At 46.0% G+C, this 143,560-nt stretch overlaps 3 protein-coding genes across 3 annotated transcripts in view; 1 reads left to right on the top strand and 2 right to left on the bottom strand.

Annotated features, from left to right (window-relative positions):
- The window catches only part of LOC118577397 (deleted in malignant brain tumors 1 protein-like), a 111,921-nt gene extending 103,888 nt beyond the window's left edge, over positions 1-8,033 (bottom strand). Inside the window, exon 1 of the mRNA XM_036177545.1 lies at positions 7,970-8,033. Within this exon, the coding sequence (XP_036033438.1) occupies positions 7,970-8,033 (64 nt within the window). The remainder of the gene's footprint in view (positions 1-7,969) is intronic.
- Positions 8,034-31,286: 23,253 nt separating this feature from the next.
- Positions 31,287-34,479, top strand: C1H10orf120 (chromosome 1 C10orf120 homolog). Its single transcript, XM_036177540.1, has 3 exons — positions 31,287-31,483; positions 31,628-31,703; positions 33,724-34,479. Exons 1-3 carry the CDS (start codon positions 31,287-31,289, stop codon positions 34,477-34,479), a joined length of 1,029 nt encoding a protein of 342 aa, XP_036033433.1.
- A 10,542-nt stretch (positions 34,480-45,021) lies between these two features.
- Positions 45,022-103,399, bottom strand: Dmbt1 (deleted in malignant brain tumors 1). The gene is given in 25 exon segments (XM_036177536.1): positions 45,022-45,194; positions 46,537-46,808; positions 48,067-48,455; positions 53,872-54,056; positions 54,964-55,172; positions 56,671-56,821; positions 57,907-57,936; positions 58,472-58,501; positions 59,468-59,809; positions 62,269-62,474; positions 63,859-64,063; positions 66,667-66,872; positions 68,251-68,401; positions 70,582-70,585; positions 71,076-71,268; positions 72,648-72,798; positions 80,422-80,448; positions 82,328-82,651; positions 85,743-85,769; positions 88,845-89,168; positions 92,407-92,433; positions 96,228-96,551; positions 100,243-100,260; positions 100,263-100,293; positions 103,307-103,399. Coding segments are annotated over 25 exon segments (4,092 nt in total).
- Positions 103,400-143,560: the final 40,161 nt, after the last annotated feature.

Here is a 143,560-nt window from a genome sequence, read left to right as displayed (position 1 = left end):
AAAGAGAGAGAATTGCCCCTGCCTCCACCACTGGGCTTAAAGGTGTGGCCCTGGTTTTTGTCTTTTAAAGGTAGACTTGGCTAATAAGAAGGTATTTGGCTTCTACTCAGAATAAATATAGTAAGGTGGTTGTTGTTGTGGTTGTTGTTGTTGTTGTTGTTGTTGTTGTTGAAACTGATTCCTGACTCTTCCTGTCCAGGAGTAACAGGAGCAATAACTTTTCTCTAACATCATTAATTACAAGCCAGGGCTGTCCCCACAGCAGTCCCCCTGGTGAGACCGCCTGTCATTCAGCCCATACCTCTGCTTTAGCCCTCAGAAGGAGGTGGCTCCCTGCTCAGTAGACCACAAAGAATCCAGGCCTATGGTACTGTTGGGTCAGGGTAATTTTACAATGGCCTAATTAATGGCCAGGTGTCCATGGCTTGAGCCTGCTGTCTTTAGCATTGGATCATGGCCTGGCACAGATCAAAGGTGACCCAGTCCTCTGTCCTCTCACAGATGAACAACCATGTGAGGCAGTATACAGCCCCACTGAGCAGAGGTAGGAGTTAGGCTGCCAGAGACTACAGAACCCTCTAAGGTACTGCTGGCCTTTCTTCAGTGTTCATGGTGTGCTTCTTTGTGTCTAAGCACTGCCCATTTCCTGTTCTGAGCTGACACGGAGACACTCTACCATCATTTGCACTCCTGTGTAACAGATGAAAAAGTAAAAACACAGAGAAGCATGTGCAGGGGGTGCCTATGGTTGGTTCTGGAAGACATTCAGCCTCTGAAGTGTCTGGCCTCCCAAGGATCCTCTTCCTCTTGTCCACACTCTATGGCTTGGCTTTGGCTCTGACTCTCCTCCTTCCAGACCTCACATGCCACGACATCAGGTCAGGTCTTTCACTTCCCATTTACCCAGTCTTCCTCACCTCCCTTGAGACAGTCTGGAACAGCCTCTAACTCTCCATCCTCCTGCCTCAACCTCTTAAGTGCTGAGATTGGTACCATGCCTGGCACCAATTACTTTTCATTAATAATATTAAATCTTGGTGCATATTTTAGGCCTTTACTCTCTTTTGAAACAAGATCTCACTGTGGAGCCATGGTTGACCTGGAACACTCTACGTAGACAAGACAGGCCTCAAACACATAGGGATCTGCCTTCCGCTGCTTCCTAGCTGCTGGGATTAAAAGAGTGTGCACCAAACCTAGATTCAACATTTTGAAAGTATTATGTACTCATCATCTCATTAGAAACTGTCTAATGTGTGTTAGTTAAGCCCAGCAACGTGACCTGGATTTGTAGGTGGTCATGGGAAAGCAGAAAGGGTGGGAGGGTTGGAGAGAGAGAGAGAGAGAGAGAGAGAGAGAGAGAGAGAGAGAGAGAGAGAGAGAGGGAGAGAGAGAGGAAGGGAGGGAGGAAAAAAGGGAGGGAGGGGAAAAGAGAGGGGAGGGAGGGGGAGAGGGAGATAGTTAAGTAGGTAGGGAAGGAGGAAGGAAGAAAGATATGGAGAGAGGGAAGGAAGGACAGAGGGATGAAGACTGGGAGGAAGGAAGGAAGGAAGGAAGGAAGGAAGGAAGGAAGGGAAGGAAGGAGGAAGGAAGGAAGGGAAGGAAGGAAAGAAGGAAGAAAGGGAAGGAGGGAGGGAGGGAGGGAGGGAGGGAGGGAGGGAGGGAGGGAAGGAAAGAAGGAAGGAAGGAAGGAAGGAAGGAAGGAAGGAAGGAAAGGATCTCTACTGCTGTGGTATGAACACATGGCCATCAGAGTAAGGAGGTGTGTGTCTGTGTCTGTGTGTGTATGTGTTTCTGTCTGTCTGTCTGTGGGTCTATCTGTGTGAACTGCCATTCTTTCTATCACTTTCCCTAATTTAATTTCTCTTCCACTCTAGTCCATGCCACCTGCCTACTCATAAAAATGATGCACATTAGCATCATTTTGATGACAGTACTAGTTCCTAATTATCTGCTCGATAAAGATCAAAGTTCTTAGCCTGGGCTTAAAAACTCTCTGTAATTAGACCACAGCTTCCTTCCCAGCCCCCATCTTATTGGTAGGCTGTTCTATCCAAATCCAGTCCATCTCTAGCTCTTCTCTCTCTCTCTCTCTCTCTCTCTCTCTCTCTCTCTCTCTCTCTCTTTATTTTTGAGACAGGATTTCTCTGTGTAGCTTTTGCACCTTTCCTGGAACTCACTTGGTAGCCCAGGCTGGCCTTGAACTCACAGAGATCCGCCTGCCTCTGCCTCCCAAGTGCTGGGAATAAAGGCATGCACCACCACCGCCTGGCTTAGCTCTTCTCTTGAACTATTACAATTCCCACATACGAACACAGCTTCCCAGCCATTCAGAGCAGACCGACTCACAGCTGATGGCTGTGATTGTAGACTCCAGGGGACAAACTGATTGAGATAACACAAATTGACCCAAAGGTCACACAGACATCATCTGTTCCCTGAGATAATCAGTGAACCAGTGGCCCAGGGGACATGGAGAAGACACCCAGCAAGCTTCCAAAAAGTTGACTCCCCAAACAAGGCAGTTTCAAATGCAGTTATTCATGCCTACAAAATGGGCCTTATTTTCCCTTTGCTCATTGCCAAACCTGGGATCCCAGACAGGCTGTTTGTATGAGTGAGAATGGGCAGGAGGACCACTTTGTCCCTAGTAACAGTCAGTCAGATTCTTCAAATACATTTCCTGAGGCTGTGAAGTCTGCTGTGCTGGGAATCTGGAGTGTGATCAGTGGAATATTGAGTAGCGCTGGAAGGTAAGTGGAGGCAGGTTGGGGAGGGGGTTTAGTGTTAAGCCAAAGGAGTTGAAGAAAGAGGTTGAACTTCAAGGTGGGAGAGCTTAGAGGCGGGAAGGAGGGGACAGATTCCAGTGGTGGCAGCAGGGGAATGAAAGGAAGAGTGGGAAAGAGCTGCCCCCGGTGGCAGGGGTGGGACTGACTGACGGAGGGGAGGGAGAAGACAGATCCAGAGCGCAGCCACAGGGCTGAGTTCTGTGCGTGGGGTGTAGAGCTGGTACCAGGTAGAGTACACCGGTAAAGCTGGAGATGAGGATGGGTATTATGATTAGAGATGATTGGCAAAGGTCGGGAAGCAGATTGAACCACTGGAGGCAAGTGATCAGAGGGGCCAGTGTGAGGTGAGGCAGGCCACAGGGCCACGGAAGAAGAATTACCCAAGCTCACAGATGCTAACCAACAGATTCCATCAGCTCAGTAAGGAAAGGCCAGCAACCACCTCCCCCTAAAAAGATTAATGCCTGGAAGGAGTTGGAGAGACAAGGGTTAGGAGGTGAGGGGAGCAGGGATCTATGACCATGAGGCCAGAAAGGCTGTGGGAGAGAGGGACCCCAGGGACCCACAGCAGGGGGGTTGAAGGGAGTACCTTCTGTTTGCTTGTTCCCTGAGTCACTGTCTCACCAAACAGCCCAGACTGGCCTTGGATTTACAGTCCTGCCTCAACCTCCCTGCATGCTATGACAGGTCTCTGAAAGGGAGAGGGGCCCTATTGCTGGGGTCTGCACCTAGGGCCACACACAGGCCAAGCCTGTACTCTACCACTGAGCTCCACCAGCTCTTGATCTTTCTTATGGAACACTGACAATCTCCCAGTCTCAGGTAAGACACACTGCAACTCTATGCATCCCAGCCCCAAGCTGTCCCCACGCCTCTTCTACAGAACTCCAGGGCAGCCAGCACTGGGGACAAACGGTGTCTGGCCTGTTTGATTTGCTGTGTTTGGGAAGTATTAGTTGGAAACATGAATTAAGGAGTCAGGAATTTGGGAAGATTTAAGGAGGACTGGGCAAGGAGATAACAGATACCCCAAGAAGGAGGATAAGATTGAGAAGAGTGGGTGGGACGACAAGGCAACATTCCTTTAGGAAGAGGACATGGAGGAAAGTGTTTGAAGCAAGTTGGCCAGTTGTGGTGTTGTGTATGATGAAAGTGTATGTGTGAGTGTGTGGATATGAATGAATGATTATGTGCGAGTATGTGTGAAAGAAAGTGAGGATGAGAGTGTGTGTGTGTGTGTGTGTGTGCGCGCGCGCACGCGCATGCATACTGGCTAGTTATGTCAACTTGATACAAGCTACAATCATCTGAGAGGAGGCAGCCTCCACTGAGAACTTACATCTATAAGACTGGGTCATATACAGAATTGCAGAGTGTTTTCTTTATTAGTGATTGATGGGGAAGGGCCCAGTCCATTGTGGGTGAGGCCACCCCTGGGCTGGTGGTCCTGGGTTCTATAAGAAAGCAGGATGAACAAGATAGAAAGCAGCACTCCTCCATGGCCTCTGCAAACATTCCTACCTCCAGGTTTCTGCGCTGTTTGAGTTCTTTCCCTGACTTCCTTCAGTGATGAACTGTGATTTGGAACTCGAAATGAAATGAGCCCTTTCCTCCCCAAGCTGCTTTTGGTCATTGTGTTCATCACAGACCCTAACTAAAACAGTATGTGAGAGTGTTTGGTAAGGGTGAGTATTTATATCCCAGGTCCTCACTGCATTCAGCAGGGTAGGTGACATTTGCTTAGCATTTGACCAGAGCTGCATGGGACAGCAGGTGGGCACCCTTCAGCAGCGTAGCTGGAAGGAGAGTCAGTTGACCACAGTGGCTTTGTAGAGACTGTGTTCCTAATTAAGTTGGAGAGCGTTGTGAGCTGAAGCTTCCAGAAAAATAAGGACACTTGTGTTGAAGAGACCACAAGGCTGGCTAGAGCTTCATGACTGTGAACAGTCGAAAGGTTGCAGATCAAGATTCAAAACCATCCTGAGCTATTTGTAATCCCCTAACAGCCATTTATCACCCACCTTCTGCATTGGACCCAGCGTACTTTTTGAATATCAGATAACCCCTGGAATATATTCTTAGCAGACCATTGGCTTCCAAAGACTCATCAGACAGCACCTGAGTCCTAAAGCGGGGAGTTACCCATTGTGTTAGAACTGGCCTACCCTACATCTCCAGCAACAGCCTTCTCAGGTGGCCACCAAGTTGTCCTTTGTCCTTTTCATGTGAATTGCCCCAGTAACACCCAAGGCTCCAGGGATCTGCAAGCTCCACAAATCTCTTCTATCGGTACACGACCTTCGGGGAGCTGGACTGTGTCCCTGGGTGGCTGTTCTTGGAAGGTCACACTGACCCCATTGTCTAATAGGCTCTGGTGCAATCATTAGGAGCCTGGCAGAGCCATATCATGTGACTAATCCTTGGTTCCTGGAAGCTCAAGAGCACCCCCACCTGAAAGCTGTAAATGACTTACACATGTCAGCAGAGAGATGCAGCAAGAGCAAGGGCAGGCACAGGAAGGGAGCAAAGGGTACAAAGATAAAGGGGGCACCAGGGGCTAGAGGTAAAACCAGCCCTGTGGATACCAGGGACTTGCAAGTAGTGTCTACCAGATCTGCTGAGCTGCTTAAATATCCTTAGATTTGCAGAACCCGGGTGAAACCCAAAACAAAACACACGTAATCCTCTTAATTTTGTTTTGGGAGAAGCTTGTGGGCCAAGGGGGCTCAGGGTACAATGTTCTTGCTTTCCCATTCATTTCCTCAGTGTCTTTAAGTGGGTGCTAGGAGCCGTGCTGCAGCATGAGGCCACAGAGCAGGGTGTTGGCTGAATATGGCAGACAGCTCTAGCACTTAGGGGGAATTCAGCAAACTTCAAAGAAGACAGAAGCAAGGCAGAGAAGAGAGCCAAAGGCTGTGGCCAGCTTCCACCAGTGCAGAATCACAGCCATCACTGGACAGACTTTTCTTACTGAGACCTGAGTTTCAGTGTGATGGAAGGTGGAACTCAGGGAAAGTTAGGACCAGGACCTGGTCATACCCCAGGAGCACTCCCAAAAGTAGCCCCCACTGTGGCTAGGGGCAGATCTCACTGGGCACCTTCTGGATTGGGTCAGTAGTCATTTTCACCCATGCTTAGGTTGGCATCCCCAGCGCCAACACTATCTCTTTGAATACACTTAACCTCAGCATCATCTTTGCCACAGTGGAGCTAAAATGATTAAACAGAACTCTGAATTCTCCCAGCACATTCCAAAAGTTCTTATGTCCCAGGAAACACCATCAGTTCCCACATGCCATTGGCGTAGTACACAGATCCTCAGTGCTTACCATGAACAACACAGCTTATTATTCATGGAGAAAATAAGGAAAAGTTCTTTTTCTGCTATATCTTGACAGTTAAATCTATTACTTGAAAATCACTACTGAGGGGCTGGGGAGGTGACTCCGAAGTCAAGAGCATATACTACTCTTGCCAAAGATCTGAGCTCAGTTCCCAGCACATGCATTGAGCTGCTCATGACTGCCTGCAACTCCAGCTCCAGGGGACCTCACCTCTTGTCTAGCTTCTGTGGGCACGGTACTCAGGTGCACACGCCCACACAGACAAATACACACAACTAACAGAGAAGAAAGAAAGAAAAGAGCCACTCAAATATTGAAGGGGGAGACTACCCTGATTGCTCGGGGGAACTTGGAGAATGGGGTTGTTATGGCTAAGTGTCACATTCAGAGATTCAACAATTGTATTTCTTCATTTGAGATGTACAATTTGTAATATACAGCATCTATAACAGCAGTTAGATTGATTGACCACTTTCTGTGTCTGAGGGACCCTTCCAAAACTTTGACTAACATCATTTTATTAAATCTACCTGAACACCTCATACATCATATTCTTTTGAGAGGCACAGCAGCATGGGGATTCAAAACTTACCCCAAGTTCCTGGGGCTAGAAAGTGCTCGTTAGAGCTTGAACGTTCTAGAACAATGGTTCTCAGCCTTCCTAATGCTGTGACACTTTAATACAGTTCCTCACAGGGTGGTGACTCCCACCACAAAATTATTTTCATAACCATAATTTTGCTAATGTTATGAATTGTAATGTAAATATCTATGCTTTCTGACGGCCTTAGGCGACCTCTATGAAAGGGTCCTTCAAACCCCTGGTTGAAAACTGCTGCTCTTGATCTTTGCCTCTCTAGTCTGCATTCCCAGGCTCAAATATTCTAGGACACGTAGACTAAAAAGAAGGCACAAAGCATCCAAGAAATCATTAAATTCTTCCTTATGCCCTAGTACAACTTATCTGTTTTTCAATAGTGGGACTATTTCAAGGAATATATGCATACAATTATCTATAATCAAGTTATTTGTTTCTAGGAATATTTCCAAATATTCATTTGTTTACTTTCTCATCTATACTCAAGTGAGAAAACTAAACAATAAAAGACTTTAATATTTTCCCCCAAAGCCACTGAACAATGATAAAAGTAATCATGAATTATGTGAATGTTTCAAGTTAGTTTAGTCTCAAATTAAATTAAAAGTTTCTTAAGCAGACTTGTAGAAAATACACATTAAAAAACGAAGAATATCAAAGGGATAAACCTGGTTTTCATAAAGTACAGATTTTTCAGAAAAGAAATCTTTATAAGTCAAGTTCTGATCATTTTATGTCATATCCAATATTTCAAGCCAGGATGTTTTATGGACATTTTCCAGATCCATCCAACACTAGAAAAGAAATGCCAACTATAATTCAATATTCTTAGTGAGTGCTAAACACCAAGATGTGAACACATGAACCAAAGAACACTTCAAAGTCCCTCACTGGCTCATCTTGGCCAATAGCCCTTCTTCTCTGTTTCCCTCCAGAATCCTGCAAACAGAGCCATAGTCTATGAAAACAATAAACTGGCTGATGCTTTGTTCACAAAAAACAAATCTTCCATGAAATATTTGACTCAACTTCCATAAAACGGATCAAGGTGGTGTGCAGCTCATCACTGCAACGGCGTCTCACCAGTGGACGGATTATGTTAACCAGAGCAACCACTCCCTTGCTTACTTTTAAGCTGGTACATCAGAGGACAGGGGACAGATAGAACCACACTTTCTCTTTCCAGTTTGTCACAAGGCATTAGCTGTGTAAAGAGCCCTGGGGCATTGGCTGGGTACCTGCTTCAGGTAGAATCACACTGTGGAAGAACAGCAGCCAAAGTAGGCGGGCGTGGCGGCCCATGTTGGGAGGGCTTCCAGCTACTGGCTAGCCTCAAGTTCCAGCCTTATATTCTCTCCAGGCTCCCTGGTGGGAGTGGCCTGGCAACTTGATGCTCTTCTCCAGCTTAATTGGCAGGCATCCAGCACAGGGCACAGCAACACATTTGCTTTGGCGTCTTGAGTGTTTGCTTTGAGGAGCAGGAGTGATTTGAACTATTAGGTACATGCCTTTAGAGCAGCTGGAAGTCAGTGCTAAACGGTGGGCTGGCACCTGGCCTGGCAGATAGAAGCCTCTAGTCCCTCGGGGAGAGAAGCTAGAAGGAGTCTAGAGCCTCCTAGGGTGTCATTTCCTGTAGCATATGGCTGTTCCCAATGCAAGAGGCCTCTAGAATCCTATTTATCACTCAGTGCCCACATCCTACCTCTTTCTCCTTTTCTTTAACTTCCCCATTAGTCTTCAGCTACCTACACTTACTCCAGCTTCTAATTCCCATAGCACTCATTAAGCATGTGCATTTAACAATACTCTGCCTTGGTTCTGATTGCTTGCAGTCCAGTCTGAATCCGCCCACTGGCCTGTTCTAGTTTGCTTTCTATTACTGTTATAAGCACCGTAACCCAAAGCAACTGGGGGTAGACAGAGTTTATTTCATCTTACAGCTGATAGTCTATCATTGGGGGAAGGCAGGGCAGGAATTCAAGCAGGGCAGGAACTTGGAGGCAGGACCTGAAAGCATGGGGCATAACAAAATACTGGCTTTGCTTTCTTATACAACTCAGGACCACCTGCCCAGGGGTAGCACCACCCAGAGTGAGCTGGGCCCTCCCACATGAATCATTGATCAAGAAAATGCCGCCACAGGTTGGCCTACAGGGCCATCTGATGAATACATTTATTTTTTCAGTTAAGGATCACTCTTCCCAGATGACTGTAGCTTGTGTCAAGTTGATAAAAAAACTAACCAGCATAGGCCTAGAAGCTTTTTCAAGGCAGAGATTTTCTTCAGATTGTTGCAGTCTTGTTTCTGGCATGCAGAGCACAATGCCTTCTACTTAAATATCTATTGGATTTCAATTACTGCTTCCTTTATAGGTAATTTCTCTCTACCTGAATCAGCAACCTGAATCCTCTGCCCCAAGCATTCTGATTCACATTGCACCCTCTAGATTCTGTCTAACTTACACCCCTGCATATGAAACAGAGGTAAAGGTCTAGATTGTTCTGTGGACTTGGGTCATGCATCATGAAAAGAAAAAGGAATAGCAATTAACGACTTTCCCAGTCTGAAAACTCCTGTCTTACTTTGAAGGCTGCCGCCCTATCAGTTGGGTGACTCACCTGTATCAGTCACCATGTCTAGTTGAAATAGCTTCTGAACCTCCACTGTGCATGATCTGCTAAAAAATGGCCAACTCCACACTTGGTTAGGATGCTCAAAATAGGACCATGTGCAAGAAGGAGAGAGCCTGGGACTTGGATTTTAAAGATTTGGGTCTCCGGACTTAGGATTTAGCTCAGTGGCAGAGTGCTTGCCTAGCATGCAGGAAGCCCTGGGTTCTATCTCCAGCACTGTAAAATAGATGAATAAATGCTTTTCAAAAGCCTTCGGTTTTGTGCCTGACACTGTGATTTGGTCCCAATCAGCTTAGATTCTCAGAGCCTTGGTTTCCTCAGTGGTTCCTAGTCTCTGCTGGGAGAACAAAAAGAGGTATATAAAAGATGAGCACACGCACACTGTCTCTCTTCTTGAATTGTTTGTGAGGTAAGTTGTTACTCTGTAACACGGGCTGGACTCAAAATCATGGCAGTCCTCCTGCCCCTGACTCCTGAGGGCTGAGGTAACACATATGAATCACTTCTTCCAGCACTACTTAGCAATAGAAATCCTGCTTAGAGATTTTGAGATTTTTTTTTCTCATAGTTCTCGATGCCACTAAATCATGAAGTAAATTCAAATTTGACCTCACAGGGAAAGGTATGAAGGAGGGAGGGGTGTTTAGTCAGACATAACTGTGGTCAATACATTTCACAGGCCCGCAAAGGATCTCTGGGCTTTTCCTAGGTCAGCCTGTCTCATGCTAGAGGCAGTCTACAGAATCACACAACAACCTGACTGAGGAGGCACATCCTTGCCAAGCACGGCCCTGGTGAGTACAAGATTACCTCTTCCTTCCTTTCAAGTGTCAGGAAGCTCTGGGCTTCTGGATTTTGGCTTCTGTTCACACAGCCATCCATGTGACACACGTTTAGTCATGTACGGTCTTTAGACATGCTCATCCATCCATATCTGTGCTTGGTGACATGTCCATGTCCCTCTGCAGTCCTAGTTGTGAGGGTACTTGCTGTTGTCTTCAGCATCCTGTTCTTGACTTTCACATCATGTCAGACTCATCTTCCAACATACCCCCAAGCACATCCCCTCTCCCTCCTCTGACTCAGACTTTCTAGGGAACTGAACCACTTCAGGGGCTGCCCTGACCCTCTGTCTCTTTTCTCTTACCCTCACCCTGCAGGACAACAGAGCACTCTGGCATGGGTGGCATCTGTCAGGTCAGATCCCCCACTTATCTGTGTGTTGTGATGGTCTGTGGGCATCAGAGACCTGCCGGCATCAGCCATTCACTCCACTTCCTGCCCACAGGATGCTAGGGAAAACACACGACATTTCTTCCATGTGTTTCCTGCTCTACAGTCTCAAGCACAAAGTATGGTGCTTTTACTTTCTAGGGCCGTTGATCTTGGAGGTGACACAGGGCAAAATAAGGTGGGAGAAAAGCTAGATTTGCTTACATCATCCCACTAGAAAGGGGAAGTTAGGGTGTCCCATCACCCAGGCCTGAGATGCAGAATCTGCCATCTGTACCTTTCAGTGCTCATCACTTCTGTCTCCCAAACAGGACCGTGAGAGAGATCTCACTGAGTCAGTGCAAACCATGGGCAGTAGGGAAGGTAGGAGATAGCTCAGTTGGTGAAGTGCTTGCCTTAAAGGCACAAAGGCCTGACTTTAATCCCCAGAACCTACTTTATAATCAAGAAAACAAACAAAAAACAATCAGGGGTGGTAATGTGGGCTTGTAATCCCAGCACTGGGAAGGTAAAGACAGGCCGATCTCTGGGGCTTGTTAGCTGGTCAGCCTAGACCAGTCAGAAAGTTCTGGGTCTTGTCTCAGTAAGACCCAAAGCTCAGCAGAATAAAGGATTAACAGCAGAGACTGAGTGCACACTCACCTACACACACACACACACACACACACACACACACACACACACACACACATGGTAAAAGCATCCAAAGAAAGCTTAAAGGTAAATGAAAATAGCTGTTTCTATGTTTTGATTAAGAACAATGGAAGATGAGTACATCTCTCAGCTCTCATTCGAGAAGCTTTTCTCTGTAGTATACAACAATTAACACAGAGAACCTCATGATGGTCCATGCGCAGAGAACAAGAGTCTGTGGAGTGGTCAGCCTGAAATGGTACATATTTACCACATCCCTCCCATCAAAGCCCGGGTATCTTTGATGAAGCGGGGCAGAGCTGAAAAATTGTAAAAGCCAGAGGCAATGGTGACTTCAAGGAAACTGATCTCCAGACACAACCTGGCAGTTGCACGCAGGAACACACGGTGTTGGTTACAGCACGCATAAGAACTGTACCACCTCGTGCCAGACAGAATCCCAGCAGGGAGAAGGGGAGGCGAACCTAAAATCCCAACACCTGCCCAGGAGCTAGTGGCCTTTGATAGCTGCAGAGAGGGAGAGTCAGTTTCCTTTAAGGTGTGAACCCTGATAGATCGACCATGCTCTAGGGCAGGTCCCACTCCCAAGAGGAGTTGGGCAACATGAACTGGATCAGATTAGGAAGGAAAAGAATGAAAACTCAAAGTTAGGTGGATGGGGAGGGGAGGGTGAGGGGGTGGATATGGGAGGAGTTGGGAGAGGAATGTCAATATGATCAAAATACATTGTATGAAATTCTCAAAGAATAAAAATATTATTTTAAAAAGAACAATGCCCCCTTCTAATATAAGCTTGAAATGTCCTGTATGGGAGGCATTTGAGGCATTTTTATTACACTAAGTATTAAGAAGTTGAATTTTACATAAACAAAATGGCCTAAGTCTGGGACAGCCCATCCATGAGTATGAGAATTTTGGAAGAATTTATACGATATGATGAGTGGTCTGAGGCTTCTATTAAGATTGGTTCTGGCCTGGGAAGGTGATTCCATGTTTAAAATCCTTGCTATGCGAGCAATAGAATGGGAATTTGAATCCACAGAACCCTCATAAATACTAGGTGGACATGGTGGCCTACTTGTAATTCCAGATTTGGAAGGTACACACAGGGACATGTGTGATCTGCAGAGCAAGTTGGCTCATGGGACTAGCCCTATCAGTGAGCTCTGGGTTTGATTGAGAGATCCTGCCTTAAGGAATAAGGTGAAAGAGTAAATGAGGAAGATTTATCAACCTTGGGCCTACACATACAGGTGCATGTGCACCAACATATCTATGTGCACCCACCACATGCAGACACACATGTACCCACGTATATATGTGCAACCACCACACACAGATGCTCATGCATCCACCATACACAGATGCATGTGCACTCAGGTATATACATGCACTCACCACACACACAAACAGAAGAAGAAGAGGAGGACATGGGAGATGACTAGCTCCTCTCAGGGCACCTTGTGGCAGTGTGGGTCACTCAGATCTGTATGGCCCTGGCTATGGCATGACCCTCAGATCCCCACTTGGCTTCAAGTGATGGCCCAGATCTAGGGTATTTGTACAGCCTTCAGTGGTATCAGGAGCTATGGATATCAACCTAGACCCTGGCTGTGGTGGGGCCATAGACCCTGATATCACCATAGCCTGGGGTGGTAGCATGGTAGATTAGCATGGCCCTGAGACACCAACATGGACTCAGGAGTCTGACCAGACCACGGTCATCCGCATGGCCTTCAGTGGTTACTGAAGCCATGGACATCAATACAGATGGGGCTGCTACAAGGCCACAGACTCAGATAATGGTCCCCGATGGCAGCATAGGTCACTCAGATCAACATGGCCCTGGTAGTGGTTTGGCCCTTGGACACCAAAATGGCCATAGGTGGCAGCCTAGATCACAGGCATCCCCGTGGTCTTGATGGCAACATGGATCATGGACATCAACACAGACCCCGGCTGTGGTAGGACCATGGACCCAGACTTGGCCCTAGGCAGCATCCCAGGCCTGGATGTCACCCTGCTCCCAGGTGGCAAGCAGGCCACCAACATCATCCCATTCTTTACCACCCCCGCTTCTTCAGAACTGTCTTTTACCACAGCAGATGAACCGTTTTTGCCTCTCTCTCTCTCTCTCTCTCTCTCTCTCTCTCTCTCTCTCTCTCTGAGACAGGGTTTCTCTATGTAGCTTTGCACCTTTCCTGGAACTCACTTGGTAGCCCAGGCTGGCCTCAAACTCACAGAGATCCGCCTGGCTCTGCCTCCCGAGTGCTGGGATTAAAGGTGTGCGCCACCAACGCCCGGCCTCTTTCTCTCTTATTTCTCCACCATATACTTGTCCATTATAATGGTGGGCCTGGGGATGTCTTCAGGCAGGCTGGACCGTGAGGGCACAGCCTGCCCTGTGGGTATCTCTTGACCTCCTGAGCCACAGAACATCAGGTAGACAGACCTATGGAGGCCTTCAGGCAGGCTGCATCATGAGGAGGACCCAGGCTGCCCCATGGGTGTCTTTCGCCTGCCTGAGCTGCATCCTGGCTTTTCTTTTTAAATGTCTCATTCACAGGAACTTCCTGATTTATGATCTTTGGAAAGATGATTATGATTCTGAATCCCTGCACATTACCTAATAATGTGTCCCACTTTTCTGTTGGTGGCTGCCACTCTTATGTCCCCACTGCTAGGCCAGATGCATTTGAAAGCAACAGTGAGTCTAAACTCAGGAAGTTGCTTCTCAATTGTTCCCTTGGCCTTACTGGGTCTGCAGAGGCCCCTGCCCAGCTGCCGCCCCACCCCCTCACTCCTTCCACTTTTATCCAACTGCACAGCTGCTGTCCCACCCCCTCACTCCTTCCATAGACTGGGGACAAGTAGCTCAGTTGGTGAAGTGCTGTGTGAGGACCTGAGTTAGATCCCATGCACCCGGGTAAAAAGCTGAGCATGGTTCCCAGGCCTATGGAGGTGAAGATAAGGGGCTCCTTGAGGCTTGCTGTCCAGCCTGCATAGCCTAGTCAATAAGCCCCAGGAACTGGTGTGAGAGACTGTCTCAAAAAAACAAGGTGTTTGAACAGCTTCCACGGAATGACTCCTGGGGTTGACATTCTGAACACACATAACTAGCACACACAGGAAACATACATGCATGCACACAATAACACACACACACACACACACACACACACACACACACACACACATAAATTTGTAGACATTCACACAGCTCATTAGATAAAATTTTAATCCGGTACAGAACATAGAGAAATCAACTTGAACTGACCAGGAAACTCTCCCTGTGGCTAGCTTACACAATGCCAGATGATGCTGTGCAGGCTTCTGGTAGAGAAAACACACAATGTCTTACCCACCACTGAACCTGCAAGCTACAACACAAACCTGCTGGCAAGATGTGCCAAATGGGACAGTAGTGGCATGACAGTTATGGGGGTAGCCAACCACTTTCTGATCAGTTATGAGGCCTACACAGGATGGACTTTATGTTCGTTTCTGGAAACCTGATCTAAAGGCCATGACTGGAAAGATCATAGGCCTTAGGGGTCTCTTATTCTTGTTGTCCTATTAAAATGTTGTGCTGTCAAACTGTATTCTAAATATTTGTGTTTAAATGTATAGCTTTGTGCTGTTCTCAGCTTTGGTTAGAGGAGCTGCTTTTCACAGAGGGTGGTGGCTAATGCAGAGACTCATAACTGGTCTAGATGCTGAGTATAAACAACTCTGAGTGCTCGGCTTTGGCTGAATCATCCCATCAACCTCCCACCACCCAAGGGTAGGAAACTCCGTGGAAGAAGGAACAGAAAGAATATAAGAGCCAGTGGATGGGGGGAGATCTGTGAAAAGAAAATCTGACTTCTGGACATGCCATGGCTAGTACACACATCAATACATAGCATCTGTGGTTACCTGCACAAAATGAAGCCAGTCAAAATCCCAGCATGGGTTGTGGAAGGATCGTCGGGGCCCCACCATACCAGAGGAGCTATTGGCCATGAGGGCTACTGAGGGAGAGGGCATCACTCTTCTTCAGTGATATGGCCACGGGTAGGTTGTTCATGCCCTGGTGGATGGCTACATACTCGTGTGCATACTATAGCACAAATTGGACTTGTGAGGGTAGAGAGATTTTTAAAACAAGAAAAGGAGAGAGGGGGGGGGAGGAGCTGGAAGGAAGGTGGGGTGGGGTACTAGGGAGAGCTGGAGGGAGGTAGTGATGGATGGATATGATCAAAGTACTTTATATAAACATATGAAACTTTCAAAGCATGAAGAAAATATTTTTAAGCTAAAAAACAAACAGAATTTTAATTCAGAGACCCTCAACACCAAAGGGTGAGTAGAAAGAAAAGTAATTGTTTATACCTGCCAGAAAAAAATCTGACCTTCCACAGTGATGGTCAGGGGCATGCTCAGAATATGTCTTTTATGAAATAATTTGGCCAGATTTTATTGTAGCGTTATTTATGTTTTTGTGGCTTCCTAAAACCAACAGCTTTACTAGAATGCGTATAATTAAAAAAGAAGAACCTTAAGGCTGGTGAAGAGGTTCGGTGGATAAAGGTGCTTTCCCTGAGTTCAAGCCTGATGCCTTAGAACCCACATGGTGAAGTAAAGAACCAGCTCTCACAAGTTGTCCTCGGACCTCCACATCACATCTGCCATGGCAGATGCATACACACACACACACACACACACACACACCCCAAACAAATAAATGCAATCAAAATCATTAACTACGCAAGGGAGGCAAATAAAACAAAAACAAGAGCAGGAAAGAGAAGAGAAAAAGTTGGAAGCAGAAACATGACGGAAAGGAAAAGTGCATTTGAAAGGCGATTGCTACGTGAAGGAAGATAATAGGTGGCTTATTACACCACCTGATGTGTTTGCTTCCGTGTTTCACATCTATTATTCGTTATAGCCTTCTTAACAGTGAGCACTACAGATCCCCTTCCCTCCAGTCTCAGCATGCAAGACCTGAGCCGGGAGGTAGCTTTCCTGCCCAAGCCAGCTGGAGAGAACAAGGCAGTAAAGAGAACTCCCGTTGGCTGGCTCGTGAATTCTCTGTCCCGTGTGATTATGGTTGTGGTTACATTCATTTTTTCATTCATTAATGGCAGGGGTACGCACTTGCCAGGACATGCGCATGGAGATCAGAGGACAACGTGCAGGAATCCATTCTCTATTTTCACCATATGAGCTGGCAGTATTGAACTCAGGGCATCGTCAGGCTCAGCCACAGGTGTCTTTACCCACTGAGCCATCTCACCGGCCCTCCTTTTCCTTTATTTTAATTATTTTATTACTTTTGTACATATGAGTGTTTCCCAGCATGTATCTGTGTGCACTGTGTGATGCCCAGGGAGGCTAGAAAAGTGCATTGGATCCCCTGGAACTGGAGTTACAAAAGGTTGTGAGCTACCAAATGGGTGCTGGGAAATGAACCCAAGTCATCTGGAAGAGCAGTCAGTGCTCTTAACCTCTGAACCATCTCTCCTGGCCCTCACCAGCTCTCTTCTTAAGAGCCAAAAGACATGTGGATAAAATCTTGTGACTACAGCATACACACACATGCAGGCAAGATACTCATACACGTTAAAATAAGTAAGTCTTTAAAAATACTGGTGAGTATTCTTTCTCTCTATAGTGGACTCAACTTTATTATAATTTCAAGTATTGCCCTTGACTTCAGGCTGTAAGTCTGGGTTATAATCATTCTGTGTGTATCTTCCCCCAGGTATCTTTAGGAACTGGTCTCTGAATGTCTGTGAATCCCAAAGTCCACAAATATTCAAGTCTCTTATGTAAATGCACAATATCTGCATAGAACCTACATATAACCTCTATATACTTTATTTTTATAGTAAAAAGCAAAGCTGCCTTTATTTACACAGCGCATAGTTATCTTGGAAATCTGTGAGGGGTCTACAAAAGAACAAAGAAGTACATTTATAAAAGTCAAAGAATAAAAGATCAGTTAAAATTCTACATTTCCATATGCTAGCAAAGAGTTATTAGAAATCCAAAATGCCAAAAATCAAATTTATTAATAATTGCATTTAAAACAAAGAGTACTTATGGACAGATTTAATCAATTATAGGTGAGATTGAGAAAATAAAACTATAAAATACCATTAAATTAAAGAAAAACCAAAGTAATAGAAAATTTCACCAGGTTCATGAGATAGATAACCCTGTACTATTAAAATCACCTTTCTTCAGTTGATCTAATAGCTACAATGTGATTTCAGTCAGTTAGTGTTTTAGCAAAAAGTTTTGTAGAGGTCAACAAACTGGCTTCAAACAATACATGAAAACATACGGGAACTACAGTAGGAAAAGAAATTTTAATGCAAGCAAAATTAGATAACTTTACCCAACTGTGTGATTAATGGACTAATGTGTATATGTATGTGTATTTTAAAATTATTTTTGGTAATTAGCTTTTTAATGTTGATACTGTGCTTGTCTTGTTACTATAGCTCTGTGGTATAATTTGAGATGAAGCATTCCTTTGAATGTGTTAATTTCTCTAGATTTTTTATAATACTTGATAACAATATAATGTGACTGACTATGTTGTCACACTATATCATTTATGAAACAATGACCAGAAAAAAGTCTACACATTTCTAAATATTTTTATTTGAGTGGTTGAGTCAATAGATGTAGATTCCATGAATGCAACTAAATTGTGTAAAGCTATTATTTAATGTCCACCTGACCTAGGTGTCCCCTTCTGGAATTTGCCTTAAGTCAAGAGACTTGCACGTGGGCTGTTATCACTGTTAGTCCTTGAAAGTTGGGTGCCCACCTAGGTGGTGTTTCCTGTAGTCCTTGAAAGTGGCTAAGGAAGATATCTGATTCCAGAGAAAGCCTTTCCTGAGGCTGTTCTCCAAATACCTGGAATGTGTATGTCCAGAGAATGATCAGTTCACACTGTTAGCCCTTCTTAGGGAAAAGTCAATTGGGAAAACTATGAAGGCACACATGATGTTCATAACAGAATACAGCTGATATATAACAAGCCAAGGAACACCAAAAACTCCTTGGGATTCGGCTTCCTCTGGAGGAATTCCCTGATTCCTCCAAGTAGTGACTTTGCCATAACCAGCTGAATTCTTATGATATATTCCTGTGGCCTGCAGCAGTGGACATTTTTATGTGACTCCACAACTTAGCACTTACTATACCTCCTTGCACAAACTCTCAGAGGTAAGTCTTGATGTCTCTTCACCTCTATTCTCCTGCCTCAGTGATGGTAGTGGTAGTTGGGGAGGTTGCCAAAGGGGGACTTCCACAGATGGTAGTGAGTGAGGGGACTGCATATACAAGTACCCCAGGCATTGCCTGTGACAGAGGGTAGGGCGCACAGTGAAGGGGTGGATGGTGAGCCTGCAGCCACTCGTGGACTCCACAGATGGAGCTTTTCAGTTTGAACATCACTACTAAAGGGATGAACACCTGGGGCCAGCCAGGTAGCTCAGGAGGTAAAGCGCTGGCTGCCAAGCCTGACAAGCTGAGTTTGATCCCCAGGCAGCAGCACATGGTAGGATAGAACTGACTGCTGCAAGTTGTTCTCTGATCTCCACACACGCACCATGGTACACACAGGAACCTTCCTAAACATACCAAATAAGTGCAACATAAGAACATTTTACATGTTAACAGTTGGAGCAAGAAGCAGATGGACTCTTGCCGGCAAACGAAACAAATCATTGATGATCCTATGTGAGAGCTCAGCTGCCCACTATGAAGACCCTGTACTGACCCACTGGGATTCTTCCCAGGACTCTTCAGAGGCTCACAGTTGAAAGCTTGTGGCTGCAGATCGATTGTAATTCCCTCCCTCTCCCTCTCCCCAACCCCCGAGAGAGTGCCAGGATCCTGGGTAGGGCCTTGCCAAGCAGGGTTTTAAGATAAGGTAGTTTCATGTTTGTGTACCATAACTCACTTGATCTTCTTATGCACGTTCAATTAGCTTCAGCCCTCCTGGAAAACATGATTCCTTCCCTGGGCAAACCCCTTCGAGGAGCACTGAGAATTCTCTGGGGAGGCTCGCAGAGGAAGGCTAGCTCTTTCTTTGCACCACCACTACACAACACAGACAGAAGCCCGCATCCTCGGTAACAACTCTTAGCAAGCTCCACCTCCAGTTGTGGAAAAAGCCAGGGTCTCACACTAGAATTTGCAAAGCCAGGGAGAGCAAGCAGGATTGCTGTATCAAACTCCCAGATAGAAAGAGATGCATGGGGCTGGAGGGATGGCTCAGCGGTTAAAAGCACTGACTGCTCTTCCAGAGGTCCTGAGTTCAATTCCCAGCAAGCGCATGGCAGCTCACAACCATCTACAACAGGATTGGAAGCCCTCTTCTGGCATGCAGCTATACGTGCTGATGGAGCACTCATACACATAAAATAAATCTTAAAAAGAAAAAGAAAAACCCTTCCAGGGGCTGGGGATTTAGCTCAGTGGTAGAGCGCTTGCCTAGCAAGTGCAAGGCCCTGGTTTCGATCATCAGCTAAAAAAAAAAGAAAAGAAAAAGAAAAAAAGAGAGATGCATGAAGGAAGTGTACCTGTATTTTCTGGAGCATAGAGGAGGCTCCACTCTGAATGAAGATGGTGTCTGGTGAAGTTTGCTGCAGAATGAAGGTGAATCAGGACTGGCACCTGCCCATAGGGATGGCATAGGTGGGGTATATTAGTCAATATAGATCACCACAGCTGTCCTAGGCTGCACCACTTTCCCACTGGAGCGTAAATGAGTCCTTGAATGTCTCTCTGACCACTGGGAAACACACCCCTTCCTTAACTCAAATATCCCCAATAGAGAGCATTTAACATGGGGTTAGTGTGGCCAGTACCCCATGACATACCATGTACACAGCTTCAACATGGTATTTTAGATTTATTTATTTTTTTGTGTGTGTGTGTATGAGCATTTTGCCTGCATGTATGCATGTGCACCACTTGTGTGCCCATGAGGGTTAGAAGAGGGTGTCAGAGCCTCTGGAATTGGAATTATTGGTGGTTGTGAGTCAGCCACCCTCCTCTGCAATACTACCAAGTGCTCTTAACCACCAAACCATCTCACCAGCCCTCAAGCTCCAATATTTTTAGCATCCTTGGCTTATTGACACAGATCATGAAAGTTGTTAATCTGATTTGTCTCAGAAGCATGGATTTTTAAATATACTATGCTAAGTGTGTAAATGAGTTCATTCGTGAACAGATTGTAGACTGGTACCTGCTTATAGTAAATATACAGGGAGTATCAGCTATTGCTACTATTTTGATGATGTTCCTTCTTTCAAAACCAGCCTGTTTTGCCTGAATATATGCATATGCACCGCTGGTGTGCCTGGTGACCTAGGGGTGACAAAGGGAACTATTAGACCCTGTCTATCACTCTTTTCCTGGGTGGATATCCTTAGCTTCATATTTAATTTCATTGTCCTTATCAGATGAATTTGCCTCATTCAGTCACCATCTCATTTCCTGGGAAGTCTGACCTCAGATTATATTGAGATTGGCCAGACTTTGTTTTACCTCGGTTTTTCTAAATTAAGATAGTGTGACCTTGGGCAAATTATTGAAACTTTCGTTCAGTACACTGTTTTCTTTGTCTGCAAAATTCTGCAAGCCAGACCTCCTGAGGGTGGCCTCCGGATTGGCTCTGGCAGAGGCCTAGTTGGGGGGAGGTGGGGAGCCCTGGCTTTAGTGCAAGCTCAGCTGACCTGCCCTTCTCCTGGGTGATGGCAGGATCTAAATGCTTCTCTCTGATCTTCCACATCCAACATCTTCTTTGGGGGTTCCTCCTGAAGTCCTGTCTGTATACGGCCACTCCTCTGTTCACAATCCCGTCTCTCATTTCAAGGAGTGGGAAAGGAGAGACTTGTCATCCTCCAGTCGGTTTCTCCTTCCGGTTGGATTCCAACACAATTGTCCCATCATCTCATCGTGCCTCGGCCACTTGTTTCCTTTGTCTCATCTAAACTCCCACAAATCTGTCAGAGCTGGGACTTGAACCCAAGACAAACCTCTTTCTTAGGAAGCGTAGTTTTATTCTCTAAATGAAAAGACCTAGACACTTCTTTTTCCCTCCCCTCCCTCCCCGTCCTCTCATTTCTTATTCTCTCCTCCTCTGCCTCTTCTCTCCTGTCTCCGGTCTTTCAGTATCTCCTTCTCCATCTTCCTTCTCCCCCTCTGTTTCTACCTCTACCACGCCCCATGCTGTGTCCCATTTGTGCAGATTACTCCGGCTGTGTCTGACACTCCCGTGCCCTGCCTCCCTGAGCTGGCTTGTTAAGGGTCTTGGACCTATTAGCACATTAGCAAAAGGAGTTTCCAGAGTGGCACCTGCTCAGCAGGTTCTCAAACAGGGACAGAGAAGCCCAACTTGGAGGAGCAGCCTTTAGGGGACTTCCTTTGGTCCCAGCTTATTCCAGGCTCCCTGGAACCTACTTAAAGTCTGTATTTTGGGGTTTCTAGCATCTAGTTATATCCTGAACATATATCCAACAGGGGATGGACTTGTTCCATGTCAAAATTGCTTTAGGAACCAGAAAGCTCAGGTGCCAAGTCTTCCCTTCAGGTAGAATACTACCCCAAGAACATATCTGAAGGACGCAGGAGAAGCTGAATGTCCAGAGCTGGCCTCTCCTGGTAACCTCCGGTGCTGGGTCCATTGAGAATGGAGCTGCTCAAGTGAAGCTACCAAAGGCTGGGGATATAGTTTACTTGGTATATATAGAGTACTTGCCTAATGTGCCTTGCTTTCAACCCCAGCATCACATAACCCAGGCATGGCGGTATATTCCTATAATCCCAACACTCACAAGGTAAAGGCAAGATACCAGAAGTTCAAGTTCATTCTTGGTTACATAGCTTGTTCGAAGTTCCAAGATCAAAGCAGCCTGGGATACAGAAAACTCTACTTTTAAATAAATAAATAAAGATGGCACTGAGGAGACATGTAGCTCAGGGGCTCTAGGATGAAAGAACATCCATGAAACAGCAGCATTCTGCTGCTTTCTTATTCCCTGTGGGTAGATCTCATTGACTTTTGCTCCACAGCAGGAGACAGACACATGTATGAGTGAGAGCCTAGCATATGTTCCAACAGCCAAGCAGAGATCTCCCAAGAGAGGCTCAGAGAAGGAATTTCTCAAATCCCTTCTCCCTGTGTTTGTTCACCTACTGTTGCTACTGTTGTGGGATTTGTAGGAATAAAAATCCATATTGAAGGAGAAAGTGAACAATCCCAAATTTCCATGTGCTTTATCTTCAAATACCCTTGACGCTGCCCTGTGGTTCTTTCTGAGCCTTTGGATCATCACTGTGAGAGCACCCCTTTCCTTGCTATAGTGAGGATTGTGTAGTTCACTGACCTTGAACGTCTGTCTCATCCCACTGCACAAGCCCTTCCTCAAGGCAAGAACCCTGTCTTTTCCATCGCTGTGTTCCTAGTGTCTAGCGTAAGGAGTAGAGCTTATGGCAGTACTCAACTGAACGCATGAGTGTGTGGATACCAGCGAAAGCTGACCAGAGAGAATATTCCCCTTTGCACATTTAGACAAAGACGTATCGCACTAACTCCCAGGAAAACAAACTGCTCACAGGTTCTGCTAATGATGTTAATACACGCAAAACAAGTGCTTTGATAGTTAATTCATTCCCTGAGTGCTTCAGTGAATGAGAATGGGAGCAGTATGATTTGTCCACACAGAAAAACCCAAGTCTCATCCCAGCACTATACCCCAATCCTCAACATCCTGGATCTTCGCTTCTCTGTTTGGTGGTACCACTGGGTTTGGGGGGCACTCTGATTTACATCAAGCCTCTTGATTTGGGGTGATTCTTCTTCAGCCCTGTCTCTCAAGCTTCCATAGGCTCAATGCATGCCCCACCCACAGTGAGCCATGTGGGTGGACCTCCCAGAAAGGGCCAATTCCTTTTCTTTCAACTCAAATGGAGTTAGCCAACAGGGCCCAAGGCACCATACCACTGGAGTGGAGCCTGCTCGCACTACCCTTTCCCAGGTCCTTCCCATTCCTCCTCGTCATGGGAAGAAGAGTAACAGCATACTCTATGAACTTGACCAGGTACAACCCCAGGGGTAGGGAAGGGTCCTCTCTCCTGTTTTATGTCTGCCCAGACTGTACAAACAAGACGAAGGGCTCCAAACATGGGGACTCTCCCCACCTAGTCTCCAGCTGTGTCTGGTTGTGGTAGAACCAGCAGAGTCACAGGAGCATTTGCCTGGCGCCATCTCCACGCCTGTCTAATACAGGAAGTTGTTATTTGAAGATAAGGGAAACCACAGTCAATGCTTCCTCCGTAATCTGATACAGCCTCGGAACTGTGGGAGACTACAGGATAGGCTAGAGGCTCTGTAACTCAGCTGAGCAGGAACCCAGCAGGCCTGTGAGCTCAGCAGTTAATGCAACTCTAGACTCAGACGGGTACTTCCAGCTGCATGAGCAGGGGGTAAGTTTCCTGCCCATGGACCAACGGATGCTTACTTTGATGGCAGAGGGACAAGAAAATACCGACCCCTTCCGTGTCCCATCCACCCACTCCCTCTGCAAATCAGACCTCTTCTAGTTCCCCCAATCTCTCCCTGGTACAGCTCTCTCTGGTACAGCTCTCTCTGTCTGGTACAGCTCTCTCTGTCTGGTACAGCTCTCTCTGTCTGGTACAGCTCTCCCTGGCTCTCCTCCAGAAAGCATTTCCCCTTCCCCTGCCAACTCCTCATTGTTGAGTTTATACAAGTGTCTGTCAACAACAGGGTCAAGGTCAGATGGGCATTAGGGTGAAGTTACCATTCCCAGGACCACTTGTAGTTCCCTTTCCTGGAATATACCTTTCCCCCAAAGGGTTCTGTGGTAGTCTAAGCAAGAAAAGTCCCCATGTATTTGAATACTTGGTCCCAAGCAGTTGGTGCTGTTTGAGGAGGTCTGGGGGTCTCTAAGAGGTGGAGCCTTGTTGGAAGAAGTGCATTGTTAGGGGTGGCCTTTGAGAGTTTATAGCCTGCTCCCCACTTCCCGTTCACTCTCTGTTTCTCTGTGGGTGATTGACTATGTGATCTCTCAGCTCCTGCTCTGGCAGCCTGCTGCCGGGCCTCCCCGACTATGTTCTTCCCCTTGAGAATCATAAGCCTAATTTAATGCTCCTTTGTGTGTGTTTCCTTGGTCATAGTGTTTTATCACAGCGACAGAAAAGTAACAAATACAGCTCACTAATTCTGGGGTTTCCAGAGTTAGCCCTGGCTTTATGGGAACTCCACTCTTGCACCCTCTTGCTTCTCTTCAATCCATCTGAGCGAAGGCTGGACTGACTGTTCGGGAAAGCGGTCGCAACTGAAGAGGAGCACGGGTCTGCAGATCCGGCTCATGCCTGGCTCAAGGCTGCACTAGAGGCCCCTTGAAGGGACTTCACGTGGCAAGCAGGGCTCTGGCAGCCTTGCCCATCTCTCCCATTCCCTCTGCCTGGCTAAAAACTGTTAGATTATATCCTAAAGCTAGCCACCAAGGACTATTCCCTTATTTGGCCACTTCCTCCTCCTGAGGCTGACTACCAAGGTCCAGTTATCCAAGTATTAAATTCCAACACTCAAAAGCCCCCTTTGGCTCATCTAATTAATATGCCCAATTAAAATTAAACATCTACTCTAACACAGGGTTTCCCTTTGAACCATTATAAACTGCCATTTTCCTTGTGCCATGTCTGTCTCCTCTCTATCCTCAGGGACAAACACCCCTGTCCTTTTCCCTTGTTCCCTTCCCCTTCTCCCTTGTCCTCTGTCTCCTGTCTTTGTCCCTTATCCCTGCCCTCTGTCCCTCCCTTTGTGTTGAGAACTTGGTCTTGGGGGTCCTGAGCAAACACTTTTCCTTTCACTTCTGGCCTGGCTCCTGGTTTTGGGTGTGGCTGTAACCTGTTCTGTGTGGCAGCCCCACCCTTCCCTCAGCACCAAGGCTCTCTGCAGGGTTAGCTGGACCTTTCACAGCCTAGTCACAGAGAACAAGAGCCAAAGCATGGCAACGGTCCCCCCTTCTGTCAATACCCAATCCTTCCATCCTCCATCCTTCCCTTTCCTGCCTGTAGACCGCCTCATCTCTTCAGGAAAGAATTTCATCTCTTACTCATAAAAGTGCAGCCTCACCGAGACCTTCAGCAGAAACCAGTCTCTCCATTCAGGCTGATTGGACTTGAGGTCCTGTTCACATCAAGCCAATCCCTTCCCCTCCCATCATTCCTTGAGATCTCTTCCTACAGCCCGAGTCTCCCAATTCTCCCTGTAGTGCAGTCATTATCTAAGCATTCCCCACTCCACAATTATTTATTGAATAACCTCTGTATGACAGCAATCACATTGTGGGCAGAGAAAATAGAAACAAGATCATTAAAACCCCTGCTCTCTTAGAGCAGAAATGTCAGTGGTGAGGTCATGATAAACAGTATCCTTAGAGATCTTGCAAGGCACTGGTTCTCTACCATGCCGCCCAATAGGACACCCCAGAGAGCATCCAGATGTCCTGAAACCCCATCACAGCCCAAGCCCATCACAATAGGACCTTGTGTGTGTGTGTGTGTGGGGGGGGGTGTCCAGACATCAGCATTTTATAAAGCTCCCATATGAGTTCAGCACAGCTCATTCTAAGAACCATGAGTGATTGAATCCTCAGATACAGAACATTTAGGCTCGGGAGGCTTCCTAAACTCACAGAGATCAGTAATCTCTTCCTAAAATGGGAACAATCCATCAAACTCATCAACGGTCTCAGAAATCTTCTGCAAGCCTAGCCTCCTGGGCTTCCAAGAAGAACATCACAGTGAGGTTGGGATGTTTTAGAAAAATGGAAGGGAGGAAGTTAGCAAGGTGTCTACTGTGGTTTGAATGAGAAATGTCTACCATAATCCTGGCTGTTTGAGCATTTGGTCCTCAGGTCGTGGCACTATTTGAAGAGGCTGTGGGGAGGTGTGGTCTTGCTAGAGGAAGTACACCACTGGGGGCAGGCTTTGAGATTAGAAGACCCCACCACCTCCAGTCCACTCTCCCTGCTTCTGCTTACATTTGAAGATGGGATCTCTTGGCTTCCTGATTCTGACACCACATCTACTGCTTGTTGTCCTGTCCACGCCATGATGGACTCTTATTCCTCTGTGACCACAAACTACAGCAAACTCTACTGCCTGTGAGGTGCCTTGGTCATGGTGTTGTATCACAGTGACAGAGAAGTAATAAAGTGTCTAGGTTGATAGTGTCTGCCCTGCTGAAAGCAAGGTTAGTTCTAAGACAATTCTGGCCCTATTTTTCAGGTGACAGGTCAGGACTGTCAAGACCTTCACATGCAATACAAAACCCATGAAAAAGTTCCCCAGAGATGACAAGGACAGTAGTAGGCGCCATCCTCTCTGGAACCGACCTGTTTGGTTTTGACAGATGAGGTGATGCCATGATCGTGTGGAGACTACTGTTCCTTACAGGTCCCTAGGGAGCTCTTTTTCTCATTGCATCCTCCCAGCTGCCTCTGCACATGTTATTGTTCTGGTTGTTCATCCAGAACTGAGGCTGTCTTACATAAGGCCACTCCCCAGGGCTAGCAAGTTGGCAAATGGCAAGAGGCAGTATTTGAAAGAGAGCCAATCGCATGCATTTATTCCTAATTCCATATTCCCTGATACCACTCACATCAGTATCATAACATTAACGCCACAGGACTATTTACACCAAAGGAATGGGTAAGTGCTGCACATCAGGCCTTTTTCTGCCTCTCCACCAGCCCTGTGATGGAGCTGTCAAATAATATAGAAAACAACCTGCTAAAATGGAATTGTCAATAAAAAAAAAATGAACTATTCACTATGATAAGTAAATGGGATATATCTAAAATTAAAATTTAATGGATGTCCTGGATATTTTTTTTTTTGGTCAAACACAACTTCACTCAGAAAGCTCTTACTAACGCATACATGCTCCTTCCCATCATTCTGTAGTACATCTTCATCACTAACATTCAACTAATGCGCTAGGATTCTAATATCAGACATCTAGTGACATATTTAGGGGAGCTTATAGGTTATTAAAATGTTCGTTTATTAACTGTGATGGATAGTGGTCTTCAGCTTGACAGAACCAGGAATTACCTGGGATATGGGCCTCTGGGAATGTGGGGGTGTATCTTGAGATAGAAAAACCTACTCTATCAAAACACAGTCGAGGAATAGTCGAGTGAGAATTCTGCAGGCTTGTGAGAACACTCCAAGAAAACAGAACAAAGTCTTGTAACCTCATTTTCTTCAAAACACCAAATTGTTCCTGGAATATGTTTTCCTACTTGTTCCAGGTGTAGCAGACATGAGTGAGTTTACTTTGGATTACTCATTACTTCTTGCTGCTGCTAGTCAGCTAAATGTTTAAACTGTCCTTTGTGTGCTTCCATGGAAAAACATGTTTTGCCACACGCAGCTTGTCTTTATTATTGTACACAGCTTGAACTCAAGTGAACGCTACTCCTGTGAGCTCTCTGCACTCAGAATAGAAGTTGTCTGCTGCTCTGACTAAAGCTGCATGAGACTTCAGTCAGCCTCCTTTGTTGGCGCCATTCTCCCAGGTCCCAGCACCTCTGGAGCAGTCACTTTGGGTGTCACCCTTTCCTGGGTGGAATCCTGGGCTGCACAGCTGGAGAAAGGGACCCGAGCAACATGCATGCATTCATTTGCTCTCTTCTTCATGACTAGATGATACACCCTGCTGCCTCAAGGCCTGCTGCCTTTCTTCCCCACCATCATAGACTGTACCTCCAATCATGAGCTAGAGCAAACCCTTCTCCCCTAAACTGCTTTTATCAGGGTATTTTATCACAGCAATGGGAAAAGAAACTAAGACGTTGGTCCTAATTTGAAGATGAACGCCTGCCATATCGCATAACCAAAAGCAAGACAGGAAGGAAAGTGTTTATTCAGCCTACACTTCCACATCATAGTCCATCACTGAAGGAAGTCAGGACAGGAACTCAAACAGGGCAGGAATCTGAGGGCAGGAGCTGATGCAGAGACCATGGAGGAGTGCTGCTTACTGGCTTGCTCCTTATGGCTTCCTCAGCCTACTTTCTAATACAACTCAGGACCACCAGTCCAGGGGTGGCACCACACACAATGGCTTGGACATTCCCACATCAATCACTAATTGAGAAAATGCCCTACAGGCTAGCCTACAGCCTGATTTCATGGAGGCATTTTCCCAACTGAGGCTCCCTCCTCCCAGACGACTCTAGTTAGTGTCAAGCTGGTATAAACTCAGCCAGCACAATGTCGGCCTACACGTCAGGAAAGTACTGCTCATGCCTTATGGTGAATCTTAGCAGCACAAGAAACCAAAAGAAGACTATATTAGTTGTTTTCCTCTTGGTGTGACAAAACCCCATGACAAAGAAAGGGTTTATCTGGGGCTTATGTTCCAGGGGGATAAGAGTTCATCACCATGATGGTGCAAAAGCAGGCCAGCAGGCAGGCATGGCAGCAGCAACAGCTGATAGCTCACATCTCACACCACAAGCAGCTGGCAGAGAGAGATTAAGTTGGGAATGGAAGATGGCTTTGAAGCCTCAAAACCTGCCCTTGGTGACGGTGACATACTTCTTCCAGCAAAGTCACACCTCCTAACCTTCCCCAAACACTGACACCAACTGTTAACAATGTATTCAAATGCCTAAGAATATTGGAGATATCCCATTCAAAATGTCACAAAGCCTCTCACAGGCACCTTTGAGGAGAACAAGGTGAGGGACATCTCCATTGAAGCCCTCAGGGGAAGGTTGGTGACGATTCTATATAGACTCTGCTTTGTGTCTGATTCAATGTCAGAAAGGGGTTCCTATATTTCAGGAACCTATTGCTTAGTCTTGGAGATGGCAGTGGGCCCTGGGAATTATCCTTTAGTGGTTCAAATATGAAACGCCCCTGATAGCCTCATGTGTTTGAACCCTTGGTCTCCAAGTGGTGGTGATACTTTAGGAGGTTGTAGAAACGTGGGGACTGTGGCCTGGCTAAAAGAAATGGGTTGCCAGGGCTGAGGCTTGAAGGAGATCTCTACCCTGGCTCCAGCCTGAGCCCTCTGCTTCCTGAGCTGAGGTATTGCAGCAACAGTGAGCTCCCACCACTCGGGCTGGACCACTCTGCCATGTCTTCCTCACCGTGGTGAAACTGTGAGCCAGGGTAAATCCCACTTCCCTCGAGTTTCTTCTGTCGAGTGCTTGGCTGCAATCATGAGCAGAGTACTAGATATAAGCTCTAAGATCCTACCAGAGGAAGCCAGAGTACAGCATGGCGGCTCGGACTGTGGGTACAGGGAAGAGAGTCCTCTGGCTTGCTCATAAATGCACATACTTCTTAACAGCCATTACAAAAAGAACTTGGAAATACACTTAAAAAGAAATGGAAAGGGAAGGGCAGTTGATCATTATCATATTAATGATTATCCTAGAGTTAATTACATGTGTGTGAGTGTGAATATCATTCCTACTTTGGATAGGCGACAATTTCTTGTACAATGTAAGAAAAGCATTAACCACAAAGGGAAATATCAATAATTAGAGTGCACCTGGCATAAACATAGGAACTTCCATCCACCAAAAGACACCTTTAAGAAAGTGAGAAGGGGCCTGTCCCTGGCGCTTAACTGGCTTTTAGGAACCTGTTTTCCAGCTGGGTTACTTCACACAGCCTTTTTGCAGGCAGAGGAGCTTGGTCCTGCTTCAACTTGATGTGCCATGTTTTGTTCAAGCCCATGGGAGGCCTGCCCCTTTCTGAATGGAGACGGAGGAGGAGTGGCTGGAGGGGGGGTTAGATGGGAGTCAGGGGGAGGGAACAGGAGGAGAGGAGGGAGGGAAAACTGTGGTTGGAATGTAAAATAAGTGGAAAAAAATGTTAATTAAATAAAATTAAATTTTAAAAAACATAAAAAAGAAAGTGAAAGTTACAATTGGGTAGTTTAGTGGCTAAGAATACTTGCTTCTCTTGCAGAAGAGGCCCCAGGTGTGGTTTATATATTGTGCACCCCAACAAACTTATCTGGGGTTAGAGAACAGAACAGCCACTAGACAGACATGGAAGCCAGGCATGGCGGCACACACCTTTAATCCCAGGACTTGAGATCTCATGTCTTGCTCATGGAAGACACACGCCTTTAATCCCAGGAACTGATTACAGAAAACAGAAAGGTATATAAGGCATGAAGACCAGGAACTAGAGGTCTTTTGAAGCTTTTAGGCTTTTGGGCAGCTGTTCAGGTGAGGACGCAGAAGCTTCCAGTTTGAGGGAACAAGATCAGCTGAGAAGTTGGCAAGGTGAGGTTGGATGTGGCTTGTTCTGTTTCTCTGATCTTTCAGCATTCACCCCAATACCTGGCTCTGGGTTTGTTTTATTAATAAGACCTTTTAAGATTTGTGCTACACCCAGGTTCTCTTTCCTGCACCCACATGATAGCTCACAACCATCTGTAACTCCATTCCAGGGAATCTGATGCCTTCTTCTGGCCTTTGCAGGCACTGAATGCATGTGACATCCATGCCTACACTCTGACACACATGCAAATACATAAAATTTTAAAAAATAACAGAAAAGTTATAAAAATAGAAAGGTGTGTGTAAAACATTTAATAGAAAGGTATAGGAGTAAATATTTGTAATTTGTTTGACCAAAAATATGGAAAGAAAACCCATAGTTATTAAGGAAAAAACAGCACCCCTATAACCATCTTAAATAGGTATCGATGCAAAGTCTTTTTCTTCATCCCATAAGAACTGAGAAGTTGCACTGCCTCCCAGTCACACTCTGCTCCAGCCTGCCACAGAGTGGCAGTGTTTTACCCAAGAGTCATTTAACAGACTTCACAATCAGGCCTTGCCTAAGCCAGTTATGACATGCTGAGAGCTTTGACTGTCCCTTGAGCTCCCATTGAACTGTCTCAGACACAAACTCCAGGCAGTAATACCTCCTGCCCTAACCTATTGCCAGAGTATGATTAAAGAGTGGGAAAATCGCTTTCAGAGGTTTAGAAGCCAGAGAGCTGCACACCTGAAGGTCCAGGAAGGGACCACTGCTGAGGAAGAGCAAGATAACAAAAAGCCATCCAAGGTCCCCAGTGTCAGCTATCCCTTAGCAGCTCAAGATTTTCCATACCAGAAAGAGGACTTCTGCACTCCCTCACCTCTGGGGTGAGTATGGCTTGGGGACCCAGTCCTTTCCTAGGTGTCCTTAGCCTAGTTAATATAGAACTACCACCTGTGGGTTTCTCACCACGAAAAGACACCAGACAGACCCTTCCCAGTGCTCTAACTCATTGCCCCTCTGCCTTCCAGGATATGGACAGCATTCTACAAATCAGACCCACGTATTGCCCTTGGAAAATATTCTCCGATGGAACAAGAGATCCTGGTAAGTGCCCTCAAGTTTGCATGGACTGAGTCCCTCTAGAGTCTGCTTGCAGAGGTAGGGAAATCCCAGGGTTCAAAATCCACCAGTCACAGACGTGTTTTTCCACAATAGCTCCTGTTAGCTGTGTCTACTGATAGATTTCACTCTCTGAACATCCCAATCAGGAGTGCAGCCATAAGCAGGGCTGGAAAATGGCTCAGAGGTTGAGTACCCTTGCTGTGTAAGCATGAAGGCCTGCATTCGAATCCTTAGCACCTATATAAAAATGCCAGGCATAGCTGCATGTACTATAACCCTGGGAGCAGAGACAGGTGGACCCCACCACCATGGAGCCAGCCAGCCTGAACAAAATGGCAAGTTTCTAGTTCTGTGAGAGACTGTGTCTCAAAGGAATAAGGAGGAAAATGGTAGGCGAAGGCACCTAATGTTGTTTTCTAGTCTCTGAATGCATATGCACAGGACATACACCCTCCCCCTGTATGTTGGCAATACTTATACCAAACAGAAACACACACTAAAAAAACACTGTGTTTTATATAACTGTGATAATAAATTACGAAACTGCCATTTCTTAAGTACTTACCTGGCACTATGTTGTACTTTGAGTGTGACATGTCTCCCATAGGCTGAGTGTTTTAATTCTTGGTCCTTCAATACCACACAAGCTCTGCACAAATGGCGCCCATCAACATTTAGTCACGGTAGGGGAGAGTCTCACAAGGCCTCACTTCTCTCTAGGCAGTTAATAGTGGGGGCAGGGACAGAGAAGTCATTCTCTTCAGTGATGTAACCACTGGTAAGTTGTCTGTGCCCCAGGAAAAACCTTCTACCGATGCTCAAGTGAACAACTCAAATTAGAGGTGGTGGGTCACAAAGAAACAAAAAGAAAAAAGACACGAAAAGAGGACTTAGATGGAAGGAGAAGAAATTCAGTGAGATTGGGAGAGAGATGAGAGCAAGTCACAGGTGAAAATGTTCATTATACACCTGTATGAAACTGTCAAAAAATAAAAATCAGGAGCTGGAAAGATAGTCTAAACTGCTCTTTCAGAGTTCCCAGCACCCAAGTCAGGCAACTTACAACTGCACATAACTGTAGCTCCAGGGTATCCAACATCCTCTTCTAACCTCCACAGTTACCTGCACGTGTGCACGCATACACACACGTGCAAACACACACAATTGAAAACAAAGTTAATCTTTTAAAAAAACTAGTCAAAAAAATAAAAATGGAAAAAACAGAAATAAGGATAAGCTGCAAATCTCAGTGATAAAGATGAAGCTTCTGGGTCCTCAGCTCTTCTTTTGGGCACTGTGTTACACTTTGAGTATGAACTGTCCCCAGAAGCTCATGCCTTTCAACATAAGGCTCTCAGTTAGTTGGCACAGTTATGGAACTTTTAGGAGGTGAGGTCTAGCTAAAGAAGGATGGGGTCACTAAGAGGGTGGGCCTTCTGGTTTTTGCCTGGCCTTTGCTCCTGTCCTAATCCCCTGAGATGTAGGCAACCTGCTCTACGCCCCCACCACCATGGAGCCACCTGCCACCATGTCCTCCCTACCATGATAAATTGTGTCCCCTCAAACTGTGAGCCAGAGAAGATGCTTCCTCCCTTAGGCTCCTTCTTGCTGGGTATTATTTAGTCACAGTGATAAGAAAATCTCTCTCTCTCTCTCTCTCTCTCTCTCTCTCTCTCTCTCTCTCTCTCACTCACACACACACACACACACACACACACACACACACACACACACTAGCTGCTCTCTCACACATCATCTTTTGAGACTTCACAATAACCTTTGTAAGGTCAATAAAATGACTCTAAATTCACAGTGGATGGAAGGAGAGCCAGGCTTTGAACCCAGGCCTATGTGATTCCCAAGGCCTACCCGCTTTCCTATTTAATAAGGGATTCCATGCTCTTAGCAGTGGAGGAGAATCAGCCACTAGCTAATTCTTTCCATGGTGGCTGCCTACCCCTAGGTATTGAGATTTTTTAACCATCTTTTTTTCTATGTTCAGCATCTCGGTGGTGTTCACACCATAGCAACAAGAAGATATTTGGCTGACCAGCAGAGGAAAGAGTGGAGGATGCTGAAAGAGCTACAGGCACAGTCGTCAGACTACAAAATGGCAAAAAAATATAGGAAAGAGTCCTCTTCTCCTTGTACTGTGTGTGGACCCCCAGAAAAAATATGGACAGCAAAGGTGGTCATACCTGCAGAGGAGTTTAAAATGCCCCACCGAGAGGTGATCAACATCGATAAACATATAAAAAGGATGCAGCTCGCACGAGCCCTGAGAAATAAGCAGTTTTCTCCATACCTCGAACGGCTCCGGAGCGCCACTTTGCTGTCTGGAGCCGAGGAGGGTACCACAGGAACAGACAAGTCCCGGGAAGAGGGGGCCAAGTATGACAGAGATATCTCTGATAGAGCCGGTCAAGAGGAGAAAGGGGAGGCAGAGTTCAAACCCACAAACCCACGAGAAATCACAATGAATGTAATCTTCAAGTCAGAAGAACCCAAAGGGTGTTTGGTATGTCATCGGAATGATCGGAAAACGTTCCTCCCTGTGAAGAGACAGGAGCGGCACATCACGGGCCTGACGAACAGAAACCTCTTCCCCATCACTGGCTTTCCTGGAGACCTGATGCTCATGAACCAGGATTTTATATCACGCGGAATCCACCCGAATGATGCCATTAAGATCTACTGGCTGCCAGAAGAGGATGCCCGCAAAGCACTCAAGCACAGCGCTGCTCGCTGCCCGTATTGAAGCTAGAGAGCCCAGAGCATAAGCAAGGGTCCTGCTCTTCATTTCTCCTGCACACGTGTCCCAGGGTCCTTCCTCTCTGCTCTTCCTTTGAGCTCCTTGGCTTCTCCTGCTCTGTTCCACAGTGTCTCCAAGATGAGACCCTGTTGCTAAGGCTTCCTTGTTTCCAGCAACTCTTGAGTATAGCTCCCACCTCACCAAATCATTAAGTTCTAAATGATGGGCTTGCCCCCACTGACCAGGCTGTTTTCTTGATCCTGGGTATTCGCTGTAAAACTGAAGTTGCCCATCAAATACTGAGTCCTGGCACTAAGAGGCAATCCAAAATGTGAGTGACAAGAAATGGATTCTCAGCCTCCTCCAAAGTATCTCCTGGCTCAACCTGAGCCTTGGGCATAGATAGGAACTTCAGCTTTTGGGGGAGAGGGGGATTTAGAGCAAATCAAGGGGTTTCCCTCCAATGACAAAGCTCTGATGTTTCCTGCATGTGTGTCTATGTATCATTTTTGTGCCTGGTGCCCATGGAGGCCTGAAGAGAGTGTTGGATCCCCTGGCATTAATGTTAGAGATGGTTGTGAGCCACCATGTAGGTGCTGGGACTCAAATCCAGGTCTTCTGGAAGAACAGCAAGAGCTCTTAACTGCTGAGCCACCACTCCAGCCCCTTATTTTTTGTTTTTGATACAGGATCTCACTAAGTTGTCCAGACTGAACTGCATTCCCTTTCCAAGTAACTCAGATTTTAAACTTATGCTTCCAGGCCCAATTTGTAATCTGTTTTTTGACTAGTGGAAAATAAAAGAAATTCAACATACACACACACACAAAAGTACATTCACATTTGCACACACACACACACACACACACACATTCATATGTACACATACCCATAAAGAAGGCATCTTCCCAGTGACAGTCAATCTCTTCTTTACCCCTTCCTTCTCTTGCACTAAAGAGGAAATTTTCATTTGGAGGAGAGTCTCTTACAGCCTATCTACCATGGGATTTCTTTGTACCAAGCAAACTACAAAATTCTGAAATTCTGAAGTTGCACAGTGAGTGGAGAGTCTCAGGGAGGAGAGAGGATTCAGGAATTACATACTACCTATCCTTGTCAGCAATACTACAGACAGTCATCCTGAGCAGGGCTTGGCTCCAGCAACAGGGAGAAGTCAGCCTGGTGGCTTGGGGCTATGTGTGAGATACCACTGAAATCTGTCTCCTCACCTTGAGTGACACTGGCCAGGGTGAAGCTTCTGGGGGTACTACCAGGTCCTCTGGGTGGTTTAGAAAAGGAGAGTAAAGTGACTAGAGACATTTGCCTCTCTCAACAAGGTTCTGGGAAACAATAGCTCCTTCTTTTCTATTCCGAAAGTTTCTAAGGATGCATAACTAGTTGACCATGGTCCAACATGACTTCCTGCTTAAGGTTTCCAGCCTCCTCTAATATTCAGGCCTCATACCTGGGAAGTGAGACAGTCTAGGAATCTGAAGACAGGTGAGTAACTGAGACTAAAGGCCTTGCCTTCATTTACTAGATTTCAATGGCAGAACCAGGGCCAACTCCCACGCCCCTGACCAATTTATACAAGAACTCTTTTTTAATGTCCTTCTAGCTACAGAAACAAGCCCGTGTGGAACAGCAAAGATCTAGGAGCTGATCCCTTGGGAGCATAAATCTCCATTTATTACATATCACACTAGGATCCTCATGGTTCATTTCCAGGGCAGTGTCCATGGCTACAAAGTCTATGATACAAGCCCTTGTACATGAATATTCATAACATAGTTCCTTAAAGTAGCCTCAAAAGTGGAAATAACCAAAATGCCCCTATGATGATGGAAGGTAAAATGAAAGTGGCAATGTTCATGCAATAAAATATTTTTCAGGTGTGTGAAAGTAGGAACTGATCAAGATCCAGTCATAAATATAGAAATATCATGCGAAGCGCATGAAGACAGCCTTAACTGACCACACACTTTCTGCTTCTACTTGTGTGTAATGCCCGTAAGAGCGAAATTCAGAGTGAGAAATGAGGCTTGTGGTTACTGGAGTTTGGAGTGAGGGAAGGAGCAAATGAGTGAGTTGTGGTGGACTTGGTATTTCTTTTGGAAGGGATGAAGGCTGACTATGGCTGCTGACTGTGATGATGCTGGACCATTCACCAATAGTCTAAAGATCCCTGGGTTATGTGTTAAGTGGGTAGATTGCATGGTATGTAAATTATATATCAATAAAACTGGCATATAAGGTATTAATGGACATTAATGACATGATTAAATTAATAAAATAATGGAGTCAGAGGGGAAAAGCTGAACATATAGTCAAAAGCAACTGAATCCCTCCATTTGTAGATCTCTAGCAACTGGCCTGAGCTCTGCTGAAGTTATAGGTGAGAAAGAAGGACCCAAGACCCAGGTGGGTCGACTCTTTTTCCTCTCCTAGTGGTAGATGAGCCCCACAACAGAACATGAAAGACCATAGGCTTCCCATCCCATCCATCCTCTGCTTCCATAATATTATTTATTTAGGGCAGGGCTGCTTAACAAGATTGAAGTTCCCATCCTCACCCCTGCCAATGTCTGACAACGGTGGACCGTGTCCTGGGATGCATGCTGTGCTATGCCATTCTGACCTCAGAACAGAGCAGGCTGGGCCCATAGCAAGACTACTGCTGCCTCCAAGCAAGGCCAGAAAGAAAGAGCTCAGCATGTAAAGCTTATCCCTCGGGGAAATACTGAAGTATCAGCCTATCTGCCCAGATATGAGCTGCTGGCCCCAGGCATATCCCTCATTCTCTCCCTTCTCCTTCTCTTGTTCCTCTCTTTCTAGATTCCTCTTCCTATGTATTCTCTCTGCATGGCAGCCCCACCTATGCCCCTCATGCCTAGCTATTGGCCATTCAGCTCCTTATTAGACTAACCAGGTACCTTAGGCAGGCAAAGTGAACAAATGCAACACATCTTTACCTAATTAAACAAATGCAGCATAAACAAAAGCAACACATCTTTACACAGTTAAGGTAATATTCCACAACATAAACAAATGTAACACATCTTTGTCCAGTGAAAATAGTATTTCACAACACATGGTTGTGGCTGCCTGGGGAGACAAAAAAAAAAAAAAAAAAAAAGACTGTGTTTTCCAGAGACACCCAGAAATCAAAGTTTTGGCATTCCATGTCACAATGTCCTCTCAGCAGAAACATCTGGATTAGACTTTGTTTCTGGGGATTTTTGTGCCCCAGTTCATTGTCCTAGCCACACTGTTTCTAAAACTGTCCTTAACCAGCCTCACGCATCTCTCCTGTGGGTCTTTCCTCTACTTCCCTATAAAACTTGAGACATCTATCTGTCCAGACCTCCTAACATCATCCATCCCCATCTACTCTCTGTGCTACCCCAAGGCTGCCCTATCCCCTCCCCAGCAGCCTCACTTTCATCCCACAAAGATGAGTGGAAGGGCTGAAGGGTGTGTTATAAGCAGCCTCCTCTGCACGGTCCCCCTTTATCTTAATAGGGAACTCCAGTTTGTCCGGCTATCCATTCCTATCCCACTAGCCAATGTGCCCAAGAGGAAACTGAGTCCAAACTCTGCTTGGAAACTAGCCCAAGAGCAATGAAGAGAAGGTATAAGTGGTGCCAGGAGCCCCACCATCCATATCTGTGACTGATGCAGACATGGATGTGATAAACCCTGGAACAAGGAAACAAAGTGAAGTGTGATGCTAGGGAGCTGAGCAGAGATGCTCACCATCTGCTGCCTACCAAGGGGCAGGGCAGCTCTTAGAGCAAGACCAGGGCATGCAGGAATGCCAGGGCATCTGACTGCTGTCAGGCTGCCGCCTTTGTATGTCATTTTAGAAGTTACCCATTGGAGACTGGCTTTCTGAGACCTACCACTACAATGGGTCCTAAATACATAAAGTGCCTGCCTCTTAGAGAGTCAGAAGAACACAGTCTGTTACCTGCTGGCACCCCCAGGTTGAGAACACTTTCTCAGATTGTTCACTCTGGGAGATGCTAAATAGCTGAGGTAAGTGGTTAAGAAGCTCCTTCCAGGTCTCTCTCACAAAATATAGTAGATAGATGATAGACAGACAGACAGACAGATGGACGAACGGACGGACAGACAGACAGATGATAGATAGATAGATAGATAGATAGATAGATAGATAGATAGATAGATGATAGGTAGATAGATAGATGATAGAAAGATAACAGATAGATGATAGATAGATAGAGAAATAACAGATAGATGATAGATAGATAACAGATAGAGATAGATAGAGATAGATTGACAGACAGACAGATAGATAACAGATATAGATAGATAGATAGATAGATAGATAGATAGATAGGTAGATAGATAGGTAGATAGATAGATAACAGATATAGATAGATAGATAGATAGATAGATAGATAGATAGATAGATAGATAGATAGATAGATAGATGGTAGACACAGACAGACAGACAGATAGTGTGTATGTGGTAGAGGGAGGTAGAGATTAGTGCTCAGCTCAGTTAGTTCTTCACCAAAATCTCCAAAGCAGTCACAGCTGCCAAAAATCTCATTCAAAAAAGTAACAAGAATAATCAGAGGAAACCATGCAAAATATTCCACTTCAAGAATGCCCATCCTGTTACCAGCCACACTAGTGGAAGCCCATGAAGCTGTGGAGCCCTCATGGGACTGGACTAGGCCCTCTGGATACAGAAGATGGTTGTTTGGCTTGAACTGTTTGGGGAGCACCCAGGCAGGAGGATCGGGATCTGTCCCTGGTCTATGGGCAGGCTTCTGGAATCCGGTGCCTGTGGTGTGACACCTTGCACAGCCTTGGTGCAGTGGGAAGGGGCTTGGACCTGCCTAGGCTCTGTGTGCCAGGCTCTGCTGACTCCCCACGGGAGACCTCGATTTGGGAAATGTGGGGATCTGGGGTGGCTTGGGAAAGAGGGCTGGAAGGTGGGAGGAGGGAGGAGGGGGATCTGTGGGTGGTATGTAGAGTGAGTAGAAAATTTTTTTTTAATATTTTAGCATTTTTTTTAAATTTTATTTTATAATTTAATTTTATATATCAGCCACAGATTCCCCTGTTCTCCCTCCTCCCGCCCCCCTCCCCCAGCCCACTCCCCTTTCTCTTCTCCTCCAAGGCAGAGACTCCCCTGGGGATTCAGCTCAGCCTGGTAGATTCAGTTGAGGCAGGTCCAGTCCCCTCCTCCCTTAGCCCAGGCTAAGCAAATGCCTGCATATGCCCCAGGCTCCAAACAGCCAGCTCATGCTCTAAGGACAGGTCCCAGTCCCACTGCCTGGGGATCTCCCAAACAGTTCAAGCTAATCAACTGTCTCACTTATCCAGAGGGCCTGATCCAGTCGGGGGCTCCTCAGCTATTGGTTCATAGTTCATATGGTCTCACTAGTTTGGCTATTTGTCCCTGTGCTTTTTCCAATCATGGTCTCAACAATTCTCGCTCATACAATCCCTCCTCTTTCTTGCCGATTGAGCTCCTGGAGCTCCACCTGGGGCCTGGCTTTGGACCTCTGCATCTGCTTCCATCAGTCATTGGATGAGAGTTCTAGCACAACAGTTAGGATGTTTGGCCATCTGATTACCAGAGTAGATCAGTTCAGGCTTTCTCTCAACCATTGCCAGTAGTCTATTGTGGAGGTATCTTTGTGGATTTCTGGGGACCTCTCTAGCACTTTGCTTCTTCCTATTCCCATGGGGTCTTTATTTATCATGGTCTCTTTTTCCTTGTTCTCCTTGTTCTTGTTCTTGATCCAGCTGCAGCATTATTTGTAATAGCCAGAACCTGGAAACAACTTAAATGCCCTTCAACTGAAGAATGGATAAAGAAAATGTGGTACATATACACAATGGAGTACTACTCAGCAGAGAAAAACAATGACATCATGAGGTTTGCAGGCAAATGGATGGATCTAGAAAAAAATCATGCTGAGTGAGGTAACCCAGACTCAGAAAAACAAACATGGTATGTACTTACTCATAGGTGGATACTAGATGTAAAACAAAAGATGACTAGACTGCTACTCACAACTCCAGGGAGGCTACCTAGAAAAGAGGACCCTAAGAAAGACACAGGGATTGCCCATGACAGAGAAATGGATGAGATCTATATGAGCAAACTGGACGTGATGGGGGGACAGTAATGGAAGGCAAGGGTAGAGGGAAAGAGAGCTTAGGGGAGTGGGAGATCCCAGCTGGATCAAGAAAATTTCTTAATAAAGAAAAATGAAAAAAAAGAATATCCATCCTGAAGATTTACATGAAATTATTCCTAATTTTTCCCCTGACTTTGAACTCCACCATTTCAGCTTTCAAAAATTCAACCAAGCATGGAAAACCAGGACACAGCTCAAATAAATGAACCACACATTTATTAGCAACTACATTGACAATTTCATTCTCCTTGGAACAAATAACCACAATGCTGTTCTGAGTGATTATTGCTAATCTATGATACAAACAGAAACCTAAGCAATGTTGACTCAGAAGTCCAAAAGACTTTGTTCTCAGGGAAAATATCCATATTCCTACAGAGATTAATCAATGCCCGGGTTGTATTTCTATTTTCCTCGAGTATTCTACAGTAATTGTAACATGAAGAGCTCACGGTGGAACACACGTGTATAGACCCAAATGCATCCTGGATGTTCCCTGCACTTCAAATAAGCCTGTTACTTACCATTTGCTAAATCCTCTGCCCGGCGAGGGGCACAGCTTTTAGCTTTTAAATCAGCTATTACTGTGAAAGCCTTTCCCCTCACAGCTTCTAACAATCCAACTCACTGCCTATTAGGGGTTGTTTCAGTTATTTTTGATATTCTGTGGAGAGTGTGAGGTACCCTTTCCTGCTTAGAGGGGAAATTTCCCCTCTTTGAACCTGAAATGCTTTCAAAGAGGAGAGAGATTGCCTTTCAAGAGTTAGAAAGCTGTCCTCCTCTTAAGAGCCGTGATGATATCCAAAGGCTCCTAATGCAGAGAAAAGCATTAGCCACTTACATTTCTGCCTTAATGAGTACCACGCTCATAGCGAGCCAAAGGTAAATGTCACAAACTTAGGAATTATTTCTCTCAGTGAGAAAAAAGTCAATCTGATATCCACACTGCCCTTCCTATCTCCGCTGATCCTGTGCAGCACACGTGTGAGATATACATATCTCTTATTACTATTCTCAGGGTTAACACAAATCACACCTCTATTTTTGCTGAAGAATTTGTCACTTAAGAGTAGGGGACAATTACAAGCAAGACAGTGGAATAGGACATACCTAGCTCTTATTTTGTCCCATAGAAACAATCTGGTAACTATTAAGAATTGAGCCTGAAGTGTTCCCCTCAGACTCATGTGGCTGGTGGTGCCAAAAGACCAGGCTGGAGGGAATGGGTCACTGCAGCATGTCCTTTGTCCTTAGTTACTATTGCTGTGATGAAATGCCATCACCAAAAGCAAGATGAGGAGGGTTTATTTGGCTTACACTTACCGATCACTGTCCATCATCCAAAGAACTCAGGACAGGAACTCAAACAGGGCAGGAACCTCGGGGCAGGAGTTGACGCAGAGGCCATGGAGGGGTGCTGCTTACTGGCTTTCTCCTTGTAGCTTGCTCAGCCGGCTTTCTTATACAACTCAGGACCACCAGTCCAGGGGTGGCACCATCCACAATGGGCTGGGCCCTCCCCCATCAATCACTAATAAAAAAAAAATGCCACACAGGCTTGCCTATAGCCTGATCTTATGGAGGTGTTTTGTCAATTTTCTCCCTCCTTTCAGGAAACTAGCCAGCACACCCTTGAAGATCATGGTCTGATCCACTTCCGGGGCTGTTGCCTGCTTCCTGGTGTGGGCGCCACCATAGCCTACCTCATACGGCACCACTCCTGCTACTACTGTGCCCTCCCACCGCCATGAGCCAGACGCCCTGAAGCAGCGACCGGGATAAACTCCTTATCCCTGCAGCATGCGTCACAGGGACAAGATTAGTAAGTGAAATGTTTCCGGTTTGAGTTTCAGGGGACACTGAGGAGGACCGTCCTTTTGATGAGTGATTCATTGGAAGAATTATTAGCACCATGGGCTTGCAGAGAGAGGATGTGACAGGGGATCTGAAAAGGGGACTCTTTTGCTTTGCTTCTCTGTTGCCGTGATAAACACCATGTCAAAACAACTTAGGGGAGGAAAGGGTGGATTTGGCTGACAGGCAAGAGTCTACCACCTAGGAGAACTGAGGCAGGATCCTAGAGGCAAGACCCAAAGCAGAGGCTGTGGAGGAACACCACTGATTGGCTTGCTCCCGTGGCCTGCTCAGCCTGCTTTCTTAGACAGCCCAGGACCACCTGCCCAGGGCTGGCACCACCCACAGCAGGCTGGGCCCTCCCACATCAATCATTAATAAAGAAAATGCCCCGATTCTGATAGAGGCATTTTCTCAATTAAGGTTCCCTCTTCCCAGATGACCCTGGCTTGTGTCTGGAAACAAGACAGAAAACAAACAGGCACAGAGGTTTCTGGCCCATGGTGCAGAGTAGCAGTCCCTTCTTACGGGTGTCAGAGGAAGGAAGAGGTCTGGTGGTTGATGAGAGGCCACAGCCAGGCTGTCCTTGATTCCTGGTGGCAAGGAGAGGGAGAGAATTTAGAAGGAATGTGTGACTCTGAGGATATAGAGAAGGAGGGGCATATTAAGTTAAGGTGCACACATTATACCAGTGGAGGATATGTTGCAAAGTGCTAGAACCCAATAGTCCCCTGATGCCCCAGAGTCTGGCAACCTGAGATCTGTAAACTTCCTTGGGGATGAAAGGGTGGCCTGGGCCATTCTCCTGGAGTCTATCTGGGGAGCCTGGAATCAGTCTAGGGGCTAGAGAGTCACAGACAGCCTCGGCTAAAGGAAGAAAGAGGCTTCTTCGGGTGGACATGGCAGCTGCCTCTAAACCCAGCACTTGAGAAGATAAAGACAGAGCAAGCTGAGGTGCTAGCCCAGGAGAATTGGTGAGCTCCAGGTTCAATAAAATGAGGAGCTATCAAAGAAGACACAAGGCAGGGGGGATATCCATATGCACACCATTCATACAGGAAGAGAGGGTGAGAGGGAGGCCCAATAATAAAATGGCACTGATGTTGGGCTGTAGCGCCCTCTAGCTTCCACAATTGGAATGGCAAAAGGGTGTTGGAGAGTTACCTGCTTGGAAGGGACTGGAAGTCAAGCTCTGACCCAGAAAGGTGCAAGACAGCTCAAAACAGATTCGATGTGTCCTGTTCTTTTACCCACTGTGTGCCTATCATTCCTTTGAGGGTGTTGCCCAACATGCAGTCACTGGGCTTTACATAGGTCCACATCTGTTCACATCTAACCACAGGCTAGAGTCTCCATTTCATGGTGCTGCCAATGTTTTCCAGGTTTGCCCATACAGAGTGACCCATTAGGACTTTCCCCTAATGTCCCCAGTCTTGGACATGATGATGAAGGCCAGGAGAATGAAAAGTGGCAAGATATGCCGTGGCCTCCTAGCTCCTCTGCATGCTGGAAGGGCTCACGGGTCTGTCCCCACCCATTGCTGCTGAAGACTTATCACAGCTGGTGATGGGCAGTTCTCGGACATCTCTGGTCAGAGCTGGCAGCTGTGGATGAGTCTCCTGGACTTCTCTGGTCCTTTGTTCTAGGAGGTCTTACCTAACTCTAGCAACATGTTCGTAGTTAGCATCACCTTAGCAGCTGCCTGCTGGGGCCTGAGCCCGGCTCCTGACATTGGCATTGCCAGCACGGTACCTAGAGGCTTGAGGCCCGTTCTCTGCTTCATTAATTCACTGCCACCTTAAAACCCACTGCACTCCTTTATCTTCAGTGATCACCTGTCCCACTGCTCCCTGGAGACTTCATGCAAACAGGACTCCTGCCCCACCTCCACCCCGGCATCTGCACCCACCTCCAAGCCCTTGCCAGCCCATGGCTCTGAACACTGTGTCACCAATGGAAACATGAAGAGTCTTGGAAAACTAAAGATGATTGTTCTCTCAAAGGTTCTGGAAGCAGTGAAGTAAAGACCCTGGGCCTTGTATCATCTCTGTTGCCATGGTGCCACAGCTGTCTAACTTGAGGGAAGCCAGCATGTGGGTAAACCTCGGCAGGCAATAACCAAGCAGACACTTGCCTTGAGAAAGAGTCTTTATTTAGTTTGCCTCGTTGTGAGGACAGACTGAGGTTGAGAAAGTCAGCTGTAAAAGGTGGAAAGGAAAACTATCTAGAGAAAACATTGCTGCTCCAGTGTTTGGCTCAAGGTTGTGTGGGGTTGTAGACAGGGACCTTGTTTTCCTATGACATTCCTCCCAGCCTTCAGCCTGTAGACCCTGGGAAAACTTGACCCACACCTTTCTTCTCTGCCATCTCATCATACTTTGCCATGCATGCATTTGTGCTAAGGGAAACCTAGCCACGCTGTATCCGGTTGCCAAGCCTCACATGCTCATGTCTTCCATATTTTCTGGGAATCTGTGCACATGGAGCCAGTGTCTGCATGTGCTTTGCTTCACATCTTAGTGGTCGGAGGTTGGCCATGGACAATGCGTGTCCTCCTTCCAAGTGTGAAAGCTGCCACAGCTAGGACCACTGCCAGGAAGATTCCACCAAAGATGGCAGCGGTAGGGTAGACCGCCTGGGAGCTAGCTGGAGCCGGTTTCTCCACATCCTTCACTGACAAGTCTGAGGAAAAAAAGAGAGTGAGATGATGGCATGGGATAGGACACAGGCCAGAGGACGGCAGAGGAGACAAGGAACTGGGTGGTCCTTGTCAGAACCTTTCAGTGGGGAGGGATGAGCAAATGGGGGAAGAGGGAACTGAGGCTAGCCTCCAGGAGGCAAGAGAGATTTACTTCCCATTGTCTTTCCAGCCAGGGGAGTTAGGGAAGGGTCTTAGCAGCAACTCAGACCTGGGCTTTGGGAGAACAAATCCGGATTGGGTCTGTAGATGAGTGGGGAGGGAGAGAGTTGTGGCATTTAAGCCAGTTGGGAAATGATGACAAGAGTCCCAGGTAAAAGGACTCCAGGACCTGAGCTACTGTGGTGACTGCAGGATAAAGGGGAAAGAGATACTGGGCAGCACCTGCCTCTTGCTCTTCCCACTATCCTGTTCTACAAAGTCCCACCCCCAGCGGAGGCACCAGATTCACACAAGTTCTGCTCTGACTATGCCTGTCTATTTGCCCCTGCCATGCAATAGGCCTTTGGTAAACATTGAATGAATGAATGAATGAGGAAAGAGTGTAGAATCAGCTTGGCGTAGGGACCAGCCTACTGTGGGGCATGAGGACAGGAAGCTATCACAGATGGTTCCCAGAAGGTGACAGAGATGCCCTGATCTAGGGGTAGGTTTGTGACAAAATAACAAACTCATTTCTGCCTCGGTCACCCTGGCTATTATATCTCCCTACCTGATGCCAGCCTAGGCCAGAAGTCCTAGGAGTCCCACCATGGGCATTTCCTAGTCGATACCCACAACAAAACAACGTAGTAGAAATCACACCTACCACCTGGTCTAGGTGGGGAATAAAATGGCCCATTTAGTACCATATCCCCCAGACGTCAAAATCAATTCATGTTTCCTGCATTTTCATGTCCCACCCAGCTGGTGAATTCAAAACACCTGCTACCACCATGATGAGGAGCAATATTCCCATTAATTATGTTAACAACAGAAACTATAGTACATTCATCAAACACCAGTGATTTGCACCAGACAAGGACCAAGGCATTTTAAGGAACTTTGCTTTAGCAAGACCTCTTAACAATCTGAAGAGACATTAGCTCTCTCACCTTATAGATAAGGATTGTGGGAGCTCCAAACCAAGAGAATCAAGCCTTCTAGGTCACAACTCTCTTGCCTACAACCCACATGTGACCTTGAGTCTTGGGGGAAGGCAGGAACCAGGCCTAATTCATTGACTGGTGTGCAGTTTATGTTGGCCCATAGCACAGACAAAAGCATCCAAAAGCAACCAGAATCATGGATCCCACTGGAAAGTAGGATCTGAGGGTAACCACCTACCCAGGCTCCTCCTATCTTTGCTGGGGGATTGCAACTGGATGGGTCCCAGGACAACGTCCACCTTTTCTTGATAGGAGCCTGTATCCCTCTTGGACCTCACCACACAGCCCCGGTAGCACCGGGAAGAGGCATCGTATGCTCTGCACACCACCAGTTTACACTGCAGGTACACTGAGGGGAAGTGGTTCAGGAAGTGGAAGGAACTGAATTTGAAGCGGGCAATGCGTGGTGACGGCGAGGAGTAGAGTCGATAAGTTTCATCTCTTACACATCTGGAAGTAAGGAGAGGAACTGGTTAGCTTGCTGAAGCCTGGTCTCATCTTAATACCCTTGCACTCTGCAGTCATCCTGGCTGCCTGGGCCTTCAGTGCCACCACACACTCATTGTGGGGTGTGCACATAAGTCCCAGCAGCCCCAGTACCTCACCAGTGTGTTGACACAGCAAATCACCCACCGTGACAAGCTCAGTGTACTCGGATAACCGGGAGGAGCTCAAGTTTGGAATCCAAGAGCAAGCCAGAGGCAGGACAGGAAAGGAGATGGCCTTTTCTTCCCTCTCCTGGTCACTGGGCCTCAAAAGTGACATTCAAATATAGGCTGAACATCTTCGATGCTCCCTGACCCTTATCTCCTAGAGCCCCTCTGCTGAGTCCCCTACCAGGCCTGCCCTGCCCCTGTGCAACTACATGGCCATGTTGGCAAGTTCTCTCTAGGACCCTACTTCTTCTTCCCTGAAGCACCTTGTCTCTGCTGGTGATAGAAGGAAACTAGCGGCCAATCTTCTTAAGGAATTCCACTGAGAAGAAGAGCCATGCCCACCAGCAGAGACTACACAGTGGGGACTGGACTTGTGCACCCAACCTGTCAGGCCTCCCCCAAGAGTACAGAAGCATCACACCTCCTCCTCCAGGCAAGCTGGAGCAGAGATCAGTGCAGCCAACCTGGTCTCCATTGATTCAACCTCAACATGGAGCCATGGTGGAGAACTTGCATTCCTGGTAGATGGAGAGTGTGAGGGCCATCTGCACCTTTGGTCACCTGCTGGGTAAGCTGTGTTCTCAGGGCCCATCATCCTTTTTCATTTAACCTTCCCAATATTTAATCCCTGCCACTATCTCCAGTTGACTTGTGGTGCAGAAACTGACCCAGAGATGTCTATACTTTAGTTTGGGTCTGCTCTCCAATCAATGCATTTCCCATGACATGTTCATGTTTTTAACACTAAGGCTAGAGTTTGGTGACTGAAAATCTAACCCCAGTTTATAGCCATCCAGTTGAGTCACCATGGTGAGTCATTCCTCTCTTCCCTCATGTTAACACATGGTACCTAATAACCTGTCCCTTTAATGAGGAATGTGACCAGGACACAGCATGAAGGCTCCTAAAAAAGCAAAAGTCCCATGTAGAAAACTAAGTTTGAACACCTGGCAAGATCAGTTAGCCAATCTGCATTCCCTAAGATATTTTTGACCACTCATGTGTGAGTTATAAGGCAAAAGTTTGCATCTGTCCCATACAGAAGTCCTTACCCACTCCGGATGAGATCATATGTCAAAGATGAGAAGTCATTGGGGTATGGTGAAGCCACACAGGTGTCCACAAACAAGGCCAAAGAGGCATCAGAATGGAGAATTTCAGCCTGAAGGTACAAGTTTTGGTCCAGATCCACATAGTATGGGCTGCTGGTCACTGGATACAAGAAGGAGGAGGATGTATAAAAGGAAATGTTCACATCAAAATTGCCATACTGGACTTCTTGGATCTCAACAGTGTTGTTGGTGATGTACACAGTATTGATCCAGGTGTTCTGAAGCATCTTGCAGCTGACATGGATGTGGAGGTCCTTTTTCCTTTTGATGATGCCATTCGAAACAGCTGCTTTGAGGAAGTTGGAGTAGTTGATGGTCTCATTGTCAGCCTAACAGAGGAAAGCAGATCAGGTTGGGTCAGTGCTGGTTTGGGTTCAAATGAGCAGGAAATGACTCAAGGAGATGCTGCAGAATCTTACAGAGGTGCCACCTGTCTGCTTCAAGGCTGCTATTACCTAGGATGGATATCAGTTTAACCAGCCAAATGTTCCCCACTCTCCCACATTCTATGGTGATGCAGGCCCTGATAATCTATACTTGTTGCTCTTGTTCATGGCAAAATGAAGATGTCTTCATGGCCCTCATCCTGCAGTGTGTCTGACCAAGCTCAGACTCCATGGTTCAACACTCAGAACATAATGTTCTGAGCCTATTCTCACTGTCACTGGGGTCTCGGGACAGTTGGTCTCATACTCATGAGAGGGTCCTGGTAATAGCAGTGTAGAATGCTTTCTATTTTGAGTGACAGATGACTTCTTCAGTGTGGTGATTGGCACAGTAGAAACTGGAAGCCATAAGATCCATACTTACAACTGAAGCAGGTCTTGACCCCTGAGGCTGAGACTTCCCCAGAGCCTCTGTGAACAACTGAATGCGTTTATGGCAACCCTGAGGCCATTCCTGCCTCAACTCACTCTACTATGAAACTATTCACTGCTGTGACTATTCACTGCTGTGACTGAGCAGCAAACTCATAAGGAGGCTGTTGCCTTGTGCCATTGAATGTGTCTACCATCTCTGAGAGCTGCCATGCCAGGAGCCTTACGCCTGGAGCCTGTGAGCATCTTAAGGAAAGAGCAATGTCTAAACATGTCTCTCTCATTTTCTTGGTATAGCAACAGCATCAGTAGCATCTGTAAGTATCTGTGAAGCAACTGGAAAGAATGAAGCCAGTGGCCCAGAAGTACTTTGATAGGCAGAGGGTGTGGCAAGGAGCCAATGGCCAAGAGGACACATGTGAACACCCGGAAGCACCATGTTGGTGACTGTCTGGCTCCAAGTAAGGAAAGCACAAGTATGCCATCACGAGGCTGGGGCTGTGGAGGCTCTTCACAACCTGGATGCTATGATGCACTTCTCCCAGTCCCATGTCATGAGCCCCACATGTCATATGGGCAGGAGAATAATACCATAGTGACATGGACAGTGTCACTGTACTCTTCATAGTGGATAAAAAGGCAGGGAAGAGCAAAGACAGACAGACAGACAGACACACAGACAGACACACAGACATACACAGAAACACAGACACACACACATCCACACTGACACAGACACACAGACACACACACACACAAAGCAAGCTTTCCCCTGTAGTCATGTGAACTGTGAAGGGTGAAACTCTAACTGATTGGGACTTGGATAAAGTCCCCTGTGTTCCCAGAACTTATACAACTTACATATAATTATTTTTTCAGAATCGAGAACCTTCCCCTTCTTGTCTGTTGTTGAGAACTCTATTCTGCATGTGAGCCTTCCAGAAAAACTGAACATGAGACAAGAGCTTTTGGATTGTAACATGAATCTTAAAAGGACTCATTAATAAAAACAAACCCGGAGCCAAGTATTGGGATGAACGCTGAAAGATCAGAGAGACAGAGCAGGCCACAGCTAACTTCACCTGGCCAATTCCTTGGCTGATCTTGTTTCCTCAGACTGGAAGCCTCTGTGTCCTCATCTGAATGGATCTCAGCTGAACTGCTGCTAAAAGCCTAAAAGCTTAGCAGGACTCTAGTTCCTGGTTTTCACAAATTTTATACCTTTCTGCTTCCTGCCATCACTTCCTGGGATTAAAGGCGTGAGTCACCATGCCTGTTGTTCCCAGTGTGACTCTGAACTCACAGAGATCCAAACAGATCTCTGCCTTCGGAATGCTAGGATTAAAAGTGTGTGTGCCACCATTTTCTGGCCTCTATATCTAATGGCTGTTCTGTTCTCTGATCCCAGATAAGTTTATTAGTGTTCACAATATATTGGGGAACACGATAGCACCACATTGAATAACCTCTTTGACCCTTTCCTTATCTTTTCTAGGCTTATCTCTCCCTCCTCAGACTGACCAGAGCCTGGGGCAGGGCCAGCCTGGTCAACAGAGGCATCATATCTTGCTGCACTCCAGACCCAGGTCTGGTGAAGAACCTGCAGAAAGGACTCCATGCTCTTCATACCCTTGGGGAAAGCACATTGCATTTCTCCTGTAAAGTTTCTAAAAATTTTAAACATTTATACCCTGGTACTGTAGCAGGAAACTTAAAAGTTCTTATTAACAGAATCAAACCTGAGGCCAGTTATTGGAGTGAATGCTGGAAGATCAGAGAAGCAGAGCAAGCCATAGCCACCTCACTTTGTTAATTCCTTAGCTGATCCTGTTTCCTCAGACTGGCAGCCTCTGAGTCCTCATCCAGAATGAATCTCAGCTGAACTGTACTGCTCAAAGCCTAAAAGTTTAACCAGCCAAATGCTTCTAGTTTCTGATCTTCATACCTTATATACCTTTCTGCTTTCTGCCATCACTCCCTGGGATTAAAGGCATGTGTCACCATGCCTGGCTGTTTCCATTGTGGCCTTGAACTCACAGAGATCCGCCTGGCTCTGCCTCCCGAGTTCTGGGATTAAAGGCATGTGCTACTACCACTGCCTAATCTCTATGTTTAATATTGTGACTGTACTATTCTATAAGTTTATTAGAGTGCACAATATTTTGGAAAACACAATACCACTGCATGGTACCAATGGTGTTATAAACCACATTGGGTCTTTCCAACTATATATAACATGAGTGTATTCATAAAGTCCATATTTATCTCTGTGATAGAGCTCAATTCGAAATCTTCCCTAAACAATAAACATGGAGTGCAAACCTATTTCTTGATCTGAAGGAGCTATTCTAACTCTAGATTAAAATTCTTGCTTAGGCATCTACCCAGGTGGAAAGACAGGCAATATGACAGAAAATCTTGTACATGAGTCAACGGACATTCCCAGAGAGCCCTGGGCTCTCACTGCCCTGGAATGCCCTTTTCTGTGAGCAAGCTCATCAATTCCGTGACACCAGCAACTGTGTGGCTGCCTGGCCGAACTATGAACCACTCCCCTACAGAGCACACTGACTCCACAGTTCATGAGCACATGGCCTTGGGCACATGGCTCAGCTTCTTGTAGCCTTTATCTCCTGTGAGAAGGTGAGGTAAACATATCCTCAGACTTTTAAAAGTCTTAATTCGGTGCCTGGCACACATAATAGTTGTTGACACTACTATCAAGTCTTGGGCTCTGTGCCAGGGCACCAAGGATGACAAAGACTAATAAAACTGGCCCTGCCTCTCCTTCAGTTTGGTAGGGGATGTGTCTATTTCATAAGTGGGGAAACAGAAATGCAATGTGTGCTACCCAAGTTAGAAGAGGCAGGGCTGGCACACTGTTTAGATGCCCTTAACTGTCTGTGCAGTGCCACCAGCAAGTTGCTGAGATGAATGATTCTCCAGTCTGCACATTTAGAAAAGGGATCAGCAATCACCTTTGGCGGACTGACTCTCAAGCATTGAGTTCACAGTAGAGCTAATGTGGTTAACTTACAAAATACAAACACTGGGTTAAATGAGCCACTTCCTTGGCCTGGCTAATACACATTCCTTCCCATGAGTAGCTCATCTCACCTACCACATTCCTCTCTGAAGGAACTCCTGTGTGTAATAGAGTCTTACCAAGAGATCTGGGTGACCAGGAACTCACACACAGCCATGGTGGCCAAAGACCCACTTGGTAGACTAAGTGTCTGTTTCCTCTCTGTTCATACTATGTGTTGGAGGACTGGGAAGGAATTAGCACTTCACACAGGTCCTGGCATATGCAAAGTGCTTATCATGTGTCTGGTGCATGAACATGACTCTAAAAATCTATAGGCATCTGAACATGCATGTCCTGTATATTCATCCGTAGTAAGACACACCACTTCCATTGTCTGAGCATCTCCATCCTGCCTTTGAAGTCACATTCTCCAACATAAAAACAGGTCACCCATGATGGCCTTTTCCCCATTGCACAGGCATTCTCTTTTGCTTAATTTAGTATGAGTGGATATTTCTATCTAATAGTAACATACATATATTTTTTGCATAACTCTTCTGTGTCCAGCTCCTTTTCTCAACAGAATATTTCTGAGAACCTTGGCTTCTGGAGTCAGTCCAGCCCCATCTGGGACTAAGTGGCCTTGGGCAATGGGCTTGACCTCTCTTACTTAATTCAGTCTCCTCACTTCTGAAGAATACTTGTTAAGAATTTGGGAGTAGCCAAGCATGGGAGTGCAAGTTTATAATCCTAGCACTCAAGAGGCAGAGGTAGGCAGATCTTTCTGAGTTCAAAACCAGTCTGGTCTACATAGCCAGTGAGAACTATATGACGAAACCTTATCTCAGAAAAAAAAATGATAAACTACAAAAGATTTTTTGAGTACGACACAGATTCTTCACAGCATCTTCCACTGACAGGATGAAAATGATCCCGGCTTGTCCAAGACTGGTGTTTCCCTGAGATATGGAATAGTCTATGCTGAAATCTGCCAAGTCTCTGGCAAACCCAGACAGGTGACCACTCTATTAGTCCTGTCCAATACTTGATGGGCCATGAGTCACATTACTCAAAACACCGAGGGAGGTACATGCTTTTGTAAGTGAGTCAACATGCAGTACTCCAGCATAAATTTTTGTAGATGGCAATATCATGATACAATGTCAAAAGGTTGGCCACCTCTACGGTTGGCCACTCAAGAAATAGCAACTGTGGCAACCAAGTGAGTGTGGAACTCGGCAGGACACTGGCCTCCTCCAAGTCCTAGCAATGTATCTGACAGCTGTTTGCTGCTGTAGAACTCAGGAAAGAAGGTTCGTTTGGATCTTTGGTTCAGGGGGCTTCTGCTTCTTTCTCCCACCCCAAATGAAACTGTAGACGCCCCAGATTCTGTAAAATCCAGAGCTTCTCCTGGGAGCTGTGTGAATGGAGTTCTGCTGGCTGGGCTCTCTGTTGGACACAGCTGTGGAAACTGCCGGGCTTCCCCCTCTATGCCTCCCATCTCTCCTTTATGGAAGTAACTGTGGCTACCATACCAGAGGCTCCTGCCGCCCTTCACATGAATTATGTTGTGATGATATCACAGCCATACCTTCTGGACCCCCAGGGTCCTAGAGGCAGCACATATGTCACTGTGATACGGCATACTCAGGGCTGGTGAGATGGCTCAGTGTGTAAAGAAACTTGTTGCCAGACCTAACAAGCTGAGTTCTATTCCCAGGACTCACATGTGAGAAGAAAGGAACCAACTCCCATAAGTTGTCTTTTGACCTCCACATGCAGGCAATGGCGCGTGCGCGCACACACACACACACACACACACACACACACACACACACACAGAGATTAATTTTTTAAAAAAGAAAGCATACTCACTAGAGTAGGCAGTGCCAGGCTTACCTGTTTGGTAGTGCCACAGCCTGTGTACGGGATTGTGAATATGACCTGCCTCTGTGTTATCTGGGGCTGACACTGGTAACTTGCATTCCAACCAGGAATGACAAGATCCCTGGCTGAATAGCCCATGGACTGAAGGTAGTCCCTGTTCACACTGGCTTGCATGTGATTTGACAAACAAAGGAGACCTGGAGGACAAGAGCAGAGGGCACACTGAGTTAGGATTCCAAACCCCACAACCCTTGTGAGGGTCTTTTCCCAGGTAAAGATACACAGATCAAGATAACTAATGTACATGGTCCACACATGAGATGTATGCTCACAACAAAGTCACTATGGCCCCAAGAATACTCTATGGCTAACAGTCAGCCTTATCCGCAAGAAAGCCCAATGAGGGCTCTTGGATGTATAGGATTTTCTGGTATGGAACTGGAGACAGGATTTTAAATATCCAAAACATTTTGTCAAGTTAGCATTTTCCCATGAAGTAAAACAACTGTACAATAAGATACTAGTGATGTTACTAGGTAAGGTACTTAGCTAAGGAGAAAGTATATGCCTCTAATCCTGGCTGAGTAAGAGACCTTGGTTATCACCGTGCTCAAGCAATGTAGATATGGGTTCATACAGCATCTCAGATTGGGACCATATAGTCTCTGTTAGAGTAGCTGCCCATATTAAGGTATCCATATCTATTTATCTTCAGAAATCAAATGTGTTAGGTCTCAGGACATGGCCAGTGACTCACCTCCTGGGAGGGTCACAAAGTTTCAAGCCTGGTGTCCCCCACAACTCCTGGCATTGTCTTCTCACTAACTGTTGAGAACATCATCTTATACCTTCTTATTCTTTGCCATCACACTAAGGCCAGTATAACTCACTTTTGGATGTCCAGAAGATGTCCCAAGTCTTGAATGTCCCAAGACTAACTGCACACACACTCTCTCAATTGGCAATATAGGAAATCAATCATAGGGACTATAGTTGGAATTTTCTAATTTTTTTTAGGTTACAATCCCAGGACAATACAAGAGCAGAAGGCTCTCAGTGATATCCCCAGTCCTAACAAGCCTTTGTTCTGACAAGGGAACTTACTGGTGATGTTATTGGCAAAGACCGAGTAGTACTGAGCCTGGAACCCTCTTCGAGTAACACTGTTATCAGTGATGAAACGGACTGACATGAAGTTGGATGTTGAGGTGAAAGAGCCTATGGCCCTGTCACAAACCCGAGCAATGAGAGGTGAGCTGTGGTGAGGACCATCAAAAATCTCAATATAATCGTAGCTGCAGCCCCCTTCAAGCCTGAAGAGACAAAACAAGCAGTTAAGTGTTATGGGATGTCTCTCTGTATGCTGTGAATATATGCTGTTCCCATTGGTTAATAAATGAGCTGCTTTGGCCTATGGCAAGGCAGCTTGTAGGCAGGTGGGAAATCCAAGGAGAGAAAAAGGAAGGAGAAAGGTGGAGTCTGGAGAGACACCAGCATGGTTAGGAGAAGCAAGATGTGGAAGTACCGGTAAGCCACGGCCATGTGGCAACTTATAAATAGAAATGGGTTAAGTTATAAGAGATAGCTAGCAAGAAGCCTGCCACAGGTCTTACAGTTTGTAAATAATGTAAACCTCTGAATGATTATTTTATAAGCAGCTGTGGGACTGCGGGACTGCAAGACCACGGGACCGGGAAGGACCGGTGAAATCTTCTGGCTACAGTTAAGTTTTCTACTGTCCAGACATGGATGAGAGCTCAGGGCTCATGGAAACTCTGACCAAGGTTATTATTTGAAAGGACAGATGACGTCTTTACATCCGGGGGAAATTCAGCTTTCCAAGGCAACCATGCCATGTCTTCATACTGTCATCTAAGGTCACATGTATAAGATCTATAGTCTCCCTTCCTGACAGTCCTTTAAATCAACAAAGGAAGGTCACCATAGAACATCTCGATTTGTTCCTTCAATGTGCTCCCAGGTCCCTTCCAAAATGGAACAAATATCAGTGAATTCATAGTGATAGAGATGAATAATGAAAGAAAGAAATGCTGAACCTCTCCAAGGCTCAGGTTTCTCATCTCCTAAGATGAACACTGTGCACTATGCATACTAAGGAGGGTAGTGGCGATGTCCACGTGGAGCTCTGCATGGGAAAAACATAGTTCATGAAAGGTCACAAGCAGTGGGCACTGTTGTTGGGGTGCTAGCAAATACGGGTATAGTTTCTTGGCCATCTGGGCCACTCACTTCCCAGAATGAAGCAAATATTAATGGGCTTTTGTAGACATCTCCTCTACTCAAGAACATTTTCATTCATGGGCATATGAGTGGTAGGAACTCTCCACATGCATCAATAATGCTAGCACCCTGGCTCCTGAAGACTCAGAAAGGAAGGGGCCAAATGAGGAAAAGGCTGCACTGAACAGGTACATTTGTATATTGTCCCCCCAGAATCAGCATTGCCCAAGCCCAAACCCTCCCTCCCACTGCAAACATTTCCTGGCATTTGTGCATTCTCTGGTGACCTCTTGATCAACAAGATGAGAAAAGCAGGCATTCTGGCCCCTTCTCAGGCTGAGGCTTAGGAAAGTGGCATCCTGTGGCCATGCAGCAAATTCAAGACAACCCTGGGACTTTAAGTCAGAATATTTTCAACTTCCTGTGCCCTTGCTCCCAGTCCACTCTCCAAGGGCTACTCTCCAAATCAAAACTGGACCCCTTATTTTAAATGTCACCTTGACTTTCATCCCCTGAATCGCAAAGCACCCCAAATTTTCCCTCTAACACCTGCTCTACACCCACACTTACTGCACATCTCTGAAGACCACAGTCACACGGTAGTTGTTTGGGACCTCAATGTTCCACACACATCTGGCATTGTTAGGGTAGTTCCTGGGGTAAAATGGACTGGAAAAGTTCCCAAAGGGTTGGGTCAGGAAACCTCCACAGGTGTAGTTTACTATTAGGAAAGAGAGGAAATGCTGATGAACCCCATCACACAGCACACAGCTGCCTGGCAGGAGGAGGAATGTTTGACACAATATCTAAGTGAGGAACCCCATAAAAGCCAGCCTCGCCCTGGCTCACTCACTGAAGCCTAAGGGGTGTGTGTGTGTGTGTGTGTGTGTGTGTGTGTGTGTGTGTGTGACATAATATTTATTGGTTGTTGGGCATGTATACATAACTCAGATGTGTGTCTTGAGACAAGGTCTCTTATTGAACCTGGAGTTGACTGGTTAAGTTTGTAAGCCCTTGCTTTCACTGACTGGCAGACAATGGTGGGAAACAGGCCACATGGACCTGTGCCAGGGTTCATGGACTCTGGATGCAAAAGGAGTCTTAGCCTCCATCTCGGAGGTTTTTTCCAAGGATGTTTGGATTTTCTGGTGAGTAGTTGGATCTCTCTGATGAGTGGAGACATATAGAGCAAGGAACATGGCTCTACAGCTCTTTTTACCTATCCTGACTCACGGAGTCTAGGGTCGCAACCTTCTTGCAGAGATAGCATTATGACTTAGATAGAGAATGTCCACCAATAAGCTCATTACTAAAGACTTGGAGCCCAGTTGGGAATTGGAGAGATGACTCAGAGGTTAAGAGCACCAACTGCTCTTCCAGAGGTCCTGAGTTCAATTCCCAGCAACCACATGGTGGCTCACAACCATCTGTAATGAGATCTGGTACCCTCTTCTGTGTACATAACAAATAAATAAACCTTAAGAAAAATATTAAAAAAAAAAAAAAAAAAAAGACTTGGAGCCCAGCTCATGAATCCAGTCCTGTGACTGGATGCTGAGTGCTTTGAATAGATTTATAGATTAATCACTTGATCTAGCAATTAGCTATTGGGGTCTGGTTGAGTAGGCATGCCCTAGAAAGATATACCTTAGACTTAGCCCTAGTGTCTCTCCCTCTACATACCCCCCCTCTCCTATCATCTTTGCCCTAGCACAGATTTCAAGTAAGGCAAAGAATATGCACCCCTCTCTCCAACCTCTCGGTCAGAGTAATGTGGAGTGCTTTAGCTTAATCTAAAGTACGTACCATAGGAAGGAGTTGTTGTTGTCCACCAAACTAGGAAGGAAAACAGCTGGATTAGAGTGAGGAAGTATGAAGCAAGGGTGAAACTCGCTGTAGCTGGCACGTGGAACACAGGGACCAGGGAGTCATTGCAGCTGGGAGAGAAGGACTCAGAGAGAGCCAGCAATGCCCGCACCATGCTTGTGGGTGCCCACCACAGGGATAGTAATGTGGCCCAGACCCTACTGGCAAGTTTAATTCTCTCTTAAATGATGACATGAGAAGTCTCGGCTGTCCCTCAATATACAATTCATGGACAAGACAAAGCTCTGCCCAAGGTAGAGCCTAACAGCACCAGGAAAGACTACTTAGTAACGCAGATTAATAACTACAACTTTCTTATTCCACTGGGCCAGGCAGGGGGGTCCTGTGAGCTCCTCAGGAGCTGCCTTTCTACTTTAAGGAGAACATAAGGTTCTAGGACAGCCATAGTGCTATAGGGTCCTGCTCATTCTGGAGCTACTGCCAGGTATCGTGAGCCGAGCAGAGAAAGATGGACACGTGAGACTTGAAGGAAAGATGGACTCACCTGGACTGGGAGTAGATGTCTCCTCGGGGTCTGTGAAAATAAGAAGAAGCCATGTTAGATGCCCTGATCAGGAGGTGGCTAATCTGGAACCTGAGTGGATGACACCGGGCAGAATATGAATTAATCTATGCTCATCCCCTGCCTCAGAGTAGGAACTGGTAGACATCTATACTCCCAGGAAGATGTTCCTTGTGAGGGTCAATTGGTATTCTACTCTCTGGTCCTCCTCAAGGTGAGAAATGTGTCTGGAAGAGGTGACGGGCTGAACTTTGTATTTCATAGCTATCCCATGATTCAGATGTTAAGTCGCCTTGTCCAGGTCAAATATTTACATGAGACCAGCTAAGCCTCAGGGCTAGGGTTAGGGGTGGTGAGTGTCGGTGTGGAGTTCACGGCTGGGTTAGGGAGTGGTGGGTGTCGGTGTGGAGTACATGGCTGGGTTATGGGGTGCTGGGTGTCGGTGTGGAGTACACAGCTGGGTTAGTTCTACTCAAATGGACTTGAAGCATAGAAATGAAAGCACCAAGCTGTCATCATGGACACAGATGCCCGCCCTCTCTTACCCTAAAAATACCTGTGCACAAACACACACTCACAGTCCTGGCCAATGGGCATCATTCAGAAAACCTTGTGAATGGCTGTGGACCGAGAACACTTTGAGCTGGAAAATGTTCAGGAACATAGTGTCTTCCTCACTGTCTAGACAGCATCTCCCTCTCTCCCTACAGAACTGAACCATGAGAGAAGAAACACTGAAGTCAGTGTTTTTCTCCTTGATTATTCTACCCAGTGAGGGGTTAAAATGACTGATATCCCTTAGGTTCGGGTCACTGGTGACAATTTCCACGGCAAGATGTATGAAAAGTGGAGAAACTCACTCCCAGGGAAGAATTAGGGCAACTTCAATAAATGAGAAAAACAAATCCATTGAGTAGTAAGACCCAAACATAAGAAGGCCTTTCATCTAGGAAGAAGACATAAGTTCACCCAACTCACATGAGCAGATGACTCCAGCATCTTCAGAATGGGCACAGTTATGGACAAGCCAGCCACGGTGACGACAGTACCACAGGTGAGACTCATACCCTGAGCAGGCCACATCATCTAGGAGTATGAGCCCTGAGCCCTGACCAAATGGAGCATTTCCTAGGGCAGACAGAGCTGGACCACAGCCAACCTGTCTACACACCACATTGGCATCATTGATGTCCCAGCTGTCATCACACACAGTGCCCCAAGAGCTTCCATACAGGATTTCCACTCGGCCCTGACAGCGGTTTCTTCCATTGGCCAGCCTCAGCACCAATGAAGACTCATTTACTAAGGGGGAAAAAAAGGCTTTAAGTAAACACTAAGTAAGTAAGCATTAAGTAAGCAAATCATCAAATCAGTCAGATGTCCCCTGGAATCACAGAGAGAAGCTTTCCTTGAGTCTCTGATTCCACCACTGGCAGATGATGGTGGATACCAGATCCCTTGGACTGGTGGTACAGAGTTTCTGTGCCCCAGACACAAAGAGATCATCAGGCATAATTAACACCTATCCCAAGGCTGATTTCAGGTGCATATGTGTTTGCTGCTATGGGCTTCAATCTCTCTGGAGAAGAGGGAAAATCTGGAGGAAGCACTGTGGCCTCCACACCTATTTCTACCTGTTCTGACTCACACAGTCCAGGGCCCCTGTCTTCCTGAAATGCCATGGTGTAATGAACGGAATGGAAGTGTCTACCAAAAGGCACTTATTAGAGATCAGAAGTCCCACTCATGAGTCACACCCCATGATAGGATCCCGAAGGCTCTCATCAAATCAATTAACTGATTCTGCAAGGATTAAATAGGAGATGGATTTGGGGGAAGAATAAATGACTGGCCATGTCACAGGAAAGACATGCCATCTTCAAATTCCTTTCTTTCTCCTTGTTCTTCTGAGCTGTGCTGCACCACGGACTTCAAGAACATCCCATAATCCCTGTCTCTCTCCAAACTCTTGGTTGAAGTGAGAAAGCTCTGCTTTGGTCTGCCCCACACTTACCATGGGAAGAAGGAGTTGTTGTATTCCACCAATCTGGAGAGAGAAACCAAGAGAGATAAGAAAGAAAGCCTGTGCATCAAGTTTGGTCAAGCAGAAAACATTGTACAAATAAGCACTGTGGCAGAGGGGAAAAAAAGAGAGTCCTTTCCACAAGAGCATGTGGTGGCCCTGACCATGCTCACGCATCTCCATCAGAACAATGGTGAGGTGGCCCAGGGATGCAGGGCAACTACACCTTTGTCCTGAGCGACAACTGCATCCTAAAAGAACCAGGCCACCATGCCTTAGGCATATTACAGGAAACATTCTCTGCTATCCCATGTCATTGGACCCTTGCAAGATAGTGCTTTCTATACAAATAGCATAGTAAAGGCCTCCAAGGCACATGATTTCACCAGGAAAGTGAAGCGTAGCAAACCGGATTAAGTGCTGCACTTTTGTTAGGCCACAGAGAAAAGCAGAGAGCGACATTGGCTCAAGCGCAGATAGCACTGTCCTCTCTGTAGAGTGCTGAAAATACTGTGGGACACAGAGTCCTCAAGAGTCCCACCGATTCTGAAGTTGTTGAGTGTGACTGTAGGCAGAACAGGGACAGGGATCTGGACTCACCAGGAATGGTCGAGGATGGCAATGGAAAAGCTGTGAGAAAGAGAAGCCATGTCAGAAGCCCTGGTCAGAAGATGCCTAGCCCAGGGTTCATGACACTGACAGACCAGACACTGGGTTGTACTCATCTGCTGCCTCAGAGTAGGGATTGCTAATCATCTACATGGCCAGGAAGATGCTACCCATGGGGTCATTAAGAGCCCACACTCTGCTCCCACTTCAAGGTGAGGAATGTGTCTGGGTGTGTTGATAGGCTGAATCCTGTGATTTGTATCCATCCAGGGGTAACTAGCCAGGTCCAATTCTTACACTGGACCACTCAAGCCTCACAGGGAAGCCCCACCCACACTGGACATGAGGCACAGAGCTGGAGGACGTTACAGTCAAGGACACAGACTCTATCTACCTCAGTACCTGAAAGAACTGTACACAGACACACACCTTTAATAAGCCCAAGGAGGGAACTTGAATTTAGTATTTTCCAATAGGAAGCCAGAGACATGATTGTAAACAAGTAAAGTGTTTTGTCAAATGATCATTTTCCAACTGAAGTAAAGAACTCTACAATCAAAGAGTAGCATTATCATGAAGTAGGAACTTGAGCTAAGGACAAAGTCAGTGTCTCTGGCCCTCACTACATAAGGGACTTGGACATCACATTCCTCAACCCTTTACCACCAGACACATAGGTCTACATAGCATCTCTGATTGGGCCTCAGAACCTCCAATAGAATGTTCTGTCCCTCTTTGTATGTCCTAATCTATCCGTCTTCAGACAGAAGACAGATGTGCTAGTTCTCAGGACATGGACAGTGACACACATTTTGGAAGAGTCACAAAGCTCCAAGCCTGCTGTCACCACCACTCCTGGAACTTCTCACCATCTGTAAAAACAATCGCCTTAAACCTTTTCATTCTCTGATGATGACACTGAAGCCAGTGCATCCCATCACCCAGCACTGGCCCTCAACCATATTTCCGGCAGCCAGAACCCCAAGACTCACTCACTGGACACAGTCCCTCTCAACAGGAAGCAAGCAGGGGACCCAGTGAGACCATGCTATTGCTTATGTCCCAAACTCAGGAAAGCTGAGGATCAGAAGGCTCCTAGGGACATCCCCAAACACAAATGGACATTCATTCCTTCAGGGGAACTTACTGGTGGCAGGGACAAAGGTGGCGATGTAGTCAGCCTGGAACCCTCTCCTGGTGACACTGCCATCAGTGATGAAGACTACAGACATGTAGTTCCGTGTTGAGGTGAAAGATCCATTGGCCCCATCACAAACCCGAGCAATGAGAGAGGAATTGTATTGAGGACCATCAAAAAGCAGGATATAATCATAGCTGCAGCCCCCTTCAAGCCTGAGGAGACAGAATAAACAAACAGTTAGCTTCTCCGTGTCTGGAATTTGATGTGGAGTCTCACATCTCAGGGATCACTGTCCCAATAACAGTGACAAAATATATCATCTGAAAGAATAGATGGCTTCCAGGGATCCTAAGGGAATTCATCTATCTTCCCCAGACTGTCATGTCTGGTCTTCATTGGTCCTTTGGGGGACACAGATGTGTAAGCTATACCTCTCAACAACAGCCTTTTATGTAAACAAAGGAAGGTCACCTGACAAAAATTTATTTCATTTATCTAATTTATTGCTTCAAGGTATAAACCAATTATCTTCAGGATAAAACAAATCTCTTATAAATAAAAAAAAATGGGATGAGAAAACATAGCAGGACCTGAAGACATGGCTCAGTGGTTAAGTTCACTGGTTGCTCTTCCAGAGGACTAAGTTTGATTCCCAGAACATACAAAGGAGAACACAATCATCAATCATTCCATATCTAGGGGATTGAAACACCTTCTGACCTATACAGGCACCAGGGAGGCGAGCAGTTCAAACACCTACACACAGACAAAACACTCAAACACATATAATAAATAAGTCATACAAAACAAAAATCACAAGTCATTGGACCTCTCCACTTTCAAGTTCCTCACCTCCAATAATGAACACTGCACTCCATGACAACTGAAAAGACTTGTGTGTGGTAAGGCCATGACGAAGCAGTGTATATTAAGGGTGCCTTTGTGCCAAGGACCTGAGCATCTTCAGGTGCAGTATTTATAATGTCCTACCAGGACACTGATACAATGTTTATGTGGTACTAGAACAGAGAATTCCAAGGCCACTACAGTCACCCAGAGAGGACCTGGGAACACAGCTCAGTCAGATGGGCTAGGACCCTCCACACCTCAGTGGAAATGCACTTTTATCTGGGCCCTGGTGCCTCTTTGGAATGGGAGAGAACTGTGAGGAAAGCTTTGCACTGAATAGGCACCCTCATTAGCAGCATTGACCCATTGTACCCCCAAGACCATCATTACCTGAGCCCCCAATGTCCCTCCCTCTGAGTAACACTTCCAAGTATTTGCACATTCTCTGGTGACTTTCTCATCAACAAAATGAGAAAAGGAGGCATTCAAGCCCCCCCTTTTTTGACTGAGGTTTAGGGTACTGGCATCTCATGGCCATGCAGCAAATTAGGACAACCCTGGGACTTTAAGCCAGAATATTTTCAACTTCCTGTGCCCTTGCTCCCGTTCCACCGCCATGGGCTACTCACATGCCAAGCCAAAAGAAGAACATCCTTCTTTTTTTTTTTTAAGTCACCTTGACTATCACCTCCCTGAGTTCCAAGCTCTCCTCATTCTCTCTAACATCGGCTCTACACCCACACTTACTGCACATCTCTGAGGTTCAGAGTCACACGGTTGTTGGTTGGGACCAAAATGTTCCACACACATCTAGCATTATTGGGATAATTCCCAGGGTAGAATGGACTGGAAAAGGTCCCATAGTGCCAGTTCAGGAGACCTCCACAGGTGTAGTTTACTGTAAGGAAAGAGAGGAAATGACAATGAACCCCAGCACACAGCACAGAGCTGCCTGCCAGGAGGAGGAATGTGTGACACAATATCCAAGTGAGAAACCCAACAAGAGACAGCCTAGCCCTGGCCAATCCTGAGACACAGAGGACACCCTCCTAGGTGGCTTTTCTGTGTGTATGGGGGGGGGTGCAGGTTGGTTAACAGATGGGGGACAGGAATGGCAGTCTTGGGAAATTCCATCAAAGCCACAGTGAGTTGTCCCCTATACTTATGACACCCCAGCTGCCAGCTGATGGTGGGTATGAGATCCCTTGGACCAGTGGTGAATAACTTCTGCACCCTGGATACAACGGGACCTTCAGGCACAATTAACACCTATCAAGCAAGGCTTATTTCAGGTATATATGTGTTTGCTGCTATGGGCTTCAATCTCTCTGGAGAACAGGGAAAATCTGGAGGTAGTACTGTGGACTAGACACCTATTTCTACCTGTTCTGACTCACAGAGTCCAAAGCCCCAGTCTTCCTGCAATGCCGTGGTGTCATGAATGGAATGGAAGTGTCCACCAATGGGCTCACATTGAACACCTGGAGTCCCACTCATAGTCCAACACCATGGTTAAATTATAAGTGCATCACCAAATCTACTCATTGATATGGGATGTTTAAATAGGATATGGACTTTGTGGGCAGAGTGGATCACTGGGATTGTGCATGGGAAAGACATGCAGTCTTCCTAATTCCTTTCTTCTCCTTGTTCTTCTGAGCTGTGCTGCACCACAGACTGCAAGAACATCCCAGAATCCCTGTTTCTCTCCAACCTCTTGGTTGAAGTGTGAAAGCTCTGCTTTGGTCTCATTCCACACTTACCAGGGGAAGAAGAAGTTGTTGTATCCCACCAATCTAGAGAGAGAAACAAAGGTGGATTAGAAGGAAGGCCTGTGCATCAAAGTTGGGTCAAGACACCCTTGCTAGAGGAGGAAAACATTGGACACAGAAGCACTGTGGCTGAGAAAAAGGAAGTCCTTTCCTTTTAAGATCCTGTGGTAGCCCTGACCATGCTCTCATGTCCACCAATTTACAGTGAGGTGGCCCTGGGCCCCAGGACAACTATAACTTTGTCCTGAATGACAGTTGCCTGGTTAAAGGATCATGTCATCCATACCATAGGCATACAACAGGAATAGTCTCTGCTGCCACCATGTCCCTCGACTCTTGCAAAAGATATTGATTCTTAGAAAAATGTCATAGTAAATGACCTCCATTCACAAATGATTTCACCAGGAAAGTGAAACTTAGCAAATTGGATTAAGTCCTGCAACCTCCATGCCCTGAGACAAGAAGATGTGTCATTGGCTCAACAGAATTTACGACGCCACTTTACATATATGATGAAGGATCCAGTGCAGAGAACACTGAGGGGGCCAACCCATCATAGAGCTGTCTCTGAGGCTGTGAGCAGAAGAGGGACAGGGGAAACACAAGTGTTAAAGGAGATCTGGACTCACCAGGAATGGTAGAGGATGGCGATGGAAAAGCTGTGAGAAAGAGAAGCCATGTCAGAAGCCATGTCAGAAGATGCCTAGCCCAGGGTTCATGACACTGACAGACCAGACACTGGGTTGTACTCATCTGCTGCCTCAGAGTAGGGATTGCTAATCATCTACATGGCCAGGAAGATGCTACCCATGGGGTCATTAAGAGCCCACACTCTGCTCCCACTTCAAGGTGAGGAATGTGTCTGGGTGTGTTGATAGGCTGAATCCTGTGATTTGTATCCATCCAGGGGTAACTAGCCAGGTCCAATTCTTACACTGGACCACTCAAGCCTCACAGGGAAGCCCCACCCACACTGGACATGAGGCACAGAGCTGGAGGACGTTACAGTCAAGGACACAGACTCTATCTACCTCAGTACCTGAAAGAACTGTACACAGACACACACCTTTAATAAGCCCAATGAGGGAACTTGAATTTAGTATTTTCCAATAAGAAGCCAGAGACATGATTGTAAACAAGTAAAGTGTTTTGTCAAATGATCATTTTCCAACTGAAGTAAAGAACTCTACAGTCAAAGAGTAGCATTATCATGAAGTAGGAACTTGAGCTAAGGACAAAGTCAGTGTCTCTGGCCCTCACTACATAAGGGACTTGGACATCACATTCCTCAACCCTTTACCACCAGACACATAGGTCTACATAGCATCTCTGATTGGCCTCAGAACCTCCAATAGAATGTTCTGTCCCTCTTTGTATGTCCTAATCTATCCGTCTTCAGACAGAAGACAGATGTGCTAGTTCTCAGGACATGGACAGTGACACACATTTTGGAAGAGTCACAAAGCTCCAAGCCTGCTGTCACCACCACTCCTGGAACTTCTCACCATCTGTAAAAACAATCGCCTTAAACCTTTTCATTCTCTGATGATGACACTGAAGCCAGTGCATCCCATCACCCAGCACTGGCCCTCAACCATATTTCCGGCAGCCAGAACCCCAAGACTCACTCACTGGACACAGTCCCTCTCAACAGGAAGCAAGCAGGGGACCCAGTGAGACCATGCTATTGCTTATGTCCCAAACTCAGGAAAGCTGAGGATCAGAAGGCTCCTAGGGACATCCCCAAACACAAATGGACATTCATTCCTTCAGGGGAACTTACTGGTGGCAGGGACAAAGGTGGCGATGTAGTCAGCCTGGAACCCTCTCCTGGTGACACTGCCATCAGTGATGAAGACTACAGACATGTAGTTCCGTGTTGAGGTGAAAGATCCATTGGCCCCATCACAAACCCGAGCAATGAGAGAGGAATTGTATTGAGGACCATCAAAAAGCAGGATATAATCATAGCTGCAGCCCCCTTCAAGCCTGAGGAGACAGAATAAAACAGTTAGCTTCTCCGTGTCTGGAATTTGATGTGGAGTCTCACATCTCAGGGATCACTGTCCCAATAACAGTGACAAAATATATCATCTGAAAGAATAGATGGCTTCCAGGGATCCTAAGGGAATTCATCTATCTTCCCCAGACTGTCATGTCTGGTCTTCATTGGTCCTTTGGGGGACACAGATGTGTAAGCTATACCTCTCAACAACAGCCTTTTATGTAAACAAAGGAAGGTCACCTGACAAAAATTTATTTCATTTATCTAATTTATTGCTTCAAGGTATAAACCAATTATCTTCAGGATAAAACAAATCTCTTATAAATAAAAAAAAATGGGATGAGAAAACATAGCAGGACCTGAAGACATGGCTCAGTGGTTAAGTTCACTGGTTGCTCTTCCAGAGGACTAAGTTTGATTCCCAGAACATACAAAGGAGAACACAATCATCAATCATTCCATATCTAGGGGATTAAACACCTTCTGACCTACACAGGCACCAGGGAGGCGAGCAGTTCAAACACCTACACACAGACAAAACACTCAAACACATATAATAAATAAGTCATACAAAACAAAAATCACAAGTCATTGGACCTCTCCACTTTCAAGTTCCTCACCTCCAATAATGAACACTGCACTCCATGACAACTGAAAAGACTTGTGTGTGGTAAGGCCATGACGAAGCAGTGTATATTAAGGGTGCCTTTGTGCCAAGGACCTGAGCATCTTCAGGTGCAGTATTTATAATGTCCTACCAGGACACTGATACAATGTTTATGTGGTACTAGAACAGAGAATTCCAAGGCCACTACAGTCACCCAGAGAGGACCTGGGAACACAGCTCAGTCAGATGGGCTAGGACCCTCCACACCTCAGTGGAAATGCACTTTTATCTGGGCCCTGGTGCCTCTTTGGAATGGGAGAGAGCTGTGAGGAAAGCTTTGCACTGAATAGGCACCCTCATTAGCAGCATTGACCCATTGTACCCCCAAGACCATCATTACCTGAGCCCCCAATGTCCCTCCCTCTGAGTAACACTTCCAAGTATTTGCACATTCTCTGGTGACTTTCTCATCAACAAAATGAGAAAAGGAGGCATTCAAGCCCCCCCTTTTTTGACTGACATTTAGGGAAGTGGCATCTCATGGCCATGAAGCAAATTAGGACAACCCTGGGACTTTAAGCCAGAATATTTTCAACTTCCTGTGCCCTTGCTCCCGTTCCACCCACCATGGGCTACTCACATGCCAAGCCAAAAGAGGAACATCTTTCTTTTTTGTTAAGTCACCTTGACTATCACCGCCCTGAGTTCCAAGCTCTCCTCATTCTCTCTAACATCGGCTCTACACCCACACTTACTGCACATCTCTGAGGTTCAGAGTCACACGGTTGTTGGTTGGGACCAAAATGTTCCACACACATCTAGCATTATTGGGATAATTCCCAGGGTAGAATGGACTGGAAAAGGTCCCATAGTGCCAGTTCAGGAGACCTCCACAGGTGTAGTTTACTGTAAGGAAAGAGAGGAAATGACAATGAACCCCAGCACACAGCACAGAGCTGCCTGCCAGGAGGAGGAATGTGTGACACAATATCCAAGTGAGAAACCCAACAAGAGACAGCCTAGCCCTGGCCAATCCTGAGACACAGAGGACACCCTCCTAGGTGGCTTTTCTTGTGTGTGGTGGGTGGGGTGCAGGTTGGTTAACAGATGGGGGACAGGAATGGCAGTATTGGAAAAGTTCCATCAAAGCCACAGTGAGGTGTCCCCTATACTTATGACACCCCAGTTGCCAGTTGATGGTGGGTATGAGATCCCTTGGACCAGTGGTGAATAACTTCTGCACCCTGGATACAACGGGACATTCAGGCACAATTAACACCTATCAAGCAAGGCTTATTTCAGGTATATATGTGTTTGCTGCTATGGGCTTCAATCTCTCTGGAGAACAGGGAAAATCTGGAGGTAGTACTGTGGACTAGACACCTATTTCTACCTGTTCTGACTCACAGAGTCCAAAGCCCCAGTCTTCCTGCAATGCCGTGGTGTCATGAATGGAATGGAAGTGTCCACCAATGGGCTCACATTGAACACCTGGAGTCCCACTCATAGTCCAACACCATGGTTAAATTATAAGTGCATCACCAAATCTACTCATTGATATGGGATGTTTAAATTGGATATGGACTTTGTGGGCAGAGTGGATCACTGGGATTGTGCATGGGAAAGACATGCAGTCTTCCTAATTCCTTTCTTCTCCTTGTTCTTCTGAGCTGTGCTGCACCACAGACTGCAAGAACATCCCAGAATCCCTGTTTCTCTCCAACCTCTTGGTTGAAGTGTGAAAGCTCTGCTTTGGTCTCATTCCACACTTACCAGGGGAAGAAGAAGTTGTTGTATCCCACCAATCTAGAGAGAGAAACAAAGGTGGATTAGAAGGAAGGCCTGTGCATCAAAGTTGGGTCAAGACACCCTTGCTAGAGGAAGAAAACATTGGACACAGAAGCACTGTGGCTGAGAAAAAGGAAGTCCTTTCCTCTTAAGATCCTGTGGTAGCCCTGACCATGCTCTCATGTCCACCAATTTACAGTGAGGTGGCCCTGGGCCCCAGGACAACTATAACTTTGTCCTGAATGACAGTTGCCTGGTTAAAGGATCATGTCATCCATACCATAGGCATACAACAGGAATAGTCTCTGCTGTCACCATGTCTCTCGACTCTTGCAAAAGATATTGATTCTTAGAAAAATGTCATAGTAAATGACCTCCATTCACAAATGATTTCACCAGGAAAGTGAAACTTAGCAAATTGGATTAAGTCCTGCAACCTCCATGCCCTGAGACAAGAAGATGTGTCATTGGCTCAACAGAATTTACGACGCCACTTTACATATATGATGAAGGATCCAGTGCAGAGAACACTGAGGGGGCCAACCCATCATAGAGCTGTCTCTGAGGCTGTGAGCAGAAGAGGGACAGGGGAAACACAAGTGTTAAAGGAGATCTGGACTCACCAGGAATGGTCGAGGATGGCAATGGAAAAGCTGTGAGAAAGAGAAGCCATGTCAGAAGCCCTGATCAGAAGATGCCTAGCCCAGGGTTCATGACACTGACAGACCAGACACTGGGTTGTACTCATCTGCTGCCTCAGAGTAGGGATTGCTAATCATCTACATGGCCAGGAAGATGCTACCCATGGGGTCATTAAGAGCCCACACTCTGCTCCCACTTCAAGGTGAGGAATGTGTCTGGGTGTGTTGATAGGCTGAATCCTGTGATTTGTATCCATCCAGAGGTAACTAGCCAGGTCCAATTCTTACACTGGACCACTCAAGCCTCACAGGGAAGCCCCACCCACACTGGACATGAGGCACAGAGCTGGAGGACGTTACAGTCAAGGACACAGACTCTGTCTACCTCAGTACCTGAAAGAACTGTACACAGACACACACCTTTAATAAGCCCAATGAGGGAACTTGAATTTAGTATTTTCCAATAGGAAGCCAGAGACATGATTGTAATCAAGAAAAGTGTTTTGTCAAATGATCATTTTCCAACTGAAGTAAAGAACTCTACAGTCAAAGAGTAGCATTATCATGAAGTAGGAACTTGAGCTAAGGACAAAGTCAGTGTCTCTGGCCCTCACTACATAAGGGACTTGGACATCACATTCCTCAACCCTTTACCACCAGACTCATAGGTCTACATAGCATCTCTGATTGGGCCTCAGAACCTCCAATAGAATGTTCTGTCCCTCTTTGTATGTCCTAATCTATCCGTCTTCAGACAGAAGACAGATGTGCTAGTTCTCAGGACATGGACAGTGACACACATTTTGGAAGAGTCACAAAGCTCCAAGCCTGCTGTCACCACCACTCCTGGAACTTCTCACCATCTGTAAAAACAATCGCCTTAAACCTTTTCATTCTCTGATGATGACACTGAAGCCAGTGCATCCCATCACCCAGCACTGGCCCTCAACCATATTTCCGGCAGCCAGAACCCCAAGACTCACTCACTGGACACAGTCCCTCTCAACAGGAAGCAAGCAGGGGACCCAGTGAGACCATGCTATTGCTTATGTCCCAAACTCAGGAAAGCTGAGGATCAGAAGGCTCCTAGGGACATCCCCAAACACAAATGGACATTCATTCCTTCAGGGGAACTTACTGGTGGCAGGGACAAAGGTGGCGATGTAGTCAGCCTGGAACCCTCTCCTGGTGACACTGCCATCAGTGATGAAGACTACAGACATGTAGTTCCGTGTTGAGGTGAAAGATCCATTGGCCCCATCACAAACCCGAGCAATGAGAGAGGAATTGTATTGAGGACCATCAAAAAGCAGGATATAATCATAGCTGCAGCCCCCTTCAAGCCTGAGGAGACAGAATAAACAGTTAGCTTCTCCGTGTCTGGAATTTGATGTGGAGTCTCACATCTCAGGGATCACTGTCCCAATAACAGTGACAAAATATATCATCTGAAAGAATAGATGGCTTCCAGGGATCCTAAGGGAATTCATCTATCTTCCCCAGACTGTCATGTCTGGTCTTCATTGGTCCTTTGGGGGACACAGATGTGTAAGCTATACCTCTCAACAACAGCCTTTTATGTAAACAAAGGAAGGTCACCTGACAAAAATTTATTTCATTTATCTAATTTATTGCTTCAAGGTGCAAACCAATTATCTTCAGGATAAAACAAATCTCTTATAAATAAAAAGAAAAATGGGATGAGAAAACATAGCAGGACCTGAAGACATGGCTCAGTGGTTAAGTTCACTGGTTGCTCTTCCAGAGGACTAAGTTTGATTCCCAGAACATACAAAGGAGAACACAATCATCAATCATTCCATATCTAGGGGATTGAACACCTTCTGACCTATACAGGCACCAGGGAGGCAAGCAGTTCAAACACATACACACAGACAAAACACTCAAACACATATAATAAATAAGTCATACAAAACAAAAATCACAAGTCATTGGACCTCTCCACTTTCAAGTTCCTCACCTCCAATAATGAACACTGCACTCCATGACAACTGAAAAGACTTGTGTGTGGTAAGGCCATGATGAAGCAGTGTATATTAAGGGTGCCTTTGTGCCAAGGACCTGAGCATCTTCAGGTGCAGTATTTATAATGTCCTACCAGGACACCGATACAATGTTTATGTGGTACTAGAACAGAGAATTCCAAGGCCACTACAGTCACCCAGAGAGGACCTGGGAACACAGCTCAGTCAGATGGGCTAGGACCCTCCACACCTCAGTGGAAATGCACTTTTATCTGGGCCCTGGTGCCTCTTTGGAATGGGAGAGAGCTGTGAGGAAAGCTTTGCACTGAATAGGCACCCTCATTAGCAGCACTGTCCCATTGTACCCCCAAGACCATCATTACCTGAGCCCCCAATGTCCCTCCCTCTGAGTAACACTTCCAAGTATTTGCACATTCTCTGGTGACTTTCTGGTCAACAAAATGAGAAAAGGAAGCATTCAAGCCCCCTCTTTTTTGACTGAGGTTTAGGGAAATGGCATCTCATGGCCATGCAGCAAATTAGGACAACCCTGGGACTTTAAGCCAGAATATTTTCAACTTCCTGTGCCCTTGCTCCCATTCCACCCCCCATGGGCTACTCACATGCCAAGCCAAAAGAGGAACATCTTTCTTTTTTGTTAAGTCACCTTGACTATCACCGCCCTGAGTTCCAAGCTCTCCTCATTCTCTCTAACATCGGCTCTACACCCACACTTACTGCACATCTCTGAGGTTCAGAGTCACACGGTTGTTGGTTGGGACCAAAATGTTCCACACACATCTAGCATTATTGGGATAATTCCCAGGATAGAATGGACTGGAAAAGGTCCCATAGTGCCAGTTCAGGAGACCTCCACAGGTATAGTTTACTGTAAGGAAAGAGAGGAAATGACAATGAACCCCAGCACACAGCACAGAGCTGCCTGCCAGGAGGAGGAATGTATGACACAATATCCAAGTGAGAAACCCAACAAGAGACAGCCTAGCCCTGGCCAATCCTGAGACACAGAGGACACCCTCCTAGGTGGCTTTTCTTTGTGTGTGGGTGGGTGGGGTGCAGGTTGGTTAACAGATGGGGGACAGGAATGGCAGTATTGAAAAGTTCCATCAAAGCCACAGTGAGGTGTCCCCTATACTTATGACACCCCAGTTGCCAGTTGATGGTGGGTATGAGATCCCTTGGACCAGTGGTGAATAACTTCTGCACCCTGGATACAACGGGACATTCAGGCACAATTAACACCTATCAAGCAAGGCTTATTTCAGGTATATATGTGTTTGCTGCTATGGGCTTCAATCTCTCTGGAGAACAGGGAAAATCTGGAGGTAGTACTGTGGACTAGACACCTATTTCTACCTGTTCTGACTCACAGAGTCCAAAGCCTCAGTCTTCCTGCAATGCCATGGTGTCATGAATGGAATGGAAGTGTCCACCAATGGGCTCACATTGAACACCTGGAGTCCCACTCACAGTCCAACGCCATGGTTAAATTATAAGTGCATCACCAAATCCATTCATTAATATGGGATGTTTAAATAGGAGGTGGACTTTGTGGACAGAGTAGATCACTGGGAATGTTCATAGGAAAGACATGCAGTCTTCCTAATTCCTTTCTTCTCCTCATTCTTCTAAGCTGTGCTACACCACAGACTGCAAGAACATCCTAGAATCCCTGTCTCTTTCCAACCTCTTCGTTGAAATGAGAAAGCTCTGCTTTGGTCTCATTCCACACTTACCAGGGGAAGAAGGAGTTGTTGTGTCCCACCAATCTAGAGAGAGAAACAAAGCTGTATTAGAAGGAAGGCCTGTGCATCAAAGTTGGTTCAAGACACCCTTGCTAAAGGAGGAAACATTGGACACAGAAGCACTGTTGCTGAAAAAAAGAAAGTCCTTTCCTCTTAAGATCCTGTGGTAGCCCTGACCATGCTCTCATGTCCACCATGAGAGGTGGCCCTGGGTCCCAGGACATCTATAACTTTGTCCTGGATGACAGTTGCTTGGTTAAAGGATCATGTCATCCATACCATAGGCATATGACAGGAATAGTCTCTGCTGCCACATATTCCATGACTCTTGATAAGATAATGCCTTCTAGACAGACCTTGTAGGAAAGGCTCTTTGGAGCAAATGATTTCACCAGGAAAATGAATTTCAGCAAAATGGATTAAGTCCTGCAATTTTATTATGTCACCAAGACAAGCAGAGTGTGACATTGGCTCAAGAGAAGATACTGTTCTTAATTCCTTTCTTTCTCCCTGTCCTTCTGAGCTGTGCTGCACCATAGACTTCAAGAGCACCCCAGAATCCCTGCCTCTCACCAGCCTCTTGATTGAAGTGTAAAAGCTCTGTTTTGGTCTCATCCCACACTTACCAGGGAAAGGAGTGGTTGTATCCCACCAATCTGGAGAGGAAAACAAAGATGGATTAGAAGGAAGGCCTGGGCATCAAAGTTTGTCTTAGAGACTTGTGCTGAGAAAAGGAAATCACTGGGCACAAAAGCACATTGGCTGAGATGAAGAGATTCCTCTCCATTAGAGGAGTAGTGACCTTGGACATGCTCTCCTGTGCCCGTCATTTCAGCAGTGAGGTAGCCCAGGGCCCCAAAGCCACTGTAACATTCTCCTGAATGACAGTTGCTTAATAAAAGAATCATGCCATCTTTTCCTTAGGATCATGGCAGAAACAGTCTCTACTGTCCCATGTCACATGGCTCTTGCAAAAGATAATGATTTCTACACAAATAGCATAGGAAAGGTCCTAAATAGCAAAAGATTTCAACAGGAAAGTGAAGTTTAGCAAAATCAAGTAAGTGCTGCAACTCCGTTATCCCACTGAGACAAGGAGAGGGTGATATTTGGCTCAACAGAAGCTGCTTTTAGTTTATGGAGAATGCTGAAGAGTCCCACTATTCTGTAATTGTTGGTTGTGGCTGTGAGCAAAATAAGCAAGCATCCTGACACCTATCTCCTCTATTCACCAGCCTCACAGCCAAAACAGACTCAGTTCCTGGAAAGACATGGTGGATTCTCCTTTGTTGTTCCCATGGGGATGATGGAGCTTGTGTGATCCAGGCAGCTCTCTCATGGGGTTTAATGCAGTATAGAGTGTGAGTTCCTCCCATTGCAGCTTCTCGGGTACCCTATCTTAGAAAGACCTTCACCCTGTCACCCTGACTTCACATCCTCATGGAATGTTCACTACTTCTGTTCTAGACATCAAAGGTGTGTTTCTCACCAGGAGGGCTATGTGTCTGCAGTGTTGACATGAGTTGAATCTGCCTTGGGTGGTGGCCAGACACCTACTCCATCTTGTAACTAAGGCCTTGGAGTGCCATGCACTCTTCTGGATGACAACATCCACTGCAGAATGTGGGCTGTTTGCGGGAGACAGAGCAAGCAGAGCCCTCTGACTCCTAACACACAGACTGCACATGGGCACATTCTCCCCATCCTGACCCTCACCCAGCAGCAGTAAGAACAAAGAAGAGGAGGTTGCTCTACAACAGACCAAAGGGAGAGAAGGATGAGCTCCCTGGCAGAGGAGAAAGAAGTTCATGGGGCCCTGGCAAAGGCTCTCACAAGCTGCTCACCGAGACAAGGTGGAGAGTGTATGTCAGAACTGCTTTCCAGACTCACTAGAACTGTATTAAACATGCGTAGAAGGTATTGTTCACCCACTGAGCTGGTCACATGACTGTCTCCATGACCTCACTTTCTCTGTACAATAACAGCACTCTAGCCAACCCCGGGGCTTTGTCACTGCTGGTCACCAAGACTGTTAATGTCAACTTATTACCAAAGTCAAGGTTTCCAGCAACCAACATGTTTAAACAAGACAAAGGCCTGCTCCAGTTCTGGCCTGGACTAAGCCTCTTGCTTTCTAGACAGGTACCCCTTTGAAGTGACCCCATAATGGTATCCCATAATATAGCATCGGTGTTATTTTGCCACAGAAACCTTTCGGAAAGCTTGTCTTATTTTGATCCTCTAAGCCCAAAGTTTATTCTGACATGACACTAAATTTAGAGACTACCGAATTTTGAAACTCACCCTCACGCTGACTGACTCCTCCTAACACAGAGAAATGGGCATTGACAAGGGTCCTAGTAGAAGAAAGCCCCTTGATCAGGAGGCAATCCCACCTTCTCTAAGTTTTTAAAAACACATGCCCACTACCCCCATCCCCTTAACTGTCCCAAGAAAGTCACCACCATGAATGACACTGGCATTACAACCTACAGAAAGAGATTTATACAATTTATGTTACCTATTATTACAGTAGTCTCTGGAGTGGTGGTAGTCTCTGGAGTGGTCTGCTCTGCACGTCCGTACATAGATGAGAGAGAAAAATGGAAAATATAAAGTTAAGTCCCCCTTGAGAAAAACCAAGACATGCAAGTACAGTTAAATCTCCCGATGGCATGTGATTCTGGATCTGTATTAGGTAATGCACGCAACCACAGATCTTCCCTGTGGCCACACTCATGGTTGTACCACCCATCATGCTGACAGCTGGACAGGTAGGGTTCCTGTCCTGAGCAGTACACAGCTCCCAAGAGAATGTTCCCTGGAGCCTGACAGAGTGGGCCCCTCCAGGTGCTCATACAGAATGGACACAGTGCAGTTGCAGACAGATGACATCTTCATCATGGGTGTTCCTGCTGCCATCACACACAGTGCCCAAGTAGTCTTGGTACAGGACCTCCACTCAGCCCTTACACTGGTCACCGCCATTTACCAGCCTCAGAGGCAAAGCTGCAGAAACTGCTCTCCTGGCATGCTGTGCTCTACACTAACCCACATGTGCCCTTCCTCCTCTGACCTCCAGGGCTATCTTATTTGCCATTCCCCACCCTGGACCTTAAAAATGACCTTCTTCATAGTCTTCCCACTCCCCCTGTACCTCAATTCTCTGACAACTTCCAGCCAGACAAGGGACCCTCAAAGTCACCTCTTCAGACCTAACTCAGCCCTGACAGTCCCAGGGCAGAACTCCAGACTCACTTTCCATCAGCTCCCAGGATATCCATGTCTACCATCCAAACTCAGTCTCCCTCCTCCATTGGGATCCAGGATGCCACCCTGTGCCACTCTGTGCCAGGGGGCTGAGAGTGTGGACATCAATTTTGACGTCTCTATCTGCCTCTCTGCCCTGTTCTCATCTGTGCCTTGGTCCTTGAGTTTCATCTTGACAAAGGCACGTGTATTTCAGTCACTTCCCTGCCCTAAGTGCTTCAGCATTGGCCGGAAGCAGTGGTGCACAGCTTTAAGTACTCAGGAGGCAAAACCAGGTAGATATCTGTAAGTTCAATTCCAACACAGTCTACATAAGGAAATGCAGTCCAGCCAGGGCTACATGGTGAGACAATGTCACACACACTCACAAAGAATGTTTGAGGATCCTCTCCATCCTCATCAGGATCAAGGATGCAATGGTATTTGTCTAACAGAAGTCTTCTCTCTACCACCCAGCCTGCTCTCCCCAGACCAGCATAACTGGGAAGTTTGCAGGCAGCATGCTTCTGCATGGTGTGGTGCCCCTAAGTCACTCACAGTGGAAATCTGGGCTGCTTGTGGGAGGAAACAGACAGCAGGTGAGTGCTGGCAGGCCCCTGGGTGTGGCTTTGCTGTGGCTACTCTGTGGTTATGAGTACTCTGTGGTATGACAGTGGTAGATTGGAATAGATATAAGGTAAAGGATCAGATGTGTGCTGATGTTGGAGATCAAACAGGGGTGGAGTGAGTATGGGCAAAGAACAAGTGGGCATTCCAAGATAATGCCAAGTGCACTCGGAGTCTCATGAGCCCCTCTTGCTGTCCTCTGCTGGTCACTCTGTGAATGTCCCCCTAGAGAACTGCCAGCCTCAGTTTGGTCCTCACTGGAGAGTGATCAGAAAGTTTCCCCTGAGTCCCTGCCAGGACATAGCTGCATCTCTCAAGACATGCAATGAAAGGGGAAGAATTGGCTTTAGCATGCCAGGGTCACAGTGACACAGTCAGTTGTCCTCTATGGCCTCACCTATCAAACTCAGACTCAAAAGTCTGCACACTCTCTGCCCGGATTGGGCAAAGATGGTCTGGTACAGGCAGTGCTGGGTTCAAATCCCACCTTACAGCCACAGAATCTTAGACAGGCAAGTATTGACAAATTATCTAACTATGTCTTAGTTTTCCCATCTGCAAAACAGCATTAATGATACTTATCTTAAAATGTTGGGAAGGTTTTAATGATAACACATATTATCTGTATTAACTGAGCATTGATATATGTGCAATATATTTAATATTTGAAACATACTTTTCTTTTATTTTTTAATTATGTGCATGGGCTTGTGTCTGTGTGTGGGTTTGTGCACATCAGTACAAGTGCCCATAGAGGCAAGGAGAGGGTGTCAGAGTCCCTGGAGTTGGAGTTATAGGTGGTTATTAGTTGTCTAACCTGGGTACTGAAAGCTGAACTCAGGTGTTCTGCAGGCACAGTGTGTGCTCCTAATACTAAGCCATCTCTCCAGCCTCTTCTTCCTCTTCTTTAAATACTGATGTGTTCATTTCACACGTGAAAACGATTTGGCTGGGGGTACCTAACAAGTTATCTAGCTTTGATAATACTATTTACCTTTGCAAAGATGGCTCAGACTGGACAGAGGAAGAAACAGTGACTGTTTCCACTAGCTTTTCTGACACTAGGCTGAAGTTCATTTCATCCATCAGTCACTGGAGGGCAGAGGGAAGAAGGGAGGTGAGGGACAGAGATTGGTGGAGTGTGCCTGGCACCTTGACACCCACGTCTCTCACCTCGACTCCATCCCTCACTTCTGTGCCCAAAGCTGCACCTGGATCCCACCAGGCAGCGGCAGCGGGGCTGCCCATCTGTCCTGTGAGCTCCATTCTCACCTTGGCACAGCTGAGGCATTTGAAGGAGTCTCAGTCGGGGATTTGATAAGATCGTGTTTGCTTATGGCCATGTCTGTGGGAAACTGTCTTGATGGATAATTGATGGGGAAGGCCAGCCCACTGTCCTGGGCAGGTGAGCCTGTGCTGTATAAAAATGTTAGCTAAGCATGAGCCAGAAAGCCAGCAAGCAGGGCTCCTGCATGGCCTCTGCATCAGTTCCTGCCTCCAGCTTCCTGCCTCCTGCCCCTGGGATGGCTTCACTGGATGATGGACTGTACCCTGTAAGCCAAATAAACCCTTCTGCCTCCAAATTGCATGTTGGAGAAAGCAAACTGGACCCCAAAACCAACTAGTAGTCTAAAGCCAGAAACCAAGAGCAAAGGAGCAGGAATGAGAATTAGTTGTAGCTTCTGGGATCCTCCAACCTTATGAAAGAACAAACTCAATTTAGAAAAGAACCCACTATTTAGAAATGATCTCATAGAGGTTTCAAAATTAGCTTCAACTGCACTGTACACTACTACTGGGGTAGGGGGGATATGTAGTTAATTCTTGTCTATGTGCACAGAAGAAGGTCTTGATAAAAATGATTTTTTGCAAAAGGAGATAAAAGCGAGTGGGTAGGAGATGAAGTTACATCATTTCAGATATGATGAACAAGAGCTGGGCATAGTGACACTCCTGGACCCCAAGAACTCTGGAACTAAAGAAAAGAAGATCAGGAGTTCAAGTAGCCTTGCATACACAGCAAGTCTGAGAACAGCCTGGGCTACATAGGCCTTAAAATAAATAAGCAAACCAAATATTTACAATTTTTCTGGTTTTTGAAGACTTAGCAAACTAATGGCCCTTTACCCTTGTAAATATTAAAGTCTTACTAGTCTTGTATCAAGCAGGGGTTTTCTCAAAGTGTGGAGAAGGGCAGGTTATGCTCACATATCATCTGCCAGAGCACAGGTCCCTGAGCCACTCTGGGTCTCCAAGTCAGAAACTTTTTCTTTCATTGTTACTTTTATTTCCATTCCAGAGTAAGTTGTGAAATTGCTTAATAAGTTTTGCCAAAAATGTAGCCAGCTGTCTTGATAGTATTATTAATTAAACCAGCTGACATAGAAAAAACATAACAATTAACATAGTTATATGATAAACAGAGAAACACACAAGATACACAATTATTAAATAGGCTTTAAATAAACACATGTTTGCACATTCAGATATGAAATGAGATACACAGATACCCCATTCCTAAACGCCAGTACTGTTCCCCTAAAACCCTACTTTGTTTCATAATCCTTGAAGTGTATGTGGAAAAAATTGGAAGGATGTGAATCCCAAGACCCACACTCAGACATTCTATTTGATTCTGACACACATTGAAATTGCAGGCAGGGGCAACATCCATGAAGACTGTGAGTGTATTACCACATGAGCCTTGATGCTCCAGCTGACAGAAGCTTCTGTTGTCATTGAAGGTCCCAATGGGACACAGATTGTTCACTGAAGCCTAGTATCATTCATATCTATTCAGTGAGGCAGTGGTTATTACAACATGTGTGACACTATAAAGTGATACAGGTCCATCTTTTCAAAGTACTTACCAGGTGTGGGATAGCTAGCTTGAGAAGCTGTAAGGGAATAAAAGCAAATTCAGACTGTATGTTTTACCCACAGTAATCCATGAGAACCCCTACCTGGGAAGCGGTAGCCCTGACTCTTATGCATTGAACAACCAGGAACACCCAAGGTCAAGTTCACCACCCCCTGAACAGAAAGCTTCTTCACTCTGCTATGTGGGCTCCCCAAAGCCAAAAAAATCTAACACTGAGGTTTCATTTTCACTGGTCAAAAGAGCAAAACAGTTTTTGTAATATCAATTGGCACTCTGTGTCCATAGCTTCCTTCACAGATTACACATGGGGTGGATCAAAAAACTGGGGGAACCCCTGCTCTGCACGAAGCATGCAGACACTTCCCCTCCTGTCTTCATCCAGGAGCAGTGTGGTCCTGCAGTGACTTACACAGCCGAGACATTCTACTCGGTCTATGTCTGGGGATGACAAGGAGGGACAAAGGAGGGCATGTGGGGTCACACCCCAGATTATATAAAGACTTGAGGATCAGAGGGTTTGGGTATAAGCAAGGGAGTTCTTAGAAAATACCTTCTATGGAGACTGAGAGATAACTGCTCAGCAATGTTGAGGACATAGTCAATAGTGTTGTGGTTTAGCTATGAGTAAATATATGTGTGTGTGTGTGTGTGTGTGTGTGTGTGTGTATTATGGAAACAGCAGGGCCGATGAGGTCTGGCAGGAGGCATGAGATTTGGATGCTCTTACTTACAGCCTATGTCCTACTTGTTGAAATATATTCTTGTGAGCCGGGGACCCTGTTAGGCTCTTGATGCATTTTCCAAGCTGGACACAAATTAGACAGGTGTGTTCCCTGCCCACCAGAGACATCCATCATAGTTAGGTCCCTGAAGACATCAACAGATAGTCTCACACAGGGGGCAAGTGCTAGCTGAGATGTCATTATGAATATGAATGTGTTGAGAATGTGAATGACCACTACATAAAATGCAGTGCATGTGTGTGCCTCTGTGACAATGTCCATTTTTGTCTCTGTGTGTATGTCTGCAATTGTATGTGTCCGTGTATCTGAGTGTGTGTGTGCGTGTGTGTGTGTCTGTTCTGTGTGTAAAAATTTGTCTGTTTTACATATCTCTGTGATGTACATGTTTGCTTGTGTGAATATATGTATATGCCTTGCTGTACACATGTATGTATTTCTTTGTATGTTCATGTTCATGGAATTATCTATCATTTGGCTTTGTCTCTGTGTATATCTGAGTTTTCATATGTCTAAATATGTGTGTGTGTGTGTGTGTGTGTGTGTGTGTGTTTCTAATTATATTGAGTATAAATCAGGGAGGGTCTTCTAAAGGGACAAAGTCCCTGGTCTTTAGAAGGAGCAGTTAGAAGAGGCTGGTAAAGGAGAGGAGAAAAAGAGACTGACTCTAGAGCCCAGAGCAGCCAGAGTGAGCTGAGTGTGGCTAGAGGTGGCGCTGTTGGAGTGGGGACTGTAGCGAGCACAGCTTTGTAGAGAGTGACCTGCAGAACCCTTTATGAATGAGAGGCACTCTAGTCATGGTGGCTCACTCCTCCTGCCTTGCCCCTAACACTGGAAAATCCTATACAAACTGGGTCACTTTTCTCCAAACCAGCACTGGGTTACTCCTTGTACAGCATGTGTGTACTGACCTTGCTGCTTTAGTGTGCGCTGGGTGCTGCTCTTCCATGGCTTACCTGTCTCACATAAACTCTGCAGTCCCTGGAGAACTGAGAGGATTCACAGGACCCTGACTGAGAATGCCCTTGCTCTGGACATTCAGCAGTCCTTACAGGGTCAGTTCAAAAAGGGACAGAATGGAGTTCTGGGAGCATTCAAAGAGACCTGTGCATATTGCATTGCTGGGAGGCAGAGCCAGTGTTCTCTGGGTCATACCTGAGCAGATGACTCCAGCGTCCTCATGGTGTCCACAGTTATGGGAGAGCCAGCCTCGGTGGGAGCAGCTCCACAGATAGTACTCATGTCCTGTACAGGCCACATCATCCAGGACAATGGGCCCTGAGCCCTGTCCAAACCGGGCATTTCCAGGGGCAGACACGGCCCAGCCACAGCCCAACTGCCTGCACACCACGTTGGCATCATTGGTGTCCCAGCTGTCGTCACACACGGTGCCCCAGGAACCCTGGTAAAGGACCTCCACGCGACCCTGACACCTGTCTCCTCCATTCACCAGCCTCACAGCCAAAGCAGACTCTGTTCCTGGAAAGACATGGTGGATTCTCCTTTGTTGTTCCCATGGGGATGATGAAGCTTGTGTGACCAGGCAGCTCTCTCATGGGGTTTAATGCAGTATTAGGTGTGAGTTCCTCCCATTGCAGCTTCTCAAGTACCCTGTCTTAGAAAGACCTTCACCAGCAGGGCAATGGTGGCTCACGCCTTTAATCCCAGCATTTGGGAGGCATAGCCAGACGGATATCTGTGAGTTCGAGGCTAGCCTGGTCTACCAAGTGAGTTCCAGGAAAGGCAAAAAGCTACACAGAGAAACCCTGTCTCGAAAAACAAAAACAAAAACACAAAAAGAAAAAGAAAAAGAAAAAGAAAAAGAAAAAGAAAAAGAAAAAGAAAAAGAAAAAGAAAGACCTTCACCCTGTCACCCTGACTTCACATCCTCATGGAATGTTCACTACTTCTGTTCTAGACATTAAAGGTGTGTTTGTCACCAGAAGGGTTATGTGTCTGCAGTGTTGACATGGGTTGAATCTGCCCTTGATGGTGACCAGACACCTACTCCATCTTGTAACTAAGGCCTTGGAGTGCCATGCACTCTTCTGGATGACAACATCCACTGCAGAATGTGGGCTGTTTGCGGGAGACAGAGCAAGCAGAGCCCTCTGACTCCTAACACACAGACCGCACATGGGCACATGCAGCCCCACTCTAACACTCACCCACCAGCAATAAAGCCAATGAAGACCAGATTGCTCTATAACAGAACAAAGGGATAGAATGATGAGCTAGCTCTCTGGTTCTCCATGGGGCCCTGGCAAAGGCTCTCACCAACAGCTCACCCAGACAAAGTGGAGAGTGTATGTCAGAACTGCTTTCCAGACCCACTAGAACTGTATTAAACATGCGTAGAAGCTATTGTTCACCCACTGAGCTGGTCACATGACTGTCTCCATGACCTTACTTTCTCTGTACAATAACAGCACTCTAGCCAACCCCGGGCTTTGTCACTGCTGGTCACCAAGACTACTAATATGAACTTATCATCAATGTCAAGTTTTGGGTTTATTTAAGCCAATACGTTTAAACAAAACAGAGGTCCTCATGGTTTTGGCCCAGACAATGCCCCTAGCTTTATAGACAGGGCACCCCTTTGAAGGGCCTCAGAATGGGATTCCATAATATATCATCAGTCTCATTTTACCTCAGAAACCTCTATGGAAGCTTGTCTATTCTAGATTCCCTAACCCCAAAGTTTCTTTTGACATAATACTAAATTTAGGGACCATAGTTTTTTGAAACCCACCCTCATACTGACATACTCCTCACACAGAGAAATGGGCAGTGACAGGGGACCAAGTTGAGGAAAGCCCCCAAGATAAAGAGGAAAATCCACCCTCCCTAAGTTTTCCCAACACAGGTCTACCAACTCATCCTCTTAAGTTTCCCAAAACGTCACCACCATGAATGACACTGGCATTACAACCTACACAGAGAGATTTAAACAGCTTTTGTTACCTATTGGTGGATAAGGCTCTGAAGTGGTGGTAACCTCTGGGGTGGTGTAAGGCTCTGGAGTAGTCGACACTGCATGTCCATACATAGATGAGAGAGAAAAATGGAAAATATAAAGTTAAGTCGCCATTGAGAAAAACCAAGACATGCAAGTACAGTTAAATCTGCTGACAGAATGTGATTTGGGGTCTGTACTGGGCAAGGCTATGTCACTTTAGATGCATAAGCAATCTTTGTAGTCTTGGGTCCTATTTGTGTAGGAAATATTATTAACCTAAAGATCCTAATTCTACATTTGACTTGTGCTGGGATCTATAGATTTAATACAAAAATATTTCCCATACTTAAACAGTTAATTGTTCTTATCTAATTGCACTGGCTGATATGCCCAACATAATATTCAAGCAGAGGGCTGCAATGCCTGTTTGCCTGTTTTTTTGTGTGTATAGATATTTTTAAATTCAATATCCCTGATATTCAATAGGCTACACTGAAATTCAAGATACTCCTAACTCAGCTCCTGAGTACTAGATTTGTGTGTGAGTGTGTGTGTATGAGTGTGTGTGTGTGTGTGTGTGTGTGTGTGTGTGTGTGTGTGTGTGTGTGTATACCCTTACCAAGCTCATCACTTTTTACTTTAGTGGATTTGCTTCGAATATACCTTTTAAAATAAGAAATGAGCTTCAAACATAAATGTGTAAATTGTTTGAAGTGGGCGCTGTCTCTTGCTCAGGGCACCTTCAAATGAGTATGTGTCCTGCAGCTTAGAGTGGACATATCTGGAGATCAACCTATGGCTACCAAACACCCAGCTTCATTCTGAATAACCTTCATAATGTCTCTGCTATGAAGGAAGTTGATAAAAGCAAAAGGGAGGGAGATGAATTTACATCATTTCAGATAGGATAAACAAGAGTTGGGCATGGCAGCACACTCCTGGAATCCCAGAACTATGGAACTAGATGTAAGAGGATCAGGAGTTCAAGGGTAACCTTGTCTGCTCAGCAAGTCTGTGTAGACAAGCCTGGGCTACCTGGACCTTAAAATAAATAGATAGATAGATAGATAGATAGATAGATAGATAGATAGATAGATAGATAGATAGAGATAGATAGATAGATAGATAGATGAAATACATCATTTTTTCTGTTTTCTGAAGTCTTACCAAACTAGTGGCCCTATACCATTGATAATATTAAAGTCTTAGTATCTTGGACCAAGGAGGAGTTTTCTCAAAGTGTGTAGGAGGGCATGTTATGCTCACATATCATCTGCCAGAGCACTGGTCCCTGAGCCACTCTGGGTCTCCAAGTCAGAAACTCTTGAGGGAAGGATGTGAACCCCAAGAGTCACACCCAGACATTCTATTTGATTCTGACACACATTGAAATTCCAGGCAGAGGCAACATCCATGAAGAACGTGAGTGTATTACCACATGAGCCTTGATGCTCCAGCTGACAGAAGCTTCTGTTGTCATTGAAGGTCCCAATGGGACACAGATTGTTCACTGAAGCCTAGTATCATTCATATCTATTCAGTGAGGCAGTGGTTATTACAACATGTGTGACACTATAAAGTGATACAGGTCCATCTTTTCAAAGTACTTACCAGGTGTGGGATAGCTAGCTTGAGAAGCTGTAAGGGAATAAAAGCAAATTCAGACTGTATGTTTTACCCACAGTAATCCATGAAAACCCCTACTTGGGAAGCAGTAACCCTGACTCTTATGCATTGAACAACCAGGAACACCCAAGGTCAAGTTCACCACCCCCTGAACAGAAAGCTTCTTCACTCTGCTATGTGGGCTCCCCAAAGCCAAAAAATCTAACACTGAGGTTTCATTTTCACTGGTCAAAAGAGCAAAACAGTTTTTGTAATATCAATTGGCACTCTGTGTCCATAGCTTACTTCACAGATTACACATGGGGTGGATCAAAAAACTGAGGGAACCCCTGCTCTGCACTAAGCATGCAGACACTTCCCCTCCTGTCTTCATCCAGGAGCAGTGTGGTCCTGCAGTGACTTACACAGCCAAGACATTCTACTCGGTCTATGTCTGGGGATGACAAGGAGGGACAAAGGAGGGCATGTGGGGTCACACCCCAGGTTATATAAAGACTTGAGGATCAGAGGGTTTGGGTATAAGCAAGGGAGTTCTTAGAAAATACCTTCTATGGAGACTGAGAGATAACTGCTCGGCAATGTTGAGGACATGGTCAATAGTGTTGTGGTTTAGCTATGAGTAAATATGTGTGTGTGTGTGTGTGTGTGTGTGTGTGTGTGTGTGTATTATGGAAACAGCAGGGCCGATGAGGTCTGGCAGGAGGCATGAGATTTGGATGCTCTTACTTACAGCCTATGTCCTACTTGTTGAAATATATTCTTGTGAGCAGGGGACCCTGTTAGGCTCTTGATACATTTTCCAAGCTGGACACAAATTAGACAGGTGTGTTCCCTGCCCACCAGAGACGTCCAGCATAGTCAGGTCCCTGAAGACATCAACAGATAGTCTCACACAGGGGGCAAGTGCTAGCTGAGATGTCATTATGAATATGAATGTGTTGAGAATGTGAATGGCCACTACATAAAATGCAGTGCATGTGTGTGCCTCTGTGACAATGTCGATTTCTGTCTCTGTGGTTGTGTCTGGAATTGTATGTGTCCGTGTATCTGAGTGTATGTGTGTGTGTGTGTGTGTCTGTTCTGTGTGTAAAAATTTGTCTGTTTTACATCTCTCTGTGATGTGCATGTTTGCTTGTGTGAATATATGTATATGTCTTGTTGTATCCATGTATGTATTTCTCTGTATGTTCATGGAATTATCTATCATTTGGCTTTGTCTCTGTGTATATCTGAGTTTTCATATGTCTAAATATGTGTGTGTGTGTTTGTGTGTGTGTGTGTGTGTGTGTGTGTGTGTGTGTGTGTGTGTTTCTAATTATGTTGAGTATAAATCAGGGAGGGTCTTCTAAAGGGACAAAGTCCCTGGTCTTTAGAAAGAGCAGTTAGAAGAGGCTGGTAAAGGAGAGGAGAAAAAGAGACTGACTCTAGAGCCCAGAGCAGCCAGAGTGAGCTGAGTGGGGCTAGAGGTGGCGCTGTTGGAGTGGGGACTGTAGCGAGCACAGCTTTGTAGAGAGTGACCTGCAGAACCCTTTATGGAAGGAAAATGAATGAGAAGCACAGATCACAGCTGTAATTCCAGTACTGCGGGGTGGAGGCTAGAGAATTATTCCTTGAAGGCCAGCAGCTGTTGTTATAGAGATAGACATGCCTCCATGAGATAAGCAATGTAGAAAACAGCGAACAACATGGAGGAATTGAAATACGTGGAGATGTCAGCATGAGGGGCACACACACACACACACACACACACACACACACACACACACAAAATACACAGGAGGCAGCATGGGACTGTGAGGAGCCAGACTGCAGGCTTGGAGTTGGTACGATGGTGCAGCCTCAGGCTTTCCATGTTCAATAACATTCAGCAGTGAGGTTCTGTATTCCCAGTGGTCTGTTCACACAACCATTCATAGACAGGCCTTGTCAGTCTTGAATGTGCAGAAACCAAAGATGATTACATAGATAACATGTTTGGTGAAAACTCAGAAGAGTTGAGTGGCAGGAGTCTTCTCAGAACCATAGTGCTAACAGGAAAGCATGACTCAAAAAGTGAAAGGAGAGCAGGGCACTCCAAATCTAGGTGTTGAGCCTCACCCAAGCTAGATGTGGAATGCACATCTATGTGAAGTAGAAGGACAGATAGACCCAAAGCTCCCACTAGTTCACCAAGATCCCAAGATCCCAAGGAGCATTTTTAGAAACCTAGCCAAGGCTGATATTGAAAGGTTGGTGCTGGCTGAAGAATCCATGAATTATGCAATTGTTCATGGAGGTCTACCCTGGACTCCTCTGCCCAATTTGCATTTACTAACTGCAAATAAGAAACTTGTGACCCCCTCTGGGACAGAACACCAAAAGCTCTGCATTGTGATGTAGGTAATCAGTCAAAGGAACCCTCAGCAATGAGTTGTTGAAAACCTAAAGACCCACCTCACAGGACTAGGATTCTGTAGGCCTCTAGCAATGCTCCCTGCTCCCCTGTTCCAATCCTTCTTTCCAAGTGGAACATACCACTTGAGACCACCAAGCCACACCCACACCCTCAACATTCATTTATAACTTTCCCCTGTGGTCATTATTGGGTACTGAATCCAAATCTGTGAGAACCCTGAAATTAGTACAACCAGGAGAGAGGGAAGGAGATTCTGAAGCTTTCCCAAAAGAGTCTCCTACAGTGTTTCTGAGAAGAATGCTGGGAAATACGGCCTGAAAAGAAATGAGTTTGCTTTACTGCTCACACCTCCTGCCTTGCCCCTAACACTGGGAAAACCTATACAAACTGGGTCACTTTTCTCCAAACCAACACTGGGTTACTCCTTGTACAGCATGTGTGTGCTGACCCTGCTGCTTTAGTGTGCACTGGGTGCTGCTCTTCCATGGCTTACCTGTCTCACATAAACTCTGCAGTCCCTGGAGAACTGAGAGGATTCACAGGACCCTGACTGAGAATGCCCTTGCTCTGGACATTCAGCAGTCCTTACAGGGTCAGTTCAAAAAGGGACAGAATGGAGTTCTGGGAGCATTCAAAGAGACCTGTGCATATTGCATTGCTGGGAGGCAGAGCCAGTGTTCTCTGGGTCATACCTGAGCAGATGACTCCAGCGTCCTCATGGTGTCCACAGTTATGGGAGAGCCAGCCTCGGTGGGAGCAGCTCCACAGATAGTACTCATGTCCTGTACAGGCCACATCATCCAGGACAATGGGCCCTGAGCCCTGTCCAAACCAGGCATTTCCAGGGGCAGACATGGCCCAGCCACAGCCCAACTGCCTGCACACCACGTTGGCATCATTGGTGTCCCAGCTGTCGTCACACACGGTGCCCCAGGAACCCTGGTAAAGGACCTCCACGCGACCCTGACACCTGTCTCCTCCATTCACCAGCCTCACAGCCAAAGCAGACTCGGTTCCTGGAAAAAGATGGTAGATTCTCCTTTGTTGTTCCCATGGGGATGATGGAGCTTGTGTGACCAGGCAGTTCTCTAATGGGGTTTACCACAATATAGGATATGAGTTCCTCCAGTTGATGCTTCTCGGGTACGCTGTCTTAGAAAGACCTTCACCCTATCACCCTGACTTCACATCCTCATGGAATGTTCACTACTTCTGTTCTAGACATTAAAGGTGTGTTTGTCACCAAAAGGGCTATGTGTCTGCAGTGTTGACATGGGTTGAATCTGCCCTGGATGGTGACCAGACACCTACTCCATCTTGTAACTAAGGCCTTGGAGTGCCATGCACTCTCCTGGATGACAATATCCACTGCAGAATGTGGGCTGTTTCAGGGAGACAGAGCAAGCAGAGCCCTCTGACTCCTAACACACAGACCGCGCATGGGCACATGCAGTCCCACTCTAACACTTACCTGTGGGGCGTTTACCCACCAACCCCACAGCTCCCCAGAGTTTTCTTGAGTGTGAGCAGCAGGAAATATTAGATAAAAGGATTTATATTGCCGAGTTAAACAGATAGAAAATACAGGATAGCCTCAAGAGGGCCTGAAACCATTTCCAATGTGCCCTGACTGTCTCTCCCTCAGGGAGTTTATAGAGATGCCAAGGGGTGTGGCAAAAGACCTCCTCCCCCAGCACAGCCAAGTGAGGCCACCTCAGACACCTGCACTCAGGCCTGTGGTCCTATCATCCTCTATGCGGACCTGCCGGGTAAAGCCACGAGGAACCTGAAAACGAGCTCCCATACTCACCCACCAGCAATAAGGACAAAGAAGAGGAGGTTGCTCTATAACCAACCAAACAGATAGAATGACAAGCTCCCCTGGCATGGGGCCATGGGGCCCTGGCAAAGGCTCTCACCAACAGCTCACCCAGACAAAGTGGAGAGTGTATGTCAGAACTGCTTTCCAGACCCACTAGAACAGTATTAAACATGAGTAGAAGCTATTGTTCACCCACTGAGCTGGGTCACATGACTGTCTCCATGACCTTACTTTCTCTGTACAATAACAGCACTCTAGACAACCCCGGGGCCTTGTCACTGCTGGTCACCAAGACAGCTGAAGTGAACTTACCTCCAAAGTCAAGGTTTCCAGTACCCAACATGTTTAAACAAAACAAAGGTCCACATGGTTTTGGCCTGGACTAAGCCCCTAATCTCTAGACAGGGTACCTCTTGAAGGGCCTCAGAATGGGATCCCTTAATATATCATCAGTCTCATTTTGCCTCAGAAATTTTTCTGGAACTTTGTGTACTCTAGAACCTCTAACCCCAAAGTTTCTTCTGACATAACACTAAATTTAGGGACCATGGAATTTAGAACCCACCCCCTTGCTGACATACTCCACACAGAGAAATTGGCAGTCACAGGGTTCCCAGTGGAGGAAAGCCCCCAAGATCAGAAGGCAAATCTACCCTCTCTAAGATTTCACAACACATGTGCACCACCTCATTCCATTAAGTGTCTCAAAAAAGTCACCACCATGAATAACACTGGCATTACAACCTACAGAGAGAGATTTAAACAGCTTTTGTTACCTATTGGTGTATAAGGCTCTGGAGTAGTGGTAGCCTCTGGGGTGGTGTAAGACTCTGGAGTGGTCGGCACTGCAGGTCCATACATAGATGAGAGAGAAAAATGGAAAATATAAAGTTAAGTCTCCACTGAGAAAAACCAAGACATGCAAGTACAGTTCAATCTGCTGACAGAATGTGATTCCGGGTCTGTACTGGGCAAGGCTATGTGACGTTAGATGCATAAGAAATCTATGTAGTCTTGAGTTCTCCCATTATAAGAGGCTATTTGTGTAGAGAATGTTCTTATCCTACCGATCCTAATTCTACATTTGACCTGTGCTGGGCTCTATAGATTCAATACAAAATGTTTCCCATACTTACACAACTAATTAATTGTTCTTATCTAATTGTATTGACTGATATGCCCAACATAATATTCAAGCAGAAGGCAAAGAAGGCCTCTTTGCCTGTTTTTGATGTGAATATGCCTGATATGCACTAGGCTAGACTGAAATTCATAATCCTCCTAACTCGGCTCCTGAGTGCTAGAATTGTGTGTGTGAGTGTGTGTGTGTGTGTGTGTGTGTGTGTGTGTGTGTGTGTGTGTGAGTGAGTGTAGCCATACCTAGCTCACCATTTTTTACGTTGGTGAACTTGCTTCAAATATACCTCTTTAAAATAAGATATGAGCTTCAAACATATATGTGTAAGAAATGGGCCCTGCCTCTTGCTCAGGGAACCTTCAAACGCTGATGTGGTCCTACAGCTTAGAGTGGACATAACTGGAGATCAACCCATGGTTGCCAAACACCCAGCTTCATTCTGAATAACCTTCATAATGTCTCTGCTATGGAGGAAGTTGATAAAAGCAAATATTATGGAGATGAAGTTACATCATTTCAGATATGATAAACAAGAGTTGGGCATGGCAGCACACTCCTGGAATCCAAGAACTATGGAACTAGAGGTAAGAGGAACAGGAATTCAAGGGTAACCTTGTCTACTCAGCAAGTCTGTATAGATTAGCCTGGGCCTCAAAATAAATAAATAGATAGAAAGATAGTTAGTTAGATAGATACATAGATACATAGATAGATACATACATGATGGATGGATGGATGGATGGATGGATGGATGGATGGATGGATGGATGGATAGATACATACATACATACATACATACATACATACATACATACATACATAAAATATGTACTTTTTCTGTTTTCTGAAGTCTTAGCAAACTAGTGGCCCTATACCATTGATAATATTAAAGTCTTAGTATCTTGGACCAAGGAGGATTTTCTCAAAGCGTGGAGGAGGTCATGTTATGCTCACATATCATCTGCCAGAGCACTGGTCCCTGAGCCACTCTGGGTCTCCAAGTCAGAAACTCTTGAGGGAAGGATGTGAACCCCAAGACTCACACTCACACATTCTATTTGATTCTGACACACACTGAAATTCCAGGCAGGGGCAACATCCATGAAGACTGTGAGAATATTACCACATGAGCCTTGATGCTCCAGCTGACAGAAGCTTCTGTTGTCATTGAAGGTCCAGATGGGACACAGATTGTTCACTGAAGCCTAGTATCATTCATATCCATTCTGTGAGATTATTATGACATGGGGGGACAATGTAAACTGATACAGGTCCATTTATTCTAAGTACTTACCAGATGTGGGATAGCTTGCTTGAGAAGCTGTAAAGGAACAAAAGCAAATTCAGACTGTGTGTTTCACCCACAGGAATCCTGGAGAACCCCTCCCTGGGAAGCAGTAGCCCTGACTCTTATGCATTGGCCAACCAGAAGCACCCGAGGTCAAGTCACCAGCCCCTGAACAGAAAGCTTCTTCACTCTGCTATGTGGGCTCCCCAAAGCCAAAAATCTAGCATTGAGCTTCCATTTTCACTGGTCAAAAGAGCAAAACAGTCTTTGTGATATCAATCAGCACTCTGTATCCATGGCGTCCTTCACAGATTACGCAGGTGGTGGATCAAAAAACGGGGGGGAGAGCTGGAGAGATGGCTCAGAGGTTAAGAGCACTGACTGTTCTTCCAGAGGTCCTGAGTTCAATTCCCAGCAACCACATGGTGGCTCACAACCTCTTCTGGCCTGCAGGCAGAACATTGTATACATAATAAATAAATAAATCTTTTTTAAAAAGGGAGTTGGGGATTTAGCTCAGTGATAGAGTGCTTGCCTGGCAAGCGCAAGGCCCTGAGTTCAGGCCTCAGCTCTGGTGAAAAAATAAAAAATAAAAATAAAAAATTTTTTTAAAAAATGGGGGAACCCCTGCTCTGCACTAAGCATGCAGACACTTCCCCTCCTGTCTTCATCCCGGAGCAGTATGGTCCAGCAGTGACTTACACAGCTGAGATATTCTACTCGGTCTATGTCTGGGGATGACTGGAGGGACAAAGGAGGGCATGTGGGGTCACACCCCAGGTTATATAAAGACTTGAGGGTCAGACGGTTTGGGTATAAGCAAGGGAGTTCTTAGAACCAACCTTCTTTGGAGGCTGAGAGATAAATGCTCAGGAATGTTGAGGATATGGTCAATAGTGTTCCTGGTTTGGCTATGAGTACATATATGTGTGTATATGCATATATTATGGAAACAGCAATGTGGTGATATTATGTTCCCCAAAATATCCTGCACCCTAATAAACTTATCTGGGGTCAGAGAACAGAACAATCACTCGATACAGAGGCTAGAAAATGATGGCACACACATCTTTAATCCTAGCATTCCAAAGGTAGAGATCCATCCAGATCTTTGTGAGTTCAAAGCCACGCTGGAAACAGCTAGGCATGGTGACTCACACCTTTAATTCTAGGAAGTGATGACAGAAAGCAGAAAGGTATATAAGGTGTGAAAACCAGGAACTAGACTGGTTAAGCTTTAGGCTTTTGATCAGCACAGTTCAACTGAGATCCATTTGGATAAGGATTCAGAGGCTTCCAGTCTGAGGAAATAGAATCAGCTGAGGAACTGGCTATGTGAGGTGGCTGTGGTTTGTTCTGCTTCTCCGATCTTCCAGCATTCACCCCAATACCCAGCTCAAGGTTTGTCTTTATTAATAAGACCTTCTCACTCTTGGTGCTACACAGCAATGCTGCTCAGGTCTGGCAGGAGGCATGAGGTTGAGATGCTCACACTTACTCCTCTGTTCTGCTTGTTGAAATACAATCTTGTGAGGCAGGTACCCTGTTAGGCTCTTGGTACATTTACCAAGCTGGGCACAAATTATATATATGTGTTCACTGCCTACCAGAGACTTCCAGTATAGTTAAGCTGGAAATGTATCATCAATATTGATGAAGATATCAACAGACAGTCTCACACAGGGGGCAAGTGCTAGCTGAGGTGTCATTATGAATATGAATGTGTTGAGAATATGAATGATCACTGGATGACACACAGTATATGTGTGTGCCTCTGTGTCATTGTCCATTTCTGTCTCTGTGTGTATGTCTGGAATTGTATGTGTCAGTGTATCTGAGTGTGTGTGTGTGTGTCTGTTCTGTGTGTAAAAATATACCTCTGTGTCACATCTCTCTGTGAAGTGCATGTTTGCTTGTGAGAATACATGTATATGCCTTGCTGTATCCATGTATGTATTTCTCTGTATGTTTGTGTTCATGCAAATATCTATCATATGGCTTTTTCTCTGTGTATATCGGAGTTTGCGTATGTCTGAATGTGTGTGTGTGTGTGTGTGTGTGTGTGTTTCTAATTATGTTGAGTATAAATCAGGGAGGGTCTTCTAAAGGGACAATGTCCCTGGTCTTTAGAAGGAGCAGTTAGAAGAGGCTGGTAAAGGAGAGGAGAAAAAGAGACTGACTCTAGAGCCCAGAGCAGCCAGAGTGAGCTGAGTGGGGCTAGAGGTGGCGCTGTTGGAGTGGGGACTGTAGCGAGCACAGCTTTGTAGAGTGAGTGACCTGCAGAACCCTTTATGGAAGGAGAATGAATGAGAGGCACAGATCACAGCTGTAATTCCAGTACTGCGAGGTGGAGGCTAGAGAATTACTCCTTGAAGGCCAGCAGCCGTTGTTATAGAGATAGACATGCCTCCATGAGATAAGCAATGTAGAAAACAGCGAACAACATGGAGGAATTGAAATACATGGAGATGTCAGCATGAGGGGCACACACACACACACACACACACACACACACACAAAATACACAGGAGGCAGCATGGGACTGTGAGGAGCCAGACTGCAGGCTTGGAGTTGGTACGATGGTGCAGCCTCAGGCTTTCCATGTTCAATAACATTCAGCAGTGAGGTTCTGTATTCCCAGTGGTCTGTTCACACAACCATTCATAGACAGGCCTTGTCAGTCTTGAATGTGCAGAGACCAAAGATGATTACATAGATCACATGTTTGGTGAAAACTCAGAAGAGTTGAGTGGCAGGAGTCTTCTCAGAACCATAGTGCTAACAGGAAAGCATGACTCAAAAAGTGAAAGGAGAGCAGGGCACTCCAAATCTAGGTCACCCAAGCTAGATGTGGAATGCACATCTATGTGAAGTAGAAGGACAGATAGACCCAAAGCTCCCACTAGTTCACCAAGATCCCAAGATCCCAAGGAGCATTTTTAGAAACCTAGCCAAGGCTGATATTGAAAGGTTGGTGCTGGCTGAAGAATCCATGAATTATGCAATTGTTCATGGAGGTCTACCCTGGACTCCTCTGCCCAATTTGCATTTACTAACTGCAAATAAGAAACTTGTGACCCCCTCTGGGACAGAACACCAAAAGCTCTGCATTGTGATGTAGGTAATCAGTCAAAGGAACCCTCAGCAATGAGTTGTTGAAAACCTAAAGACCCACCTCACAGGACTAGGATTCTGTAGGCCTCTAGCAATGCTCCCTGCTCCCCTGTTCCAATCCTTCTTTCCAAGTGGAACATACCACTTGTGACCACCAAGCCACACCCACACCCTCAACATTCATTTATAACTTTCCCCTGTGGTCATTATTGGGTACTGAATCCAAATCTGTGAGAACCCTGAAATTAGTACAACCAGGAGAGAGGGAAGGAGATTCTGAAGCTTTCCCGAAAGAGTCTCCTACAGTGTTTCTGAGAAGAATGCTGGGAAATACGGCCTGAAAAGAAATGAGTTTGCTTTACTGCTCACACCTCCTGCCTTGCCCCTAACACTGGAAAATCCTATACAAACTGGGTCACTTTTCTCCAAACCAGCACTGGGTTACTCCTTGTACAGCATGTGTGTGCTGACCAGGTGCTTTAGTGTGGGCTGGTGCTGCTCTTCCATGGCTTACCTGTCTCACATAAACTCTGCAGTCCCTGGAGAACTGAGAGGATTCACAGGACCCTGACTGAGAATGCCCTTGCTCTGGACATTCAGCTGTCCTTACAGGGTCAGTTCAAAAAGGGACAGAATGGAGTTCTGGGAGCATTCAAAGAGACCTGTGCATATTGCATTGCTGGGAGGCAGAGCCAGTGTTCTCTGGGTCATACCTGAGCAGATGACTCCAGCGTCCTCATGGTGTCCACAGTTATGGGAGAGCCAGCCTCGGTGGGAGCAGCTCCACAGATAGTACTCATGTCCTGTACAGGCCACATCATCCAGGACAATGGGCCCTGAGCCCTGTCCAAACCGGGCATTTCCAGGGGCAGACACGGCCCAGCCACAGCCCAACTGCCTGCACACCACGTTGGCATCATTGGTGTCCCAGCTGTCGTCACACACGGTGCCCCAGGAACCCTGGTAAAGGACCTCCACGCGACCCTGACATCTGTCTCCTCCATTCACCAGCCTCACAGCCAAAGCAGACTCTGTTCCTGGAAAGACATGGTGGATTCTCCTTTGTTGTTCCCATGGGGATGATGGAGCTTGTGTGATCCAGGCAGCTCTCTCATGGGGTTTAATGTAGTATAGAGTGTGAGTTCCTCCCATTGCAGCTTCTTAGGTACCCTGTCTTAGGAAGACTTCACCCTGTCACTCTGACTTCACATCCTCATGGAATGTTCACTGCTTCTCTTCTAGGTATTAAAGGTGTATTTGTCACCAGGAGGGCTATGTGTCTGCAGTGTTGACATGGGTTGAATCTGCCCTGGGTGGTGGCCAGACACCTACTCCATTTTGTAACTAAGGCTTTGGAGTGCCATGCCTCTTCTGGATGACAACATCCACTGCAGAATGTGGGCTGTTTGCGGGAGACAGAGCAAGCAGAGCCCTCTGACTCCTAACACACAGACCGCACATGGGCACATACAGTCCCACCCTGCCCCTCACCCACCAGCAGTAAGGACAAGGAAGAGGAGGTTGCTCTACAACAGACCAAAGGGAGAGAAGGATGAGCTCCCTGGCAGAGGAGAAAGAAGTTCATGGGTCCCCGGCAAAGGATCTCATCAGCAGCTCACCAGCAAGGTGGAGAGTGTATGTCAGAACTGCTTTCCAGACCCATTAGAACAGTATTAAACATGAGTAGAAGCTATTGTTCACCCACTGAGCTGGTCACATGACTGTCTCCATGACCTTACTTTCTCTGTACAATAACGGCCCCCTAAAGTACTCTGGTTCTTGTCATGCTGGTCACCAAGACTGCTGAAGTCAACTTATCACCAAAGTCAAGGTTTCAAGGACCCAACATGTTTAAATAAGACAAATGTTTGCTCCAGTTTTAGCCTGGACTACTCCCCTAGCTCTCTAGCCAGGGCACCTCCTTGAAGGGCCTCAGAACGGGATCTCATAATATATCATAAGTCTCATTTTGCCTCAAAAACCTCTCTGGAAGCTTGTCTATTCTAGACCCCTAACCCCAAAGTTTCTTCTAACATAATACTAAATGTAGGGGCTATAGAATTTTGAAACACACTCTCATGCTGACATACTCCATACACAGAGAAATGGGCAGTGACCGCGATTCCAGTGGAGAATAGTCCCAAGGAAAGTCACCACCATGAATGGCACTGGCATTACAACCTACAGAGAGAGATTTAAACAGCTTTTGTTACCTATTGGCTCTGAAGTGGTGGAAGCCTCTGGGGTGGTATAAGACTCTGGAGTGGTCTGCACTGCATGTCCATCCATAGATGAGAGAGAGAAATGGAAAATATAAAGTTAAGTCTTCATTGAGAAAAACCAAGACATGCAAGTACAGTTAAATCTGCTGATGGCAGGTGATTCAGAGTCTGTACTGTGCAAGACTATGTGACTTTAAATGCATAGAAATCTATGGAATCTTGGGTTCTCCCATTACAAAAGGCTATTTGTGTAGAGAATGTTCTTAACCTACTCACTCTAATTCCACATTTGACTTGTGCTGAGCTCTAGGGAATTAATATAAAAATGTTTCCCATACATACACAACTAATTATTTGTTCTTATCTAATTGCATTGGCTGATATGCCCAATAAAACATTTACTAGTAGAGTATTGCAATGCCTGTTTGCCTGTTTTTGTATTTGAATATATTTTTTAAATTCAAAATCTATGTATATACCCTAGGCTAGCCTGAAACTCAAGATCCTCCAAATCAGTCTCTTAAGTCCTAGAATTGTGTGTGTGTGTGTGTGTGTGTGTGTGTGTGTGTGTGTGTGACTAGCTCACCATTTTTCTTTTTTCTTTTTTTTTTTTTTTTGGAGACAGGGTTTCTCTGTGTAGCTTTGCACCTTTCCTGGAACTCACTTGGTAGCCCAGGCTGGCCTCAAACTCACAAAGATCTCCTGGCTCTGCCTCCTGGGTGCTGGGATTAAAGGCGTGCATCACCAATGCCCGGCCTAGCTCACTGTTTTTTACTTTAGTTGGAATGTTTCTAATATGCCCCCTTTATATAAGATATGAGCTTCATACATATATGTATAAATTGTTTAAAGTGGGCCCTGGCTCTTGTTCAGGGTACCTTCAAACGGTGACGTGGTCCTGCCTCTTAGAGTGGACATATCTGGAGATCAACCCACAACTGCCAAACACCCAGCTTCATTCTGAGTAACCTTCATAATGTCTGTGCTGTGGAGGAAGTTGACCTCTTCCCACACACTTGGTCCTGATGCAAACAGCCCTAAGAAAGTCCTCTCTTACAGGGCGGTGCCAAAGGCTAGCCCAGTCATCTCTTGCCCTTCAATCTGACTGATACAGTTGCATCATAGTGCATATCAAGCCTAGAGGAGATGCTGCTACCTAAGAGTGTCCTGTAGGGTCCCCAAAACAGAAGAGAAAATAAAATTTCCTTATGGAGTTGTTACAAATAGGAAGAAGTGGAATCTTGGGAAAGAATATTGCTAAGTCAGAATAAAGCCATTCTCATCCTTGAGATAAGCTCACATGCCTAAGAAATAATGCCTGACCTATGGGTCATTTGATCCAAGAAATCCTGGGCTGGCCAGAGGCCTTGGAGTGAAGGCTGTTCTTGGTGATAACCTAGGATCAAAAAATCCCATGCAGAAAGGAAATGATTTCCCTTCCTAAGGCCTGAGCTGACAGAGTCTAAACTGTTGTGATATGCTACCAACATCTCTCACTGGAGGAAGTCAAAGAGGAAGAACAGAATCTGTGATGTCCCAGGGCAGAGAATCAGGACTTCCAGGAGCTTCCTATGACCACAGAGGGAGAGAAATTACAAGAGTGCTGGTTAAGCAGACTTCGTCTTCCTCTGCAGGCACCGAAGCCAGAGAGTCAGCTCTCTAGGCTGGCCAAGGTGCAGTGTGAAACGTGGGAACTCCAGGCTCTGAGAATGGTCAACAGACCCCTAGAAACAAGACCACCTAAGATCCCCTTGCAGATACCTCATCAGGATGATCCCCACCACCATCCCAGGGACATAATCCATGGCAAATATGTCCACATAGGCTTGAAGCCTTATTGAGAAATTTCCCCTGGTAGCCTAGGACCCACATTCTCAGCCGTTTGCCCATCTTCTGAATCAGAGGTGATCCTGTGGGTTATGGGGGCAATAAGGCCACAAACATACCACATAATACATGTTACCTTCTGTGGACACCATTGTAGTTTCTTCAGTTGGATAGGTAACATCTGTGGAAGGAGAAAGGAAGAAGTCATTGGATGCTGGTCCTCACTTGAATCTCAGAAGCTGAAGCTGACATCTCAAAGCTAAAGGCCTTCTGTCACTGAAATGCTGTACTTTTTCCTTGTAGAATCTGATATTGATCTTTCTGTTACTTTGCTGCTGAGATGTCACCATGAGCATCTTTTGTCCCTCACTCTCATTCAGCTCCTCTGCTTATATTCCATCCCACCCACTCCCAGTTCACTAGCAGCCCCAACCTAGACACAAGATAGGAAATAGCCAGATGACATTTGAATTCAATAGTCATTGGACTGTTTCTGTAGTTCAAACACAGCCTGTCATTATAAACATTTGCCATCACTAAAATATTACTGAGAAAGTGGCCCCAAACAGAAAGAGGGGACTTCCAGAGATTATTCCAGAATGGGTCCTTGCAGGTGCTGATACAGAATGGCCACAGCTGAGCTGCCAACAGACGACATCTACATCCTGGGTGTCCTAGCTGTCATCACACATGGTGCCCAGTAGCCTTGGAACAGGACCTCCACCTGGCCCTGAAACCAGTGAGCACCATTCACCAGAGGCAAACCTGCTTTGAAACAAGGGGAACTGCTCTCTGGGCATGCTGTGCCCTGTGCCATCACAACCTCGTGACCCTTCTTCTGACATCCAGTGCTGTATTATTTGTATTCCTCACCCTGGACCTTAAAAATGACCTTCTTCATAGTCTTCCCACTCTCCTAACATCACATTCCCTGAAAACTTCCAGACAAGGGACCCTTACAATCACCTCTTCAGTTCTAATTTAGTCCTAACAGTCCTAGTGCAGAACTCTAGACTCAACTTTCCATCAGCTTCCAGGATATCCATGTCTACCATCCAAACTCAGTCTCCCTCCTCCACCGGGATCCAGGATGCCACTCTGAGGCAACCTGTGCCAATGTGCTGAGAATATGAGCATCCAGTTTGATGTCTCCCTCTCCACCTCTCTACCCCGCACTCACCAAGGCTGTCACACAAAGCTAGATGTCCATCATCCTGAACCCCACCTGCTCTGGGACCTCTCCATTCATCTCTGCCCCTGCCCAGCTCTTATCTAATGCTTGCTGATCCATGTCCCATCCAGCCCTCCTGAGGGGCATGCTTCATGCCTATTATTGTCTTGAGGACTCTTCTGTGTCTCATGGTTGGTCCTTGAGTTTCGTCTTGACAAAGTACGTGTATATTTTAGTGACGTCTGTTCCCAAAGTGCTTGAGCATTTGCCAGGAATGATGGCAAACACCTTCAGTGCCTGTACTTGTGTAGCAGAACCAGGTATATTTCTGCAAGTTCGAGTTCAACGTGGTCTGCATAATAAGGTGCAGTTCATCCAGGGCTACTTGGTGAGAAACTGTCTCTCTCTCTCTCTCTCTCTCTCTCTCTCACACACACACACACACACACACACACACACACACACACGTTTCAGCATCCTCTTCATCCTCATCAGGATCAAGGATGCGATGGTACTCATCAACCAGAAGTCCTCCCTCTACAGCTCCAGCCTGCTTTCCCATTGTAACGTTGAGCATGACTGGGGAGTTTGCAGGCAGCATGTGTCTGCATGGTGTGGTGCCCCTAAGTCACTCACAGTGGTAATCTGGGCTACTTGTGGGAGGAAACAGACAGCAGGTGAGTGCTGGCAGGCCCCTCAGGAAGGAACTGTTTTAGCATCCTGACAGCAGGAGCTGGATCCTGGGTGCGGCTTTGCTGTGGCTACTCTGTGGTTATGAGTACTCTGTGGTATGACAGCAGTAGGCTCGAATGGATACAAGGTGGGGGGTCAGATATGTGCTGATGTTGGAGATCAAACAGGGATGGGGCGAGGATGGGCGAAGGACAACTGGGCATTCCAAGATATTCCCAAGAGTATTCTGAGCCTACATGAGTCCATCTTGCTGTCCTCTGCTGGTCACTCTGTGAATGTCCCCCTAGAGAACTGCCAGCCTCAATTTGGTCCTCACTGGAGGGTGATCAGAAAGTTTCCCCTGAGTCCCTGCCAGGACATAGCTGCATCTCTCAAGACATGTACTAAAAGGGGAGGAATTGGCTTTAGCATGCCAGGGTCACAGTGACACAGTCAGTTGTCCTCTATGGCCTCACCTATCAAACTCAGACTCAAAAGTCTGCACACTCTCTGCCCTGATTGGTCCAGAAAGGACTTCCATTAGATGAATATCATTGCGCCTTTGATCCTGATGAGGATGGAAAGGATGCTGAAACACCTGTGTGTTTGTGTGTCTGTGTGAGGGGGTGGGGAATCTCATCATGTAGCTCTGGCTGAACTAGAACTCTTTCTGTAGACAATATTAAACTTGAACCTTCAGGAAACTACTTTGTTCTGTCTCCCAAGTGCTAGTATTAAAGGTGTATGCCATTACTCCTCGAAAAAGCTGAAGCATTTGGGGCATGGAAGTAACTAAAATATGTATGTACTTTGTCAAGATGAAACTCAAGGACCAACCAGGGGACACACATGTGTCCTCAGGACATCAATGGATAAGCCCTAATTGGGGGGGGGGGTCTGATATAGTCTATCCTGGGTTCAAATTCCACCTTCCCATTTTTCAGTCACAAAATCTTAGACATGCAAGTAATGACAAATTATCTATGTCTTAGTTTTCCCATCTGCAAAATGGGATTAAAGATACCTCAAAATGTTGGGAAGGTTTCATGATAATAGCACATATTACCTATATCAGCTGAGAATTGATTATGTGCAACAATTTTAAGTTTTGAAAGATTTGTTTTATTTTTAATTACGTGCATGTGTCTGTGTGTGGGTATGTGCACATCAGTGCAGGTGCCCACAGAGGCCAGAAGAGAGTTTCAGAGCCACTGGAATTGGAGTTATAGGTGGTTACTGGCTGCTCAGTCTGTGTGCTTAAAACTAAGCGGGGGCAGTGGTGGCACAAAACTTTAATCCCAGCGTTTGGGAAGCAGAGGCTGGAGGATCTGGGCGTTCCAGGGCAGCCTTTTCAAAAAAATCAAAAAAGAAAAAAACCTAAACTTCAGTGCAGTGTGTGCTCCTAATGACTGAGCCCTCTCTCTGGCCTCTTCTTTAAATACTGATGCACCGGGCGTTGGTGGTGCATGCCTTTAATCCCAGAACTCAGGAGGCAGAGGCAGGTGGATCTCTGTGAGTTTGAGGCCAGCCTGGTCTCCAAAGCGAGTTCCAGGAAAGGCACAAAAGCTACACAGAGAAACCCTGTCTCGAAAAACTAAATAAATAAATAGGCAAATAAATAAATAAGCAAATAAATAAATACTGATGCATTCATTTCACACGTGAAAACGATTTGGCTGGGGATACCTAACAAGTTATCTAGCTTTGATGATACTATTTACCTTTGCAAAGATGGCTCAGACTGGACAGAGGAAGAAACAGTGACTGTTTCCACTAGCTTTTCTGACACTAGGCTGAAGTTCATTTCATCCATCAGTCACTGGAGGACAGAGGGAAGAAGGGAGGTGAGGGACAGAGGTTGGTGGAGTGTGCCTGGCACCTTGACACCCACGTCTCTCACCTCAACTCCATCCCTCACTTCTGTGCCCAAAGCTGCACCTGGATCCCACCAGGCAGCGGCAGCGGGGCTGCCCATCTGTCCTGTGAGCTCCATTCTCACCTTGGCACAGCTGAGGCATTTGAAGGAGTCTCAGTCGGGGATTTGATAAGATCGTGTTTGCTCATGGCCATGTCTGTGGGAAACTGTCTTGATGGATAATTGATGGGGAAGGCCAGCCCACTGTCCTGGGCAGGTGAGCCTGTGCTGTATAAAAATGTTAGCTAAGCATGAGCCAGAAAGCCAGCAAGCAGGGCTCCTGCATGGCCTCTGCATCAGTTCCTGCCTCCAGCTTCCTGCCTCCTGCCCCTGGGATGGCTTCACTGGATGATGGACTGTACCCTGTAAGCCAAATAAATCCTTCCCACTCCAAGTTTTTTATGGCCAGTGTTTTATGAGAGCAACAGAAAGCAAACTGGACCACCAGCCCACCAGTAGCCTAGAGCCAGAGACCAAGAGCAAAGAAGGACTTACCATTCATTGTTGGGTCTGGGTTCCACCAACCTTAAGAAAGACCAAACTCGGTTTAGAAAAGGATCCACTATTTAGAAATGGTCTCATATAGGTTACAAAATTAGCCTCAACAGCACTGTAGACTCCTGCTGGAGTAGGGGGGCATCTATGATTCTGTTGGCTATTTGCACTGCCAAAGATCTTGATCAAAATGATTTTTTTTGTAAAGGGAGATAAAAGCAAGTGGTATGGAGATGAAGTTACATCATTTCACGTATGATGAACAAGAGTTGGGCATGGCAGCACACTCCTGGAATCCAAGAACTCTGGAACTAGAGCTAAGAGGAGCAGGACTTTAAAGATGGGCTTCAAAGATAGATAGATAGATAGATAGATAGATAGATAGATAGATAGATAGATAGATAGATAGATAGAATGTACCTATTTTTCTTGTTTTGTGAAGTCTTAGCAAACTAATGGCCCCTTACCCTTGCTAATATTAAAGTCTGAATAGCTTTGGGCCAAGAAGGAGTTTTCTCAAAGTCTGGAGGGGGGCAAGTTATCCTCACATATCATCTGCCAAAGAACAGATCCCTGAGCCACTTGGGCCTCCAAGTCAGAATCTCTTGAGGGAAGGATGTGAATCCCAAGACTCACACTCATTCTATTTGATTCTAATTTGAAATTCGAGGCAGGGGCAACATCAATAAAGACTGTGACTGTATTACCACATTAGCTTTGATGCTCCAGCTGACAGAAGCTTCTGTTGTCATTTTTGTTTTAGGTGAGTGGTTTGAGACAGGGTTTCTCTGTGTAGTTTTGGAGCCTTTCCTGAAACTCACATTGTAGACCAGGCTGGCCTCAAACTCACAGAGATCAGCCTGGCTCTGCCTCCCGAGTGCTGGGACTAAAGGCATGCGCCATCGCCACCTGGCTCAGCTTCTGTTGTCATTGAAAGTCCAGATGGGACACAGATTATTCAGTGCAGCCTAGTGTCACTCATATCCATTTAGAGAAGCAGTGATTATTACGACATGGGGGACAGTATAAAGTGACACAGGTCCATCTTTTCAAAGTACTTACCAGATGTGGGATAGCTTGCTTGAGAAGCTGTAAAGGAACAAAAGCAAATTCAGACTGTGTGTTTCATTCACAGGAATCCTGGAAAACCCCTCCCTGGGAAGCAGTAGCCCTGACTCTTATGCATTGATAAACCAGGAACACCCGAGGTCAAGTTCACCATCCCCTAAACAGAAAGCTTCTTCACTCTGCTATGTGGGCTCCCCAAAGCCAAAAATCTAGCACTGAGGTTTCATTTTCACTGGTCAAAAGAGCAAAACAGTCTTTATACTATCAATCGGCACTCTGTGTCCATAGCTTCCTTCACAGATTACACATGGGGTGGATCAAAAAATGGGGGGACCCCTGCTCTGTACTAAGCATGCAGACACTTCCCCTCCTGTCTTCATCTAGGAGCAGTGTGGTCCAGCAGTGACTTACACAGCCGAGACATTCTACTCAGTCTATGTCTGGGGATGACAGGAGGGACAAAGGAGGGCATGTGGGGTCACACCCCAGGTTATATAAAGACTTGAGGATCAGAGGGTTTGGGTATAAGCAAGGGAGTTCTTAGAAAATACCTTCTATGGAGACTGAGAGATAACTGCTCGGCAATGTTGAGGACATGGTCAATAGTGTTCCTGGCTTAGCATATGAGTACATATATGTGTGTATATGCATATATCATGGAAATAGCAGGGCTGCTGGGGTCTGGCAGGAGGCTTGAGGTTGGGCTGCTTACACTTACAGCCTATGCCCTGCTTGTTGAAATACATCCTTGTGAGCCAGGCACCCTGTTATACTCTTGGTACATGTACCAAGCTGCGCACTAAGTGATAGAGGTGTGTTCCCTGACCTCCAGAGACTTCCAGCTTAGTTAGGCCTCTGACAATATCAACAGACAGTCTTGTACAGGGACAAATGCTTTTTGAGATGTGCTGGAAGAACATGAATGGCCACTGAATGACATACAGTGCGTGTGTGTGTGTGTGTGTGTGTGTGTGTGTGTGTGTGTGTGTGTTTCTAATTATGTTGAGTATAAATCAGGGTGGGTCTTCTAAAGGGACAAAGTCCCTGGTCTTTAGAAGGAGCAGTTAGAAGAGGCTGGTAAAGGAGAGGAGAAAAAGAGACTGACTCTAGAGCCCAGAGCAGCCAGAGTGAGCTGAGTGGGGCTAGAGGTGGCGCTGTTGGAGTGGGGACCTTAGCGAGCACAGCTTTGTAGAGTGAGTGACCTGCAGAACCCTTTATGATAGGAGAGTAAATGAAATCAGGAGGCATGCTGGGCATGGTGGATCACAGCTGTAATCCCAGTACTTGTGGGCTGGAGAATTACTCCTTGTAACCAGCAGCCATTGTTATAGAGATAGACATGTCTCTGTGAGAGAAGCAATGTAGAAAACAGCAAACAACACAGAGGAACTGAAATACAGGGGGATGTCAACATGAGGGGCAGAGGCACAAAGACATAGGAGACAGCATGGGACTGTGAGGAGACAAGCCAAAGGCTTGGATCCAGGATTGTGGTGGATCCTCAGGCCCTCCATGTTCAGTAGCATTCAACAGTGGGGTTCTATAATGCCCAGTTGTCTGTTCATACAGCAATGATGAAATTGAAAATGTGACATCTCAGGGCCCTTTTTGTCAGACTCAGAGCAGCCGCCCTGTCCCAGCCCCATTTGTAGTGCCTGGAAGCCCTGGGTCCGACTTCCCCTGCCTTTCCAAGGAGTAGGACCTAGCTGCAGTTACACTGTGGAGCAGCTAGGTACTAACAAGCAATGTGCCTGGAATGTGTTCCTAAGCAGCTCCCTCATTCCGTAAACCATTGGCTGTGAAGAAACGGGAACAAAGGAGGTGACATTAAAAAGGTTTTTGTTCATTTGTGGTTTTGTTTTTTAGCTAATTTTAGATTTGAAAGAACACAGCAAAAATCCCACAGAGTTCCCACAGGCCGCTTACTCTCTCCCTCTGGCCAATGACAGCACCTGCATCTCCCCAAGCATTTGTCAGAACTGACACCCTCATGCAGTGCCCTCCTACTGACTTCTGGCTGGCCTTATTTGGATTATTCCCAGGTCTCCTCTTCTGAGAGATATTCCGAGATCCATACTACCCTAAAGAAGTCACATTAGCACACAATGTTAGAGAACTGTCTAGAATAGGACACTGACTGTCCTGCAGCTTATGTGATAGCCCCCTACCTGGATGACTTCATTCCTTGACAACCCTTTGTAGAACAGAGAACATCGCCCCATTTGCGAATGAGTAAACTGAGGTCTATGGCAGGAGTTAGGCTGTGGCACCATTGCTGGCCCAACAGTGTTCTTGGCTCGGCCACTGAGCAGCAGAGGTACCACAGGCTCTCCCCTGCCCAGCATGAGCCGTGCAGCTGACTTTGTACAAAGACAGCACTGAGATCGCCCATGCAGCAGATGTGTCCCCTTCTGCTCCCTGCATGGGGGAAACCATGGCTTAACCCACCATAACTGCTACTTCACTGCCAACAGACCCTACCCTGGGTTCAAATTCTGGCTCAGTTACCACATAGCCGATCTCCTGGGCCTTAGAGTGCCCCAGCTGAACTATGGAGATGATGAAGCCTACCTTTGGGGTGTCTATCACCAAGCCTGAACTGGAGAAGCTCTGCTTGTGTTCCTTTGTGGATAGGACAAGGCAATTGATTATCTGCCCTCCAGGACTGTGGTGATTCCAGGTCCCTGGAGCAAGTCTGTCATCCTGAAAGCTGTCCCTGCCTCCATTTCACACTCTCCAAGAAGACAGCCTGTCTAGTCCTGGGCTGCCTCAGTCTAGAACACCTTGGTCAGCAATGCAAGCCTGAGGATTTGGTCTTGGGATGATGTTCTCATGAAAGCCATCCCCCACCGAGTCTTTGTCTTCAGCCGGCCCTCACCCAGCCTGGAGAGAGTGATTGTTATGGAATTCATCTGGATAGCTAGCAAAAATATGAAATCTAGTCAAAAGTGACACCAAAGAAGGGGGAAAAAGGACAGGGTATGTGAAGAAGAAATGAAGGAAGGAAGGGAGGGGGGAGGGAAGATAGAAGAGAGGAGACAAAGGAGGGAAGAACTGTGAGGACATGAAGAGGTAAGATATCCTGGAGTGGGAATATCCAGGTAGGGGAGGTAGGGGATATCCAGGTAGAGGAGGAGAGAGAGACAGAGACAGAGACTGAGAGAAGAAAAAAGAGATGGACAGAGACAGATAGACAGAGATGGAGAGAGACAGAGAGACAGAGATGGAGAGAAGAAAAGAGAGATGGGCAGAGACAGAGAGAGACAGAGAGACAGAGACAGGGAGACACAGAGAGAAGGAAAGAGAGATGGGCAGAGACAGACAGACAGACACAGAGACAGAGAGAGACAAAGATGGAGAGAAGAAAAGAGAGATGGGCAGAGACAGAGAGATAGACAGAGACAGACAGAGACAGAGAGAAGAAAAGAGAGATGGGCAGAGACAGAGAGATAGACAGAGACAGATTATCAGAGACACAGAGAGAGACACAGATTCACTCATGCCAAGGACTGGCCAGGTAGTCCTCCTTGCTCATAATTTGACACTCTGAGAACGTGAAACCACGTAGGAGAGACTGAGCTGCAGGTAAGGGACGGGCACAGCGACACCATCCTGTCTGTCAGTCACTTAACCCAGCTTTGCTCAGCAAACATTGGCCACAGAGCCAGACATACAAGGCTCATGCAGAACCCTGATAGAGGATCATCACTGTCCATTCCACAACACCCACCTGTGTGTTTAGCAAGGTCTAAGGCCTCTTTCTAATGCCCATAAGCCGCTCCTATCCTGGAGACTTCTCAGCACAGTCAATCACTCCCTTCCTGGAACAACTCCCTGAAAACATCATCAGAATGGCTGCCTTTTCTTGCTGCCACCTGTGTACCTCTCAGGCAGAAACAGAGCATTCCTCTACACACTTGCAAGTATTTACAATTATTAGTAAATAACTTTCTTGAGAAGGACAGTCACAGGCCCATGAATAAATTCCTCTAACCCAGCAGGACCTATGTCAGTGACTCAGAGAAGCCTCCCCAATTCCAGCACTACTTGTAGTACCTGGAAGAGCACAATTTATGAACATGAAAAACGAGATAAAATACCTGTAGAAAGAATTTGACCCCATAAGAGACATATTTGGATTATGACCGTGGAGATCCTCATTGTGCAGGTTCCTCTCAATTTGAATAGAAACTCCTTGACATTTATAAGTTCCTTGGTGGAAGGAGGTGTGCCTTCCTGGGTGGTATATTGCTATTGCTGCTATAAATCGATATGAAGGAAGTGAGGAACTTTGTTAACTACCTGGCTAATCCGTGGGAACAAGGTTAGGTGTGTTTGATTGATTGTGGTATGAACGATCTGGCTATTGCCCAATGCAGAGGGCCTGACTTCAGTGATAAAACTTCCTTCTCAGTGAGCATTGAAGACTCCCCATGGCTCCTTGAAAATGGCCTTGATTTTCATCTTGGAGAGTCTTAAGGAAATTATGGGAAACCGGATGTGAGCTGTTGGGCAAATAAGAGACCTGGTGCCAAGGGGAAGGCCTGTGTTTGGGATGGTTTATACTGGCAGGTGTCCTCCTAGTTGGCTCTCGCAGGCATCACCAAGGCTCAGAGGACTGAAAATGCCCTTGCTTACTGACTAAAGAGTAGAAGGCATGAGGGAGTGTTCCACCCAGACCACACACCTGTACTAGCTTCCACCAGATGGGCTACCAATATCTGAGTCTCACCAATGCCATAGCCCAAGAGCTGAGAAATGCATGACCTCAAATTTAACCACTCCCAACCATCTCACCAGCCTTGATTTCTTGTCCTCAGTAATCACACTGTGTGATGCTTGGGACTTGGCAAAGGTACACAACTTGCCCCTTGTTTCTGCCTGTCTTACACTCAATCCCCTTCTTTGGGTTTGAGATGTAAATGCCCCTACACTCTTTAGGATACTCCATTCTGCATCCCGGGATTCTGATAGACCCTCACACTCTGAGAAGGTTGCTTGACATTTGTAAGATACTCTCTGTGGTGGAAAGTGCTGGTGAGAAGCAGCCAGCTCAGCAGAACTGTCTGTTTTCCCAGCCTGGTGAGTACAGCCTTGCCTCATAAGACCCCAGGGCACTTGACTCCTTCACTTTGCACTGTTAACCCATGGTCTCTGCACTTGATCCTAGTGGGATGCTGTGAAGTCACCTTTAAGGGATGAGAGTATGCCTCTAATTTCATCCAAAGGCAAGCCACATTCCAGGCTTGACTTCTGTGTCTGTCAGGGTCTTCAGATAGTGGGGACAGCTGTTTCAGGGAGGTCCTCACAAGGACAGCACCATCGCCCATGATAGACTTTGAAATCAAACTCACCACAGGACAATCAGATTGTTGGAAGTCCAACTGCACTAATATAATTACACTGCTCAGGTACTCTTGGTACACCAGGAAATTTTAGTCATTGACAATGGAAGTGTATTTTGGCTTTAGAATGAGTCTGTGTGAGAGACTAAATTATATCCCAATACTTTGTTTGGGAGCAAAGAATAAGAACAAGGAAACTGAATGGCATCCAAGGGCAACTCTTACCCAGATAAAGGAGACTGTCATGGACCTCTTCAGGCAGTTTCTTCACAAAGAAACTGTTCTGGGCCCCTTTAAGTGCTTGGTGTCACAACTGCCCCTCCGATCATGGACATAAAGTTGCAGGTAAGTTGGAGACATGGGAGGATTGGCTAGGCCACCTCCAAGCCAGAGCATGCATGAGTATGGTCACCGCCTGTTCAGCCCATCTAAGGATTCTGTTGAATTCCAGTTGGGTCAGAGAGTAGCATTCGTTGGCATTTGGGCAGAAGTAAGAGGTAGGCCCATTTCCTCCATCCAAAGGCTTACAGCCCCAAACAGCTGATGTTGGGTGAGTACCATCCAGAAAGGGTGACCAGATGGAGGGTCTCCTTTTCCCTTCAGTCTTCACCTGGATCTGTGAGGGAGAGATGAACAGGAAACAAAGGTGTCATCAGTACCCACAAGAGTCTAAAAAGACAGAAGCCTCTGAGAGGGCAGAATGTGGTCAAATGAACTCCCAAGTCAGAGCTACCCTAGAGTCTAAAACTTATTTGTACAATTCTTGGAGGATGGGGGATGGTAAGCATCAGGAGGCAAATGGCAAGGCAATGCTGGGGTGAAATTGATCAAAATTGACTGCAAGTCCAGTGGACTAGGCTACCCCAAAAAGTAGATTGGTCTTAGGCCCTAAAAGAAGGAAGACCATTTCCCTCTGACTGAACCAACCTACCCTGACCATTTCTTCACTGAAGCCCTGGCTCTCAAAGAGTAAGCTCTGGACTACAAATATCTGTTAAGAGCTTGTAGGAGAAAACCCAAGGCTGCCACAACAGGGCCCAGTGCTGGGTTACAACAGGCCACACGTGGGTTCAGAACCTTGCTTGACGTAGAGAATATCTACACTGAAGAGCACACAAGGAACCTTGTCACTGTGCCAGATTTGCTTTACATCTGGAGACACAGGGACAAAGAAGACATGACCCTGAACTCCATGGACCAGGCAGTCAGTGACCACAGGAAGCTCCATAGATGACAGTTATGTTGGGGAAACAGGCACATGGGAAACTCGGGAGCCCAGAATGGTCCCCGGCTGGGCTTTGAGTCATTGACACCAACTAAGGGTGCCACCTATATGACAGGGGACCCAGAAGGAAGGTGAAAATTTGGAGAGCAAGAGTTCCCTGGGCCATGTCCCTCCCCTCAGCTCTTCTTCTTCATAACAGTCCATCTAGTCTGCATCTTCAGTGACAGTCAGTACACCACAGACCCCAAATCTCTCCTCCAGCCCTGCTCTCAAGTCCTTTGCAACCTACAGGCTACCTCCTCCCTACGAAAACTGTCCTGCAGATCTGGCTAGAAGTAGAGGACCAGAGTCGAAGGTTGACTGGAGCTCTAACAGTGACAGCTAGGACTGGGCTATGCAGAAGGGGCCCATACCTTCTCTACTGTGACGACTTCCAGGAGAGTGGAGAGGTGAATACCTGCTGATTTGTCTGGAAGGTAGAAGCAGAATGTTTGAAAATGTAGTGGAAGATAACACAAGTGGGACTGGGAAAAGAAGGAGCTGATGAAGGGGTGGGTTCAGGGATACGAGGGAAATAAAGTGAGATATTATTGGGACTTCTCCAGCTACACAATGAAGCCAAGAAAGAGAAGGCAGGGGCCTAGACCAAGATGGGCACTGGTCCAGTGGGCTATGGCCTTTGAAGTAGGCAAGGCTGGGGTGTGACAGTCTGACTGAGAGATAAAATTCAAGAAAGGAAAAGCCAGGGGGCACAGGAAGTCTGAGTGCTGAGGCCTTCTACCAAGCCCCAAGCTTCAAGGCCATGTGAACTTCCTTCTTCCAACAAGATTCCACACACCTGCAAATCTTCAAACAAATTCCATTTCTGAGACCAACACAAGGTGTTGATTTTAATTTGGTGAACAGAAAGACATTTTTTAAAAGTCGGTTTTCACCCCACCCCCCACTGCCCCCCATGTCACAAACTAATGGATACTTACAAAGAGCCAAGAATGACGTAAGCTCAGAGTCAAGGCCCATCCTCATGAACAAGTGCCGGGTTCTGGTTTAACTCAGCCACATAGTCATGGGTGAACGTGTGTGGGTGAATGTGAATGACAGAGGCCATTCCCAAGGGCCATACCCTAGCCCAGAGCTAGCCTCCTTTTGATCAGCCCATCCTGGTTCTCTATCTCCATGCCTGTTCCTCCAAACCTTCCTAAATCCAAAGTATCTGCATAAAGAGTGAACTCAATGGCTGCCTCAGACAGAGGACACAGGTCCAGTCAGCCAGGACCAGCAGGGGACCCTTCCTCTGATCCAAGGGTTGTGAATGCTAGAGCCCCTTTCCCTCGCATGGGTGAAACATGGGGTTAGAGTCAGTATGCAGTCTCTTCACCTGAGGTGTGGTCACATGCACCTGAGGTGCATGCCTAGGCCTCTTCATCATCCTCCTGTTCTCTAGCTTCCAGTGGCCTTCTGGCCTTCCTTTCCCTGAGACCAGGAAGAATGTTCTACCCACTTATCTCTCACCTTTGATAGGGAGTTTTCTGTTTCAAGTCTGGGAAGCCACAGAGGTAGGCAGGACAAGAATCACTGACCAAGGCTGGGAGAACAGTGAATTAAATGTTGCTGCGGCTGCTCAGAGGAAGACACGAGGGAACCCAGGCCTGAGCAGTCCTGGGGCTCATTTTCCAGTAGAGCCCTACAGGGCTCTGGGCAGGGCCTCATCCAAGCCACAGTTTCTCTAGCTGTGCAGGGTCCAGCTTCTCTAAGGACATACCTTTAAGGCGATATTCTGAGCTGTGAGCTGAGTGGGTCATGTTGAACAACCCAAAGGATCCCATCTAAAAGGAAAACCCTAAAATAGAGGGGCCAGGGCTGGGGCTGTAGCTGGTAGAGTGTTCATCTAGCATATATGAAGCCCTGGGTTCCACCCCAGAACATCATAAACCAGATGTGGAGATGCAGGCCGGGAATCCTGGCACTTGAAAAAAAGAGAGGGAGAGAGAGAGAGAAAGGGAAGGAAGGAGGGAAGGAAGGAAGAAGGGAGGGAGGAAGGAGGGAGGGAAGGAGGGGGAAGGAAGGAAGGAAGGAAGGAAGGAAGGAAGGAAGGAAGGAAGGAAGGAAGAAGGGAGAGAGGAAGGAGGGAGGGAAGGAGGGGGAAGGAAGGAAAGAAGAAAGGAAGGAAGAAGGGAGGGAGGAAGGAGGGAGGGAAGGAGGGGGAAGGAAGGAAGGAAAGAAGGAAGGAGGAAAGGAAGGAAGGAAGAAGGGAGGGAGGAAGGAGGGAGGGAAGGAGGGGGAAGGAAGGAAGGAAAGAAGAAGGGAGGGAGGGGAGGGAGGGAGGGAGGAAGGAAGGAAGGGGCCCAGGATCTGTTGCCCACCTTGCCAAGGAGTCCACCATATTTCCAAAAGAGCACAGGTCTGTCCCTGGGTACCCAGCAGCCACCACTAGGCCTCTCCACCCCAGATTACTGGTTCATGCAGAGTTTAAGGCAATGTCTCAGAACAACTGATCTGCTTAGCAACTACTACCTTATCCCCAGTCAGCTTTTGTCAGTGGACTTAGCAGGTGGCATTAACAAATACAACAAACGCTGTCACTCCAAGGAACCTGGAACAAAAGGGGAGCTTTAAATGTGTATGGGGTAATGACAGGTCAGAACACAAAGCCAAAGCAAAGAAACAGAAGTGCTATTGGTGTCAGCAAGCTAAAGGGCAGCAGGGCCATAATGGGATTCTTATGTGTGGCCAGTGAAGGGGCAAACCGCATCGGGGAGCCTCCACTGAGCTTGCTCACACTCAGGTGAGTTCCTTGAGTGGGGATATCACTTTGGTTTTATTTCCTTCTTCCTCAGTACAGTCCCAGGCCAGAAGAGCCTACAGTGTGTGTGTGTGTGTGTGTGTGTGTGTGTGTGTGTCTGTGTGTGTCTGTGTGTCTGTGTGTGTCTGTATGTGTCTATATGTCTGTGTGTCTGTGTGTCTGTGTGTGTCTGTGTGTGTGTCTGTGTGTGTCTGTGTGTGTGTCTGTGTGTATCCATGTGTGTGTGTGTGTGTGCGTGTGTCTGTGTGTCTGTGTGTGTGTCTGTGTGTGTGTGTGCATGTGTGTGTGTCTGTGTGTGTGTCTGTGTGTCTGTGTGTGTCTGTGTCTGTGTGTGGTCTGTGTGTCTGTGTGTGTGTGTCTGTGTGTGTGTGTGTCTGTGTGTGTGTCTGTGTGTCTGTGTGTGTCTGTGTCTGTGTGTGGTCTGTGTGTCTGTGTGTGTGTCTGTGTGTGTCTGTCTGTGTGTCTGTGTGTGTGTGTGTCTGTGTGTGTGTGCATGTGTGTCTGTGTGCGTGTGCGTTGTGCATGTGTGCGTGTGTGTGTGTGTGTGTGTGTGTGTGTGTGTGTGTGTGCATGTGCATGCTTGGGAACATGTAGTGTGCTTGGGTGTCACAGGTACCTCGGAGAAGCATGTATAGGCAGCTGTATAGCTGCGAATGGAAGGGACACGTGTGTGTGTGTGTGTGTGTGTGTGTGTGTGTGTGTGTGTGTGTTCATGTGTGTTGACATGTAGTAACCCACAGCAGATAACACAAGCCTGTCTTGGTAGGTGTAGTTAGACAAGCACATGTTTTCCACTGCCTTGAAGCCCCCCTTGCTGGTGGTTCTGGTAGGACAGTGTCAGTCTCCAGAAGAAGCAAGCAGGGTCAGCGCTGAGTAGGAGGAAGCAGTCCTTCACGGGGTGCTCTCCATTGCTTCTGGTGCACCCCCATGTGGACAGTCTGAACGCTGCCAACAGGCTCTGGTTTTAAGGATTGTTGATGCAGTTCTGTCCTGTCACACAGGCCAGGAACCAAGGGGTCTTCCTCACCCAACCAGAAGAGACGACTAAGAGTCCTTGATTCTGATACTGGTCCCACCCAGAAAGCTGACACCTTCTTCTCCAGCTCCTGCATGCAAGGCAGCCTGCCTCTCTCTCCTCACACCTCCTTCATCCCTCACACCACGCTGCTGCAGCCCGCATGCATCCATTCCAGATCCTACTTGGGAGTTCCACCCCCAACTCCTGCACCCAGCATGACCTCAAAAAGCCCCTGGGGAAGTCTTGCAAATGCCATCACCTTCCTGTACCCTGCACCTCCTGGAACAGTTCCATATGCCCTGGACAGGCAAGACTCAGGATGTAACAGTAAAACCCATCTTATAGATTAAAAAAAAAAAAAAAAAATGAGGCTCCTACCCTTCCCACCACCCGCTAGAAGGACTTAGCTACTAAAGATCACTAGGATTGTGGCTGTGAGCTCCCTAGCAGTCAAAGAAAAATGGAAACACGATATTGGTCCAGGCTAGAAATACCACTCTAGATAGAGTGTTTGCCTGGCGTGCTGAAGCTCAAGGCCTGAACCACTACCTTTACCCTGGGAGAGGGCATTGCATAATTACTAGCCCAGCACTCAGAATTAGAGGCAGGAGGATCTGAAGCTTAAGGTCATCCTCAGCTTCATAGCAAGTTCAAGGCCAGCCTGGAACACAGGAGACCTTGTCTCAAACGTGTGTGTGTGTGTGTGTGTGTGTGTGTGTGTGTGTGCATGTGTGTGCTTATGCATGCATGTGTATGCTGCCTGTACATGCGTGTGTGTGTGTGTGTGTGTGTGTGTGTGTGTGTGTGTGTATCTCCGTAAGATTTAACCCTTCTTTTGGTTCTTGGATGCATTACTTCCCTGTTCCCAGGGCCAAAGTTTCTTCCCAGAACTTAGAGTCTACCTAATGGACATTTCTTATTTTCCGAGGAAAAAATGGAGGCTGGCAGGTTATGTACCATCCTCCCCAGCCCCTAGTTAAAGTCTGGCCGCTCTATCTGCTTCCTCTCTGCAGGCTTCTGTTGTCAATTAAGCCTTACTTGATTAAGCCCTGCCCGTCAGAAGAAAGCTGGTGGGAATGAGGAGATAAGCCAGTGGCCCTCTGATTTTTCCACCCTTGCTTCCTGCAGTGACACAAGAGACATGGAAGCTGCGGATGACCTTCCTTGCCCTTCTGGAAGCTTCCTTAATTGGACAAGAGAAACTTACAGCACAGGGCCATTTGAGATGGCTCCATTCCTCTAGGATGCTAGACATGGCAGCTGAGAGAAGAATAAAGTTGTTCAGAACTGACCAAGCCAAACTCAGAGGCCACTGAGCTGCTCTGGGTAGCTGTAAGACTCTCCAGAGATCTTCAAGGCTTATAGATTCTGAGTCCCTGAGCTTAATATAAGAAAAACTGCTGAAAACATGGCCTATGGGCTGTAAGGCCTTCAGTAATCAGGATGTCCACACAAGATTTGCCATTTGAATATGCTCAGTTTATTCACACAAACATTCCTTATAATGCTAACATAAAGGTTAAACCGACATCTCACCAAGCAGGGAACAGTTGTTTGGCCAGAAATACTCCTACAGGGTTCCACTGAGAAAATCTTCTTCCGTGAGGGCACTTCGGAAGCTTACAGACTCAACCCATGTCTGCTGTGAAGTCCTTCAGTTGTGGCAGGCTGAGAGGATAGTACTGATGGAGATCCAGGAGGTCCTTGAGAACATAGGCCAATGGCTGGTGCTGATAGGTGGACTTGTGTGGGCCCAGCAACAGTGCCGGTAGACCAGGGGTCACTGAGCCCAGGGCCATACAAAGAGTCTTAAGTCTTCTTGCTGATGGGTATCAACTCAGAGGCTAGAGAAACCATGTCTAGGGAACATGGCAGTGCAATCCTAGACCGTTCCCAAAGTTCCAACTATTGTTTAGTTATTTGGGCAGTACCTTTGTATTACCAGGCTCACAGCTTAGGGCTAGCTCACCAGCACATCAGCACCACCTTGGGTGAGTTCATTAACATATCAAGGCCGGTCCTGGTCTAGGCTCTAAATCTGAGCTGTCCGGTGGCCTGAAGAGGCTTGCTTTTGAGGCCCAGCTCCTACCAGAGCTACCTGCTGGCAAGCTCAGGCATATTATTTCAAGTCATATATAATGACTTTTGAGTTACACAAAAATGGTTTTTTTACTTAAGTTTCTAACAAGGGCCCAAAATGTTTTTGCTTAATATTTGTTTAAAATTTCTAGATTAGTGATCTACTGAAATAAAAAAATATTAATTCTGGAGATAAAGAATTACTAAGTTTTAAACTGCATAGGGTTCAGGAAAGTATGATGGCATCCCCATACTGCCCTACTTCATCCTGCCTGGGATACAAGCTGTCTCACTGTCCAGCATCTCCATGCCCTGGATGGTACCCACCTATTGCCACTTAGGAGCAGTCTCAGTCCTCAGAAGGACTGTTGGGGAGTGGTAATACATCTGTTCAAGAGACTTACAGTCTCTAGCTAGTTACCATGGTAACTAACACTGCCTCACAGTGCCCACATCATCTCCTTGCTTCAGCCCACCACACTGGAATCTCACATCTTCATGGGAGGTCATTTCAGAAGTGGTTTTTTGTTTTGTTTTATTTTTACTAAGCCCATTACATGCAAAGTGAGAGTTGGTCTGTCCTAGGAGGCATGGGATGGATATGTACACTAATTCATAGAGGACAGATGTAATCCATGTACTGTTCCAGGGATCTGCAGAATTGCCAGGGAGACCACCATTCCTGTATGAAGGCATTTACAATCTAGCTGGAGGGGAGGGGATCAGAAAACAAAAACCAAACAACAAAAAAATCTCACTGGTGCGTGGAAAGTAACTCAATATTTCAAGAGTCCTGCATCAGAACTGGCACTAGAGATGTGTATTCTAGACTTCAGGGACCTCTGCTGTCACTCAAGCCAAAGGACTCATGCGCTTTGACCTATGGAACAGACAAGTGTTTCATCAGTGATAGTCAAAAGATTTATGAGATGGAAATTGGACTTGTCTACGCACTTGGATTATAAATTCTAATCTTCATCTGTAGCATGTATCACTATTTTTAGAAATAGGGAGTCATTATTTTTAAATGTAATTTGCAGAGATACTTTTATTTAAAAGCTGAAAATAAAATCACAAACAAAATACAGGTTGCTCTGCTACATTTGCTGGTGGTGGCCCTGCAGAAGCCAGCACTCTGGGTTTGAAGGGATGGAGTGAGGCTCACAAAGCAGTTCGGGGCCTCAATGGGGCCCTGGGATGCCCTCAAAGTGATGACTGACATTTCTGGAATATTTATTTTTCTATCTTTTATTGAAACACAAACCACTTATTATTTTTTATTTTAGTTTAATTTGGGGGTGTGTGTGTGTGTGTGTGTGTGTGTGTGTGTGTGTGTGTGTGTGTGTTGGAGGGGATTTAATCAAGGATAACTTATATCTCCAGCCATTTTTTTAACTTTTTATTTTGAGGCAAGGAGTCGCTGTTATAGGGTGGTCTTGAACTTGTGAACATTGTGCCTCAGCCTCTAGTTTAGCTGGGAACAAAGGCCTATGCCACAAAACCTGGCTTCACAGACCATTTTATAGAACAGCAATGTACTCACAGAGCAGCAATCTGAGGAAAAGTGTGATGTAATGTGGCTAGGAGCCATCTTTCCTGCCTGGCTTTACAGGGGCCCCACTGCTGATGAGAGATTCAGCAAGTGCTAGCACTTGCTGCCAAGCTTGAGGAATAAGTTTGATCCCAGCACCCCAGAACTCATGTGCTAGAAGAAGAGACTCAAGTCCCACAAGTTGTCCTCTGATCCTACACACACACACACACACACACAATAATGTAAAGTTTTAAGAGGAATGTGCATTTTTATGATACCATAGATACCATTATATTTATTCAAAGTATTAATTATACTAGAAAAGTTTTTAAGAACAAATACAATTTTTCTGAGATTTTTATTTAGTGTATCCATGCACAACATCACATGCCTGACAAATACAATTTTTAAATGTAGTTACTAAACACTGTATGAGCAGCTTATCATTGTACAAGTTACCCACCTCCTCTCCTTGATTCTTGGGTCATGAACCTTCCCTAGACAGGTGCTTCTTCACACAACAGAACTGCTCCAGAAGCATCATGCATGTGTGAGGGAACTTAGGCCACTAAAGAGATCCTTCTAGGCCCCCTTCATTCATTGAGAAATCTATTCCTAGTTACTCACACTTGGGAGGGTGGAAATCTCACTTCTTAAGCATCAGCTTGCTCACAGAAACGTTTCAACCATTCATATGGATATTAAGAAGGTGCGTGGTTGGGACTGGAGAGATGGCTCAGAGGTTAAGAGCACTGGCTGCTCTTCCAGAGGTCCTGAACACTGTATACATAATAAAATAGATCTTTAAGGGAGAGGAGGAGGAGGAGGAGGAGGAGGAGGAGGAGGAGGAGGAGGAGGAGGAGGAGAAGAAGAAGAAGAAGAAGAAGAAGAAGAAGAAGAAGAAGAAGAAGAAGAAGAAGAAGAAGAAGAAGAAGAAGAGGAAGAAACCAGAAAGCAGAGGCACCAGTGAAGGGTTTTTCCCTCAACAAGTTCTCAAAAGCTCTTTATCTCTCCACTTGGAAACTGCCACACCTAGAGGGTTCCTTGAGTTGTAGGACCCTTGAAGCAGCAAGAACCTCGGAGGACAGCCTGGTCCTTCTCCTCCATTCTACAGATGAGACAATGGTGCCAGAGAGGCCACATGCACAAATTCAAATGGATGCATCCAGCCCTCTCCCACTTCCTGTTCCATCTCTTTGTTTCTGAACCATGCCAGGGGCTGACGGTCTCTCCAAGAAGGAAGCCCACTGTGGGCCCCAGTTTCTTCTTTGAGCCAGGCTCATGGGAAACACTGTGACGGGAAGACAGGGTGGAGTTAGGTGAGGTCACCACAGAGAAGGGCGACTCACCCAGCCTCCGAGTGGTACGAAAGTCTTCCACAGGTCCCTGTGTTCCAGAAGGATAACTGAGCAAACTATCTGCTGCCCCGGCACACCCTAGAAACCCTGGCATATGTGATAGGTTATCTTATTTCTCTTTGTGTGGCAGTGACCATAGCTGAGGCTGCAGAAGACTGGGGACAGCTTCCTCTTCCTGCTGCCAAGGCTGATTGCTCAAACCCTCCCCTTCATCCTTAGCCCCAGCTTGTTATTTCAGGGGGTAAGGTCTTCACTGTGTCCACCCTTATACAGTCCAGCTCCTCTCCGAGTTTTGGGCATGCTCCTCTGGAGCTGAGGAAACAGGCTTCCCCATCTTCCTTTCACCTGGCTTCCTTCCAGAAACCTTCTTCATCACCCCCTCTCCTGACTAATCCCTGTTTGGCTGTATGCTTGGTGTTACAGAGGAGCCTGGGACATCTTGGCCCAAAGCCTACCTGTGCCTGGCACCTACCTGCCTGTCTCTACCATAATGACTTTCCTCTTGGCATCTGGCACAGTTCTCATCTGTGATGCCTGTGCCACTCCCACCCTGCTTTTCTTCCCTCTAGGATATCCAGAACACTGCAGCTATCCATCATCACACAGAGCTTTGTTCAGGGGAGTGCCTTGAGATGCTCTGTTAGGGCACTCAGCCAGGCTCACACCGCAACTGGCTTCATCGCAGAATGTGCATCTCTGGGCAAGAAGGGACTCATTAAGAAGGTAGTTCATAATAAGCCGGGCGCTGGTGGTGCACGCCTTTAATCCTAGCACTCAGGAGGCAGAGCCAGGTGGATCTCTGTGAGTTCGAGGCCAACCTGGGCTACCAAGTGAGTTCCAGGAAAGGCACAAAACTACACAGGGAAACCCTGTCTCGGAAAAAAGGAGGAGGAGGAGGAGGAGGAAGAGGAGGAGGAGGAGGAGGGAGGAGGAGGCAGTTCATCCATCCCTCAGTCTTCTGCTTATCTCTTTGAGCCACTCCAGATGGTGAAACCTGTTTAAAACATTTAAACATGAGGTGCTGTGTCTGGTGTATTCACTTAGCATGCTGCCCTCCAGGTCCATCTGCTATGTGACAAATGCCAGACATCCTCTTTTTTAAAGCTGAATTATGATGCAGTACATATCTCTCTATCTCATATCTATGTGTATGTATTATATGTGAGTGTATATGTATATATATATGTGTCCACTGATGGTCAACCGAGCCTGTTTGAAAATCTTGGCTATTGTGACTAATATGCTTGCAGTGAACACAGGAATGCAGATGTCTTTAGCCAGGTGTGATTTTTAAATCTTTCAAGTCTAAGCTGGGTGTGTGTTGGGGGGGGGGGTGTCTGTGTGTGAGGGGGTGTGGGGTGTGATCATTCTGTTTTAATTCTTTTAGGGATGTGCATCTGTCTTCCATTACAATTGTATCAGCCTACATTCTCCAGAGACCCAGAGCCCCTTTCTCCTGCTAGTACTTGTTCCCCTCCCCTCACCCTGCTAGATAGAAAAACATAGCACACAATTTAACTTACATGTGGAATAAAAAAAGGAAGACAATCTACTGAGGTTAAAAGACACTTGAGATGAGAATGGAATCGTAGGTGCCCAGGTAAGTGGCAACAAGGAAAAGATTTGTTAAAAATACAGAAATAACAGACACGTGCAATGAACAAGCTTGGATAGCTAACAAACAACATAAAGACAAAAGCCAATAACAGAATTCTTCATCATAATAAGCATTCTATTCTCTACATGTATCCCATAATGTCATGGTGGAGCCCTCAAATATACATAATAAAAGTTATTTAACAAGAAAAAAAAAAGGACAACGAGGTTCTATAACCCTTACTCATCATTTTTCATGAGAGACAAAACACAAAATGTACAAGAAGGAGGGTTGTTAAACATTGACCCAAATGTGCAAAGGAAACACCCATCTCCTTTGTCCCCACACTGCAGGGATGGGAGCTATGGGGCAGCATTCCTGTCTGCCTGGGAGACCTACAGAAAGGACCTGATACCACCTCCTCCCAGCTGGTACCCTTCCCCAGCAGAACACATGTGTATGAACTAGCAGAGAAACAAAGGAGATTCAGGTGGAAAGCCTGTGCTGAAGCCAGCCAGTCAGCCAGCGTGTTTTCAAAACTTATTTGGACATCATCTGTGAGAAGCAGCATCTCTCAGGTTGATTTCATTTCCCCTGCATTTTCCTCCTGACACAGAATGTGGTTCCTGCTTCCTTTTCTTGTTTTAAATGGCCCCATGTGTGATGTCATGGTTGGAATCTAAAGTCTCATAACACTCATGCTTTTATCCCCTGGCTGCAGGACAGGTAGTCTTTGGAGAAACTCAGAAACCTTGTGGAGGGAGAGGCGGGTCTCTAAGGGAAAGTCTCTGACTGCTGTAGTCCTGGCCACCCTCTCCTTCCTGGCCTGCCACCATGCCCCACGACAGCCTCCTCCTGCTGTCATGAGTGAAGCTGTTCCACTGAGGCAGCTTCTGCAGCATGCTGAAAACCCTCTGAGACCAAGAGTCAAATTAAACCTTTCCTCCTTCAAGGGGCTTCTCTTGTGTACTTTGTCACAGTTATAAAGAGGACATTAAGAACCACTCTGTCTTGTCACTTTGGTACAAGCTGCCCACCAGAGATGACCATTAGGACACAGTTTACAGCCAGTTGGAAGTCTTTATTCCAGCTGACCAGGAGTACACTCAGACATTTGAGACCCAACTGTAGCTCCCAGTGTTTATGATAGAGTCTAAAAACTGAACAACTTTAGACTTTATAGAAAAGGTTGAATTAACTATTGTTTAGAGATATAGAAGTAAGAATTAAGGGGGCTGGAGAGATGGTTCAGCTCTTAAGGGCACATGTGGCTCTTCAGGAGAACCTGGGTTAAGTTCCTAGCACCCACATAGGACAGATCTCAACCACCTAAAACTCCACCTCCAGGGGAATCTGACCTCTTCTGGCCTTTACAGGCACCTGCATTCATGTACACACACACACACACACACACACACACACACACACACACACACACACACGTAAAAATAAATAAATAAGTATTAAAAGAGTAAGAATTAAAATAATAATGTATAATTTCTACCTTTTACTTGAGCAGAGAAGATAAAGAATAAATGTTAATAAACATTATCATCTTAGTAAAGGTAAGATGGAAAAGATACACAAAGCCAGATGTGACAGTATGCACCTGCAGCACACTGGAGATTGAGGCATGATGATCAAGAGTTTGAGGCCAGCACAAGCTACATAATGAGCTCAATGCTTGTCCTGGCTACATAGCAAGATCCTGTATTTAAAAAAAAAAGAAAAGAAAAGAAAAAGAAAGAAAGAAAAAGAAAGAAAGAAAAAGAAATTGTGGTCAGACATGTGGTGGTACATACCTTTCATCACAGCACTTGGAGGTTGAGGCAGGAAGATTGCTGTGAGCTCAAGTCCAGCTACAGTGAATACCAGGACAGGTATAGTGGCATAGTAAGATCCTGAACAAAAAAAAAGGGGAGGGAGGGAGGGAGGGAGGGAGGGAGGGAGGGAGGTTATAAGGGAGGGAGAGAACCAAAAAAGAAATCATGATTGTGTGAAGTTTAATCTTGATGCCACATTGATTTGTTAGGTTCTGAATAGAGAGGATGGTTCAAGAGGACACTGAGATGTATCCCTAGGGACTCCGGAGTTTATTGGAAGCATTATTAATACCATCAACAGCAGATAGAGGGGCGACAGCAGCGGTGGAGGGGACTTCAAGGAACATTCAGGCCCCACCACCAGAAACAGACGGCATGCAGGGTGTGTGAGGAGAATCAGAGCCCACATGGCAGGAAATCCCTTTTCATACCTCTGTTAGGATGGAAGATGTTCTCAACAAAAGCCTGTAGCCAGGTTCTCTTATTCCAAGGCCTGTGGCAGGGGAAGGAATGGAAAGCAGGATGTGGTGCTATGAGGTGAGATTTCACAGCACCAGAAAATCTGTTAGCTAGGAATTTACAGACATTGTCCAAATAGGGTTCCTGTCAGGATCTGTGAGAGAAAGCCTGAAAAGAGGCCGGATTCTAATATCACATCCTTAAATGAAAATGTGAATAACACAGAAATGCAAACAACCTGGTAGGAGCAGAAAACATGAAATATTTAGAATAAGTCCAAATAGGTAAGAAATCACCCTAAATGTAAATGGGTCTAACTTCACTTTTCAGTAGAAACAGAACGTCTACTTGTGTTTTCTCAATCAAGCTATACCCTGTGTCTATAAAAGTCATGCCTATAACAAAGAGGCCTTGAAAGATTGGAAAAAACAGATGTCATTCAAATAGCAAATAAAGGCTTGCATGGTGTCAAATTTTAGCAAAATATATAATTGATACTAAAAATATTAACAAGGATAAAGAAAAATGATGCAGTCTCTAAGGGAATATTTCACCAACATCTGATGACATTTACCAACATAATCTTGAAGCATATTGGACAACAATGCATAGGACTGGAGGAGAAATTAAAACCATAACCGTCATCCAAGAATTTAGTTCAGATAGTGTAGATTAAGAGGGCTCAAAATTGATAGGAATGTGAAAGAGTTCTAGAATATTAAAGAACCCAGCTACCAAATCAGGTTTAAAATCTAACCTCTGGCAGGCGTTCAGCAAAAGCTCTCCTACTGTGATTTCAACACTGTGTCAACATCCTTTCCTCTTATCACGTCCCTATGACCAACCACATGGCAGTTGCTATTGGGAAACAGTTCCATGACAAGGGGTGGGAGGGCGGCCATATGGACAAGACTTGCCAAAGGATAAGAGATTCATAAAAATACAAAAAAAAAAAAGAGTCAGCCCTTGAATTTTTATCATGTGATCATCTAGAAAAAATGGTTTAGGAAACAGAAAGGCCACTGATGTCCCCCCAAAATCACTCCCCACCCCAGGACTTATGGCTTGTGATTGATGCGCTGGCTGCTCTTCCTGGGGCAAGTAAGGGTTCCTATACAGAATTTGTATGGGAACTTGAAGAATCAAACATTCAAAACAGGGTTGAAATTCATAAGAGAATTCCTGCCTTGCCCATAAAAGTGTCCGGCTGATGTGATTCTCCACTGCCCTTCCCACCAAAGCTCTGACCGGATACTCTTAATGTCCTGACTATGCTTACACATCCACATCAGTCTCAGGTTCAGGCTCAATTGCACACTAAGCCCTTCACTCTTCACTGAATAAAGATGACAAAAAGGTCTTTCTCTGAGTCAAATATCCTGATTTGTTCAACAAGCTTTTGATGGGTACTGCATTAGCAACATATCTTTTATTATAATGAAAATGTATTGCAAGTGTTGGTCCAGATCCACTGACTCTCTTGAGAAGAGATCACAACACATTAAGAACCATGATGCCAGGGTCTCACCATCCTCACACCCTTTATAGAACTTTGTAACATGGGGAGCTTTTGCTCTAGTATAAAATAGTTCAGATGCATATTAACTTACACTGTTCGTTTAGTGAGAACATTGAAAGTGCCTGCTCCATGTCAGGTTCTCGGTCAGATGGCAGGAATCAAAAAGAAGTTGGACGGTGGTGGTGCACACCTTTAATCCCAGCACTTGGGAGGCAGAGGCAGGCGGATCTCTGAGTTCGAGACCTACCTAGTCTACAGAGTTCCAGGACAGTCAAGGCTATACAAAGTAACCTTGCCTCAATTAAAAAAAAAAAAAAAAAAGGAGACAAAGGGAATAAAAAAGGTTCATAAGAACTATAGCACAATGATGGAGGGCAGAGCAACGCAATAAGGCAGCCAAGCAGGTGATAAGAGCATCAAGCAGAGGCCCTCGCTGGAGGAAGTAGCACAAAAATATGGACATTAAGTCATAAAAGTAATCATGAGAAAAAAGCAGGCAGTGTGGGAGGCAAGGGCAGAAGGGAGGGTAAAGAGGGCTTCAGAGCAGGACAGGTATGTTCGGGGGCATGAGGATAAGAGCAAGCACCACACACTGTGAAAACTGGGAACACAGCACAAGACGGGTTGGGAGCAAGTGAGGAGTGGGCGATGGGACAGCAGCAGCAAGTAAGGATCAGACATTAGCCTTCTGGTACACAGACAGCAGCCTTATACACGTAGGTGAACACGTAGACACATGTCTGGCTAAACAGGAGACTATAGTTAGCAACAGTGCAAATTCTTCATCATCTGAAGGCCTGGAAGAGCCATTTTGCTTTGTCTTTCTTGAGTCAATGTTGGCCTTTTGCAGTTTCCGGTGACCATCAAACTCACCTTCCAGAACCTTCAATACCCACAGCCTACCAGGCAGATTCCTATATTTGAAATTCAAGGCCTTCTGCCAGCTACATTTAACCTACCTGCCTGTCCAGAAGCTTTCTGCCCCAACCAAGCTGCACCCCAGTAGCAGGACTGACACTCTCCAGCTCCTTGCAGCAGCCCACCTACTTCCGGAGTACTGCTTCCCAGAGAGAGCCCAGTAACCCGGCACTGGACAGATGGGAATGTGTGTCTTCTTGCCATGAAATGCAAATTAAAACCACAGCCGAGCGGTGGTGGCGCACACCTTTAATCCCAGCACTCGGGAGGCAGAGGCAGGCAGATCTCTGTGAGTTCGAGGCCATCCTGGGCTACAGAGTGAGTTTCAGGAAAGGTGCCAAAGCCCCACAGAGAAACCCTGTCTCGAAAGAAAAAAACAAACAAACAAACAAAAAAAAAACCCAACAACAACAGGATATTACTAACCCTTGAGAACCATGATTCTATGGTCTCACTGTCCTTATGTTGGCTTTGTCCATCTTCTTCCATTTATTTCTCATCTCCTGAGCTGAACTGCTAGCTCCTGGGGTGGGAAATGTACTCACAAAGGACCACTATATAATCAAAGTGGGCCAGAAGCTGAGTTCTTCCTTATCACTGTTCAAGGAAGACCCAAAGAGCTACAGAAGACCAAAGCTCACACCAAGCAGGGCACCTGGATGAGATGAGAGCTCACTTCCTCACTCTGAAGGCAGACAGTCTCATACCTGTCCACCCACTGCCAAGATTGTCTCCCCACCCACAACTTCTATCACTGAACTCCATCATCCACAAAATTCTACATTACTGAAGAGCCGGATGTGAGGAAGATTTACCCCTGTAAGTGGCCATGTAAGTGTCCAGGGACTTTCCCCTTTGCTCTGTGAACTTTGACATCATTTGAACCTATGGCTGTCATGTAAAACACACTTATAAACACAATGAACATCTTTTTAAAATTATGAAACAACCAGGAAGCACATAAAAATGACACTCCAGCTGGACCATGTGTCCTTTTCTATCTTCCTGAACACTTTAGAGCTTAGGCAGGTGCCAGGGAGATAGGCTAAGCTGGGTACCAACAGAATTCAAAACACTTTGATTAAAAAACATCAGTGTGCAGGAACCTAGCGAGTGCTAAGACAGAGTCAGACAGGCATTAAGGGCAGCAGACACTAGTCAAGACAGACACAGGGAAGTTCTTCATCCTGCCCTCAAAAAACAAAAAACAACAAAACAAAACAAAACAAAAAAACCTGATTTCTTGGAACAAGAAAAAGCAGGCAGAGGGTGAAGTTTTGATTTGGGGGGTACAACTTCTAAGGAGGAATCTAGTCTCATTATTGTGCCTCTACAGGAGAGAAGTGGATACCCCTGAGAAAAAGATCCTATACACTCTGGGAAGATATTTTCTCTCCAGAGTTCCCAGGGAGGGAAGCTGCAGAGGTACATACAAAAGCCGTCTTGTCCCCACAAGTTCAGGTGGCTTGTAGGGACATCTGAGGCTATCAGGATGGCAGAGAGGGTGCACGCCAAGAAGCCCCTTCCATAGCCCATGTACCATCCCTGAACAATTCCAGCTAATGGTACAGTCATAGCATCCCCCAACCTGTCTGCTGATCTATCTTCGCTGCCAGCAGACCAGTCCAGACTAGTTTCTCCTCTCCCAGACAGCTGTAGCAGACTCCTCACTAGCCCGCTGTCTGCCCTCACAGCAGTCTCCATGGTCCTTCTTTCTTATTGTGCACAACAGACTGTGTGAACAAACAAGCAGACAAAAACTCCCACAACGCTTAATTTGCATTGAATATACATGGTGGGATAGCTAATAAAGCTAATATATATGCGCTGCCTTGTACCTGCTGTTCTGTAGTATGAATGTTTTAGAATCTGTACAGCAATTTTCAATAATACAATGCATTGTTACTAACTGGATTCCATGTTGGCCATATTGTTCTTGAACTTGTGCCTTCTGCCTAAATGAAATCCTATACCCTTACTCCAACATCTTCCAATCCACAGGTAGCAGCAAACACCATTCTACTCTGTATTTTTATGAGTTCATTTTTATTTACTTTACTTGTTACCATTTTCATTTGTTTGATTGGTTGGTTGGTTGGTTGGTTGGTTGGTTGGTTGGTTGGTTGGTTAGTTGGTTGGTTGGTTGGTTGGTTGGTTGGTTGGCTGGCTGGCTGGTTGGTTGACTTTGGTTATTTTGAGACGGGGTCTTACTATATAGCTAGCATGGCCAGGCAAGCTTCAAATTTATAATCCTACCTCAAGACTGCTTTGGCTATTTGGGAGTCTTTTATAGTTCCATATACATTTTAGTAGTTTTTCTATTTAAGTGGAAAGTGTCACTGGGATTTGATGTGATTGCATTGAATCTGTACACTGCTTTTCATAGCATGGATATTTTCTCTTAATTCTTCCAGTCCATGAACATAATATACTTTTCCATTTATTTATTTCTCCTTCAATTTCATTAATCAGTGTCTCTATAGGTCTTCCATTTCTTTGGTAAAATCTAAGCCCCAGTGTTTTGCTTCCCTAGCTATTGCAGTGAGGCTTGTTCTTTGTAGAAGAGCTCATCATTGGTAGATTAGATAACTGCTGATCTTCACATGCTGATTGCTGTGGTTCGAGTGTGACATGTCACGACAGGTTGGTGTGTTTGGAAATTAGATCTTCAGACGGTGGCACTGCTTGGGAAGGTCTGGGAACTTTAGGAGACAAGGTCTCTAGAAGTAGATCTGGAAGGTTGTAGCACACCCCTACATCCAGCTGAACTCTGTTCCCTAATCAGCCAAGGTATGGGCAGGCCATGCTGCAAGCTCCCACCACCACAAACTGAACCACTGAAGCCCCCATGCCTTTCCCTCCATGGTGGACCACATCCCATGAACTGAGTCAGAATAAAGCTGCTTATATCAGATATTTGGTTCCAATGATAACAAGAAAGTAACTGGTACACTGATGTTGCAGTTTTAACCAAGAAACAAACAACAAATAAACCTCGGGTTCCGAAAATTCCATTAAAGCAAAATTAACCATACTAATCATAAAGGAAACAGTTGTGGTATTAGCTGTGTCAGCTTCATTAGAATTTATATGGACCTTGGGAAGTATATTGTACGGCTTGATAATCTATACAAACTTACAATTTTTATTCCTTTCTGTAGCGATTAGTCAAAAGCGTTCCATCAGTGTTAGGTCCTTTCTACTCTGTGGAAGTGCAGGCTAATGGTTAGTCCCCGAGTTTCTCCCACTGAACATCAGTCTAAGACTCAGGGGGCTTCATTTCCTCCATAAATATTTACTGTGACTATTGCATGATAAGCTCTGTGAAGAGATCAAAGAACATGGGATTCTTCCCTCCTGAGTCTTCTGGACTACCAAAGGATAAATTAAACAAGCAAACACATTTTTTTAAAAAAGGACTGCATAAATGTCCTCCTTTAGCCTGCCTTGCTAGAGTCACCCAAGAAACATGTTCAATGACCAACAGAAAGTGAGTTTTTCAGAATTTCACCCATCCTTTCCTTAAAGGGGTCCCTAGGCTAACTTGTCTATCCTTGACTGCAAAATGCTTCTCATTTGAGTTCTTAGCTGTAAGACAGTTCTCACCATTATGGGTATGCTAATCTGAGAAGCCAAACCTTCCACTGCCAAGAGACACTCCCCCTCTCAGAGAACCTAGATGATGGCCTGAAGGAAAGAACTGTGGCCCAAGAAAAATGACAGAAGTCAGCCTGCTGCCCTATGGTGTGATTTTTGCATCTCATGGACCTTCATGCGTGATGTTAGTGTTCCATTATTGATTTCAAGAGCTGGGGCTTCCTAGACATGGTCCAACAGGCATATGGGCTTTGGGGCTCCATGAATGCTTAAGATGAAGGAAGTGTGTGTGTGTGTTCTAAGTATAGAGTTGGGCTTTTCTCCTCTTCCGGTTTCACTAGCAGAGTGAGTAGAGACCCACGTGCAGACACAGCTCAGTGGATCCATCCATGTTCTGCAGTCATGTCACCTACAGAATGGCATTTGACACCCCTGGGGAGAAACAAACACCAGTAAGAAATAACAAGCTTTCTTGGGCTCCATGCCTGGTGTTGCGAGCGATAGCGGGATTATCTCATGTATCGTTCTCATAGCTTAGAGGATAATCACAGATGTTATCACATCCACTTCACAAGAGAAGAAACAGACACTGAGAAAAGTGAAGTGACATCTGAGCCCATGGCATGGCTCAGATTCAAGCCCAGTACTTAACTGGGTTTCCCCAGCCAGATGCATTTGCCATCTCTCACCACAGAGTTCCAAAGAGTGATTCAAACCAAGTCCAAGGTACCAGAAAGCCTCACAAGTGTGTCTCTGGCAATTTGACAATAAATAAATAAGGAAATCTAGACAGGCTCCCAAGAGCTCTCTCTGCCAGCAGCATAGAAGCATGGTGTGTGCTTACGTCAGAGAACCTTTGTGCATCTTAATTATGGTTGAGCAGAGAGACACAATGGTCTCTGGCAACGCCTTTCCGATCCAGCTACTTACTGTGGTCTATTCAAAGACGAGAACCCAAGTTCTCCATTGCCTGTCAAGATGGCTTTGCCAAAGTTTATAATTAAATTACTTACCTACTGAGCCAAATACAACACAATAGGCCCCAGGCATCTGTAGGCAGGAGACTGGCCACCAAGATGATTCCAGCACCTTGTGTAGGATCTCTGGAAAGAATCGGGATGGACCTTGTGTAGTTGATCTATTCCTAAATGAAGTGCAACCGTGGGTTCCTGGGAGGGGTTTGTTGTTCTTCGTTTAGCTTTTCTTTCAGTTTTGTTTTTCTTTGGTTAGTTGATTTGCCTTTTTGACAGAGAGCACTTTGACACATTCTGTATTCCAAACTGAAGCTGAACTCACAGCAATCCTCCTGCCTCAGCCTCCCAAGTGCTGAGATTACAGGTGTGAGTCACCATAGCCTGCTCATCACCATCATCACCATGGCCTGCTCACCACCATCATCACCATGGCCTGCTCATCACCATCATCACCATGGCCTGCTCACCACCATCATCACCATGGCCTGCTCACCACCATCATCACCATGGCCTGCTCACCACCATCATCACCATGGCCTGCTCACCACCATCATCACCATCAGTTTTGCACTGCTGGGAAGGAATCCAGAGCCCTGGGTGTACTAGACAGCTGCTCTAGTCACTGCTACCCCAGGGCCCAACCCCAGCTTCAAGTGCGTCTAAAGGGCCAGATTGATCAGCTGTCATCTCCAATGAATAAGGACTGAGCTTGGGTACAGAATGTGTTTTTGTAGAATCCACACAATTCCATGGCATAGATTGTGCTGGCCCATTTTACAGATGAGGTAGAGTTGGGAAAAACTATGCAGTGGCACATAGTGAAGGACTCAAGCCATGATCTACCCTGATTCTCATTGTCCTGGACTTCCTACATCCTTCTGTCACTTACTGAGATGAGAGCCTTTGATGTAGGACCAATGCAGTCCCTAGTTTATCCTGCTTAATGACTTATTCTTGCAAAGGCATACTCAGAATACTGATATAGGAAATATACTTTAATTCTAGATTTTCAATTGGAGCCTATGCAGTGTGGATCCACACGCAGAAAGGACTGAATGCAGCATCTGTGTGACTCAAGTCCTCACTCAAACATGGGCCTGGAGTCCAGCTGCCACTCCCACATAACTCTAGCTGTTGAGTTGATTTCCTTTGCATAGAAATGATCATGAAAACTCATTCCAATTGTCATCCCATGTGGGAACAACTCTAGTTCACATCTTTTCATTTACTTACTTGTTTTATTTATTGTAAGATTTAATCTATTGTTACTGATGTAGTTGGTAATGGTAATAGTAGTACAAACAGCAGCAGTATTGAGTGTGTGTGTGTGTGTGTGTGTGTGTGTGTGTGTGTGTGTGTGTGCCTGCACGCGTGCATGTGGAGGACAACTTTTAGAACTCAGTTCTCTCCTTCTACAATGTGGACCCAGGGATGGCATGCAGGTCATCAGTCTTGCATGGCAAATATTATCTGCTGAGCTTCTTGCTGCCCTTCTAATGTCCATCCCTACACTGCAGTTAATCATTCACAAGGCCCCTCATAATTTGAATGGTTCCAGTAAAGCACAGTAAAAAAATAACCCATCAAGAAGATTAGCTTCAGTCAGATTATGTTATAAAATAACTGCATTGCTGGCCCAGAGGTTATCAAGCACTAGGGCTATGTAGAAACATCCTGTACAAGAGCTACTTTACTGTTATAAATAGACTTGGTTCCAAAAGCTTTCTAGGCAAAGTCCACCACCCTCCACTTTTTCCATCAGCTCCTAAATGCTCCACATTATCATGCAGTAAATGGAATGTTACATAAAACAAGGTGTGACATGTGGAACAGGAGTCTAGATAAACTCTAATTTCCCAACACTGGTGTATGATTGAGATTCCATGAAATACTTACCATCATTACTTCTAATAGTTAATAGAGAGGAACTAGGAGATAACTGTTATCCAGACTATTATGTACTCAGGACAAACTTAACTGGAGATTAACCACAAGAATCAGTTGCTTCAGTCTGTGTACACAAAGGCCCTAAACTTTGTGCTTTATTGATTAAGTTCATAAAGCTATTATAATGGTTAATATTTGGGGAGAACCATTTACCTGATAAGGAAAAAATAATTATCCTGTCCTGAAATCTTGCATGACATCAGGATCAATGGATCTGGGATGGGTTTAAGATCTATTAGGCATAGGGGTACTTGGGAATCAGAGGCAAGAGGTTCTCTGAAAGTTGAGTTCTAGGCCAGCCTGATCTACATAGTGAGTTGCAGGACAGCCAGAGAGCTACATAGTGAGACCCTTTCTCTATAATTTATTTATTTATTTATTTATTTATTTATTTATTTATTTATTTAATCCTAATATGGGAGCTGGTAAGATGGCTCAGAGGTTAAGAGTATTGGCTACTCAGAACCCAGAAACAATCTAGATGCCCTTCAGCCAAAGAATGGATAAAAAAAACGTAGTCCATATATACAATGGAGTACTGCTCAGCTGTAAAAAACAATGACATCATGAAATTTGCAGGCAAATGGATGGAACTAGAAAATATCATCCTGAGTGAGGTAACCAAGACTCAGAAAGACAAACACGGTATGGACTCACTCCTATGTGGATACTAGATGTAAAGCAAAGGACAATCAGACTGCAACCCACAGCTCCAGAGAAGCTAGGCAACAAGAAGGACCCTAAGAGGGAATGTACGGATCACCTTGGGAAGGGGAAACAGAGATCTCCATGAGTAAACTGGGGATGGGGGGGGACACTAGAGGGGAGGGGAGAGGGGATGAGAACATGAAGGGACAGGATGGTCAAGCTGGGGGAAGGACAAAGTGGGAGAGAAATGAAAGAGATATCTTGATACAGGGAGACATTCTGGGGTAAGGGAGAAATGGGCTGCTAGGGAAATTCCCAAGGATCCACAAGGACAACCCCAGCTTAGACTACTAGCAATAGTGGAGAGGGTGCCTGCACTGGCCTACCCCAGTGATCAGATCAGTGAATACCCTAATTGGCATCCTAGAGCCTTCACCCAATAACTGATGGAAGCAGATGCAGAGATCCACAACCAAGCACCAGGCTGAGCTCTGGGAGTCCAGTCAAAGAGAGGGAAGAAGGGGAAGACGGGTTATATGAGCAAGGGGGTCAAGATCATAATGGGGAAATCTACAGAGACAACTGAACCAAGCTTGTAGGAACTCACAAACTTTAGACAGACAGTTGTGGAACCTGCATGAGACTGGACTGGACTCTCTTCATGTTGGAGATGGTTGTGTAGCTTGGTCTCTTTGAGGGACCCCTGGCAGTGTGATCAGGATCTATCCCTGGTGCATGAGCTGGCTTTTTGGAGCCCATTACCTATGGTTGGAAGACTTGCTCACCCTTAATGAGTGAGGAGGGGCTTGTCCTGCCTCAACAGAACATAACAGACTTTGCTGACTGTCCATGGGAAGGCTTACCCTTTTGGAGAAGGGCATAGGGAGTGGGTCGGTGGAAGAGACTGGGGAGAATGGGGGGAGGGATGAGAGGAGGTCCTGTGGTTGGTATGTAAAATATAAAAATATTATAAATAAAATAAATTACTTTTACTTTTAAAAAAAGAGTCATATCTACTCTTTCAGAGGTCCTGGGTTCAATTCTCAGCACACATATGGGATCTCACAAATTGTGGTCTGTAACGAAAAGGTTTCCTAGCATCAGGCACACCTGTGGGCCACCAATACCCATACACTAAAATGAAATAAACTGCATGTGTTCCCTTCACTCTGCTGTGAATGAGTGCAGAAAACACTATGTAGCAGAGACAGAGTTGGCCTATCCCTGGACAACAGCCAACAATGCCCAGGGGCCACCAACAGTCTGCTGCCGGGAACAACTCTAATTGACCCAGCCCTGCCTCCTACTTTCTTTCCTAAGCCAAGGGCTAAAGTGTAGTGATAAACACCGTGTTGTCCTTTGCGGGGAAAGGCTAATGTGTCTATTAGCTCAAAGAGAAGGATAAGAGTGTATAGCTCACAAAAGTCAGCGTTATTTACGAAGCCCCTCCTCGGCCCAGAACTTCCTGGCCTACTGAACTCTACTGATCTATTTTCCAATTGAAACAGTGTGTAACTGTGTAACTCAGGCCTTGGACTCACAATCCTCCTCTCAGTCCTAGTGCTGGGATTACAGACATGTATCCCCACAACTGGCTACAATCACCTCATTCCTCCTCTAGCTGCTCACCAATTTACACTCCCCTCAGATCTCCTGAGGGACACACACACACACACACACACACACACACACACACACGACAGCAAATTCTCAAAAATCTATCTGCTAAGTAGAGATGTGTTCCCGGGGAAACTGAGCATTCATCTGACTGGAGAAATGGATACTCAGGCAGAGAGAGAAATCACAGCACAATCACAAGCCATTCCAGTTCCCTGTACAAACTTCTTCTTTCACAGTCCTTGAGGCAGGTGGTGCAGAATACATCTTTGGAACTAAGATTAAGGTGTCCGTGGAGTTCACTCCTAATATTTATTTCATGGGCTTGCTCAAAGACTAAGGTAATATATGTAAAGTATCCTCACAATGTGACTAATGTGTAGGAGAGAAATGCTGGAGATTTTGGAAACACCACAGATGACATTGGCACTCACTTCCCACTACTCTCCCCAAGGCTGAAAGGGCACAGCAAAAGAGAAATTACCAACGGAAAATACAGCATCCAAAAAGAGACCACAAAAACACGATGAGACGCCATTCTCCTTCCCAGAAATTTTAAGGGCTGCATCCAGTGGTTGAGATCTCCTGCCAAATTCGTTGGCTATTTCCATTCAGAAGGAAAAGCTAGAGGTATGGTCAAACCAGAGGGAGACCTCAGCTCCAATCAGGAAGCAGCTTCCATGTAACCTAGCACCAAGCTTGGCTTCTCTGAAAACACTGGGATGGGTTCGTGAGAAAAATAAATGTGACAAGAATTGTTGGTTTCCAACCCAGAAGTGACTGGCAGTCTGGGATCACCCTATTTGCCTCCCAAATGAGAGGGTCTGAGGTCTGGCATTTGACGTTCCCATAGGCTGAATGTCTGTGTCCTTATGCTGAAGGCTAGTCCTCAACATGATGCAGTCTGGAATCAGGGCTTACGATGACTGATACCGTCAACTTGATGGGGTGATCCATCAAGAAACAAATCTGAGGCATGGCTGTGAGGGAGCTTCCAGCTAACGTATAGTAAAGTAAGAAAACCCCACGCTAAGGGTATGTGGCACCATCCCATGGGTTGAGGGCCCAGACTAGATAAAAAGGAGAAACAGAGCCGGGCGGCGGTGGCACATGCCTTTAATCTCATCACTCAGGAGGCAGAGCCAGGCGGATCTCTGTGAGTTCGAGGCCAGCCTGGTCTACAGAGAGAGATCCAGGACAGGCACCAAAACTACACCGAGAAACCCTGTCTCGAAACACACACACACACACACACACACACACACACACACACACACACACACACACGGAGAACTAGAGCTGAGTACCAGCATTCATCTCTCTCTGATGTTCTGACTACAGACGCAGGGTGACCAGCTGCCTCTACGAGGCAAGGACTTAATACAGATTTATTGGGAGGTGATCGGGACAGGAAGATGATGGAATGAACACCTACTAGAGCAGGGGTTCTCAACCTGTGGGTCGCAACCCCTTTGAGGTCAAATGGCCTCTTCACAGGGGTCACATATCAGACAGCCTGCACATCAGATATTTATATTACAAGTCATAACGGTAACACAATTACAGTTATAACAGTAACAAAATTACAGTTATGAAGTAGCAACGAAAATTATTTCATGGTTGGGGGTCACCATGACTTGAGGAACTGTATTAAAGGGTCACAGCATTAGGAAGGTTGAGAACTACTGTACTAGAGGGACCCCAAATTGACCCTCTTGCTCCTGTGAACACATGGAAAAAAAGACAGCTTCCAAAAAACCAGGAAGAGGGTCCTTGCCAGACACAAAATCTGCCAGTGCCTCGACCTTGGGCACAACTGGGTGGCTGAAGGTGGGGCAGGGAAGGAAATAAAGTGAATTTCCTTCTCAAGTAACATGATTTTTCTAGTAGTGAGTGAGGTGTGACTGATGGAACCAGGCCTAGATATCAGGGCATTTCCTGGAGGCTTGGGCTGGACCGTTCTCGGGCTCGCGTAAGCAACAAGATCGGTTACAAACACAGGTGTCCCCATCTGGGAGCTGATCGCCCTCTCTGCAGCCTAACTGAAGTGATGGGACGGAGTCCCAGGCAAGTCCAGGTTGATGCTTTTAACAAAGCCACAAGTTGGCCCTTCTTGAACTTCGGGTTGAATGTCCCTCACAGCTCCTGCATTTTATTAATTCTGGTATCCCACTGCCTTCCAAGGCCACAGAGGTGGCTTAGGATAAACACTTCTTTTGAAAAGGAGCACTTGAGGACATTGCAGCAGAGGCCATTGTGGAAACCAAGGGAGCAGACTCTGTGCTGGTGTGGGTCAGAAGGCTGTTTGGAGTATTTGAGTCAGCCCAGTGCCATGTCTGCAGGAGTCAAGACTCCCTTTTAGTTGCAAGACACAGAATCTTAACTAGGATCACTCAAGCACAAAGGACTCATTCACCCAGGGTATCCCACCATCCCCAGTGGGCAGGATGGAGCCGGTCTTGCCGGAGTGGATGGGAACTGTGGACAGTTGCTCTCAGGACTCGTCCCTCCTGGTCTCTGCTGCTCTACAATGCAGCTCTGGGAGAGCGCTGGCCATCCCCTTCCTGAATGGTTTTCTCTGCTGCTCAGAGATGCCTCAGACAGTCCACAACTCTTGGACTGTTGGGTCTGTTTGCTGGGAGCACAGAGTAAAGGTCTTTGCACCCACACATCCCTGAGAAAACCAGGAATATTAAACAGGATTATTCTTTCAAAGGGAAGGACATAAGCCTGTTTTCCAGAAAGCCGGGAATTAGAAGTGATTAATAGCTTGGTGATCTGTGTCATCTGTTGGGCCAGGCCATATCAAGCTCCTACAACCAGGACTAGAGGAGGCTAGTAATCTAAATGACCCTTACAGTCAGCCAAATGACCTGTATACTATCTGTATGACTGAGACCAGGCCAGACCCATCCCTAGGCCCTTAAGCTAGTACAGGTAGCAAATCTCTAGAAACAAATCACTCACATGAAGAGGACATTATTATTCTGGTAGAAGCTCTACCTCAGCCTCTGGTACTCTGGCATCCATATACCCAAGGAGTCTGGAGTGTTCTGGTGGAAGCCCCACCTCTCTGCCCAGACTTTGCCTCTCAGAAAGTCCTGCCAACCATGGATCTTCCCCAGAGATGCCCAAGACCACTCCCACAGGGTGTTTAAACTGCTCCCCAGAAAACAGACACATGGTTTTTTGGTCTCTTGTCCCTGTCTTCTCTCTGAGGGGCCAGAGAATCACCTGAGCACATTGCCCATTAAACTGGGGCTTTTTCTAATTTGGTCTGATTTAGATTGCTGTGTCAGTGGAGGGGCTTATCTGGGTGCAAAAAAACCTTTTCAATTATGACCATCAAGAAGAGGGGCATGGAGACCAACCAGTTCAGCAGCTGTTTCTGCCCCCATGTGGCCCGGAACATGTGCTAAATGCTTGGTTCCTAACTGGTGTTGATATTTTTGGAATCTATGGAAGGTGTTACCTCAGTACAAGAAGTAGGTCACCACTGGGCTGGAGATATGGCTCAGAGGTTTAAGAGCACTGGCTGCTCTTCCAGAGGTCCTGAGTTCAATTCCCAGCAACCACATGGTGGCTCATAACCATCTATAATGGGATCTGCAGGCACACATACAGACAGAGCACTCATCCATCTCATCCATTTGAAAAAAGTGGGGGGGGGGGAATAGGTCACTGAAGGTGTGCCTTCAAATATTATACTTGGTCCCTTCCATGTTCTCTCTACTTGTCTACTACAAAGTGAAGAAGCCCCTCCTTCCTCTACACACTCCCATCAGGGTACTCTGTATTGGTGAAATTATTAAGGCCACTCCACGTAGTTAAAAGGGAGGTTTATTTTGTGGGGATCTTACAAATGAAGGGATAGGTTACAGGGTCTGGCAAAGGTATAGTGCAGTCCGGCGGTGTTCTCTGGAGAACTCTGCTCGGTCTACCTCCTGCATCCAGGGTCCTGGAACCAAGAGAGTGACCTCCTCCCAATCCTTGGTCTTCCGCTTCCTCCTCCACCCTGCCTTGTGGGCGTGACCATTACCGAAGCCTCAATGCGGGTTGGAACTTCCAGGCCAATGCTGGGATGGCTATCCACTACAACTCTGCCTCACAACAGGCCCAGAACTGACCTTGCCAAGGACTGTGGACTAAAGCAAGAACTCGACTCTGCGCTCCCTTAAGTCATTTGTGTTGGGTTTTCCATCACTTTGATGAGAAATCTAACAGAAAAACCATCATGCTCACCACCACCCTTCCTTCTATGACTCCCTCTCTCCTCTGGGCTCTTACAGCTCCAACCCCGAGTAGCAGGAAAGACTCCAGAAGTCTAAGGAAGATGGACTGCTTGCTCAGCCTCCTAGAAGTAAGTGCTTCCTAAATGGCCACATAAAGAAGATAGAGAAATCTCATGATAGTGACTTAACAGCACACCTAAAAGCTCTAGAACAAAAAGAAGCAAACTCACCCAGAAGAAACAGATGCCAGGAAATAATGAAATTGAGGGCTGAAATCAATAAAATAGAAACAAAGGAAACAATACAAAGAATCAATGAAACAAAGAGTTGGTTCTTTGAGAAAATCAACAAGATAGTCAAGCCCTCATCCAAATTAACCAAAAAGCAGAGAGAGAGCATCCAAATTAACAAAATCAGAAATGAAAAGGGAGACAACAACAGACAACCAGGAAATCCAGAGAATCATCAGGTCATACTTCAAAAACATCTACTCCACAAAATTGGAAAATCTGAAAGAAATGGATGATTTTCTGGATAAGCACTGCACACCAAAGTTAAGTCAAGACCAGATAAACTATTTAAATAGACCAATAACCCCTAAGGAAATAGAAATGGTAATTAAAAGTCTCCCAACCAAAAAAAAAAAAAAAAAAAAAAAAAGCCCAGGACCAGATGGTTTTAGCTCAGAATTCTACCAGACTTTCAAAGAAGAGCCAATACCAATACTCTTCAAATTATTCCACACAATAGAAACAAAAGGAACATTACCAAACTCTTTTTATGAGTCTACAGTTACCCTGATACCCAAACCACACAAAGATGCAACAAAGAAAGAGAATTACAAACCAATTGCCCTCATGAACAATGATGCAAAAATACTCAATAAAATACTGACTAACAGGATCCAGGAACACATCAAAAAAAATTATCCACCATGACCAAGTAGGCTTCATCCCAGGGATGCAAGGACGGTTCAACATTCGAAAATCTGTCAATGTACTACACCATATAAACAAACTGAAAGGAAAAAAAAACACATGATCATCTCATTAGATGCTGAAAAAGCCTTTGACAAAATCCAACATGCCTTCATGAAAAAGGTTCTAGAGAGATCAGGAATACAAGGCATAATAAACATAATACATGCAATTTACAGCAAGCTGACAGCCAACATCAAATTAAATGGAGACAAACTCAAAGCAATTCCACTAAAATCAGGAACAAGACAAGGCTGTCCACTCTCCTCATACTTATTCAACATAGTACTTGAAGTTCTAGCTAGCACAATAAGACAACAAAAGGAGATTAAGGGGATACAAATTGAAAAGGAAGAAGTCAAACTTTCCCTATTTGCAGATGATATGATAGTATACATAAGTGACCCAAAAAATTCTACCAGGGCACTCCTACAGCTGATAAACTCCTTCAGTAAGGTGGCAGGATACAAGATTAACTCAAAAAAAAAAAAAATCATCAGCCCTCCTATATACAAATGATAAATGGGCTAAGAAAGAAATCAGAGAAACATCACCCTTTACAATAGCCACAAATAATATAAAATACCTTAGGGTAACTCTAACTAAGCAAGTGAAAGACCTGTATGATAAGAATTTTAAGTCTCTGAAGAAAGAAATTGAAGAAGATATCAGAAAATAGAAAGATCTCCCATGCTCATGGATAGGCAGGATTAACATAGTGAAAATGTCGATCTTACCAAAAGCAATCTACAGATTCAATGCAATCCCCATCAAAATTTCAACATAATTCTTCACATAACTGGAAAGAACAATATCCAACTTGATATGGAAAAACAAAAAACCCAGGATAGCTAAAAGAATCCTGTATAAAAAAGCAACCTCTAGAGGCATACTGATCCACTATAGAGCTACAGTAATAAAAACATAAAAACTGACATGTGGACCAATAGAATCGAATTGAAGACCCTGACATTAATCCACACACCTATGAACATACGATTTTCAACAAAGAAGCCAAAACTAAACCATGGAAAAAAGAAAGCATCTTCAATAAATGGTGCTGGCATAACTGGATGTCAACATGCAGAAGATTGCAAATAGATCCATATCTGTCATCATGCACAAAACTGAAGTCCAAGTGGATCAAAGACCTCAACATAAATCCAGTTACACTGAACTTGATAGAAGCGAAAGTAGGAAGTAGTCTTGAACGCAGTGGCACAGGAAACCACTTCCTAAATATAACACCAGTAGCACAGACACTGAGAGCAACAATTAATAAATGGGACCTCCCAAAACTGAGCTTTTGTAGAGCAAAGGACACAGTCAATAAGACAAAATAACAGCCTACAGAATGGGAAAAGATTTTCACCAACCCCACATCTGACAGAGGGCTGATCTCCAAAATATATAAAGAACTCAAAATACTGAACAATCCAATTTAAAAATGGGCTACAGAGCTTAACAGAGAATTCTCAACAGAAGAATCTCAAAGGCTGAAAAGATATTTAAGGAATTGCTCAGCATCTTTAGTCATCAGGGAAATGCAAACCAAAACTCTGAGATACCACCTTCTACCTGTCAGAATGGCTAAGATCAAAAACACTGAAGACTGCTTATGTTGGAGAGGATGTGGAGCAAGAGGAACACTCCTCTACTGTTGGTGGGAATGCAAACTTGTACAGCCACTCTGGAAATCAGTATGGTGATTTCTCAGAAAATTGGGAATCAATCTTCCTCAAGACCCAGCTATACCACTCTTGGGCATATACCCAAGGAATGATCACTCTTACCACAAGGACACATACTCAACTATGTTCATATCAGCATTATTCATAATATCAAGAACGTGGAAACAACCTAGATGCCCTCAACTGAAGAATGGATAAAGAAAATGTGGCACATATTCACAATGGAGTAATACTCAGCAGTTAAAAAAAATGATATCATGAAATTTGCAGGCAAATGGATGGAACTAGAAAATATCATCCTGAGTGAGGTAACCCAGACTCAGAAGGACAAATATGGTATGTACTCACCTTTAGGTGGATACTAGATGTAGGGCAAGGGATGGCCAGACTGTAGCCCATGGATCCGGAGAGGCTAGCTGGCAGGGAGGGATCCTGGAGGGGGAGGGGGGCACATGGATAGCCTGGTGAAGTAGAAGTGGATGGGATCTGCATGAGTGGACTGCTGGGGGGGGGGTCAAGGATTTGGGGGTGAGAACTTAGGGAGATGGGAAGGTCTAGCTGGATTGGGGACAGAGTGGGAGAGCAGGGAAGGAGATACCATGATAAAGGAAGACATCACGGGAGTGGGAAGAGGCAGGGTGCCAGGGAAGCTCTCAGAAATCCACAGGGATGACCTCACCTTGGACTGCTGGTAGTGATCGAGGGCGATCCTGGACTGGTCTACTCTGGTGACCGGACTAGTGAATACCCTAACTGTCATCATAGAGCCTCTATCCAGTGACTGATGGAGGTGGATGCAGGGATGTACAGCGGGGCGCCAGGCTGAGCTCCGGGAATCCAGCTGATGGGAGAGAGGAGGAATTCTGCTGCCTCAGGACCTCGAGATCATGATGGGAGGATGTGCAGAGATGACTGGCCACACTGGTGGAGACCCATGAACTATGGACTGGTGGCCGTGGAGCCTCCATGGGACTGGACTAGGCCCTCTGGATATGGGAGATAGTTGTTTAGGGGAGGACTGAGATCCATCCCTGGTGCATGGGCAGGCTTTTGGGAGCCTGGTGCCTGTGGTGTGGCACCTGAGCAGCCTTGGTGCGGCTGGGAAGGGCTTGGACCTGCCTCTGCTCAGTGTGCCAGTGTACCGGCTCTGCTGACTCTCCATGGGAGACCATGATTCGGAGGATGTGGAGATGGGGGAGTGGCTTGGGAGGGAGGAGATGGGATCTGTGGGTGGTATGTAGGGTGAGTAGAAAATTTTGTAATAAAAAAAAAATGGAGAAAAAAAAGAAGGCTGAGGAAGCAGCCATGAGGAGGG

This window comes from Onychomys torridus, chromosome 1 (genome assembly GCF_903995425.1).
Source record: "Onychomys torridus chromosome 1, mOncTor1.1, whole genome shotgun sequence".
NCBI classification, from domain to species: domain Eukaryota; kingdom Metazoa; phylum Chordata; class Mammalia; order Rodentia; family Cricetidae; genus Onychomys; species Onychomys torridus.
Note: the sequence above shows the minus strand (reverse complement) of the source record. Positions and strands in the feature narration are given on the sequence as shown.

Bases quoted from the DNA above. Each gene is read 5' to 3' on its own strand.
- C1H10orf120 (XM_036177540.1), top strand. From the start codon at position 31,287: ATGATTAAAGAGTGGGAAAATCGCTTTCAGAGGTTTAGAAGCCAGAGA. The intron at 31,484-31,627 runs GTGAGTATGGCT...TCTGCCTTCCAG, and splicing joins TGCACTCCCTCACCTCTGGG to GATATGGACAGCATTCTACA. The intron at 31,704-33,723 runs GTAAGTGCCCTC...TTCTATGTTCAG, and splicing joins CGATGGAACAAGAGATCCTG to CATCTCGGTGGTGTTCACAC.